At 41.5% G+C, this 129,969-nt stretch overlaps 4 protein-coding genes across 11 annotated transcripts in view; 2 read left to right on the top strand and 2 right to left on the bottom strand.

Moving 5' to 3' along the window:
- Positions 1 to 9,259: 9,259 nt before the first annotated feature.
- Positions 9,260 to 13,882, top strand: reep5 (receptor accessory protein 5). Of its 2 annotated transcripts, XM_023796421.2 has the most exons (5): positions 9,260 to 9,500; positions 9,881 to 9,974; positions 11,990 to 12,128; positions 12,854 to 13,022; positions 13,549 to 13,882. In XM_023796421.2, the coding sequence occupies exons 1-5, from the start codon at positions 9,383 to 9,385 to the stop codon at positions 13,596 to 13,598; spliced, it is 570 nt and encodes a 189-aa protein (XP_023652189.1). In that variant the 5' UTR covers positions 9,260 to 9,382; the 3' UTR covers positions 13,599 to 13,882. The 2 variants fall into 2 exon arrangements, with proteins under 2 accessions (XP_023652189.1, XP_023652191.1); XM_023796423.2 differs by lacking the exons at positions 9,260 to 9,500; positions 9,881 to 9,974 and adding an exon at positions 10,243 to 10,413.
- A 753-nt stretch (positions 13,883 to 14,635) lies between these two features.
- Positions 14,636 to 42,486, bottom strand: chd1 (chromodomain helicase DNA binding protein 1). Of its 2 annotated transcripts, none has more exons than XM_072714805.1 (37): positions 42,113 to 42,486; positions 34,428 to 34,576; positions 32,435 to 32,639; positions 32,051 to 32,164; positions 31,612 to 31,676; positions 31,275 to 31,421; positions 30,510 to 30,772; positions 29,667 to 29,892; positions 28,479 to 28,579; positions 28,157 to 28,335; positions 27,756 to 27,880; positions 27,415 to 27,631; positions 27,034 to 27,123; positions 24,384 to 24,574; positions 23,959 to 24,147; positions 23,627 to 23,789; positions 23,229 to 23,381; positions 23,074 to 23,145; positions 22,770 to 22,919; positions 22,503 to 22,651; positions 22,283 to 22,379; positions 22,081 to 22,176; positions 21,783 to 21,959; positions 21,474 to 21,634; positions 21,298 to 21,339; positions 20,929 to 21,062; positions 20,674 to 20,812; positions 20,341 to 20,491; positions 20,138 to 20,260; positions 19,646 to 19,786; positions 19,248 to 19,511; positions 18,982 to 19,116; positions 18,080 to 18,258; positions 17,853 to 17,952; positions 17,662 to 17,713; positions 17,342 to 17,567; positions 14,636 to 17,126 (listed from the first exon to the last, which is right to left on the bottom strand). In XM_072714805.1, exons 2-37 carry the CDS (start codon positions 34,478 to 34,480, stop codon positions 16,787 to 16,789), a joined length of 5,409 nt encoding a protein of 1,802 aa, XP_072570906.1. In that variant the 5' UTR covers positions 34,481 to 34,576; positions 42,113 to 42,486; the 3' UTR covers positions 14,636 to 16,786. The 2 variants fall into 2 exon arrangements, with proteins under 2 accessions (XP_072570906.1, XP_072570907.1); XM_072714806.1 differs by lacking the exon at positions 42,113 to 42,486 and adding an exon at positions 35,940 to 38,510.
- An 11,070-nt stretch (positions 42,487 to 53,556) lies between these two features.
- st8sia4 (ST8 alpha-N-acetyl-neuraminide alpha-2,8-sialyltransferase 4) lies at positions 53,557 to 71,329 on the bottom strand. The gene is made up of 5 exons (XM_023796402.2): positions 71,094 to 71,329; positions 62,023 to 62,148; positions 60,637 to 60,894; positions 60,029 to 60,322; positions 53,557 to 55,446 (listed from the first exon to the last, which is right to left on the bottom strand). The coding sequence occupies exons 1-5, from the start codon at positions 71,204 to 71,206 to the stop codon at positions 55,164 to 55,166; spliced, it is 1,074 nt and encodes a 357-aa protein (XP_023652170.1). The 5' UTR covers positions 71,207 to 71,329; the 3' UTR covers positions 53,557 to 55,163.
- Positions 71,330 to 90,438: 19,109 nt separating this feature from the next.
- The window catches only part of pam (peptidylglycine alpha-amidating monooxygenase), a 53,259-nt gene continuing 13,728 nt past the window's right edge, over positions 90,439 to 129,969 (top strand). The window contains exons 1-15 of one of the 6 annotated variants that reach the window (XM_023796396.2): positions 90,439 to 90,702; positions 102,848 to 103,431; positions 104,074 to 104,194; positions 106,457 to 106,514; positions 109,593 to 109,680; positions 111,341 to 111,432; positions 111,589 to 111,672; positions 113,282 to 113,330; positions 116,019 to 116,086; positions 116,907 to 116,987; positions 117,104 to 117,180; positions 119,796 to 119,899; positions 120,886 to 121,079; positions 121,304 to 121,360; positions 128,710 to 128,985. In XM_023796396.2, coding sequence (XP_023652164.2) covers positions 103,340 to 103,431; positions 104,074 to 104,194; positions 106,457 to 106,514; positions 109,593 to 109,680; positions 111,341 to 111,432; positions 111,589 to 111,672; positions 113,282 to 113,330; positions 116,019 to 116,086; positions 116,907 to 116,987; positions 117,104 to 117,180; positions 119,796 to 119,899; positions 120,886 to 121,079; positions 121,304 to 121,360; positions 128,710 to 128,985 — 1,441 coding nt within the window. In that variant the 5' untranslated portion in view covers positions 90,439 to 90,702; positions 102,848 to 103,339. Of the gene's footprint in view, positions 90,703 to 90,780; positions 91,172 to 92,641; positions 92,760 to 102,847; positions 103,432 to 104,073; positions 104,195 to 106,456; positions 106,515 to 109,592; positions 109,681 to 111,340; positions 111,433 to 111,588; positions 111,673 to 113,281; positions 113,331 to 116,018; positions 116,087 to 116,906; positions 116,988 to 117,103; positions 117,181 to 119,795; positions 119,900 to 120,885; positions 121,080 to 121,303; positions 121,361 to 128,676; positions 128,986 to 129,969 lie in introns of those variants that run through there. The other 5 variants (XM_023796393.2, XM_023796395.2, XM_023796394.2 and 2 more) reach the window with 5 other exon arrangements.

Raw genomic sequence — 129,969 nt, 5'->3', positions numbered from 1 at the left:
TGGTGCTAACCACCCTCTGCCAATCAGCAGCTGGTGTCAGCTCGGCCCCTCCCCAGAACCCTCAATGTCTATGTGCAACTTAAAATTGAGAAGTGGGCACTGGCACCAGAGGTAAGGCTGAATGAACAGACCGCCCTCTGGACGCCATTCCTTGTGCCCACCCCCAAGGCCCTAAATGTATGTGTCATGAGAGAGTAAGTAATGAGAGTGTCTAAGTTGTGATGTGTGATTGAGACACAGGTGGTCACGGGGGGACAGAGGAGGAATACCTCCCCTGCATCCCAGTGACGCACCTGCACCTCAAAGCCCTATATGTGTGTTGGGGTGACGGAGCGGGAGGAGGGAAGCATTTAGGGATGGGGAGGAAAGGATCGGGGGGGGCAAAGTACCCCCCCTCTGGAGCCAGCCCCCCCGCTGACCCCCATAAGCACCCCCGTTCCCCGAAATCCACCCAGGGCGGGAGAGCCGAGGCCCATCCAGTCCGGGGGCCCAGAGCAGCGGCACCACCGGGCACCACAGAGCCCGGGGCAGCCAACCAGACCCCACCACAGAGGGAAAAACTACACCCACCCCACCATTCAGTCAACTCCCAGACTACATAAGACAACAGACACCCAGGTTGGGTCCATTCTCCTACTCTATTGGATTCCCCCCCACCCCCGCAGAGTGGATACCCCTAAGGCAGGGACCACCTGCGGGCAGATGGTAACAACCTCCCCGCCAGCTAAAGAGGCCCCCAGCCCCTCCAATGCGCCGAAGGTCCCCACGCCGGGGCCGGGCCCCAGTGCACACGCCAGCCCACACCCCGGCGACCCACCCACCAGGACCCAAGCCCCCCCAGCCCAGCCGGAACCCCAGCCCGGAGGTAGAGCGCCCCCAGAACCCCAAGCCCGCCCCGGACCCACCCAGGAGCAGCACGGCTGGCAGGCTGGTACCCTACGTCCGCCGGCACAGGCTACCCCAGCAGCGCTGCATGCAGCCACCAGAAAGACGCCACCAAAGAGCCACCAAAGCCCCATCCAGGCCAGGACCGCAGTCCCAGCGCCGAACCCCCCCAGAAACCCCCCCCCCCCCCCAGGGAACCCCCAGACACCCCAAGCCCATAGGCCCCCCCCACACCAACAACAAAGACCGAAGCGGGACAAACCTGCGACCCCCCACCGCCACTAGGTGATGGAGCTGATCAAAGGAGCCCAGAGAGATTGGTCTAATGTGGCGGCAGAAGCTGTATCAAGACTAATATGGTCCAGCAAACTCTCTCTATATTGGTTGATATTAAGGTTATTTTTATTTTTCCAGTTCATGAGGACAGTCTTCTTAGCAATGCATAAAGCGGTGAAAGCCATGTGGGTTGTGTTAATCTCGGTAGTGACACCATCTAAGTCACCCAACAAGCAGACTGAAGGAGAGGCTGGAATGGTACATTTCAGACACTTTGATAAGTCCTCACAAATCCTGCGCCAAAACATCTGAACAGGTGGACAGAACCAAAGAGCATGGATGTAATTGTCAGGTGTATCCCCTTGACAGTGTGAGCAGTTGTTAGAAGATGTAAAACCCATCCTGAACATCCGATGCCCTGTATAGTGCACTCTATGCAGGATTTTGTATTGTATTAATTGTAAATTGGGACTTCTAATCAGTTCAAAGGTTTTTAAGCATGTCTTAGACCAGAAATTGTGGTTCCAGCTGATTGATAAATCTGCCTCCCATTTTGCAATAGGAAGGGATATTGAATCATCCATTTTGGAAAGTGTCCTGTATATTTTAGACAGTAATTTGGGATTAAGGAATTCTGCCACCCTTGGTGGTATTTGTAATTTGATTTGATTAGACTTGAATTTCCTTTTCACTATAGATTTAACTTGTTGATATTCTAAAAATCTATTCTTGTTAATCCCATGTCTTTTAACTAATAAGTCAAAGGGGATAAAGTCTATTTCTTCGAATATATGTTCCAAGTATTTAATACCTTTACAACTCCAATCCGGGAAATTTATCATATTATTGTTTAGTAGTATGTCAGGGTTGTTCCAGATGGGAGTACGTTTGCATGGGATTAATGAAGACTCAGTCATTTTAAGAAACTCCCACCATGCTGTCAGAGAAGAGCTGATACATAAGAACATAAGAACATAAGAAATATACAAACGAGAGGAGGCCGTTCGGCCCATCGAGCTCGCTTGGGGAGAACTTAACTAATAGCTCAGAGTTGTTAAAATCTTATCTACTGTAGCTCTGATTTAAAGGAACCCAAGGATTCAGCTTGCACTACGTTATCAGGAAGACTATTCCATACTCTGACTACACGCTGTGTAAAGAAGTGCTTCCTTAAATCCAGTTTGAAATGTTCTCCCGCTAATTTCCACCTATGGCCACGAGTTCTTGTATTTGAACTAATGCTGAAGTAACTATTCGGTTGAACAGCATCCAAACCTGTTAGAATCTTATAGACCTGGATCATGTCCCCCCTCAGTCTCCTTTGCTTGAGGCTGAACAGATTTAGCTCAAATAACCTTTCCTCGTATGACATTCCTCTAAGACCAGGAATCATTCTTGTGGCCCTACGCTGCACCTTTTCTAAGGCCGCTATGTCCTTTTTAAGATATGGTGACCAAACCTGTACACATTATTCTAGGTGAGGTCTCACCAAGGAATTGTATAATCTTAGCATTACCTCCCTTGACTTAAACTCCACACACCTGGAGATATACCCCAACATCCTGATGCTTTTGAAGCATTCATGTCGTTTAATGTTTGAGCTAATGAATGGTAGATCCGAAATGTCTATGTTATTGCATAGAGCCTGTTCTACGTCTAGCCAAGGTTCATCTAAGAGGGTATGTTTTAGCCATCCTGAGATGTTTTGAAGCCTGTTGGCTAAGAAGTAGTGGTGAAAGTTAGGCAGATCTAGTCCTCCTTTGTCCTTGGTCCTTTGCAGCGTTTTTAAGCTAATACGCGGTGGTTTATCTTTCCAAAGGAATTTAGAGATGGCGGAGTCCAGAGATCTAAACCAGTCAGGTGATGGTTTACTTGGAATCATTGCAAATAAATAATTAATTCTTGGTAACACCATCATTTTTATTGATGCAACCCTTCCCATGAGTGATATGGGCAGGGACTTCCATCTAACCAGCTCATCCTCTACCTTCTTTAAAAGTGGGATGTGGTTTAATTTAGTTAAGTCTGCCAGCCTAGGTGAAACATTAATACCTAAATATTTCATATCCCCAGATTGCAGTGGAGTGGAGGAAGAGTTCTGAAAGGAGCAGTTAATTGGAAGAACTGTAGATTTTAACCAGTTTATTGAATAATCTGAGACTCTTGAGAAAGAGTTTATTAATGTAATTACCTCAGAGAGAGTGGTTTGTGAATGCTGGAGAAAAAGTAACACATCATCCGCATAAAGACTGACCTTATGTTCCACATTCTTGCATTTGATGCCTTTAATCACTATAGCCTGTCTAATTGCTGCTGCTAGTGGTTCAATAAAAATTGCAAACAGTGAGGGGGAGAGAGGGCATCCCTGCCTGGTGCCCCTCTTGAGACAGAAGCTAGAGGATGTTTGGTCATTCGTCCTAACACATGCTGTTGGGGAACTATATAATATTTTTAACCAGTTTATAAAAGAGGTTCCAAAACCAAATTTGTGTAATGTTGCAAATAAAAAACTCCAACTAACTCTATCGAATGCTTTTTCTGCATCTAGAGACAATATTATGATTTTAAGGTTTTTATTGCACAAATAGTCTATCAGATTGAGTAATCTACGTGTGTTTGTTGATGAGTGCCTCCCTTTTATGAAACCAGTTTGGTCAGGATGAATTATGTGAGGGGTTATCTTCTCTATTCTTTTTGAGAGAGCTTTGCAAATTATTTTAAGGTCAACATTAATAAGTGATATTGGACGATAGCTGGTAGGCAATATAGGGTCTTTGCCTGGTTTTAGCAAGAGACTAATGTTGGCAGAATTCATATTTGGTGGTAGTCTACCATTTTCCTTGGTTTCCTGCAACATTCTGTAGAATGTTGGTGACAGAATTGTCCAGAATTCTTTATAGAATTCTACTGGAAATCCATCTGGGCCTGGAGCCTTATTATTGGGCATACTGTTCAAAGCTTCCTGGAGTTCACCTGGTGTCAGCAGAGAATCCAGTGCCATCGTTTGATTATCTGATAATTTCGGAAGGGTTATACTATCAAGAAACTGATCAATTTCGTCTTTAGATGGGTTTATCTGTGGTAAGTATAAAGATTTGTAAAAGTCCCTGAAAGTGTTGTTTATTCTTTCAGGGTCATATACTGTATCCCCAGTTGAGTCTTTAACAGCACATATAGTTGTTTTTTCTTTATTTATTTTTAACTGGTTAGCTAAAAATCTACCTGATTTATTACCATATTCATAATTTTGCCAGCGAAGTCTTTGCGCTAAGAATTGTGTTTTTTTATGAATAATTTCATTTAATTCTAATTTTGCTTTACGTATTTTATTCAGCATTTCCTGTTCCTGGGATGATACATAAGCTTCTTCTAAACGATTATTTAAGGGGCAATACGGTGGTGCAGTAAGTATAGTCAGCACTGTCGCCCCACACCTATAGGACCTGGGTTCAAGTCTCCACTGCAGTTCCATGTGTGTAGAGTTTGCATGTTCTCCTTGTGTCACCGTGGGGTTTCCTCCAGGTATAAGTGACCAGATCGATCTCTCCTAGTCGATTGAACTCTCATTTACAACCACATTGTGTCCATTCCGTCGTGGCACTGTATTACATTCTACCTTCCCCAAAAATTTAAAGATGCTCTCCTTTCTTTAGCATGACAGTTAGGCTGTGCTAACTTTCACTGGCTACAACATAGTGTTAAACATATTTCATCCGTGTAGTTGCTTTTTTAGGAAATGTTTTGAGACATTAGGAGTGGACTTATCATAAGGGTAGGCAGCCGCCTAAAAATTAGGGACCCCATGAAGACATAGTTTCCAGAAGTTACTTTTAAGGATACAACATGATATGGACCATTCCTCCTCTAAGACTACACGCTACCTTCTTTTACTGGAGTCGACTGGTTGTTCATTGCCAAGCTAACCGGCACAAATTTAAGATACAAGACTATCACTACATCTCCTTTGTAAGGGAATTTTAAGAAAAAAAGGAGCACTGAAGTAAAGAAATAAAGAATATTGTGATAATCATGAATATCATTTGATATGTAAAAAAATCATGATAAAATATTTTACTGCATTGCTATTAGGAATCTCTTCCAGGAGTTTTCCATACACCAATCCCATGTAAATGACCAGCCAGAAAATACTTGCATGCATCTAAACTTTTATAAGCTTTAAACTGCTCATGCCTGTACCTAGACTTCGTGTGAACTAGATAGTTGAGGATGATGTCATAATACTTGAGGTCGGGGATATTGCCCACACTGCAGCGCTTCAGAGGTACAAAAACATGACTCAGTAAGGAGAATCAATCCCATATACCAGCCCAGTTGAGTTTCCATTGGCATCTGTTACAGTCAGTCCTGCTACAACGTGACCAATACATTCTTGAAAAAATCTTGCGTTCACTTAAATCGCGTACTAAAATACACATATCAAATGGGGAAAAAAAGGGTTAGGGTAATGCGAATCCAAAACTTAGTAAACAAAATGAATAAAATAATAAAAACAGTGATACCAGTGGCCATATACATTAATAAATTATATCACAGAAATCGCCTGAGTCTAATGAGTCTCAAGGGAATTGCATAGTAATTGCTGCAACTAAAAGTGTGGAACTCACTAACTTGCCAAGAGTCTGGAGTAGTGATGACCAAAATGACACTTCATGAACCATTTGCTTTATTTTCTGACCCCACTAGATGGTGCTCTTGGTTTATGTTAGAGCATAGTGCAAGGGTGGGCAATCTTATCCGGGCCAGTGTGTATGCAGGTTTTTGAGATAATCTTTAGGTCAGCTGTTCAAATACAGGTGTGAGGACTCTTCAGCCAATCAGTCCTCTAATTAATAATCTAATTAATGAGTCGCAGTGAAAATCAGTGCTTGGTGCTTGGACAGCGGCGGTCTCCTCTAGTGTTGGAGCCTGGTCTTTGGTGGACTTCAGGATGGGGCCCCAGGTCTTGTGGAAGGTCTTTGGGGGGCCTCCGGTTCTGGTTGCCGTTGGGGAGGTGGGGAGGCAGCTTTTGCGCAGGGTGTCTGCTTTGAAGTGGATGGAGCAGTTGTTTCTTTGGCGGGCTGTGCTTGACTGCTGGGATTGTGACTATTGCGGGGACCCCATCCTCATATAGACTGTTGGTGGTGTTGGGCCGGTGTTTTCTGGCTGTTTGGGAAGGGCAGCAGAGGTTTTTTGTGCCTTTGGACATTGGCAAGGACCGTTGATGTCTTTTCTTTGGGGTTTTGGAGTCTATTTCTGTTTGGTTTTTCGCGGTGGGTTGCGTGGGCGCCTGGGTTGGTGTGTTTTGGGGGCTTGGGTGCACATCGAGGTCCTGACAGAGGTAGTTGTGTCTGCTTTCACGGCCCTGAAGTTGAACTCTGGGGCCCCTGGCCGCCGGTGCATGTGTGTTTGTGCGCATGATCATGGGCGGGCATTTGCTGAAGGAAGTGTGTTTGTTGAAGTGGCTGGGTCTTTGTTCTGTCGAGGTTTTTTGGAAGGGTGGGGACCAGCAGTTGAATGGGACGCTGTGGTTGCTCTCTAGTCTCGTTGCATAGTAGAAAAGAAAAAAAAAAGAAAAAAAAAAATCAGTATACTCAATGGCCCTTTCTGGATAAGATTGCCCACCCCTGATGTAGTGGGATCAGAAAATGTAACAAAGGATTTATGAAGCATCATTTTGGCCATCATTTGTCGGTTGTAGTGAGTCCCAGCCACCGTGCAACTGGGCACACATACAGCACAAACACAGCGGATTAAGGTATCCGGAGGGGCACCATGCGGCCGGGCATGCACACTGCACAAACACAACAGATTATGGTATGTGGAGAGGCACTGAAGGTAATATATCTACAGTCTACAAAAAAACAAATGTAAGTGAATAAAAAAAAATATTGCTGTGTTTTTATATGATAACTTTGTCAAATATTTTTAGATTTTATGATCTAAGGCTGGCCGGGTTGCTCCAACACAAATTAAATTAATCCTGGTTTAGACTTAATCTAGGTTTAGTGAATCTAGGCTTAAACTGGTTTACAATTACTCAGAGACGCTGCACATCTTATTTTTATCCTTGGATTAGTTAAACCAGTTTAAACAATGATTAGGATTTAAACAATAAATAGGATTTATTTAGGTTGTGTCCACCATGATGGATTTTGACAAAATGTAAACAAATTCACGATGCATCCAAGGCTAAATGAACAATTCCCTAAACAAAGCTAATGCAAATGTCTCATGAACTTTCTAAAATAAAAGTCACTACTTTTACCACACTTTTGCTCTGAGTAATGTTGAGCTATTTTTTACTTTTCACACACAACTTAGACATTAATTGAGCAGTAGTCCTTTCAATTATGAAAACATTTCCCATTCACATCACCTTAGTCATCAAAATGTCAGTGCAGTCAATAGCTCCACCTACTAGGAAAACCTGCTCTCCTGTAAAATCCATCTGGTATCTTCCTCCTTGGTTCAAAATTTATGTACTGATTCTTTAAATGTGCAATTGCCTTTGATACTCTGCTTACAGTTTCACAGACTGTGGACTTGTGAACTCCAAAAAGATCCCCATCAACCATTTGAAAACTCCCTGTAGCATAAAAACAAAAGGCTATTGGGAGTCAGAGAAGTGGAGGTGCACAAGAATTCCTCTTACTTCCATGTTTGATATCTGGTTCACCCTACCCATTGTGGTATATGACAGACTCTTTTGTAAACCTATAGTGCTGGGAAAACTAACTATTGTTATAAAATCCAATTGGGTTTAACCTGTCTTGAATTTTCCTGCAAGAAACTCTTTCCTCTAATCCCATCCAGCGAAGAAATGCAGCCACGTTGTCAATAAAACTGAAACAGACCCTAACATAAACCTCCTCAGGGGGTGGTTTAAATATCACTGCTAATCCAGCTTTATACTAGGTTTAAATTTACGGGTGCAACAGACATGAATTTAATCAAGGTTTACGGGGAAATTAAACTGAGATTAGCAAATGTTTACATTTAACCAGGATTAATTGTAAACTAAATGTAATCTTGATTTAATCCAATTTAAACGTTAAACCATGTTGGTCCTTAATGTCCTTCCAGAAATGTAACAAATAAATGTATAAACCATTTGGCAGAATTTATACCAGATTAATTAAAGTTGATTACCAATTATCATTAAACATGAAGTAAGGAACTAAGATAACATTATACAAAAACAAATGCAGCCGTTGAATTTCATATTTAATAAACACCTCTGAGAAGTCACAGCGGGTCCACTGCTTAATAGGTTAAAAGTGATCTGAATCACACGATGGATTCAGTCTGAATATTCCACGAAGGCTCAGCTGGGAGGAAAATTCAAATAGGCTACTCCATGAACTCCTGGATTTACAATCTTCTACAGCCCATATTTAATATCCATGCATCCATCTTCAGGATCCATTGCTTAAAGTCACATCCGAAGGCTATGCCAGGAGACACTCAAACGAAAAGAAGTCTAGTCTAATGAATTTATAATAAAGTATCTCTGGACTGTTACCTCGAATAACGCTCACGCGAGAACATGCAAACTCCGCACGCAAAGTTTTATACAATGAGTTCAAATACCATTTAGCTAAAAAGTATAACTATTTATTGAGATTCTATTCCTGTAAAAAATTAACAGTTTCAATCGTTATTTGACTGGAGTAGTTCCAACATGATAATATTGTAAAATGCTAATAATGCAAGTTTAAAATTTAAGCAAGGTTCATAGTCGCAAAACCGGTAGACGCACCTTATATCCTCAGGCCTTCGCAACATATTCTAAGTTCTCTTTAAAATGCATTTTACCTTAAAAAAACAGTATATTGTCTAAAAAGCGTGACTATCTGTAACACGTTTAAGATCACAATCAGAAGAAAAAACATTTTTGATATTTAAAATGCTGTCTCGAATGACAAGAGCATCAGGATCAATAACCTTTTCGTGAAAAATGTATTCGTAATACATCGTCAGAAAACGATTGCGGAGAATTGTAGACTAGAAGAAAGTAGCACAGTCATGTAGCCCTTCGAAAAGGGTGTGGCTGCAGACATTTGCAGTGACGTGCTATTAACTGTGTCTCCGGCGATTCGTCCTGTGTGCTTGGAAAAAAAAAGTAGTGGTGGGTAGATGTGCGTTGCAGCAGTCTACGTTAATCGGGTTTCATAATCGAGGAAATACTTCGGTGGGGAAGGAGAAAGGGATCACAGAAATCATGGCACATGCAATGAAAGAACGATTCGATAAGTTCCTCCACGAAAAAAATCTCTTGACGGATGTATTGGTAAAGATCGAGGCGAAGACCGGGGTAAACAGATCATACATAGCCATTGGTAAGTCAACAGCGATAAAAGAAGACTGGCGTGCTCTCGCCAGGAAGCAGATGCCCACATAAAAGCGATCGACTCTTGGTTCCTGTTTCTGAGGCACGAAACAGCATGGATACATATAAAACGCGTGAAATTATCTGATCTTTAGAGTGAACAACCGTGACTATTTACACACCAACTTAAAGGCATTTATCCAAGGAATCTTTTGTGTTTTCATCGATAACATCTAAAAGTGCACGCCACCCCACATTCTTTATCCGATTGCTTAACAAGCCCTTCTGGATTTTCAAATGCGCCGTATTATCAGTCGCGAGGCCAAGTGGCATTTTAATTGGTATACTGTGGTGAAAGATGCTAACTAATGTGCCGTGCTTCTCTTCCAGCTGTCATTGCCTTTGTTGCCATATACCTCGTGATTGGGTATGGAGCCTCCCTGCTGTGCAATCTCATAGGATTCGCCTATCCAGCGTATATTTCGTGAGTTTTCTTTTACATCAAATCCACCTCCAGTTTGTCCCTTTGCGTATAAATTATTTATTACGGCCTAAATAACGACTTATTGCGTCGTTGGAATAACGTGACGGCGAGTCGCTCGCATTTTCCTTTGCAGGCACATATACGTGGCGAAAGCCTATATGCGACTTTTAAGGTCATGATTGATTTCAGGTGTCGCTGGAAACACCCATTTGTACACACTCACACGTACAGGTAATACTTCTGTATGTTTGCGCAGTCGGTAGGGCGCAGTTTGAATTTAGGACGTGTTTATTCTTGAAAAATACACTACACGAAGTCGATTCAAGATGGCATGTGTACATGCCAACCTAATCGGAGCGAAAAAGGCACCGTTTGCACGGGCAGTGAGAGGAGGTGCGCCTGAAGGGAGTGACAGGATTTTAGTTGCGTCGCGAAACAAGTGAGGCTACCGATTGAAAGCGTTTTAGAAAGTATGTCCACTCGACCCGTAACACCATGAAGAATATGCTTACTGCCGTGCGACGTGAAATGGAGATCTGGTCTCATGAGACTGGCTAGCGAAGCTCCCTTGTGCTTAATATAGAAAACTGTCGTGTTGTGCATCAAAATAACCAAACCCGAAGCACGTCTCCCACTAAATCTTTACTGCCTATTGTACAAAATGGGATATAATCTATTTAGGGGGGAGATTGCGTGTGATTTCAAACAAATACCGTTTGTAACATTAGCTTTGTTAAAATGGATCGCCCCAAGTAAACAGTGACTATAGGGTAGGCTTCGTGTTTGGTAAAAATGTGGTGCTTGTTGATCTCAAGAGGTAATGGAGGCAACGTAAGAAACTTAATTGCGGAAGCAGTTTTTTATTTTAAAAAATCGTCGGTCATTTATTTATTTTTAAGAACATATTTTGGATATTAGAAACGCATTGGATTGGCTAAGTTTGAAATAGTGGTTTTGGCAAACGTCGTTTGATCCCATCAGTTAATTCGGTTTTGCCGTTTGGTAGTAAATGAAATTAGGAAATCCATTTTTTTTTTAGTTGCCTTTCTGCTTTGAGGAAATCCTCTAGATTTTAGTGACTCATTTTAATAAACGAGGCTGTTGGTGTTACTAAATCAGTATACCACATAAATGTACGCACAACATTTTAAAGTCTGAGGCGCTACCCGTCGTGCAACCGCTTAAATCGTTATTTTATATAGACGCCCCGTGAATTTGCCAATTCTATAAAAGTGGGGTATACTTCTATAACTGCTTAATATTATCTCGAGCTACCCTCTGTTACTGAGCCTCATCTGTAAAAGGCTGTTATAATTGAAATCTGACGCCAATCTATGCATTTGATCCCTATATAAAAACAAAGAAAACGTAGTTTTTTGCTTTTGTTGCGATCTGCATTGCCCAGCCCAGTGAGGCTGCCTCGTTACTTTCGGTGGTGATCGTAGTACAACGGGGAAAATGCTGTTAATGGTGTTAAGTCTGTAAATGAAGGGGGGAAAAAAAATGAAACTCTCAAATTACACTCTAACGCTTATTTGAAAGGCAAAACAGCACAGGTTACAAATTCAACTGATGCCTTATGAATGTCGTGTCGTACGATGTTAGGGTTGGGAACTGTCGCGTGTATGTGTTAAAATGCGGTCAATACAGTGTTTAATGTATAAGGGTATTGAATGAAGAGAAAATTAACCCTTTTAGTTAAGATTTTGATATGATTGCGTGCCATGATTTGCAAATTGATATCACTTGTTTCCAAGCGACCTGCGTATGATTGTTGTTTAGATGTTTGATGTTAAGTGTGGCTGTTCCGTTTCTGTGTGTATGTGCCACTAGCTTTGTAACCGCAATCGTAACTTTAATAATGCCTGTTTGAGCATAGCAGGGTGGGGATTACCATTGAACAATCAGGTTTGTGTTTATTTTGTTTACTTTAGCAAACGCATGTGTTCTTCTCATACTTTATTTTCCCATGTATGGACAACATTTCTAACAGAAGCCTATAACCTAAATTGCAGGATTAAAGCGATTGAAAGCGCCACCAAAGATGACGACACGAAATGGCTGACCTACTGGGTGGTGTACGGGGTTTTCAGCGTGGCCGAGTTTTTTGCTGACATATTCCTGTCCTGGTTCCCGTTTTACTACATAGGAAAGGTAATTCTGTGGATGTGCACATTGTACCATGGCTTAAGCATTGAAGAACATTGTACTGTGATCAGCTCTAGGTGTTCAATTCGATCATCTTGTCTCAAGAGCGTTTGCTGGATCATATTGGGGATCATATTTCAAGAAGTGAGGTTAATGTCTGTTGGCAGGATGACATCCTTCCTGATTTCATATGTGTTGGTAACACCTATTTGGGAACATAATTAGCTCCTAGCCAGGACATGTTTGGTCCTTTTTGGGTAGCTTATTCAGGTTGTTGTCTGTTGGGATCATGACACGCTTACTGTTTGTTAGGTTCATTTATGTATCACACAATGATTGTTTCACTATAAAAGTCAAACAGCGATACTGATAAATACCAGGCTAACTTTGAGACATGTTATTAAAAACAGAACAACTCGTTATTCCTGTTGGCCCCAACCTTGTCCCAGTTTTGTATTGATGTCCTGGAAATGGCAGGAATAAAAAAAAAAAAAAAAACACCCTAGAGCAGTCCAGTTGAAACCCCCCCCCCCCCCCCAAGTCTAGAAACTTTGATGCATTGATCATGAAAGAAGGCTAATTTCCCGTGTTCTCAGTATCTGTTAGGAGATATGACGCTGTGTAGCTGCAGCTCACCCTTCAGTGTTAAGATAAGTTAACAGGAAGTGCTCCTGCTTTTTTTCTGCCTACGTAAATGATTTTACTTTTTAAAATTCCCTCCCTACTTCTAGTGTGGCTTCCTGGTGTGGTGCATGGCCCCCACCCCTTCGAATGGCTCCGTCTTGATCTACAACCGGATCATTCGCCCTTTCTTCCTGAGGAACGAGAGCAAAATTGACAGCATGGTGAAGAACATCTCAGACAAGGCCTCTGAGGCAGCCGGCAAGGTCAAAGACGAGGGTAAGGCTCCCGACAGGCACTTCTGCTGTCCTTCATATCATTTATACGCCACTTGCTTTTTTTTAAACCTGAAACAAAAGCAACATTTCACATTATAAGTACCAGTTTTGGTGGACCTTGCAAATGCCTTCTGCTGAAAGGCTTTTCTGGGTAACCACAGAAATTTCCCCTAAACTGTATTCTCATTCAAATAACCTAAAAAGCACAGCTATCTCACAAAATGGCAGAAGATGCATAGTTTTTGCATTAGATAAACGTTCCAATGTTTAATGATTATAAGAGAATCAATGGCTCCCCGAGTTTACCCTGAATTGTATTGATTTTTTGAATGCCATTTTGACGCTGAGAACATTTTGACGCTGAGAAAGCTTATGCCAATTGATCATCTAGAAGCAAGTTCCGGTTGACTTGCACGTTGCCAGTTTAGAGTCTTTTACACCAAAATTTTGTAAGGTGTGCTGCAGAGAGACTGGCGGTTGGCAGAACATTTACCACCCCACCCCCCCCCCCCTCCCTTATTTTCTAGCTAAACGAGCAACAGCAAACATCATGTTTGAAGAGAAGAAGAGCTCTTAAAACGGTCCTATTCTACCAGCTTCATCTCTTGAGGGCTATGGTTATGTCTGGATAAATTAATGTTGCCTTGAAGTTTCCTTTTATTATAAAATGAATTGTTTTAGATCGCTGACTGTTTCGTTTGTAAAAGTGGTAATCGGCAGTGTTTTGTGAAGACAGGCTAATGCCTAAAGCTAAGCAGTCCATGGCTTTTACAGCCTTTGTCTTGCACTTACATGTGAAATAGCCTTTAATGTATTGACCCTGCTATGTAAAGACCCTAATAAAGACAAACTGGCCACAAACAGAGTCCTTTCTAAATGTGTGGTAGGCAAGCACAAGAAAAATGATCACCTCATTTACATAAAGATCTGGTTTGTGATTTGGAGCTGAATCATTTTAGTATTTCAAGTAATGACGTACCTCCCCGCTCAGGGGTAATCTGCAGGCCCTTGCATACTCTAACAAGTGTAATCATTGTTCAGAATTTAAATGGATAAAAGTCCGATACAGACCACAAGCAATTGTGGAATTATGAACATATGAATTTGTAAAGTAAATTTTGATAAAATATGTAGATCAAGTATTTGGGCAGGCAGTATTAGATTCTGAAATGTCAGCAGGGCATATTTCTGGGAAGTTGAGATGGATTAGCACACTTACATGTATAGTAAAAACTGTGTATCAAATGTTTATTCACTGATCTATGTTTAAGTGAAAATGCTTCATACACTTTCCATTACATCCCCTTGAAAAGCATTCTGCTCCTTCAGACCAACAGGCCTAATTCACAGTAACTGACAAATTTTTCTTCCTCTTTGAAAGCAACATCCACAATATTCACCTGTGTGACAAAATCCAAGTGCAGATGGCTGTCTCCTTTCTTAAAATGCAGATCATTGAGATTACTTCTGAACTAGATGCACCAACAGCACAATGAAAACTGTTTGAGGCCAATTGATAGAGGGTGCTCTATACACTCTCCAGTCATTTTATCCCCCCCAAGTGTGGAAAAGAAACTATATTATTACATGTTGCGTCATAAAAGACACTAGCAGTACACTGGTGAGTAGGCTGTATTTGCAATTAGTCCACATTACAAGATTGAGATTTTTTTTATCCCAGAGTAAAAAGTACAATTCTCATTCTCTAAGTGTTACTTACATCATCACTCTAAAATATTGGGGTAGTTTAGCAACTACAAGTTAGAAATTGTACAAGGTGCAGGTGGAATTTGAGTAACACTGAATTGACAGTTATAACAGTTCACAAATATGGAACAACAGGTGCCACAAACATACCAAACGTAGTGGTGATACAATATATTATGAGCAATACAACAGCAGGAGGCTTGATTTACCAACTACCGTACGGTGCTGAATGTTAAGTGCTGTAGAACACTATTCAATATATTAGGTATTCATAAAACTCATTTGGCCAGGGATTTTTTTTTTCCTAAACTCCATCATGAATTACTCGGCTGGCCAGAAGCAACGAACCATTCCGCCAAGGCTGCTGCAGTGTCAAATCACATCCATGGCGAAAGCAAGAGATGTCTGCACAGATACAAATGTAACATTTTATAGAGTGACTTTAGTGTGGGCTGCCATAGTGACAAAAAAAAACACACACACAACTGGCCTTGTGGGTCTGTGACTGGCCTTGCCTATAATGGCTGGTCTTGGCTGCAAAAGGAGTGCATGATGGGTATGCACCATTGTCCTCAGAAACCCAACAAACAGCCTCACTGCACACTTGTTCCCTGAGATTTATTACAGTGGTTTAGATCTGGGAGCCATTTGAGGAAGCAGGGTGGGAAGAGTTAGTCTTAAAAACCTGTCTCCATCAGATTTTTCCACACCCTAACAGTTGCGAAAAAGAAAAAAAAAAAAACTGTGACTTACACAAAACAAGATTACGTATACAACTCAAGATTAAACGTGAGTACAGTGATTGAGTTTAATGACTTTATAAACAACTATATAAAACAATTCTTAGAAAAATCCATGCATTTTCGGTGTAAATTTGATTTGAAATATAGAGGAAATCTATATACAAGTGTGCACTATAACAGTATCTTGATTTGCCTAGAATTTTCCACCAGAAATACATTTGGCTGCATAGAACATTTGATATTATTGCCTACATTTGAAAGAAAAAAAATGGAATAAGAAAAGGACTTTCCTTAAGAAAAGTTCTAGTTTATTTCAGGTCTAATAGGATCCTCTCTCTCTAAAAGACCCTCCTATTTTTACATGACATGATGTAATTAAAGGGTTTCAAACTCACCTTTTGAAAACATTCACAACTGATAAGGTAAATAAAATAAACAGGGTAGCTTAAAAAATAGCTACAGAGAATAAGGATGGAATAGGTTTCCCCTCCCCGAGTGTTACATTCTGAAGAGCAATTTTATTAGCGGTTAAGAAAAAGTGATACATTTATACAACTGACAAAAAAAGCCTGAGTTGATGGGGAAAGGTAGAGTCCAAAAAAAAAACAAAGCCTGAGGAAAAAGCCCATTCAAATTTACTATTTTACAATAATTTACAGTAGTACATTTTGTGAAAAAGGGACATTTTTTAAAATTGATCACAAAATCCAGGTTATTTTACAGCTGAAACAAATTAAATAGTTCAAGCATGATGCACAAAAAAATATATATATGCAGGTGGTCACAATACACACTGTAAACGAGGTACTTTGGAAGGTGAGCCGACGTCCTTCGGGTGGCTTCTGGAAACCCCTTAAAACTCCATGCGACTGAGCACGATTACTGGTGAGCTTACGCGTCTATTATACTCTCATTAAACCTCTTAAATAGATTCAACAGCCACTTTCCGTGAGAAATAAAAACCGATACCACGATCCAGTGTTGTGGGTGGTGGGACACAGGCAGCACGCCGGTTGTGTCCATGTAAAAAAAGACGTCCGTTTTATAAAAATAAAAAATGCCTAAATGCCACGACACATTTGACGTAGCATTACTCTTAAGTATAAAAATATGTCCCCCCCCCCGGACCCGACCCGACACCAACCCCCCGGCCAACATTAGTGGGATATTACGTCTTGCAATCTTGAGAGGCCAGACAGATGGCGCCCCCTAGAGTTACACAGTGCGCTGCACAGCTTTCACTAGTTCCATAAGGCATTTACTGTGTTCTTTTGTGTCTATGGCTAACGAGTTTGCCGGCATATGTTAGCCGCTGTTATGTCTTGCGGCTGCACCAGGTCTGCTCCGGGGTGCTCTTGTGATCCGACGAGTACTCAAAAGGCGACCGGGGGTCGTACGGCGAACGTTGGTCCCGGGGAGACCGGGGCCCACTGCCGGATGCCCTGTGGTCCACCTGCCAGTCCGAGTGGTACCGGTAGTCACGGGAAGATTTGTGGTGGCCATACTCGGAGCCCGAGCGGTGGTCTGAGTGCGATCGGTGGTCAGAGCTGGAGCGGTGATCTGAATGGGACCGGTCCTTCATGCTGCTGTCTATTCTGTGGTCTCGACTGGACCGGTGATCATCCATTTTCCTGTGTTTACTGTCACTGTAGTATCTGAGGGGCACAAAACAAAGCGTTTTGTGACAACCATGTGATGTATTCTATCGGATTTTACATGACGTATTGTATTTTAGTTAATATTCAATTTTTAAATTGTTGAAATCTGCCAGTTTAAGCTACTCCATTGTCCAGTATGGATGGCACTCGTACTTAAAATGAGACATTTGTTGCTATGGCAAAACAGCCATGTTGCCATGGAAGCTGCCTACCTGCTGTCTTGCCTGTCTGATCTGTAGTGATCCCTGTCCCGGTGTTCTTTGCCATTACTGAAGGATGAGTAGGGCCTCTTCCTGGAATCAGCATTTTTCCTGTAGGCGTCCACCGCGAGCCTGTCTTTGCCATGTTCAGGGTAACGTGACGAGTGGTGCCTATCGGAGCTGTAGCTATCCCTGCTGCTGTCATCTTGTTGCGAGCTGTCCTTCAGTCTCTCGATGTCTGTTGCCATGGAAATAGTTATTTAGACCACACACACACACACACACACACAACTATGATGGCAGTATTGTCACATGCACACCAAAGGACTTACCTGCGTTTTTAAAGCTTTGAGTATTTACAGTACTAGTGTTCTGATCCGCTGCCTGGGGAAACAGCCATATCTTGGTTAAAAAGTGGCCATCGACAATTTGCATTCATCATTTGCAGGTCAATGTATCCATTTAAACAGATTTTCATGCCTAAAACTGCCAAATTAAATGAGGGGAATTGCGTCTCACATACCTGCGCGTTCTCTTGCCGTTTCTTAATTGCATGTTTATACAGCTTATGAAGTTTCCTTGCGTCAAACTCTGTGAACTTTGAAACGAAGATCCACAGATTTCTGGAAGAAAATCAAAGCGACCAACAGTGAAAGTCTGTGTTGGCTTTCAAAATTATATACTGGCATGGGTTTATGTAAAGGCGCGGAGTGTCACTTGTGGCTGAGGGCCCTGGGTGTGGCTGCTCACTTTCTCCACTGCTTGATGTGCTCAGGGTTGGAGTACTCCTTGAGACACTCAGTGATGTGGTCACCGATCTTGATCAGGCACTGGCGCGTGTGCTCCAGTTGTTCCCGCTCCGACAGGCCCTTCTCTGGCCGGTCTAGCTGCTTGAGGGCTGCCTTCACTGGCCGCATGCGTTCCTTACACTGGGAGGCGGCATGCAGAACAGGGGGGTATGCTCGTTAGACTGAACAGCCACAGAACTTTTATTTTGAAACATTTAACTTTGGGGAAGTCAAACCAATAGCCCAAACTCTGATTAACCATATGAACCCCCCTGCTCCCCGGTTGTGTCTCAAATTTTATGATTTGGACAGTATGACTCAGCACTTAGCCAGCTCTCTGATTTGACTCTCCCTGCCGGCCCCTGGAGGATGGGCTCCCTCTTTGACTCTGGTCCCTCCCAAGACTTCTTCCTTCTTGGGAGTTTTTCCTTGCCACTGTCGCCTATGGCTTACTCACTGGGGGCGTTGGGTGGGGATGCTGTAAAGCGCTTTGAGACGATGTAATGTTGTGATAATGCGCTATATAAAAATAAATTTGTTTGTTATTTGGAAAGATTTGGGGAGGGGGAGCCAAGTAGGGATGCTGTAGGATTGCCCAACTTTGACACTGTAGGGCAGTGCTGCACGTCTGCCTTCAACTGCAGCTTAGTGTAGGACACTGGATTATGCAATTCCGCATGATTAATAGTATTTTACACAACACCTTCAGGACGGACATACACTCCTTAAAAAAATATCACGGCAGATGATAATGCACTGATGCATGATCAAATCTCCAAGGCTGAATACCTCCCAGCCCATCATCGTCACTCTTACAGCTTGGTGTGTCTGGGTTCACAAACTGACATGAAAACAGTGACTCACCACACTGAAGGTCTTCTGGTCAAGCTCCTCGGATTCCTCGGAGATGGGTACATTCTCCCCGCCCGCTGTGATGTGGACCGGAGTGTCGGCTGGCTTCTTCAGCTTCTCCCGGGTATCGCCTTTCGCCTCGTTAACCTGAGGTGATCCATTAACATGAATACCGTTTATACAGACATACACAATAATCTTGGATGGTCAGATGGAAGGTTTTGATGTTGAATTCCACCATCACTCTCGAGGTCTCGGCCCGTCAAGAAGCCACTCACCTTTTCCTCTTTGACCTCTTCCTTTTTATGAGTCGGTTCAACCGGTTTAGTTTCTTTCTTATCCTTTGGTTCCTTCTTGTCTTTCAAATCACGGGCATCCTCTTTCTTATCCTTCTTGCATTCTTTCTTAATTTCCTTCTCTTTGACTTCCTTCTTCTCCTCGGGCTCCTTCTTCATGGGCACTTCCTCCTCTGGCTCTTCCGGCTCCTTGGCCGGCCTTTCAACCTTGGCTCTTCGGCTGGAGGTCTTAACCGGGATGATCTCCTGCAAGCAAACATGCATGGTTACGACAAGCTCTCCCAGACATGGCCTCAAAACCATCATGGGAAGTATCTACACCACACACAACCCAAAGCTCCAAATGAGCCATATCGTGCCGACGTCCTGCCCACAAGTACCTTCTCCTCATCCTTGTCATCCTCCTCCTCTGAGCTGTTTTCTGAGGGCGGCGGCGAGGAATCGCTCTTGACCACCTCCTCCACCTTCGCTGGCTTTGCTTTGTTCTTCTTATTATTAGGCTTCCTCTTACGGGAACTGGCCTGCAGGAAAAAGCGGGTACTTGTTGCAACTAGCAGCATGCAATACTTTTGTAATCTCCACCCCAGCATTGGTCCCAGTCCTTCACTTTCCTCGTTGTGAGTGTTAGTCAGACAGCATCGTTAAAGTAGTTCCATTTCCCACAGCAGACAGGCAGAAGACCCCATCTACCTTGTGATGTGTTAAGCTGCTTTGGTTCATAGTCAGGAAGAACCCAAAACGCACAGCTGTCCCTGAGCATAAGTTTCAGGCTGTGAATAATGGTGAGGTTTTGTAACTAGGACTCAAAGGCTGGCATATAGAGCCACAGTCGCTTGGTGAGCTGCATCTGTGCGACGGGGGCGGGGTCCTACCGCGCCTGTTTGCCGCTGGGCCTCCTTCTTGGCTAGATCTTTGCTCAGCAGCTTGATGAGGTAGTCGGCTCGTGTCTGCAGCTGCTTCGCCTGCGGCTTCTTATCTGGGTCATCTGGGAGCAGCTGAATGGGGAACAGAGAGAGAGAAATGAGCGACGGGCCCAGGGTGCCGCCGGGGGAAGTGGGCGCGGGGCGGCTCTCACCTTGTGGGTGAGGTTGAGGTCCGGGTCCATCTTGATCATCTCCCAGCTGCCGTAACCGTACTCATAGATGCCAATGAGCAAGTTGGAGTCGTCTTCCTTCCCCCATTCGATGTCAAAGTGAGCTGCCTTCGAATGGCACGGAATGGTGTACCTGGGCAGAACGCAGCAGGTGCATTTAAAGGAACAGGCTCCATAATGCTTTGATCACTTGTAATAAAATGGGCACTGGATGAAGTCCCAGTCACTACACCCTTAAATGTACTAAGCATTTAAGCTAACTTGAAGGTGAATAGCAGCCATTATGGGATTTTAAGCAGGGCGGGGGGGCCACACCTCTTCCTCTCCTCAGGGTCAGCAGGAATGGACTTGTGAAGCGGCGCCAGCTCCTCTTCGTGTGAGATGACCAGCTTGGCGTTCACCTGGACACCCGAGATCCGAAATGTCGGCCCTTTCACTTTTCCTCGTCTGCCCCCTAGTGGCCAAATTGGGAAGGGAATGGGGGATCATGCCATCCTTAGTGTCATGCTCATAAGCTCAGATGATGTAAGATGGCATAGAAATATGCAGTTTCGTCTTGCAGTAGATTACCTGAGTTCCTCTCTGGACCAGAGGGGTTCTCCCTCAAGGTCTTTATACATCCATTGTGTACAGTTTCCGCTAACCTCTTCAGGTCGTGTTCAGACTTGTCCACTAGCTCTGCATCGCGAGCAATTGCATCAAGCCTTACAGAAAATAAAGGGAGTAGGTAGTCCAAGATTAAAAATAGGCAGAGAAATAGTGAAGTATGAACACAAGGGTGATGATTTTTGTATGGACGATAAGAAAAATGTCTATCAATATTGTAGGAGTACTGTGTGTGTTTAGGGGGCAGCGGGATTCGGGGGTGACTTGGGCCCTAGCAATGCTGAAACTAAACCTACAGCCTTGTATGATCCTCAATCCATATGTGGTAATTACCGTTCAAGTGGTCCACCAAACTTTTTGTAGCTCTTGATAAATCTGCCCAAAAAAAAACATTAAATTAAAAACAGAAAAATGCAGCGACTGAAGGAAAACAATTTAAAGATAGAAACGTGTCACACTGAGATATAAACATATTGCACAGTTGTCCAGCTCCCCAGTGAATTACTTACCTCCGTATTTCAGCATCACTGAACCCTTTTATGTTTTCCCGCGGGATGGTTCGAGGTCTCCCTCGTTTCTTGGGTCGTTTTCGGTCCGTTCCAGAGTCGCTGTCTGACCCAGAATACCTTCGGTTACGGCTGCGCCTGCCTTCGTTCCCATTAAAGCTTATCTGAGAAAACAGGAGCAGTAACACTCATCTTTACACAACAATGAACGATGGACATGTACAAAACCCAACGAAACATGCCTAACTGCTACAGACGAAGATGGAAGGCTGGTGAACAGGGTTGCAGATCTGCACTGTGGTTAAAGCTAACCTGTTTGGCACAATTCCTCATCCGAGGCAGGAGGTAAATCTCCTCCAGCTCCTTCTGCCTCTCCTCCTCCTCGAGTCGTCTCCTCTGATCCTCTGGGATGATATCGTCCCAGTCCTTGGAATTGCCATCGCCCTCCATGTCTATCTGCTCATCTTCCATTGTGGAGAAGTTTGCAACCTAGAATACAAGCAAACAGAAGATCAGTACCTTTATCAGTACTCAGCTGACTAAGTAAATTAACTTTTTTTGAATTTAAGTAAATTCCTTGCACTTAATAAAGAACCTCGCGGTAATTGACCTTGAACTGTGAAAGCAGTTCCTCCCCCACGGTCGAAGGGCCTGGATCGTTCTCCCTCGTCTCAGCCCTCTTGAGGATCTCATCAATGTCCATCTCCTAAAAGGGCAAATCAGACATTTTAAACACACCGGCTTAGCAAACCAAAAACCACTAAGACTGATTTTTGGAAAATACATCAGCAGCATCAACAGTTTCCCCTGACCTGAGGCTCCTGCTCTTCTCCTTCTTGCTCTTTGAAAAGCTCCTCAGCACCAAACTTTAGAATGGCAGACAGCTCCTCCTTGTTGAATGGAGTGGAGCTGCAGGCACAATCAAACATGAAAACATTCACTATATCAGTCATTGCGGGAGTGCATTGTGAATCTTCCCAACCTGAAAGTTTCACTAAAATACAACCAGAGTGTGACTAAGCGAGTATTCACCTAGAGGGAGCAGAGCCGGTGTGGAGAACAGTCTTTCCTGTAGTGTCCATTCTTTGGATCACTAAGTGATCAAGCACCATCTTCTTCTTGGCCCTCTCAATAATCTCCTCCTCAACAGACCCCTTTGTCACCAACCGGTAGATATTCACCTTCACAAGAACAGAAGTGGTATCTTAGGAGGCAGATTGCACTGGTCCCTCATCACCCAAAGAAAAACAAAAAAAAACTAACATACAGGTTTCAGAAGGACCAACCACTGAAGGGTACCTGTTTCTTCTGTCCAATCCGATGAGCTCTGGCTTGAGCCTGCAGGTCATTCTGAGGATTCCAGTCCGAATCAAAGATGACCACGGTGTCAGCTGATGCCAAATTGATACCAAGGCCTCCAGCTCTCGTTGACAGCAAGAAGCAGAAATCCTAAATTTGAGACAGAACAGCGATCAAAAGTGGAAACAAACGTGGCACATTAAACCCCAATCACATCAAATACAGCTGGGCAGCTCAAGCAGAGGAAGGATCAATTTATGACAAAGAGACAATGCAATTGCAGGACATGGCCTAACAGACTTACTTCAGAGTTCTCAGCATTGAAGTGGTCCAAAGCTTGCTTTCTCATCTCTCCTTTAATAGAGCCATCTAACCTCTGAAAAGGAGGGAACATCATTAAATAAAAAAATGGAAGTGCAACAACAGAGGATACAAAAAAAATATACAGCACAGCTATACCTGAAAGAGGAACTGTCGGCACTTCAAGTACTCAGCTAGGATGTCCAGCATCCGGACCATTTGGGAGAAGATGAGCACGCGATGACCTCGCTCCTTCAGACGAACCAGCAGCTTGTCCAGCAGGATCAGCTTCCCACTGCTACGAATCAAATGCTGATGGGAGACATGAGGAGGATTCACATCAATGTTCACTCAACTGCATTTCACTGTCCATCTTAAAAACTTATTTGCTTGCAAGAATTCTATGCTTCATACTGAACCCAGGAAATACTTCTGAACGACGTGTACCCTAGCAGGCATTTTGGACTCAATCTTCAAAGTGTTATGCCACAGGTTTATGTAAGTAAAACATCGACTTAAATCGGGCAATGAAAAGTGCATCTTGTTCGCTTCCACACCTGCAAGGCCTCTTGTTTGTTATAAAACTCGTTGTCCTCTGGGGGTTTGATGAGGTAGCAGTGGTTACAGCATTTCTTCAGCTCCATCATGATGTTCAGGAAACCAGAGGTGCTCCCTTTTATACCCTTACTGAGGGCCTTGTAATTCCGGGTTAATATCCACCTGTTCCAAGCACATGATGGGCCATGTAAATAAAATACATAATCCTCCACCATATTAACCATTCTTGCCTCTGTGCTGGGTTTCCTCAGAGGCACATATGTGGTTTATGACAGAACCACACCGCACAGTATAGGCGAGGCACCCAAAACAAACATGGGATGGTACTTACTTGTAGTACTGCTTTTGGATGGCACTCATCTCCACTCTCAGGATTTGTTCTACTTTCGCTGGGAGGGACTTTTCCACATCCTTTTTGACCCTGCGCAGCAGGAAGGGCTCCAGCTCCTTGTGGAGACTGGTGTAGCCAGAGTCTCTGCCTTTCCCGTGCTCTTCTTCAAACAGCTCCCAAGAATGGAACCTAAGGAATGACATGAACCAAGAATCACCAAGCAGTTCCAGGTCGTTTTTTTGGTGGATTATTATATTATTGCCAACAAAAAATTCTGGACGTTATGGAAGAAAGGCCCTGTTCACTTGAAACTGGCATGCACTGATTGGTGTGGCATTCAAGCTTCTTTCAAAAGAAAACCACAGAATACCCACGATGGCGTGACAATAAGCCGGCAGACGGACACGTGGGGAGGTGTGACCTACTTTTCCGGCATGATGAAGTGAAGCAGCGACCAGAGCTCTTTGAGCGAGTTTTGCAGTGGGGTCCCAGTGATCAGAAGCCTGTGGTTGGACTTGAATTCTATCATGGTCTTGTACAACAGCGAGTCGTCGTTCTTCAGCCGGTGAGCTTCATCCACCCCGATGAAAGCCCAGCTCACGTTACCCAGAAACGACTGCGAGAATTGGGACACCCCATCAGCCAAACAGTAACAATCACGCTCCTTGCAGCCATCCAATTTCAATAAGCATCAATATACCTACAGCCAGCATGTTAGAAGGGTGATTATTACTAAACTGGCATGGGTGGCAACAGTAGCAGCAGCATGGCTTAAGTCTCAGTGCAAACACGAATCACGTGCCCATAAGTAGGAGATGTGCTCCAGGGCCCAGAGGGCGTGCTGCTCCTCACAAAACTGCTTTAATGGCCCATCTGAATAGTGCGAACACGACACCTGGTTTTTCGGGTTAGTCGTGTGCTAATTTTAATTCATCCAGCAAAACACAATGTGCTCTTTTTATGTACCTGCTAATGATGGTGATACTTTACATACTATCTGTGTATGAATAGAAATTCTTAAGTTTCCCATGTGTCACCTTACCCTTCTATGTGACCCGCGTGTGTGTGTGTGTGTGTGTGTGTGTGTGCACCTAAGAGTGGAGCCTGAAGTCAGAGGGCACGGTCAGCCACAGGATATGAACTGACAACCACTTGGACCCAGACTAAAGGCCGGGACATACTTCTCTGCATGCAGACTGTGCGTCTGTGCATCCACACGCATAACTGACATGGAACTGCTGTGGTCAAGCCCCCACAATGTGCACGTTTTAATCAGTAGCGGGAAAAAGTACCCAACTTTCACACTGAAGTAAAAGTTCAGGCCCCATCATCCAGTAAAACACTAAAGTAAAAAATACTTGGTTCCTAAGCACTTACGCTAAAAAAGTACTATACATATCTTACAAAAAGCAACCTGTCCTTTTAAAGGTTTGAATTTGGCACTTACAGTGTAGCACAATAAGGAAAACAGTCACATATTTTCTGCTTATTCAGAAAAAAGTGGTGAAACTTGCTGAGCATGCTGGTGCAGATTAGCAGAATGATGTTCTAATTCTGCGGAAAACGAAAGCTCCATCTATGGGTCAGATTTAATAATAAATTATAAACATCACAGACTGGTACCTTTGGACTTTTTTAAGTGGTGCCCTAAGGGCAATTTTCCAATGCACCAGGTACAACTGGCATGGGTGCTGAATGACGACACGAGGCGGGGCATTTTGTACTGAATTCGAAAAATGGCTGTAGTATATTGTAGGGTTGGACGATGTGCAATTATTAATACCAACATCACACGTTACGCACATGCAGTTCTCATATCACTTGTGAACTAGATTAAGACCAGGCTTTTTCTTACCTCCAATTCTGTACAGACATAGTGCAAGGAGGTTTAAGTTTCGCTAAAATGTTCTTACTGTCATAGGGAACAAACACCTGGCAAACTGCGCAATTTTAATGATTATTTCTTTTCAAGATTATGCAGTGTGTGTTTAAAAATAAGTTCAAAGTTCACTTCCACTGCTTTTGCACGAGCACTGCATGCATTCTCTGAGACAATCATTTTAATTCGTGTCGTTTAACTCACTCCTAAACGGGTGTGTGAGAAATCATATTGCGATATTTGGAAATTTTCCAATACAAGTGCGGCCCTAATACATTCAGATCTTGTATCTATTCTTCTGACCAGATCGCAATTAAAGCCTTGGTCTCTTCATTTGTCCATGCATCCATTTTTTTAAATCATTAATCGTTTACTGAGTTTGTAACTTCCCCCCCCCAAGACTTCGATTGTATTGTGCTTAGAGGCTATTTGCATAACCAATCGACAAGGAAAGTGTCACCAAGTCCCACCCAAAAGTACCCCAGTTGGTTTCGTACTTTAGTTACTGGAACTCGATCGGAAGTCAGAGGAAAAGGGAAAGTACTGAAAGTACTGCACGCAAAGTACGGTACCTGGGGTGGTGGAAAAGCCCTATAACCCTGGTCTGGCACTATGGAAAATAGCCGATCACTCAATGCAATCATCAGCATTATTTCAGTAGTAGCTTTAGAGCTGCTTATTTTGAATATTGTTAAAGTTTAAATATCGGGGGGCAATATTAGCATATTTACCAATATATCATGCATCTCTACATATAGTTTGTTCCAATATGTAATGCAAAATAAAGAAAGAAATATATTGCTGAAGAATCATGACCGCACATTTACACGCAGGAAACCTTGGCACTTGTAAGCGTTCGACCACAGATGAAGTACATCTACAGGCCCATGCAAAGTATGAACCGGCCTTAACTCCAGCACTAGCACCATTACGATTTGTCTGAACCTTTAATTTTGTGCAGAACTGAAAATTTTACTTTTCATATCTCACACACACACACACACACACACACACACACACACACACACAAACTCTCATGTTTTAACATTCATAGACAAAGCACAGAAACGAACTTTATATGTTCATAAGCATATCTCTTCTGGAAGAATCAGTAAATAAAATGGACAGCACATCCTCCTATTAATCCAGTATGGGGAGACACTGCATAACAATCAAAAGCTGCATACCACTCGTACCTTATCTTTGAGCAAAATCTCATACGTTGTCAACAAGATGTTGAGTTTCAGCCGCTTGCTCTGTGGGTGCATCCACTCGTGTGTCCGGATCTGTGGACGATCCAGTTGGACTCGGTTTAAAACCAGAAACGCACACACTGGGATAAGAGCTGACTCTGCATGAGACTGGTGCGAAGAGAGCACTGCAGTACGTGTTACAGCAAACATCACGTCACTGCTTAAGAATAAGGCCTCTTGACGTCTGATATAAGCAGCATTCCAAGAACAGGAAGGGCACAATTTCAACTGTAAGCAGATCCATTGCCTAAATAGCCTGTCAGATGTGTTAGCAACACACATGGAAGACAAGAAAGTTCCAAAACAGTCTCAGGAGATACATACCATGCTCCTGCTGCTAATATCGCCCAGATAGACCACCACGTTCATCTGGGGGGCCCACAACTGGATCTCCCGCTGCCAGGAGGTGAGAGTGGAGAGAGGCACCACCAGCAGGAATGGCCCGTAAAGTTGGTGGTCATTGAACATGTAGTTCAGGAAGCAGATGGTCTGGATGGTTTTTCCAAGGCCCATCTCATCTGCAAGGATGCAGCTGTTTCCCCTGATTTAAAGGGAAGCACAGAACAGAGTGAGTGAGTGCCGGTGTGGGAGATGCAAGATCGATTTAATGATTGACAAAGCGTGAGAAGTTCTAATCCAGGTCATGTTAAAACCAGAATACATACTTGCACCAAGAGTGAGCCATCCAATTCAAGCTGTCCAGCTGGTAGTCCCGAAGTTCCAGTCCATCCCCACCAATATAAGCTGGTTGCTTCTTCATGGGCTGAAACCTGGGTCTCACCTTTAAAACCTACAGGGAAAAAGTGAGGCTATGAGCAAACTGAATGGCACGATACAAGAATATCATCTGCCAGCCTACATGTGAAGAAGTTACTTCTGACACTGACTTCCAACTTGGAGTCAGACATGGCATTAAGGGCTCAGGTGTTACACCAGCAAAGTGCTTAAACAATTGTTCTAGTAAGACTTACATAGTTTCATGAATGGATAACAAAATTTGCTTTGGATACTAAAGCCACAAAAGACGACAAATAAAAGCAGAATTCTTGTAAGTACAGCCAGCTACCTTGCAGTCCTTGAACGGAATAGTCTTGGACTGGTTCCGGCTCATGTAGTCGTCAATGCACTTCTGGAACTTTCTGGATATGAGTGCCCCATCTTCCCAGCTGCACTCGGAATAGGAGAGACCCTGCCACTTGCACAGGTAGTCGGGATACCCCGCTGCAGACTTCTGATTTGAGTGAGCTGGCCAACCAAGACGTAAACACACATCAAACAAGACGGACAATTTGATAACTAAATAAAAAAATTATATATATATATATATATATATAATATATATATAGCTTTTATAAAAAAAACCACTATCACCAAGTTAAAATACAAACCTATTATCCTTTCCACAATTTGATACTGAGAGTGTAGATCGTCCATTAGTTCCTTTTGGCAGTTGTAGTACTCAACATCTTCAGGCGATGAAGTTTTTAACCTGAAAAATAAGCAGGTCAGATATGACTCAAACTGACCTGTAAGACAGGGACATGCAGATGAAATGCATGAAATTTGACGATTTAACAACTGAGAAAGCACTGAGCTACCTGTAAACTTCAACCATCAGATATCTGCACTTCATCTAATCAGAAGTCCATGGTAGACATAATTCACACAATTTCTGTCTTAAGCTGTGGATGTCACTCTGTCTCCCTGTCACATGCACTGTACCTCATGAATACAACTCATACGCCCTGTGGACCTGCACTGTATCAAACTGCAAATATCACTTGGCTACATGGGTCGTCATTGTGTGTGTATACAGGCTGATTTACAAAAACAATGAATGGCCGTATCAAAACCTTCTAGAAGTGTGGCAGCTCATTAACCACATGCAGTAATAAAAGTTCTACCTAGAGCCCATTACATACAATACCCCCTAAAGCATACTTAGTGTATTACACAAAATACCGAAAAGGGAGTCAACTGTACACAACAGTCAAGGCAATCAACAACCATCAAGAAATTTGCAGTTCAATGATGAGTGTTAAATCGAAATGCTTTAACTTCAGAGCAAACTGGCCAGATACTTTGCCATTTACCAAACCGACAAGATGCCAGACCAGCTTAGTTCACAGATGCTCCCTGTCTCACATACACAGACACAACTAAGAAACTGATTCACCTAAACCAAACGTTTTCGCACTGTGAGAAAAGACCACAGTACCTGATAAAAACCCACCAGAACACAAGGTGCACATGTTAAGTGAAAACAAACAGTCAGGGCAGAAACTGAACAGACTTGTTCACCCCTGGAAATATGAAGCCACAGTGTAACCAAAGCATAATGCATATCTGTCAGCGTACTGATGAATTCAACATTTTGATACACCGAATGTAGAATGATAATCCAATTATGACAAACATGAAGGTTACCATGGCCTGTATTATTTTCACACCAACATAGCACCTGTGCATTAAAGCCTACATCAATGCAGCAGGTTGGTACACAGGGGTACATATGCTGGCCTTCACATTCATACAATATGAATCAGATAAACCCCAGAAGGAGAAGCTACACTCACCATTTCTTCCTCTCCTGCTCCTTCTTTTTAAAGTTGTCCAGCTTCTTCATTCCCCTGACGTTCTGCTGCTTGAGGGTCTCCTCTGTTTCCCAGGTATTGTGTATGTGAGACCACCCTTTCCACTTGATCAGGTACTGCTGGTCGCCCGCTTCTTTGTTGGGCATGAAGTTGGCATTGGGATCCCCATCCATCTCCACAGCATACACTGTCGTGGTGCCCCCAGTTGCTTTTGAAGACATACCAGTGTTATGGGCAAGTCTACCCACAAAGGCTCTAACACGCCGTTCTAATGTTCCATTGTGTAATAAAGTATAAAAGACATCAAACGATTTGGTAGCGGTGACAAAGCAAACAGATATTGTTGCTATCCAATGAAAACTACGTGTCCACTTTCTAACGATCGTAACTTTTTACTATACATGGAATACACCCAGTATCCTGTCTACTGACAGTGTCACACATCGAACTGGCCAATGAAAAGATGTTTTATGAAGTAATTTAACCAAGATTTACATTTGTACTAATAATAGTCATTTGTATAGAATATTTAGCTAATTATAAAAACTAGCAAAATAACACCATTAATGGAGAATAAAATGCAAGCTTAGTTTGTATCTTGTTCACACTGACATTTGCCTTGCTGACAACAATCCACGCAAGTCCATTTTAAGCATTAAACAGTTCCCTGACAGCCGTACAAAAACAGGTTTCCATTTGTGGTGCTAAGGGTGTTCCAGAATGTTTTACATTTATTTTGTGAAGTGGTTTCTGAGAAAAACCTTTTGTCATGCTCCTGAAAAAATGGAATTCTTTTAGATATGCGGATTCCACCCAAAGTCCTACCTCCTTTCCTGCCTATTCTCATGTCCATCACTTTCTCTAGAGTTTCAAACTCATCTTCTTCAGGCTGTGGAACATCTTCCCCATAGACCTCCACCAGGTCATCAGAGTCAGTCTTCATTTCCTCGTCCTCCTTGTAACTCACGTTAACCGTTGCCTGACGACGGGGTCCTGATGACTTTTTGTCATACTCATCCTCGTCTGAAGACGAATCCGACTGCTTTTTCCTCTGTACTTTACCTTTTTTGCCATTTCTGGCATTAGCCCTGAAGGAGAAGGCACACACAACACGGTAGCTGAGTGGTTTGAAAGCGCCTGAGACACCCAGCCACTGGCAGACTCTTTAAAATTCCAGGAATAAAAGGTTAATTGTTCGACTGTCCGTATTGTTCTGCTACTGGCTTATTCTGTCTCCATCTTGTCAGGCAACAGAATGGTCCTTGTTTAATCCATACAGAAATGAACACTCAAAACAGTGATAATTGCTTATTTCTCTGAACACAACTAGAGAAGTGTAACCACAGAAACACTGCTGATCTTATAATTACACAAGTTTGTCCAAAGCCCACAACTACACATTAGAATTCCATATGGTGAAAAAGAAACATTGCAGATGTTAGTCTTCCCACAAGTGAGTATTTTTAGAGTGCCAAATTGCATTTGATTTTTCATAACATAGTTTGGCTACTTCTCCAAAGAACTTCTACTCAGCAAATTTACGATTGACTTTATGTAGATTCAATATCTAAATGCTAATGAGAAATGTACCGGTTAGGAGGCTTCCTGCTTTTGACTTTGTGACTTGGCTCATAGTCTGAAACCGTCTCGTCTGTGTTCTCCGCATCCTCTGAAGAGTCAGAGTCAGAATCACTTCCAGAATCCGACCCAGATCCAGAATCAGATCCAGACCCCGATCTGAAAAGAGAAAACAGAGAAGCTTTCAACACTGATGACAAGTGTTAGAAGTAATAGCTCACAAAGGGCTACAGAATGCTTTTAGGATAAAGTGCTGTGACCGTAAAATACACCAGGGCAACCCACAGCACTGAAGATGATGTAAAACTGGTGTCGTCTTACGCACTACTAGTTCACAGAATAAACTCACTCTTTATGCTTTCGTTTCCTTTTAGTCTGACTTGATGAGTCAGAGTCATCGCTGCTAGATGAATCCTTGAAGCATAAGAATAAAAAAAAATGTAACCAGACAGGAAATTGACAGTTTCAATTTTCTAGATTAAAATCCATTTGAAAAACCTAGCCATTGTAACACCTATTATCATGTGTTGTACAGAAATATTCAATAAGTCACAAACACCACTCCAAAAGAAATTAACAGGCTCATGTTATTGCTGATGTAATAATTCAGCCCTGAGTAATTATGGTACTTAGAAGCTATTAAGCATTTGTTAATACCAGAATCACATCCAGGTGTATCAGCAACATATGACATCTTTGAATAATAGTTTTGCTGGTGTAAACCACTTCGTAAATAGCTACAAGGATAATAATTGTTAAATGTTTGGCATAGGCTGGTCCCCCAGTACCTCATCAGAGTCACTGTTCGATGAGCTTTGCTGCTGTGCTTGCTGTTGCTGGAGCTGTTTCCTGAGCATGGCTGATTGCTGCACAGCCAAAATACTTGGGTTTGACTTCCAGAACTACAGCAGGGTGGAGGAAAGGACAACGACCCAAACATGGGTGATTTGTGATTATGGTTGGATTTGCAAACAAGTTAATCCTAACAGCACACTTAAGAATTAATTCACCATCTTTCTGGAAACAAAAAACATGAAATTGAACATTGTTATGACTTTGAGATGAGTTAGCTCAATATGGTATTGGTTAAGATTTAATTGCATAGAGATTGAACTGCTTTTAAAAATACTTCTTACTTAAGTTAGTTAAGGTGGCATTGTATCATTCCTCACCTCTGCCCCATCGATCTTGACAGATTTGTTTTCCTGCTGGTTCTTCTCTTTCGACTTCTCAGAGTCTGAATCTGATTGGCTGCCAGAGTCAGAACCACTTCCTGAGTCGCTGCTCCCTGATTGGCTGCTGCTGTTGCTGCTGCTGCTACTGGAGCTTGAGTCTGACCCAGACCCCGATCCAGATCCAGACTCATCATCAGAATTACTGTGGGCATAAATCCCCCATAAATGTTTCAGTCAATCTGTTTTCCCCAAGAATACGCATTTCATGCAAAAAAAAAAAACACCACATCACATATACCAATTTAAATACTTCGTTTTATGAAGCAGCAAACCCATTTTTAATAAAATATTTTCCTCTGAAGGGAAATCTTCAATAACTCTTTGGCTTAAGATGACACATTAGCAGACATAGCACCGTGTTTGGCTCATATCTGCTACTGTCGAAGCTGAACAAATATTTTGTAACTGAATACTACCAGAGACATCATAGATGCATTATTACTTAATTATAACTCTTCATGCTACACATTTTAGGAAATTGTCCCCCACTGTCAACCTCATGTGCCCCCCAGGTTATGCCAGCTTCCTCCAACAGTAGGCAGACATGCGGGGAGGCTAGACGGTGTTATTAAATTGCCTACAGTGTGTGTGCTGTCCTGTAAAGAACTGGCATCCCATCTAAGATATCCCCTGCCTTAAGCTCTATGCTGCCTGAGACAAGCTGCAGGGCAGTCCGTCACCCTGTCCAGGATAAGCAACTGGAAGACACTACGTTTAAAACTTGATGGCCATTCACAATGTGTCAGACACTGCTTGTGCAGTAGTATTGTTTTGTCAGATGCAGCAGTAACCAGTCAGGTTTGTTTAAAGGACAGTATTGAGCGTACCAGTGTTTGTCTCTGTTAGGTGCTGTACCGTTAACAGCAATGGCACTGAGCTAACATGACCTACTGCTTTAATTAATGAGGCTCAACTAGTACACACTTCCTGTCTTATAGTGCCTATCAGAGCATATTCTACTTGAAAATACATTTTATAATATCAACACACAAAAACTACTGCTCACAAGCTTTTGTATGATTTAATTACAATCAAAAATGTAAACAAAGGTAATATTTTAATTGCCATATTTGGCGGGCTATCAGATGAAAAATTATTACAAAACATCCTGGCCATACAAAAAAGCTCAATATAGGGGATTAGCATCTAAAAACTTGCCATTGTTTAAATACAACCAACAAGTCTAATCACAACTGGCAAATTTAAGATTAAGAATTATATCCTTTAATCGCTTTGATAGAAGACTTATCTAAAAGCTACCATAGGCTCTTCAGGACAGCTTTCATGTCCAGCTCTCCAAGGCACTGGGAACAGTGCTATGCGGTCAGCGAGCTCTCCAGAGACCCAGGGCTTATAGTTATCTGAAGTCAGTGGTGCTAACTATCAGCTACACCGCTGTAGACATTCTTGCTTCTCTTACCATTGCTAGAAACAGTTACCATGTTTTACAATATTAGCTGTGACAGAACTTATGTATGAATATAGTGCTTGCAAGGGTGAAAAACAAGACTTCTGTAATTCAGTCTTCACCTTGTAGTAACATGTATATATTCTCAAACCAAAGAACTGAAAAATGTGTCTCACATGCAAAAGAATAATATCCACGCAAAACAATAAAACCACACAATAGATTTTGAACAGTCACTTTGTAAAGACAATGCAGTAAAAGAGCACAATTTAACCAAATCTGTTCATATAAAGCGGTATAAGGAACAACCTCAATTGCTTTTGACAGTGGAATGGTTTCAATTAGATTCAACTATTCAAAATCAAAGACTGACATTGATGTTAGACGTTCTTTGTTCAGAAAACCATCAAATTAAACTAAACCATACCAGCACTAATAACTAACATTTCTACCACAGATTAAATTTAGAAACGTTTAACTCCCCAAGCATGGTCAACAGTTCAAAGGTATTTTTAAAATTACCTTGATTGTGCACTGCTGTTGCTCACACTTTCGTCTTCACTGTGTCCATCCATCTCAGTCTTTGAAACTAGGTCTCAGTATGATTGATCCAGTCAGGTTACGTGCTCGTGATGCTGTGCACAAATGCCCTTTTATTCAGTGTAGTTCACCTGCAAAACACAAACCATCTTGCTGAATTCAACACATTCGGACAACTGCATCTTAAGACTGAGAAGACTGACATTTTTAAACTAAACTGGAAAAAAGATTCAGACGTATTGTTTTGTAAACACATTTTCAGTGAAATGTCATAACCGACAACAGATGCTTAAAAATGAACTCCGGTCAGTAATTAAGGATTGCACATCACCAAACTGTTGATTAATCTTGTCAACCAGCAGAGAAATCAAAATCAACAACAGTTGAGATTCAGAGAAAAGACATTTATGCCAATTAAACACTACAGAGCGCTTATGTTTGCACATCCGAGTCTGCAATCGACCAAAAGGAAGTATGTTGACTCATTTTATTTCAATTTGCTTAATTTCTCTGCTGTATCTGTCACTGCAACCAGCAACAGTATAAATTACACCATTGAGAGTAGGGGCCCTACAGGAAAACAAAGTGTCAAACAAGTCAATCAAAATGTCTATCCAAGCTATTTAACTATTCATTCTATTATGGAGCACCAAACATCAATATATGGCTAAAGTACAATATCCTCCTGAGACCCCACCCATTCATTTATATCCATTGTAGTCCATTTTGTAGTCCATTTTGTTTTTGCATCTCTCTTTTCACTGATGTAAGGAAACGTATTTATTCCTGTTGTACACTAAAGAGGACATGCTGTGAAATTAAAAATAAAAATTAATTTGAAAAAATCTAAACTGTAAGATGTCTTATTTCCTCCAAAGACAAATAATCTACAATTGAAGGACACTTTTCTCCTTGGGTCTCAGGAGGATATATTTAATAAATATTTTCTGCATGGATGCTAACAGTATTTTTTTTGAGAGGCATCCTTTGTCACCACTGTCTTAAAAAATGGAGGCATATAGGACATTTTGGGGGCACTTTTTAAAAATAGTAATTAATGCATAACGTTTGTTTTTAAATGTGAAATGAGGCCAGATTAAAATGCATACAATTACCACCTTATGCCAACATGAGTAAATAAAAAGCAAACTATTGCTGTTCCAAAGAGAGGTGTGCAGTCATCTGCATGTGTGTAGAATACCATCTGTATGTGAGAGAAAGCAGCAGACAGTTCTATTTGGGCCTTATGTAGCTTAGTAGCCTTTATGTATAAACTAATGCATTGTACAAAGTAAAAACTTCATCGCAATCTTTCAAATGAACTAGTTTATGGTCGTTGAAGGTCTATTCAAAATATTTGGGAAAATGAAAGGCAGTGTTTCACAACTGTAAATGCAAACTGGTGCGTTTAACAAAATAAAACAAATACTGCAAATTACAAGATTTAACCTGTGAGCCATTTGACAATGTTTTAAAACTAAATGAAACAAGTACCGTTTATTCTTCGCCTTCATGAAATATATCCGGTTTGATTTTGGCTGTGAATTCTGGGAATCTGTGCAATGTCACGACCGAAGCTCTCATGTTGTTTACAACCCAGGAAGGAATATTATTGGTTTTAACGGACAATAAAAGGCATATCAATATAAAAGGCATTGTCATCCTGAATCTCATTTTGAAAATATATCGAAATAACGTCAACATTCGACATTCGAGTCGAGGTGACTGGAAAAGTTGACGACAGGTAGCTGTCAAATCCATGGATAAGCAAACTATCCAAAGTCACACCCCCCAGCAGAGATCGACTGCAATTAGATAAACATCTTTCTTAAGAAATGAAATTGGCTTCTGCCAGATACTGTAACAGCATTATATAGTAATATGTGATTAGTTACAAAAAGTTATGCATAATACGTAATGTGAACAACAGCACTGATTGGATGAGCGTGTTACAGATGGAAATGAAATAAAAATACAATGATGGCTCAATGTAGGATTAAGGGGTAAACTGGTAAAAATAATTTTTCTTTTTCCGAAATCATGGAGGCAATTTTAGCTCCTCAATCACAGTTTTTAGGGGTATTCTGAGATTAACGGAGGCAAAAATGCCAAGAAATTTCGGATGCTGGATGCTAAGTGCTAAACCAAACTACAAGGTTCCTTAACCTTTAGCAGGCAGGTCAAAATGCTAAAATATGAGCATCCCTGCGTGTCATTACATTTAGTGAAGTGTCTCCCTTTATTGATGTTTTTAGCCTCTACTGGACTACCAACACACCTGCAACGATCAGCCACACCTGATATAACCATTTAAAAAAACAGTCATGGCTCAATCCAGTCTACAGCTGTTACGAGAGTGTTGCAAAAACAGCAGGATGTGTCTCATAGGCGTGTCAGTTCTCTTTCAGGATTTCTCAGATACTCCGACCAAACTTGAAATGTCCAACTAACTAGTAATTCACTGGGAGTGAAGTTTAGAAAGCTATAATATGAGGAAAATAAATCCCGGTTACTATGCCTAGGGCAGCACCAAATAAACCTTTGGAGTTTGTGGTTCAACAGGCACATTAGCTTCACATTCTGCATGTTCAGCATAGTAACTGAGAAATGCTTTGTGTTGTAATTCAGAGCAGGTGGGACCCCTGCAACCCCTAGCATATTAACACGTTTTCATTAAAGAATCGTGCAACAAGATTTGATTTCATTGATGCACATTTCTAGCTTCCTTCTAAAACTTGGGTGTAAAGATGTAAACCAGTGCAAACATTGGGAAATATTCTGTTCTTCCAGCAACAAAATGATAGCCCAAAAATGTAGAAGGTTTAGCTGGCTTTTGTTTTAACCAAAAGCTTTTTTAAAAAAATGCAACTTCCTTTATCATAACACATGAAACCTGGATCTTTAAAAATGAGTTTATACACTGCATCTGCAGATATTGCCTCGTTTGCTAATCAAATGAACATTACTGTGTCATGTTTCTGGAATTAGGCACTACAACCACCTGGCAGTGCCTGCACACAAAAACATTAAAGTTGTAACATGAGATCAGAGAACGCATTAAACACATATTAAAGGCAAACATGTACTTCGAATCGTTTGTCGTGAGAAACAAGAAAAGTTCAGGCAAAGAGGCTCTCCCAGTTCTGCCTGTAACCATGCTACTCAAGAATGGCAACTCAGTACATAAAAGCATGACTTAAAGTAGGGGTTACCATCCTTATGATGTCCATGGCCCACCAAGCAGGGGGGTGGGGTTGCACAGTAGAATAGATTTTTGAGTTAATTTTTATTCTGATATTTTAGAACTTTGTCAGTCATTTGAATAAATCTTTTACTGTAGAGGGGGCAGGTGGCAACTCAAACCCCAGTGTTCCACAGCCTGGTGGAATACTGGCCAAAGAGGGGGGGTTGACAACTCCCAACTTAAAGAACTAGTTCCAGCATCAAGTGGAAAGTGTTAACAGAGGTTAACTTAGAAAGTAATCTCTTTCAGAGTGGATATATAGCAAAGTCAAACCTATCTGTTGCAACGGAGGGTCTGGAAAATGTCTTGAGAAAAGTAACAAACATATAACTAAAGTAATATAGGACTCTAACGGCCACTAGTTAACCACCTACTGTGAATGCCTGTAGGTCAGCAAATTTCAAACAGGAAACACACCAACACTTTATGCCATTCCTATTATTAAGATAGGAAGTAAATTTCAAGCAAGACAGGTTTTGTTCTCTATTGACTAAATGTTATGTGGACTACAGCCAGTAGCCAGCAGTTTTATGCAATTCTCAATGTGTATTTCCTCATTATCTACATTATTTATTAGCTTTACATAGCATAACAGACAGAACATTAAAATCCAAAAAAGCTACTGAGACACTTGGATATTAGGTATGAGAAAACTGATTTAACAAGTGGCACACAGATTGGCAGGAGATACCCAGGGATGTGTCAGTTAATGGTACTAAATTATATCACAAACTCTTCAGACCTCTAACAAATGGATTAAAACAAATTCCTCACTGGAATTCCACAGTAAAAACTCATGCACTCTCATCAGAGAACATAATAGAAAGTTCTTTTGGATCCAAAGAAAATTATCAGAGGAGCTTAATATGATATTTGGATTTTCTTATTTTATTTTTTTTTTAAATAAATAAAAAGTGTACATGCATAAGGCATGGCATAATGCTACATAATTTTAAGCTTAATGTCCTATTTAAAATTCTCATCTGAGCTGGACTATCTTCATATGCCCTATCAAACGTCATGCATTCAAATCTATGTGTCACATCTTTCAGCAAAAACAAATGAACTGGCAATGCCTAATTCACGTAGGTTGTGACTGCACAATAGCAACTGATTTAGCATTTAATGCAATGACAATATCCTGTTTTACGTGAAACAGTTCATTGAAAGATTTTTTGAAAATTCAGTCAAATCACCCTGGTGACTCCAACAAAAATGTCCTTAAAATAGGGGTGTTGACTCAAAGTTACCCAAAATTTACTGTCCTACAGTTGTCAAAGTATATCTGTTCAATTCCAGAGCACTGACAGAAGCAGTTAATTACAAAAGTGGCTATTCAAAAGAAGGGAAGAAATTTGAACCAATCCATTCACTGACAGCTCAGCACCCTGTGCCAACCATGAATGCATAATACCCACTACACAACAAAACAGTTAACCAGATTCTCAAGGACCAGTCAGATAAGCAAGCATTGACAATGGTAAAATAAATATAAATTGCTAAATGTAATTTATCTGAACAGAAAAGAGTTAAAGTTTACAACTTCATGAGATTACATTAAAATATTTTCCAGGATGGAAGCGTTTTGGTCCCTTCCAATAAAAAAATGGTACTGCTACATATATACCATGCAAAGAAACTAACATTCCCCAAAAGACTAATGTCCAGGGCAAAACTGCTCAAATATCAAAACCAGGGCATTTTAACGTGTGGTACCAAAGAGTGACTCCAAGCATATCTTTAATGCAGAGCAGTGCTAGAAACAATTTAACATGGGGTTTATTGTCCGAGACAGGAAAATAAGCAGCGAAATATAATACTAATCTCACAAACTGTCAAATAAAAAGGGGCTGAAATAATATCTTTATGGTGTAGTGCAAAAAACCTATACAACCTATACGGGGGGTGTGACATCCATCTATGCTAACAACGACAGGGTCACAGGGGTGCATGACGCCCCCCAGGTGAACAGGGCACAAGGCTGGGGTACATTTTGGATGGAATGGCAGACCTTCGCAGGATGCACACACAGTAGCAGGGCAGGCACTTATGCATGCATGCATGCACGCACATACACACACACACAACAGACTACAGTTCCCCAATTCCAGTCCTGGAGGCTCAGTATGTAAGACACCTTGCAGATTTCCCTACCCAGACATACCTGCCAAACCTGCCAATTCATTAATCGGTAACTGATTAAGGTGCATTTGAGCAGGCAAATCTGCTAACGTGTTGGATTCTGGCCCTCCAGGACCAGAATTGGAGAACCCAGCAATAGACAGCTGAGACATACCAGTTTACCCAACTGTAGCATTTAAGGTATTATTTGTACATTGCATAATATTAAAACATGTAATATATGTGTGCTTGAAGAATTTTTTGCACAATTTGGAAGGACCAGCTCAATTTTCAGTCACTAAGTTAGAGGATGTTTTGGAAATGGCAGGAGAGCAATAAAACGAACAAAACGGGTTAACATTTTCATTGCATCAACCAGATTCCTGGAGTGCAATATTGATGAACAACGAGCTCTAAGCAGATGTTTTAAGATCATGTGGAAGAAATGGCAGTGGGACCTGGACCCAGCTTTTAACCCCACACACATACACACTTAAGTTTAACAAATTAAAATTATTCAGCTTCTTTTCTACCTAAATCATGTTCTATATATTGACAAAATCTACACTTCTGCCAAATCACATCACCCCTTTTCTACTTTCCCCGAAGAATCACCATTTCTACATCCCTTTCTGACACTATTATAATAATTAATAAACCCTAAGTGGTGGAATGCAATTACAAGCAACTAGAAAGGCGTTTCATGTGGATGAATAACACTTCCTTTTTCATTAAAACAATGACATGCACATAATTGTGAAAACCGTCTTGTCAGAGCTGTGCTGTCTTCATTTGAAGAAATCTGCCTCATCCAGGTAATACTGAGGATAAAACAGCAAATCGCATGTAAGACGGCAGATAATCTTGTAGGATTCTTGTGTATATACATACACATACACAGAGAAAAGAATCTCAACCACAAAAAAAAAAATAAAAAATTGACTTTGCCGGCCTAAGATACACTTATAGACGACTATCGTGATTATGTCTCCGTTGTTAGATTGCTGTAAATTTATAGCACATGTTGAATTATTCATTTTCCCCAAAGGCACCAATCCGTCATTGCCCAAACGAAGTGTGCAGTTAGATAATTTAATTAGCGTTAACTCTCTCGATCCTTAAAAAAATGTGCGTGTCATTAAAGGAATGTTTAAAACCCGTAGTAGATTAATAGCATTTCCCCTTGAATGTTCCCATCCACGGTGGCAGTGGGAGCTCGCCTTCAGTCCTGTGCGCCGGGCTGACAGATGCGTACTGAATTTACACTTCTCCGCATATTTGTTTTCCGGATGAGATTCCCGGGAACTTTCAGTTCGGCGAGGTGTTTTGTCAACAAGGCCAAATATCTTACACATACTCGGATATCGCCAACGCTTTGAGCCAAAACTCCATTTTGCGTGGATGGTTTTCGGAATTAATTTCATACAAACTCAATCTAACTCACATCCTGAAATACGTGCCAGTTACCGTCGCTACCTGGAGCGCCGCGACCCATTATGGACCGCAAAGGCCCGGTGCAGGGCCTGCGCGTCGTGCACGAGTTCCGGCCGAGCTTTCCTGGACAGCTATACCCAGCGGGAGCGCCTCCGCGGGGCACTCGGGCAACCCGCTCCATCCTTTTCATCCGAGCTGCGCAGCGAGCAGGGCGCACGACCGCGGGGCTACAGCAAGTCTTTCCCAAATCACCACCGATTAACATAACAAAAGGTTCATTTTTCACTGCGTACATTTAGTGTAGTGCCCGCAGCCGTACGAGTAGAGAGATGAGATATAACTCACTTTAATCTGGTTAACAATTTTGATTTAGCCGGCCACACTGTCCCATTAGCTCCCAACACGGAATACGCTAGCTAGCTAGCTAGCTAGCTACAACACAGCGAGCCCAACGTTCCCAATCTCTCTCGGTTTCCCGTCTGGAAACGTGCGGTTAGATGACCCAGTCGGATAGTTAGCTCGCCGGCTACACCAACACCATCAAACCGGCCGGCGATCTATTTTTAACGCGAAAGTGGCGACTACGAATAATGGTCTCGCCAGCCTCTTAGGACCTTATTCTTCCCGTGACCTCAGACACATCCACGCGCACCTCAGTTCCCGCACTCTCCGTGAGCGGCAGGCTAGCTTAGCTTAGCGCGGGATCAAAACAGGCGGCGGGCTAGCAGCCACAGCGTACGGCGGCGACCGCCCGCTTCTAAAATCCAAAAATCACCGAGGACGCACCTGATCCGTTAAACCCGACCCCAATGACTGGACTTTGGAAAATAAAACAAACTAATCGGCAGCGTCCTTCTTTTACTGATACCTGGCTCAAGTGAGGTTCCAGTCTGGCTCCCGTCTCCGTCTGACTTCTGAGGTCCTTTTTTGTAGCTAGCTAGCTTGCTAACAATTTTTTCTTTGCTAGCAGCTAGCTAGCTAGCTAGCTAGCTCCCGTGCTGAGCTGCGCCAAACAATCCGACTTGGCTGCTGGGAAGGCTTCCTTGGGTTCTCCTTTCAAATTAATAAAATTATCTTGACTTTTCGTTTCGCCTTCTGTTTTTTTCTGGGGACACAGTGCTCGTTTTATTAAAAGAATGCCGACTGTAGACAGTTCAACTGCGAGTCCTGTTACTGCCGGCCTCCGCCATGACGCCGTCGAGCTCTCACACTCCAGCGGTCTCGCGTGTGGAAACCCCGGGCAGTGACGTCACCGGGACGAGCGCTTTCTCACTCGAAATTACACAAACAGACTAGTAAGCGGAGAGGCGGGGGACATAGGGGTGCTGGGGGCGTTTGGGAACGCGAAATGTCATTGCCTCATAACTACTACCTCAGTAGTTACACTGACAAATGATGTTTGTAGAATGGAACTATATATATATATATATTTCTTTTTTTTTCCCACATAGAGATTTAAACCTGATGTATAGATAGTCATCACGTCCTATCATGAATATATATAAAATCACTATCAGTACAGAATGATCAAATCAAAGAAAAAAATCATAAAGTGAAGCCAACTGATTAAATATGCGTAAATGTATAAAACATTTAACATGAGGGTTTCAGGGCTTCCTTCACACAAAAGGAAATTACTAATTTTGTACAATTAGAAAGAGCAAAACCACAAATAAATGTAAACACGGAATGATGTTATTTGCTCATCTGAGTAGTTAATCTACCGCCCATATTTCCTATTCTTTTCTCTTGGTGTTTTTTGTGGTTTCTGGTGTTCCTAGAGAAGAATTGTCATACACATAATCAAACATGTTAACAAGCACTTGCTTATTAGGTGGTTTTTGATTAATTTTGACCCTATATTCATTTGAATAGTGTCATCCATCCATCCATCCATCCATCCATCCATTTATGTATCCATTTTCTGTAACCACTTGTCCTGTTCTGAGTCGAGGGGGTCCTGAGCCAATCCCAGAGGCTACAGGCACCATGTACTGTTGTTCTACCAAAAACATATTTAGAAGGGGCCTCAAAGTGTCCATGTTATTATGTCATCAGACTGCAGAATTATTTTGGTTGGATACAAATGTGACATTCACTCACTAGGCTTTCTCATCACCAATTTTTTCTTTGTTATTTCCATTTTTAAAACTAACCCAACATCACTGGCTTTTGTTTTCAGGTGGGAAGATCCTGTTCACATCCTTCACTTCCTCAGATAACTCATCTTCATCATTATTATTTACTTCCTGTCACGTCCATTATAATGTTCATCCCATTAATTTTTTTCCACACGTCTAATCTGTTTTCTGACATTTTACAATAATAAACCTACATGCCGATATTGAAAAGCTATAAATTAGATGCATAATTAGAATCTGTGCCATCCACTAAATATTCATTTAACATCTATTTATATTTAAACAAAGATTACAAGAACAACAAAACATACTCTCTTGGGGCCTCACACCTTCATTGTTATTCATATAACAGGTCACATGATATGACCTAGATTTCCTAGGACCCAAAGCCCCTGCAATTAGATCCCCTTTAATTATGTCTGAAACTACTTTTGTGTTTTGTTGTCTTAGGAGAATGTTAAGAAAATAAAAAGGTGAATAGGTACATGTTACTAATGTGTGTATAATTAGATCATTTTAGGCACCATATATGTGTGTAAAATTTTATACACATACACCACAGATAAATATAATGAATATATATATTGTGTCATTGCAATTATATTTGTGAATTATATTTGTTGATCTGATCTGATGGTGGGCAAGCAACATATTGGAATATGCTATGAAATTTGTAGCATTGTGCATATACAGTTGTGGCCAAAAGTTTTGAGAACACACGTACTGGTTTCCCCAAAGTTTGCTGCTTCAGTGTTAGTAGATCTTTTTCAAGATGTTTCTATGGTGTACTGAAGTATAATTTAATGCATTTCATAAGTGTCAAAGACTTTTATTGACAATTACATTAAGTTTATGCAGAGAGTCAATATTAGCAATGTTGGCCCTTCTTTTTCAAAACCTCTGCAATTCGCCCTGGCATGCTGTCAATCAACTTCTGGGCCAAATCCTGACTAATAGCAGCACATTCTTGCATAATCAATGCTTGGAGTTTGTCAGAATTTGTGGGTTTTTGTTTGTCCACCCGCCTCTTGAGGATTGACCACAAGTTCTCAATGGGATTAAGATCAGGGGAGTTTCCTGGCCATGGACCCAAAATGTCGATGTTTTGTTCCCCGGGCCACTTAGTTATCACTTTGCCCTATGGCATGATGCCCCATCATACTGGAAAAGGCATTGTTCATCACCAAACTGTTCTTGGATGGTTCAGATAAGTTGGTCTTGGTGGATGTTTTGGTAACATTCTTTATTCATAGCTGTGTTCTTAGGTAAAATTGTGAGTGAGCCCACTCCCTTGGCTGAGAAGCAACCCCATGCATGAATGGTCTCAGGATGCTTTACTGTTGGCATGACACAGGACTGATGGTAGCGCTCACCTTTTCCTCCCTGGACAATCTTTTTTTCTGGATGCCCCAAACAACCAGAAAGGGGATTCATCAAAGAAAATGACTTTACCCCAGTCTTCAGCAGTCCAATCTCTGTATCTTTTGCAGAATATCAGTCTGTCCTTGATGTTTTTCTTGAAGAGAAGTGGCTTCTTTGTTGCCTTTCTTGACACCAGGCCATCCTCCAAAAGCCATCACCTCACTATGCGTGTAGATGCACTCACACAAACATGCTTGCTGCCGTTCCTGAGGAATCTCTGCACTGGTGGTGCCCACACCTCAATCAACTTTAGGAGACGGTCCTGGCGCTTGCTGGATTTTCTTGGGTGTGATGAAGCCTTCTTCACCTCTCTTCTTGAAGTTCTTGATGATCCGATAAATGGTTGATTTAGATGCAATCTTACTAGCAGCAATATCCTTCCCTGTGAAGCAATAATGACTGCACGTGTTTCCTTGCAGGTAACCATGGTTAACAGAGGAAGAACAACGATTTCAAGCACCACCCTCCTTTTAAAGCATCCAGTCTGCTATTCTAACTCAATCAGCATGACAGTGTGATCTCCAGCCTTGTCCTCATCAATGCTCTCACCTGTGTTTGAATTGTGCCCCCGCTTTGTGTATCTCATGCCATTTCCATGGCGCGTGGATTTCCTCCACAGTAGAAAAATATCCGGACTTCACTGTAGTGGATAAACAGTTAGAAGACGGCTTGATGGGAATACAACTAGTATATATATTTTCGTCACTAACTTTATTGCCCTCTGGTGGCCATTTACCAAAAATGTTTTTCCACACTTACAAAATACCGTAGATGAAAACACAAGGTCATATATTAGAATTTACTTTAATTTGTTGATTGTTAATGAAAAATCTCTATATTACTTTTTAACATTTTATCCATATTATTCAGCAAATGTATCTCACATGTAAATAATTCCATGGTTTGCATAAGCAGTACCTGTGCCTTATTTGGCTTCATATCAACATGCAACCTAGATTTACGGTAATTATACAGGTAAAGTATAACGGTAAACTATATTCATAGTATCAAAATGTACTCAGTGTTGTCTCATCACATTAGACATATCACATATAAATGCGTAAACAGCTACAGTGCAAATCAGATAAAAACGTACGTTAGTGTCAGGCAATGTGATTGGGAAGGAAGAGGATATTTAATTTGTTAGTTTTTTTTTCTTTGATTGGTTTGTGTTTTATTTATATTTTTTATTGTGCTGTGTTTTGGGTTATTTTGTGTCATTTTTGAAATTGGTGATTAATTACACATGTGATTAATTAATTGATGTATTGGTTAAAGTATATTGGGAGGCGTGTGAGATACGACAAGAGAGACGTATACAGAGTGATCGAGATCCAGGGGCCGGTTTCACAAAGCAAGATTTCTTGCTTAGCTGGATAACTTGTTGGATTTAAGGTAGTCTGAGCTAGATGCACTTTCTCTTTGTACAGTTACATTTAGCCCTGACTACTTTAAATCCAACAAGTTTCCCGACTAAGCAAGAAACCCTACTTTGTGAAACAGGCCCCAGGAAAGATGATTGGTAGTGGGACCCGATGTGGTTTAATTGCACGGTGACGCTTTGCTTTAAAGGAATGTTTATATTCTCTGTTGTGTGTTGTTGGGTATAAGTGACGACCGGTCTGGCTATTTATTTCCTTGTTCTATTCTCCTCAATGGTTTTTATTTTTTATTCAAGTGCCTGACGAGCGGCCCCCGTCCGATTCTTCCGCCTTGAAGAAGATCGGAGGCATCGAAGTGGCAATCGGCAAACTGTGGACTTGTACCCCAAGGTTTAATTGGTACAACTTTTGTTTTTATCATGGGGCCGATGTAATGTTTTCCTTTCTTTTTATTTGGTGTGTGTGTAAATTTTGTGTGTTTACAGGCAGCAGTGTGGTTGGATTGGATTAATTTGCCTGCTCGTTCGGTTGCTGTGGGTTTGCGAGATTTCGAATATATCTCCTAGTTTTTAATTCCTTTTGGATTCAATAAATTTAGTTGCAATTTAATGTTCTCTGGTTTGGGATCTTCGTACCTGCCTATAGTAAGGGATATTTAGCTAGTCTCCTGACATTAGCATTAAGGAAAATGTTATTCAAACCCCTGCTGTCAGGCCTCGAATTTCAGCTTAATTGTACCTTGTCACATTCTCGGATCATCACCTCGCCCAGTCTGGGATTTGCTCCTGTGCTGTATCTGCAGTCCGTGGGTGATCACTTAAGCCGTCCAAAAGGGGTCTCCCTAGAGCCGCATTCAATTCCAGCCAAAACGTGCCGCATTTCCACTTGCAGCAAGACAGTGACCACAGCCAGTAGTGTGACATACAGCGTGACCCAAAGGGCTAATCCCAGGATCGCTACGGGCCGCTCTGCCCACAGAGCTCCCAGCAGGTACCTAGGTATGAGTACAGTAACATCTGCCATTGACAAAGGAGAGTAATGGTAGTGATAGAAATATTAGCAAATTTTGGACGGGAGTCCATCTGGCATTTGACTGGGCTGCTGCTGTTTGCAAATAGCCTGCCTCAAAAACCATCTGTATTGTCCCTGCAGTTATGTAGTAAAGCCCCCCCAACCATGGAACCTTGCTGATGGGTCATTCCACAGAAGTTTGATAGAGATTTGAGAACAGCATTATCTCGTATGGAAGAGAATTTGCTCATAAAGCACCACAGTTATGGAATAAACTTCCTATTGGTGTTCGGAGCTCAGAAATAATCTCTGCTTTTAAGTCAAGGCCTTAAGACTTGCCTCTTTAGTCAGCCTTTTGGATATTAAAATCCCTTTTTCTTAAGGTAAATGTGAGATCTGGGGGTTCATGGTCACTTGAATATAAGAAATTTACAAACGAGACGGGGCCATTCGGCCCATCAAGCTTGTTTGGGGAGAACTTAACTAATAGCTCAGAGTTGTTAAAATCTTATCTAGCTCTGATTTAAGGGAACCCAGGGTTTTAGCTTCTGCTACACTAGCAGGAAGACTATTCCATACTCTAACTACACACTGTGTAAAGAAGTGCTTCCTCAATTGTTTAATATGTTGGGAGAACATTTTAAAAGTTAAAGTTATGCTGTTGTCCTGCCACTCTCACTGATCACTTAAGTCTGATGGTGGTTTGGCTTGACGCCGAGACCCCTGAAAACCCTCATGTCTGCGCTTCCATCCAGGTCTCTTTTAGCCAGGCTGCCATAGTTACTTTAGTCCTGCCGGAGGTTAGGTGTAGGGCACTAACTCCCTCCTTTCTCCTCTTTTTTTTCTGATCTGATCCCGAGCCGACGCTTTACTGCTCAAACTCTCACCTGGACTCCATGGAGACTAGCTGGGACTTATTCAGACTATATGGATTTGAACTGAATTCCAATTTAATACTGAACTAACTTTAGCTAAATGTTGCTGAGTGGATCTTAGCGTGCGGCCCCAGCAAAGACTCCTTCGGAATATTATCTTCACTTCTTTAAAATCATAAATTAATGATTAATCTTGAACTAATGTCAATGTGTGTACGTTTTTGTGCACCTCTGTCGTCCAGAGGAGGATGGGGTCCCCTGCTGAGTCTTGGTTCCTCTCAAGGTTTTTTCCTGCTAGAGGGAGTTTTTCCTTGCCACTGTCACCTCAGGCTTGCTTGTCGGGGATTTGGGCCAGTTATATGTAAAGTGCTTTGTGACAATGACTGCTGTTAAAAGTGCTATATAAATAATTGAACTGATATGCAAGAAGTTAAACAAAAAAAAAAGTTATTTAGGTCTTGATAAACGTGATGGATGTTACATGATGCATTAAAATGTGATTAAAATGTCAGTTGAAAACCCAAAAAGTAAAATCAGCACAGGGTACATTGTGGTTGCTCTAAGAATTCAACTTAAGGCTGCTTATACATTATGTTGTAAGAAAAGGTTTTTGAAAACATTTGAAAGATGAGTCTCATTTTTTAAAAAAAACATACTTTTTAAACTGACAAAAAGTTCTCTGGGAAAAAAAATATGTGTAGGTGAACACTTATATTCAGTAACTGCATTGTCAGGAACAGTTTTGTTCCCCAAGGTACAAACAACATTAATGTACCCCCAATGGTACAAAAATGTTCCTCAGACTCAATTTCTGTACCTTATATTAGAGTAAAAGGCACATTTACTTACAGTTAGGGTATGACTGGCAGACCTCTGAGAGAACATCCAGTGACAAGTAATTATACCCTCAAAGGTTCAAATCGGTATGTTTTTTACAGCGGTGAAATGAAGTCACTCATCCTGAAATCCAAAGTTCTCTTATTATCCACAATTGTATCTCCAATACTATAATTACAGAGCTCCAGGTCTTGGTAATTAAGTATATGTTTTTTTTAATATATATATAAACACTGTGACTCCGGACCACATGGCTATTGCTTTTTCTTTTTATTAAATCAGCTAAGGATTCATTATTCTTTTTCATCGGCTTGTTCTACCTAGAAACCTTGCATTCTGATTTATGCATTTATTTATAATGCAAGTGGAAATATAACCTTGCATTCTGATTATTTATATAGCTGACACTTTTATCCAAAGCAATGTTTTTTTTTGTTTTTTGAGGAAGTGGGGTTCAGTCCATGGAGCACTGGGGACTGTGGACAATGAAGTCACTCTACCGATCTTGAGATTTGAACTGGGGACCTTCCAGTGACAGAGCCACACAGTTAAAATCATATATTATATTCTCTATACTAATACGTGTACTGGTACAGTAATGCTGTGATTCCCATCCACAGTGTACCATGTTCCTGGTCCTTGGCTTCCTAGCATTGGCTCACATCACCCTGTATCATTAAAGCTGTAATTGAAGATGACTGGGTGAATATTATATATGCCACGAGATCACAAGCTTAACACGACCGTCCCCTTGACCACTTAACCGTTAATGTTATATTGGCTCTAACCCCCCCCCCCCTCCCCCCAGTGATGCATTCATTGGCTGACCATGCCTATATGGTTCATGCTTCGCTTTAAAGTTAACGGACATCAACATCAATGGTGCGGGTCGAATAGCTAAGTTTGTGCTCGGACGTCTACATTTTCTTCCCCCCCCCCCTCCCACATTGCCTGTGTCAGCCCTCATTTCAGCCCAATTGCTCAGCAGCACAGGGTGTTCTGTTATTCAGCTGGCTAGCCAAACCAGTCAGTAAGCAATTTCTGAAAGTGTAACAGAATGTGTCTTTTCCCGGCGTACCTTTTGCACTCAGTCACAAAAGAGCTGATATATTCATACAATTATGTTTGGGAACATTTTAAAGCAGTTTATCTTGGTACATGGTTTCTACTCATTAATGACTGTAAATATTAAGGGGCGTATGTTTTATCTCAACATGGACAAAAATAATTTGCCAGAAAGATAATTGTGTTTTTTTCCCCCTGACCATTGTGTTTCTAAACTAAGCAGTCAGTGCAATCGGAATGAAGGGCCATGTACAGTATTATAATAAGCTTATATGGCATATAGTTAATATTTGCTATACCTTAACATTGTAAAATTAGAGGAATTGCTACGTGGCATTTGCATGCAGCAGAGCATAATGAGAAACAGTTACGAGGAAACCCGTTTACATTGCAAGTCGCATGGAAGTCTAAGCAGCGAGTCGATGTATGTAAACACTTTGCGCTTGAGCCGCCATATGAAATGGGACCCTTTGGGTTATTGGTGTGTATGCCTGACCACTAGGTTCTTGTCAAGCTCCAATGAACTATGCAGTGGGTAAAATACAGAAGTAGCAGAAATAATTTATATACATAAAAAACGGGACAACTGGCTGCAATTAGACTTGTTACCCGTGTAAGATTGGTTCTTTTTAAGTGAATGAAATAGGATCGGTCTCCGCACTGACTTGTTCAGTTGGTTGACGAGAGAACTAGGCTGCGTGTCCTCTGCCCTACGTGTCCTCTGCTCTACACTCTCTACACCCATCACTGCGTGTCCTCGGCTCTATGCTCTCTATGACTGCGTGTCCTCTGCTCTACGCTCTCTATGACTGCGTGTCCTCTGCCCTACACTCTCTACACCCATCACTGCGTGTCCTCGGCTCTACGCTCTCTATGACTGCGTGTCCTCTGCCCTACACTCTCTACACCCATTACTGCGTGTCCTCAGCTCTACGGTCTCTATGACTGCGTGTCCTCTGCCCTACACTGTCTACACCCATGACTGCGTGTCCTCTGCTCTACACTCTCTACACCCATTACTGCGTGTCCTCAGCTCTACGGTCTCTATGACTGCGTGTCCTCTGCCCTACACTGTCTACACCCATGACTGCGTGTCCTCTGCTCTACGCTCTCTATGACTGCGTGTCCTCTGCTCTACACTCTCTACACCCATGACTGCGTGTCCTCTGCTCTACGCTCTCTATGACTGCGTGTCCTCTGCCCTACGCTCTCAACACCCATGACTGCGTGTCCTCTGTGCTACGCTCTCTATGACTGCGTGTCCTCTGATCTACGCTCTCTACACCCATGACTGCGTGTCCTCTGCCCTACACTCTCTACACCCATGACTGCGTATCCTCTGCTCTACGCTCTCTATGACTGCGTGTCCTCTGCCCTACGCTCTCTACACCCATGACTGCGTGTCCTCTGCCCTACACTCTCTACACCCATGACTGCGTGTCCTCTGCTCTACGCTCTCTATGACTGCGTGTCCTCTGCTCTACGCTCTCTACACCCATGACTGCGTGGCCACACAGCCCCGAGTCCATCGTCAAATTTGCTGATGACACGGTGGTGCTGGGCCTCATCTCCTACAACGATGAGACGGCTTGCATGGAGGAGGTAGAGAACCTGCCTCTCAGGGAACTGATCTTCAGTGTCACTCACTGCTGTTATGACATTTATGTCTCAGGCCTATTTACCTCAACAACAAACCAACACACTGCACTTTACAATACAAATACATATGTATCCATATTGTATTATATTGCAAACTTCAGATACTGTCTGTTATAGTAATGTTTATTTGGATATCATTATTTCTGTATATTTTCACTGCTTTAGTTTTAACACTTTCATATTTATCTTTAACTGAGCTTGTTAAACTTTATTGCAAAGTTTCAGGACTGAATCAAGGAACATTTTACTACACGTTATACTTGTATAACTGTGTATGTGACAAAGAATCTTGAACCTTGAATCTAGATCATGCAGTTCTACACACTGTCCTTTTCGCCACCTAGTGGTTCAACGATGTATATACATCTGATAAAGTCAGTATGGCAAATATAATTTAACATTAAGTATAAAATGTTGCCTATAAAATCAGATTGATAAATGAAAATATTCTATTTAACATATAATTCTACATAAGCTACACAAATTAATAATAAATATTTAAATGTACATTGGAAGCGAATAAATCTATAGATAATGCAGAACTAATCTTAGTTGAATGAACTCTAAAGAATCAATTAACTTTAGCAGCTAGAAGTGTTGGGCATTTCAGGTCCAAAAACTACAAATCCTGACCAAGATTTTGGTTTGAATTAGTTGAGCATAAAGAGTTACAGTCACAGAGTACTCAGCTGGTTGGTAGAAACAAAATTTTGGTCTGGATTTGTAGCTTCCGGACCGGAAATGCCCAACACTGGTAACTACATACCAGAACCCCTTCCACAGAACATATTACTCCAGTCTGACAGCGACTTCGTTGGCTACCTGTAGATACCATATTGACTTCAAAATTCAAGACATAACACATAATCTTGCACCTCCACATCTCACTGATCTCCTTCACATCTGCACACTTTCCCACACCCACAGGTCTTCTTCCTCCATAAATTTCTCTATACCAGTGTTTCCCAACCCAGTCCTCGGGGAACCCTGGACAGTCCACGTTTTTGCTCCCTCCCAGCCAATCAGGAACACTGAATACCTGGTGCAGGTGCACTGGGAGCTGAGAGGAAGCAAAAATGTGGACTGTCTGGGATTCCCTTGAGAACTGGGTTGGGAAACACTTCTCTATACCTTCTGCCCATCTGACTACTGTGGGGTTCAGAGTATTCAGCTGTGCTGCTCCTCACTTCCGGAACTCTCTCCCTCAACATATCTGTCCCATTCTGTCTGATCCTGCCATTCCACTTGTCTACACTCCACCTGTCGGACATTTTGTAACTTTTTTGTTTTTTAAGTTTATTGTTTCACATTTTTTCTTTGATTGATTTAATAATTGATTACTACTATGTGTTTTATGTGTCTTGATATATTGCTGATTGTTTGCTATTGTGTGTTGTTTGATTTCACTCTCTTTGTAAGGCGTCCTTAAGTACCTTGAAAGGCACCTACAAATAAGATGCATTATTATATTGATAATATTAATTATTATATTGATAATAATAATAAAATAACAATAATAATAATAAAAATAATGTATAGTTATGATGTCGGTCTCAGAGATGACCTATCTAGAACATTGACCAACTATCTTATTTAGAAAGTTAACCTGGACATTACCTATAATAAATCACAATTTAACTATGGGGATGGCAAGGAAAATATGACACGAATGACATTACATTGTTGAAAATTTTGCATAGGCAGAGGATACTTGTGTGTGGCTCTGTGGGTTAGGACTGTGCTTGTGATTAGAAATCTCACAGACCACTGGGGTTTGAAAAAGGCCCTTAACCCCAGCTGATCCTCACGTGTAAGTCACTTTGGATAAAAGTGTCTATTACATAGGCAAATGTTGAACTTTAGTAGCCAATTAACAAGTGATGCCAGTTAATCACATAATCAAACCCCAAAAAATTGCAATGTTGTAAACGACACCGTTTAATTTAGATGCTAAAATGCATTTCACATACATAGGAAAGACATTTTACAAAAATGTGAAACCAAATTTAAAGCTGTAAATATTGCAAAACAACTGGTATCAAAATTTTCAAAAAGGATTCAAAATCTACCACATTCAGCACCTTAGTTTGTATCCAAATACAAGTATTATTTACAGAACATCAAAACTATCTTCCAAATTACAGATGGATGAATACAAAAGGGAAAAACACACAAACTCCTAGAGTTATAGCAATGTTAAAACAGCTATATACATTTTTTCATTCATAACGTCTGAATGGGTATAAAAAAATCTACAGCAGTACTTTGTAGAAGTTTCTTTTTTTAACACAAGTAATTTAAACTGAATAAAACAGTTTAAGCCATGGTCTCAAGAATATTTGTTCTATTTCATTCCTGGATTTTTTTAGTGTAAGCATTTTTTTTTACTCCTTTTAGATGGAGATTTTTTTTTTTTTTTTTTTACTGTTAACCATATAAATAACAGACTGCCCTCCTGAATCTCTTGAAACTGAATCATGTATTACAATAGGTAACTGTTCTTATTTGACAATTATATTATCCATATATAATGCACATATGTATATCTACACACAAAGCCATGTGTAAAATAATTGTCTTAATTATTAACTATAGTTTTATCCATTGTATTCTTTTTAATTTTAAAGTTACGCCGAGCCTGAATGATTATTTTTTTTAATCAGCCTGAGAGAGTTTGGAAAGGTCAGTTAACCAGTTATGCATTCAGAGCAAGATAAGAAGAATATCTGAAATTCGACTAAATCATCATGTCTTCTGTTTTTTATGTTGCTTCACAAGGTTGTTTAGTTCAGCAGTCGTAGATGCATTACATTCTGCAAGCTTTTACATCCAGGATAAAAAAAAAATTAAAAAAAACACCAACTAAAAATGTCTAATGAAATTCAAGAAATACAATAAATTACAGCTGCAAACTGCACAATTGGTACTCACCAGTTACCTCCCATTTAGACATACAAAAATAAATTTGCCCTGAGGCCTCTAATTACCAAAAGAATACAGCCTGAAAATTCACACATTACAAATTCTAGTGAAATTAAAGGTAGTATCTTTGGACTCAATATTTAGGACAGTAACTCCTCAATTACATAAATCTAATACTTTTCCAAAAATGTATTAACAACTGATCATATCTTAAGTGCCTTCATTCTTTTAACATCTCTCACAAAGCCCTGGGTCGAGTTCCTTCTTACTGTAGGCAATGTGAAATTTTGTAACTATCCCTAAACAATGAACAGATATATTTATTTACAACTCCCTAAAAAGAAACATTTGAAAGATTTTCCACAATTTTGTTTCTTAAAATACCACATTCTTTGCGTTGTGCCTGTTAAACATCAAGTTCAAACAAGGCACACTCAAAAAAGAAAGCTACATTTGTAAATACAGTAATCGAGTTTACGAACTATGCTGTAAACGCAAGCTCCTTTTTGTTTATGCTCCATCTTTGCAGACTGAACAACACTGAGCAGAAGTCATCAAGTTCCCTTAAGTGTCTGATGGCATCACTACCCAGAGCAGTTCAGAGTTCAAGGCCGTGTGCATTTTGAAGTTGTCAGTTTCAGGGCACCTCTTTCATGCAAAAATTTCAATGTCTTAAACTCCAGTGGCATCCGGTGTGGGCCTGCATTGGAGAAGTATCGATACTTTAGCTTGTCGTAGTAATGGTACTTCACTGGATTTCCACTGGAGTCTTTAGGAAAAGGCCAGAATCCATAAAGGTGAATTTCATTGCAGAACCGCGTTGCCAAGGTGTACATCAACAATCCAGTGCTGGGACGTTTGATATTCACTTTGTTTGTCAGCCAGTAGCTGGAAAACATAAGAGGTGAGATTTAGTTACAGTTTTCAATAAATGAAATGATACAGATACATAAGAATTCTTTAGTTCTCATATATCCCATCATGCTCTCCTTTGAGACAATTATGTGAGAAAGAGGTTTAGGGTCAGAGCGCAGGGTCAGCCATTTATCTGGCACCCCTGGAGCGTTTGTTGGGGTTAAGGGCCTTGTTCAAAGGCCTAGTGGAGATGTAACCATTCTGCTGACCATGGGATTTGAACTGGTGACCTTCCTATCACAGGTTCAGTGACTCTATACAGCCCATGATGAATACAAAAAAAAAAAAAATCAATGTTATATTAAATAAACAAACAAACAAACAAACACTCTCCATCCATCCATCCATCCATTTTTTAGCAAGTACATGCAGGGCTAGGCTGGCTGTGCGGCATACTGGGCATTTTCCTGGTGGGCCAATGTAGGGGATATGTGGGGGACCCCAAACAATGTAGCAACCCCCCACCCCCCCTTGCTTGAGGTTTAGATTAAAGCAATTCATCATATCTGCACATTAGAGCTAAATGCTATGTCACAGTCTCGGGTTCTTACTTTTAAAGCTGAAAGCTGAAACACATGCACATTTGATAAAAAAAAAATTGAATGGCTGGCTGCTATGGCAACGCATGAAAACATCAGAAAATAAGTCATCTGAGGGGTAAAAATAAACCCACTAATAATCTAGAGTATAGACATTTTTTACTTGGACTATTTTTAGAGGTAGAGTCTGTTTTTGTAATTAATTTTCGGAAAAGCAGGGAAGTGATAAAATCCTTGCAGGAAGAAGTCAGAGACTGTACCTTGCACAAGAAGCATTTTACTAATTATCAGTACAGACAGTGGATATTTAAAAAATACGTTTGAGCCTGAAAAAGGGCACAGATGCTTTAATGACAAACCTTCTGTTCAGCAGAAGTCCAAAGAACAGCTTACTGTCCTCTAGAGGGCAGAAATGAGACAATGGCACATCACTATCCATTGGTAGCCAAAGTAATGGGCAACGGACCACATGTAATAAAATCGCTCCACACGTTTTCCCTCAGTACAAATGGTCTGAAATTGTATTTTTGTTCCTGCTTTCTATCCCATAACAGATGACCTACAATTAGTCAGTAGTCTAACGCTTCCCTTTAAAGTGTATTTATATTACGCTTAATTGGTAGATGCTTTTATCCAAAGTAATGCGCAGTTGAGCAAACAGACAATCCCTGGAGCAACTGGGGTTAAGGACCTTGCTCAGGGGCCTGACAGTGACATCACTCTGAAAGGTGACATCAATCTGCCGACCACAGGATTTGAACTGACCAATGACTCTCCAATCTTGGGTACAGTATCCTAACACACTAAGACACACAACACTCACATATTTCATACAAAACTGTGGTTTTAAGGTTTTTTTTTTTTTGAATGACAATACAAAACACTTTTGTTCGGAGATGCATCTACTAAGTTGAATACTATTACAGAAAATAATTACTGTTACATTAAGCAGTAACAACTGCTTATGTGCAGTGTCTGTCTGCAGTCAGCTGAGAGCTTACTGCAGGAAGCACAGTGCACTGGGTAGGTCACCCACTGCACGGGATGCCAACCTACAGATTTACACTGCGGGCAATATGCTAAGGGTAATTTTAGAAACACCAATTCACCACTGTGCCGGCTTAAATATAGAGACTATATAAATAATTTAAGAAAACAAACACAGCTTCTATCATAAATTTGCAACAAATGCATCATAAATAAAAGCCATCTATATAAAAAAAATTATACCTTCTAAAGCCATTTAGCCATAAATCATAGCAATGTCACACTGCTAACCCTGAGTCTGCAGCAGTGTAGAGACCCACGTTAGACAGAAGCCGGGAAAAGCGCCCTTTTGGGGTATTATTTCCTGGGATAGATAAAGTAAGATTTTTTTAAGGGCATGGAGGCCATTTATTGAGCATTAAGATAATTAAGATGAATATTTAATAACACAATTTCCCCTCCATATTCACAATTTCAGTTATTCATCAGTTGGCCGTGAACAATAAGGATATTTTTGGATGATGCGCAAGACAAAAATATGTAAACAACTGACCCACTGAAAATGATCTGGATCACATATAATCACATACCATATAGATATCAGTGTTATTCAATATTTGTTACTGTAGGCCTAAGTGCAGACTATATCTTCATAATCAAGTTATTTTTGGTATTAAAAGAAAAAAATAATGGGACCTACGCATCTTGGCTTAGGACCATCTTCAGCTCCCAGCCACACTAACGTGTTAGCTGTCTATGCGACCGTGGAATCTCGCATTTCTCGCATTAACTTTTCAACTTTTCAGTTGGCGTTAAATATTAATTTTTAATAATGGACCCAAGTATTATTTGCAAATTTTCACATTTGCAGGGATATTCTGCCCCTAACCCTCTCGATTGTGAAGGGATGGCCATTATATCATGTGCACATCTACAGTGTTCGTGTATTTCATCAGAAATAGAGAGCAATGTTTCAGAATCTTTATTACGCTCCTATAGGTTGCAGAAAGTTTTCAGCCACATATATACATTGTTTCTTGTTCAGAGTATGTGAAGCCTCATAGTCTGTAAGCAGCTGAATCCCCTTCAGAATACTTCAGTGACTGATTGGACCGATTGATCCTGATGCCGCTGCACCTCCTATGAGCCTGAAATGGGCCAATCCTGACTGCAATGTGTCCCTAATTATTATTTCCTTACAGACATGTTTATGTGAAAAGAAAAGGAACTTAAACCAGACCAGGTGTAGCTACTTCCCAAATGTGGCCGATATCATCGCCTTAGACAGGTGCATCTTGGGAGTCAACAGAAAAAAAAAAACGCGATTAATACTGACCAACCAAAATAAACTCATAGCCCCTGACTGTCAGACCTGAATTATTTTATTACCATTGATAAAGCAGATCTGTACAATACACCCTGGCTAACTTTCAGTTTCACTTTGACCTGGACAGCTTCCTCAAACCCATGCTGCTGCAGGTGCTGGGTGATGCACTGAGCATCAAGGCAGACACCCTGCCAAGCTAAAAATATGCATTTTTGCTACAGAAGAGGCTCATCTATAGCTCGTCTGTTGTTTGCCTTGATGTGGCTAGATGTTTACACCTGCCTCGGCAGGATAACACACCACATTGCTAAATCTGAAGCACAGCCGGAAGAAGCCCACATAAAGAGATTTGCCGTTAGCATTCAACCTACACATGGATCGCAAACAAAGAGCAAAGAGGCCCTCTGAGCACCATCCATTAAGTTTTGTACGTTTATGTCCTCGGTTTCTCTACTGTAGTGTACTTCTGATTGTTACTCAAAACCTGTACACTGCACAGGTGAATAAATGCAAAGCATTATTATGAAGTATTAAATGCATTATTTTTCTTTTTACTGCCTGATACAAAATGCACTTTCTAAATAAAGAATAAAGCATGAATAAAGAAAATGGACAGTATTAGGTAACACTGTAGCATGCTAGGCTAACAATAAATATATGTTCTTTTGTTTGGCATCACGGCAAACCCTCATTAACAGCTACAGCCAAGCAGAGAGTGACCTTGAAATGAACGGCGATGCCAAGCTGGGCTGCAGAACGTTTTTTGAATTCATGCAGCTGTCTAGCTGCTCCTCTTCCTTTGGCGCGACGGCCGTCTGGCCGCCATACGCCGCGTCGTGGTTCGTGCACAGTTTTCAGGTCCTGTGCAGTTAAGGGACGACCCCGTCACAAAGAAGCACAGCATGAGGTCTCCAAAAAAAAAACAATCACAAGGGCCCCCATCCCTTGTGACCTCAGCTGCTCATCTCTAGGAAAGACAAAATCCGCCTTTTGGAGTATTTATCAAAAGAGTCACGGAGATCACAGACATCCTCAGGGTATTATCTGCGCCCCTGGACCCTGAGAATGGACAGCACGCCTCCACTTGGCATTTCATGCATTTTTATAACTTTCCCCGGCCTTTATAAAGAACAGACGTTTACCAAATTATCTCGCCCTCTAAGCACACAAGGCCGGCTAAGTATGTGATATTTGGTTCAACTTAATGTTGTCTCTGGCTAAATCTAAGACTAGATGGCAGAGCGTGTAGTAATGCCAGTGTAATTATCCTGAAGTATGGTGCAAATGTAAACGTGGCATTCACTTTTCACAAAGCTACTTACAAGCACTGCTTTTCATTGATCAGTATCCATGTTTAGATTGTTTATAGTTGATTTCTTTCTCTCTTTTGGTGCCCAAAAGCTACTCCTAAGCATTTATTTGCACCAGTGTCTTCGGAGTTTCCTTATACCTTTAGTTGACTGCCAATGAGCATTTTTTAAGGCATTCAAATTTAATTAATAGCCAGCATCAACGTGCTCTTCCAGTAAATACGTTCTCTTCACACATGCTTTCAGAGGCAAGTTTTAATAATACTTCAGAGCCCTCAAATCAAGGTACCACGCATCATATCGTGCCAGTTATTACCAAAACTGAGAGGGCACTTACTAATCTCTGTCGAGTCACACATAAATGCATATGACTCTGTCATGCAAATACTGACCCTCTCACGGCATGGATGAGTCTCAGCGATGGATAGGCCGTCCTCAGCAGAAGTTTCCGATTCAAGATGAGCTCATTGACACCCTCGACGTGCTTTTCGCCCCCCTTCACCATGAAAGCCGGAATCCAGAGAATGCTATCGTTGAGCATGATCAGCCGCTGCACAAACCTCTCCCGGTCGCTCTCATTGCGGAGGCCGCCAAACGCCCTCTGGATGACTGAGGGGTTCATGGTGGTGAAGTCGGATCTCAGCCCCACGTCTTCTGAGAAGTTTGCCAGTGGAGCCAAGTTGCACCTGAGGGAACGTGTACAACGATGGAGATGAGTTAGATCGTACCTCGGCGACGGCTCTTCTCCCTATCACTCATAACAATGATACTCATTAAAAAGCATAGAGGGTTACAGTCTCGTAATTAAATGTCACCATGGCAACGCCACAGTAATTAGGACATCAGAATTGGCCGCTTTTATGTATTTCTTTGCAGAAAAAAAAAAAAACATTTATGGGCAGTGAAGATCTAAACTAGCATGATAAAGTCAAGAGCTAAAAGAGAAGTGGTCAATTGCTCTCTTTTCATGTTCAAAAGCTGCGCCAGCTGAATATATCACCTTATAACAAAATCATTGCTGTCGATTTCCTTTCCGCATCCACTGTTGAGCAAAACACCCGAGTTTCCAACCACAGCACATGTATTGAAGCGCCTGTTCTTCATCGGCGATGCATCAGGGAGTAAGCTGTGCAGCGTGTGAGAGATGTTGAGGGTCCTGCGTCGGTCCAGCACGTAGTGGATAATGTCGCCGGGCTTGAAATTGCTCTTCACCACGGAAACGTCTCGCTCGGCATCCAGAAAGTGAAGTATCTCTTTCCTTATGGAAAGAAATTTGATTAGCAGCTCACTGGAATGACTCACATTCATGACTTTTTAAAGCATTTGGGGAAAAAGGTTGAAATTCAGTAAATCCAAAAAGAACAGCACCAATAAAACTCAAATGCTAAATACTGACGGCGGAATATTAATTAAAATACACGTAAAGTACCACCTGGAAATTTTTTTTAAGACATTATTCATCTGTACAAAAAACAACAGTTTCATTTTTTCCACAGAGACAAAGAAATCATATATCCTGTGCGGTTAAGAAATGTTTGTGGTTTTTCAGTGAAACCCCGGAAAAAAGTCCAGGTTGTCTACCATGTTAATTATACAACAGGTTGCAAAAGATTCTTCCAAGAATGAGAATTTGGCACTTTGACTGTCTCCTGACCCTATTCTCACCATTAATTCATTTTTCATGATATCTTTTTTTACTGACACAATAATTTTTCTACAGTTCATTCCTTCTTGGTTATGACTAAACCAAGTGAGGCATTTTATATATACATACATAAATCCTCACACATATGCACCTGATATGCACAGGGTGCTTTGAACCTAAGGTAGTAAGTTTTAGTCATGTTAACCAAAATGACGAGACACATTGTAGATTGTAGGGCCACATGGTGCATGGAAATTTGCATGGTTAACATGCTGCTGGATTACACTATTGTGATTCAGAATCCATTAATTCAAAAGCAGTCAGGATTCACTATGGCATCCAGCAAAACCTCAACGTTCCCCCCCCGCCCCCATTTAATTGTGACAGGCTAAGCCTCACCTACTTCGAAAGATGGATCGAGGCAGTGTTCCACCCACACGTTTTCAGTTCTGAGCAGTTTTCATGCACCATGAGCTCCTCAGTTAATAACACAACGTGTTGGCATTTTTAAAAAAATCAGTTATATAAGAGCATCGATAACATCAGAACACGGTGTCGTTTTACTTTTCTGCTTAAAAGTGATTCAGGTACTTATCAGAAAGTCTCACACTTAAACCTGCTCACTGAAAACGTGGCGATGCTGAAATCATTAACACTTAATTATATATCACTCAATTGACTCATAGCTAATTAGGTATTTTTCCGTCAACAAAACGGAACAAAGACGCACTGTCTGCTTACCTAATTATCATCACCAGCGAGGAATTCAGCCTCCACCCAGATACTGAATGCTGAAAATATGGGGCCTTACCGAACGTCCCCTCGGAAGCGTTGCGCATCAGTCTTGAAGTGCTTAAAAAAATCTCTCTGAGGAGGCAAAAAGACACAAATATACACTCAAAAAAATGAAGCACTGGATATATAGACATGATTCTTTTGCCATTTGAAATTGCTTGCAGCCATATGGATATAGAACACAAAAAAAAATCATTCAATCATTCACCTCTTTAATAGTTAGAGCCTTTACTGACATCTAGTCAGGTTTCCAAAAGTAGTCAGCGATATTCTCAACAGAGGCGTACCAATCCGATATTCGGATTGTTATCGCCGCCGATGCAGACGTATTTAACGGATCAGGTATCGACCATATGCTACCGATCCACGTCCGATACTTACTTTAGTTTTGGCAGTCTCTAAAAAGATTGCTCTTATTTCGTTTGATTTGCAGAATCAATTGCACAGCAGCTCTTAGCCATTTTAGATATGTCCCCGTCATGCAGTAAGTGGAATGGTAACAGATGTTGCCCACAACTGAAGGAACAAACAGGTACAGCTGCAAATATCTGCACTGTGAGAAAAACAGAACTTGTTCCTGCTTGCGAAACACAAATGCATCCCGCAGTATAAAGTACCCACAGGGAGTCATGAAAATGCAACTTGGGTTCCCCACCAGGACCGGTTATGGTCTGCGGTTCCTCATCTACAGATTGACACTCCACAGGGTTACAGAAGTAGAGCACAGACACATATTTTGTGTCACTAAAGTGATCATGCACAGAGCGCATGGGTGGAAGTAGGCTGACAAAATGGTCAGCGTACGATTCTCAGGTTAATCCGCAACATCACTACCCAAATTACTCATCTATCGATATCAATATTAATATCAGGTAGCACCCTCAGTACAACAGCTCATCTATTTATGCTACTTCATGTCCATACAGGGTTTCTGGTGTTTTGTTATGTCCTGTGTTGTGTTTTATGTCCAAAATTTTTCATATGCCAATTTTTCTTCTGTCTACACTCTAGTTATACCTCAGTTTATATTTTTAATTACTTGTTATGCATGAATACACTGTTGGGACTGCTGCAAAAATTTCCCCTGTACTCTGTACAATGGCAATAAAGGAATCTAATCAGATCCACATTCCCTCCCATTAAACGAATGGCCACGGGTTCATTCTCGGCTTCTCATAGAGCATTGTGACATATTCGGAAATCACTGCGAAGTTTTATTATGAAAACTTCCGAGCCGCACAGCCAAGGCAGCTGTCAGCCCAATGCACAGGATTGCAGTAAAAAGAAATGTAATTTACCACAGAATGATACACAACCCTCCCAAGAGAAAGAAACAACATACGCACAAAGCACAAAGCATATACGCTGCAAGACAGGGCTCTGCTGTCCTAAAACAGCAATGCAACAAAAAATTTATCATCAACACAGTACGAGAATCCAAGGAAACAAGTTAATTGTATAGTTCTGAAGCACCTAAATGCTCTGCTTGTTAACACAATACCCTCGGAATGGATTCTTAAGGTCCCGCGACCCTGTCCAGGATAAGTGGCTAGAAGATGGATGGATGGCTTCTTAAAGCTGACAAAAGGTGAACTTCATTTATAGTGTAGAGATTAGGTAGAAAATGCAGCCAGGAGAGCCACTCTAGATAACAGACGAAGATGGGGTAGAATCTTAAATAGGCCTTCTTAGCATTAGCGTTCTTGGATATAGAGATTATTACCACAACACGACAATACAAACATACTCACTGTAACAAATGCAACTACAGTATCCCTTTACTTCTCATCATTTCAGTATCGACACAAGAGCTTCCTTATATTCTTGCGGATTCTGCTTTAATTTCAAATTTTTCCAGCTTTAATTCTTAATTTCTTATTTTTCATGCCATTTCTTTACATGCCATATTTTCTCTTTCGAGCACGCCTCACCAAGATGGCGGAAAAGACATTACAGAACACGTGTACAGTGTGTGTTTGTGCGACAAATAAAACCTGAAACTTATCTGTATATGTACCATCCTCGTAAGAGTATTACAGTGGAGTACTGACCTTTTTTCGAGGACCCTGCAGTGAAATCTTTTTCAATCAATCAGTCTTGATTTTCCTTCAGAGAGGGTAGGGTCATTCCTTTATATTCCTTTTCAGGACACTCATATACTATTCACTTTTTGAACTTGCTTGTGCTGTGTTTACTCGTCTGCACTATGTGTACTGTCTTTGCACTATATGGTGGTTTGTGCACAATTTTTATACCTCGCTGAATTTTTATACACACACACACACACACACATTTTTATATATATAAAATACCATTCCACACAGGTGACCTGCAAGAGGGAGCCGACACACCATTAGGACACAGGCTGACTGCAGCTTGTGCTCGTTAGAGCTGCCCTGGACCACCAAGTGTCGTTATCTACAGATGGATCTCTCTTACTCTCCCAGAAGTACCCACTGGCCACTTGCCGACAACTGACACCTAAAGAGACATTATACCCAAGGGCATCAAGAGTCCAGAATAGACGACAGATGCTTGGCCTTCCAGAAAGACCTACGAAACCAGCATCTTTAGTAGGGAAAAGCCCTCCCTTGGTGTAAATATCCTGTGTGTACATGAGGCTTCACATGACATTTTACTACACGTCTATGAGGAATCGACAAACAAAGTTGCAATCCCCGTCTGAGAATCAGTACAGATATTAAATTTTCAGATCCCTCCAGCAGTCCAAAGACATGCAGTTAGGTAAACTGTCGTCACTAAAGCAGTGTTTCTCCACCCGGTCTGCAGAGACCCCCAGACAGTCCATGTTTTTGCTCCCCCCAGCTCCCTGCCAGACAGTCCTTATTTTTGCTACCGGGAGCTGGGAGGGAACAAAAGCACGGATGGTGTGGGATGCAAAACATCGCCAAGTCAGACACACTGGAGTGTCTTGTACCCCTTGCTGCCTGAGGTAGGCTGCAGCCCAGCACATGGTATAAGCATTTGGAAGATGGATATAAGATGTGATAAACGTGTAAACATACATCACACAGTTGACCCTTTTACACTGCAGGGGTTAGGAGCTCAGGCTCCCTGTGATCTGGAAAAACCGTGTAAAATGTTTGCTTTGCTCGCAAAGGAAACCAAAAGTGAAGCGAAAAGATGAGAAACGTGAGACACAAAGATAACTGTGGGATACAGAGATCACTACGATATCATGTTGAGAGGCTGCAGTAAACACGCTTAGCATCCTCCAAACCAGCACTGTACATATATTTCATTCAATTATGAGTTACCAAATATTTAGATGCCGCGTTCCATTTGACCGCGGAACTCGGATTCCGAGTTGGATTCCAAGTTTTCAAGCCGGAAGTTTTGACATGTGCGCTCCCATTTCTCGGAGATCCGATCTCGGACAGCACAGAGGATCCCACAGAGAATTGCTACCTTGCATGCATCTTGTACAATGTAAGACATTGTAAAACATTGCACCTAGTGCTCAGTATTATTTGGAAAACATGATAAGTCATTTTATTAAATGCAGTTTGGTTTCCTGAACCTATTTTCGATTAAAAAGTAATACAACTTGACAATATTGTCCTAATTAGGATGCTTGGTTTGGAGAAGCATTACGTAAACCATCAGTTTAGAGAATATTCAAATGAAAGTAAAGCTCAAAACAACGATAAAATATGAAAAGATGGGCAGCTTTAAGGCCTCACCTTTGGGAGCTTCATACACATACAGCAATACAGCACAAAACAATGACATTTTTGACATGAGCTTGCATGCAAATCGAATAGATCCTCCTCACAATCAACGTTTCGATCTGAAGGTCGCAGAACGGCCTAGCCCCTCAATCAACTTTGAAGTAGATCTTGGTGTAGCAATTGCTATCTTGCTGTTAGCACTTATAATACGTCGCTCCATGGCTAAGTGTCTCTTCACTCTAGCCGTTTTGTTTTATGGTAAATGGTTCCCTACTTTTTGTACATTTTTATTAGCTAAAATCACAGCCTTTTTCAGTGTCAACCTTTACTTCATCCATCAGATACATATGGTGACATTTCTATCCTTACTGTTTCAGGGTCTGCTTGATGTGCATTCATTATAGACTTTCTCCTACTGCAATTAAAAGATCGAGGTGACATTTGAGATACATTTGGCATGTAATATCACACATTAATGACTGCAAGATGTTAAATGGATTCCCAATACCAACTATCAAAAAAGAAAGCAATTACAGAATATTTTATTTATCATTCAGTCTTAATACTTTAAAGGCATTCAGTTTACATTTGATATAGAAAGCAAACTTTGGAAAGGGTTTGTGCTATTAAAGGCAACTGCCGTAAATGAAGCTTAAATGTATCCATTTTGCGTCAAACGGCTCGACGGTTAGACTAATCTGTCTTTATAAGTTGAGGACTATCATTAACTGTCAATTTGGTATCACTCATCTGCTCTACATCCTGGAACAAAACAGTCATCAGGGAAAAACACTGAATTTTTGTTGCAGCAAATTAATGGCTTTAATCATACTAAAACTGGTACATTAATCAGCTACAGTAAGTAGGTGTGACCAGCCCGATTTGGCAACAGTAGAATGGCATATTTTGAAAAACATGTGATTGTTCTTCAATTGATGATAATTTATAATAACTACTGGAAGTCTTACATTTTTCATCGAAAAAATGTGTTCATAAAACAGATATTCACAGCCAAGCTAGGCAGGGAACAACCCAGGACAACCCATTGCAGTGTTTGGTAGAGATTAACTTACTTCATTCAAGTTTTGTTTTATCTCTGGGTCATAGACATGTGATTACAAAAAGCAGGCCTTTTAGATGGACAGAGCCATTGATGTTATTGATGAAAAAACAGAACCAGGCACCAAGTGACTGATGGAACTAAATTCAGGCAAAATTTTTAAATCTTCTTGGTGGAACAATGAACGACACAAAATGACCCCTCCGACCCAACGTGAACTTATGATGAAAGTAGAATCAGATCCAGCATCAAATCAGTAATTTCTGGCTAGATGCTGTTTCTACTCACCTACCAATCTTCTGCACCATTTTTACTCATGTAGCCTTGGCGCTAACGGTTCATTTGAAGTTTTCACCCCTTCTCAAGGTCAAAATTTATTTGTGGAAACAAGCAGTTTTTTTGCCATGTCGGAGAGTGCTTGCTGATAAGTGTCGACTTTCAAGCACTTACCATAAACAGCACCTTGCACAGAATTAAGAGAAAAACATTAGCAACTGATGATTGCTGCACAAGCCTAAAATCATTAGGCTTTGTGTTACTGAGCGGTGTGCACCTCTAGTTTAAGAATCTGTGTGTGTGTGTGTGTGTGTGTGTGTGTGTGTGTGTGTGTGTCCAGAAGGTTGCTGGTTTGAATTTGAACAAATTTGTGCATGAAGTATCATTAAAGAAAAAGCCTGTAAATCAGTAGAAACCTCATACCCCCATGGACTAGCCCTGCTGGTAACACAAATATGCTGCAACATTACAGCCTATTGATAGTAAAAGCCAATAAAACTACACCCAGTATATAGCCTCCCATCCATCTTCCAGCTACTTATTCGGTACAGGTTTGTGGGGGGGGGGGTGGCAGCAAAAGGCCCAGGGCTAAGCTCACCAATGATGGGATGTTCACCTTCACAGCCCAGTCAGACGAAGAAGGAGCTCACTGCATAGTTACATCATAATATTTATTAAAGATTTCCTCCAAGAGATTTTAGTCAGCTAACACAATTACCCTAAACTGTGAAAGAATACGAACAATGAGTGTCAGTCTCCGTCATTGGTGTGGAAAAACCTGACAAACATCCCAGGCTTTAGCCAAATTACAAGATGTCCGTCCGTCGGTGTTATTAGTCAATTAATATATGACAAAACGACCAATAACGATTGAGATTTCTCTGTCAAGGCTCATAAAAAATCATTCAATGACAGTAATAGACCATAACCTGAATCCCACCCATAATTTCAGAAACATTCTTTACATACAATTACAATTGTGAGCATAAGGAAGACAAATATAATTACAAATTTCCAGACATACTTCCAGTCAGACTGGCACATTCTCACTTTGGTTCAGTTAAATATGGAGTTCTGTAATTATGTCAAATCTGCTGCCTGTTGCCTTATTTTCCCAATGCTAATTCTGCTCTGTTCAAATAGGTCAAGTCCATTTATGCAAATTTCACCAAGGGGTCTGCTGTGTTCAGCCATCACCATCAGGTGAAAAAACCTCAAAAAATTCCATGGTCACTTAGCATTACTGGCCTGGTTTCCCCGACTTACGTTGTGAGAAAAAATAAATGCTGTAATAGCCTTTCACTTCTCCATGAACCAAGTAGGAAATGTTACATTCTGGATAAAAGACAGAACTGCTTATGCTGACCTTACAGCCGGAAAGGTCATTGGTCGAAACCTTGGAGGAAGGACGGAACGAGAAACGTGGTTCAGCCCGTGGTTCCTGGCATTTAATGATTACGGCTCTGCTCACTGGGACCCCAGTTGTTACGTGACCCAGTTACACATAGTGGTGAGCCTGGTGTTCCAGCGGCACTGGCGTGTTGATGGTAGGTGGGAGGGGGCTGTTCTCCTCGATACGAGAAGTGTCACGACTCATAGCGATTGTGGCGTGCAGAGAAGCAGCAGCAACAAGAAACTTACATCCACCGGAGGGGGAAAAAACATGCAAGAATAAGAAAAAAAATTCTCAAGACAGATTCATTATGAAACCATGTAAACTGCTCTCAATTTGTACTTTGAACAGTTTGTACTGCACAATAACAGGGCAACAAAATGTATTAACTAATTAACATTTACTTACATTCAAAATTTAACACAGCAGAAGTAAACAAAAAATAAAATAAATAAACTAGTTAATCTCTAAGCAAATGCCATATTGCCATAACTTGTCCCTAGATCCTGCCTCGGCAGCCTGGTTATGGTGAACATACAGTACTGTATGTGACCCAGCTGTGATCTTGCATCAGACTGGACGCAGTTGTCAGTTCAAAGGGAAGACCACAGTAAGGACCCATGGGCTTTGGCACAAAGAAAGTTATGGTTCCTCATTCGGCACACCACAAGAAATTCAGAACACTGGGCGGATGTAAGCCGGTAGAGACAATTCACCACGTACACCAAGGTTTAGCGAATAAATTATGACATGCACCAAACCAATTCATTCCTGCTTTAATGCTCATCATAAGACACACAAAACCTAAACTTACAAGGAAACTATGGAACAAGGAAATGTCATATGATTCTTTGCATAGAAAAGCCAGAGCAAAATGGACACAGGCACCTATAACATGACAAAAGAGAACTGATGCATCAACAAACTATGTTTCCTGCAAGTCTTGGTGTAGAGTATAAATGACAACACAGCAAGCAAAACATACACCAGACTTCATTACCATTATGTTTTAAAAGGCCAGTCAACACTAATGTAAGGGACAAGCAAAATCCTGCTTTACTCCCCCAGCCTGACAACAAATTTTCCTGAAGACACATTGCATTTGAAAACCCAGTGCGTGAGAACACTGTGACTTAAATGGTCTGTATCAATGAGTAACATATTACAAGTAATCTCTGAAAAGCCCGAAAACGTCACAGCGCAGGGCAATGTTAATCCTTTATTGTAGGTATATACATAACAGGCTTTTTAATCTAAGTATTCTAACCACAGATGCAGTTTCATTCTTAAATGTATCAAGATTAAAAATGACATGGTAAACAGAAATGGGGACTGGCACCAAAACAATCTTGTCAGTTAACTTGTCGGGCAGGACATGGTTTCCTGTTTAACATGTGCTTAGAGTCTGAAGCGACGGAGAGAGAAAAAGCACAAAACCACAGGTCTATAGTGAAATCTTTCTGGTGCGTTGGGTCTGTCTCCCTCCAGACACTGCTATGCTGATAAAGCTTGACATATTCTCCTTTCAGTCCTTACAAAGTGAATATAATTCTATGGTGTCACAACAGAGACCAAGAAAACTTTATTGGAACTGCTGTGTGTAGGGTGGGGTGGGGGGGTGAACATACAGATATATGATTTAAGTAGACGAGTAGCACAAGTGAAAATTAACACAAACTTCCGATATACTTGACACTTCCGGTGCAAACTAAAAAAAATTCAGATGGGTAAATCCAAACTAGACATGTTCACACAGGACACAAATTACATTCCTTCCTTGAAAAAACATCCCATGAGCTTGCAGTGCACACCCACAAATCCTTATCTTCCTCAATATAGTGAATAATGACAAATATCTGAAGCACACCTACATTGACTGCATTTGTCTGTCAACAGCCCTCTGGTTGGTTAAAAGCACTTAAGGATACCGTATCTGTCGCAAAACTTTGAGATTTCTAAAAAAACCCTTATAGGGAAGCTGCAAAAAAAAAAACATTCAGCTCCATGAGCAATAGTTAAAAAAACACACACTGAAAAGCTTACATCATTCTTACACCAAACATTTTAAATGCAATTTCAAGGGTGGAAAGAAATATGACTTGTTTAATAAAATAATGGTTAAATTGTGATTACGGCACTGGCGATTCACCTTGCAGCTACCTAAAAACCTGTCTGCTTCATTTGAACTGCATCCTTTTACTAAAAACATGATCACAAACCGTCAATAAATTATTTATGAGCGACAGAAAACTGGGATATGGCATTAAAATTGCTTTCCCTCGGGTGATTCGGAAGGGCCAATTGTCGGTGTGATAACTGATTTTAAATTCAGGGCAAACAAAGGAAAATAAGCATCCATCCCAATACAATTGCCATGGGCTGGACCACTTGCAGGGTCCAATTGCAAGACTCTACACTGAAATAGGCTACACCTATCTATATAACTTCAGTTTTCACAAAGAAAACGTAGGTTGGAGAAGAAGCACCGGTCACAAATAAAATTACAGGCGGCAACAGTGATGTTGTACATGCATATCAATAGTGTCGGCATCATCTTGCTCTCTGTATTACCAGAAGCTAAAGAAGGTAACGTTACCCTGCGAGTTGGGTTTCCTGATGTTCCTCACTTCTTGTTATCTCTTTTGTCTTATAGAAAATCAAGAGAATACTTATAGTGCAAATAGTCCACCGTTTCCGTGAAAGGCGCATGTCTCGGGCGGCGTTTAATGAGATCCTTTGGGTGAGATTAGTCAATTTTGAGCCTTTTATTAGCCAGATTTCTCCCTCCGCTGTGGCACGCTCCTTTCTGTTGCTCGCATTACCATGACTTACTCAGCAGCTGCACGAGAAGCCCAGCCTGACATCCCGCTCCTGATTGACGTGTCATCTGTCCAATCACGTCCGTTAGCAGCACGCATGCAAATTAGGACGATATCTTGGCCAATGACACTAAGCGACAGTCCGCACTTTGTGTTTGAAGTTATGTTAGCGATAGTTGCATCGGTGGCACATTAAGCGTGTCTAGACTGAAAATGAAATTGGAATTAGGATATGCGCAGACAATTCCTTAAGCCAGTTTCGTTCGGTGTATGCATTGCGCTGAAGTTAACTAACTAGTGATTTACCGGGTGAATGCATGAGTTAAACTACATCAATAGATTACATACGATAGATATTGGCAAAATCGCAAGGAGGCGTTCCTTTGTTTTGGATTGCATATCTGACGAATTAAATTTTTTTTTGGTTAAAAACTTGTGTAACAATGGTTAAAAACATGGCAACTGCAATGTTATAATGTAAATATTAATCGAATTTTAAAATGCGTTGTTGTAACAGCAGATAGCATGCATTTAAAAACGCAATCTGAGAGCAATAATTTAATATGTATGATCCTAACAGACAATGGAAAGCCTTAAACTAAAGATTATGACCGGGGTGCAATGCAGTCTTTCATGGCAGACAGAGCAGCCAGGCCCACCGCACATATATACCTACGATTTCACCCAGTGAGGGGATCTCTATGATACATCTTGCGGGCGGGAGTTCCCTATTATTTCTGCCGCTCCGCACCCCCTCCCCTCCCCCCCACCTCCCCACCCCCCGCGACCCCGAACAGGATAAGCGGTTACAGAAAATGAATGGAAGGTTCCTTATTATAAATTTTGTCTGTCCACGAACCCATCAGCTGACTGGGAAAATGCCGGGTATGCCAGATAGCCAGTACAGGCTTCATGGCAGGTATAGACAGACAGACAGACAGACAGATGAATTAAGATAAAGCTGTATACGAATTTGCCGTAGAGAAGTCTACTAATTTCGTTGAGCATCTTTAGATTATTATTTTTAGAGGGCCATTATTGTTCTGTTTGTGCAGCCTCTTCAGCTGTTCCGTGCCATTGGCTGTCCATAATTTTTTTTAAGTATCCAATCTGCATCTCTGTCTGATTTTCTGTGAAAGAAGGTGTTTCTATAGAAATGATGGCTGTTTTTTTTTTTTAATTTACTTGAAAACACAAACTATCAACATCAGACTGGTACCTCTGCTTTTGAGTTCATTATGTCTATATGGATGGGAAGATTTTTAAGTCTATGGACGTGCAGAGGGGGATGAGTCGTGCATGTCTCTGGTGGACACTATACTTCTGCCTTTCATTTGGCAGGACTGGCCTCACCGTTGCCATTCCCCATGTTTACACCAAGGTTGGTCAATTAAAAACTACCACCAAAGCTTGCCTCAAACAACAATCACTGAAATTTATAATTATAATAAACAGAAAATGCAGTTTCAGATCTTGTTTGCAATTTAAATCAAATTTTAAATGATAATATTGAATCTATGGAAATGTTTTTTAAGGGCTATCCCTTTAAGCCAAGATAATTGAAAAGGCCAGTTCAGTTTTAACTGGTTATTCCATATCAGGATAATATATAACAAAGACGGGCTCATGCAGAGAAAAAAGAGAGGATTAGCCTTCTAGTACATGCTGATCATGGTGTTGGATGAAATGACAGGTGGAACAAATAGAGGAGAAACACGGCTTAACTCAGTGGTAAGCCGTAACAAGGCCTGGTGAAAAAAATAGGAAGACAACTGGAATCTGGCAAGGTGAACTGTGCAGCAGACAAGCTTAAGAGAATGAAGTATGAAAAAAAGAGACGCATCATCGTTATCATATGTTTGGATCAGGTGAACAAAAATACTTTATGATTATTAACCAGGAAACCATGGGACACAGAAAAACAAAAAGAATGTGTATGCTGAAGGGCTGGGAAGATTGTCGATTAGAACTCTCATTTAGTCAGGAAATAGTAATAATATACATGGACCGTTTTTGAGGTCAGGTCAAGTGGTTCAGTGCTAGCCATGAAACTAAAAGATGTTCTGTGAACAAAACATGCAAGAACAAAACACCAAGAGACTTAGAAACCACAGAAAACACCCTAAATGCCATGGCAACTATCCCCCTTCCCCTATGTGTTCAACCAACTGACTTTCTAATCTCTGTCAGAGTCCTCTCACTGCAACTCAAGCCAACTGGTACACTCTGTTTACAGTGCTGGACAAGCTAGTTTTTAATTTTCCTGTGCAATGATACTTCATTCTCTTAGCTTGTAATATTCTACAAGCACTGAAAGGCAGACGTTTGTACAGTAGCTAGTGATGGACATTGATTATATGTTTGGTGTACAGCTTTGGTTTCTAAAGATTTTTGAGTTTCTTTTACAATTTGTTACTATTAGAAATGATGGATCCATTTTTGGTTTGACTTTTTAAATAAAGTAATGTGTTGCTTTACTGTCCCAAACATCTTATCTGTTCTTATGACAGTCTTCCATCCCTTTGTGCAATTACAGCACCACACAATAGCACATCTATGATACTGCATCTATAGAGGGAAGTGTAATTTGATTTATGAATACATGTGATACACAGCTAACTGTGTGTTTTCAGGAAATTTCCATGTTCTCTATTCTACCATCAAACATCCAGTCACTGGGGGGGAAAAAATCTAAAATGCCACAAGAGTGAGTCATAAAATCAATTAACCTGTAAATTTAAGGATGTCCGACAAACACAATGAAGGATTAATGGAGAGGCAGATGGACTTGAGCAGAATTGTCCTTTTCTGATGCTTCACAGCCAAGACTGACAAGAGAAAAACCCAAGGGGGTGCCATAAATAGAGCAGGAAGACCTGCAGGCGGGAAGGAGATTGCAGATAGCCACTCGGCCCTCACCGCCATGGATTGCCACTGATTGGCTCTGCTAGTCTCTTACTGTGAACATTCAGTAATTTACACCACGGCTTAAATTTATCTCACACATGCTATGATGAGCACACCTGAGGGACATTAGATTAATTACAGAAACATAAACAGTTTGTTCTAAGAAAGCTAATGATAGCACCTCTCTACAGAAGAATCATTTGGTTATTATATTCTCTTCCTGTACTAAAATAGTAACAGGCATTAGTCTGTTTGCTTAATTAAAGGTCTAGTGATGTGTATAACCTTAACAAACATTAAATTATATGCCAGTAACTGGTCTGACTGCTTAATCCTCCTTGATAAAAGGTATCGCTCATGAACCATAACATTGTACTTCACTGCAGGAGGTAAAGCATCGCTTATAATTACACTTGGTTTAGAATTTACTGTCTTGCACATCCATCTGTCTGTATTTCACAGCCACTTATCCAGCATAGCGCCATTGTTCACCTAGAGCTGATCCTGGGGTTTGAGCCTTCTGATCATAGCTGCAGCACACTACCCACCCCCCCCCCCCACCCCCCGCCCCAAAACATACTGAAGAATAATGACATCAACATCAGAAACCATAACAGCTATATAGCCGGGTAACGATACTAGTCATTAAAGCTCCTCATTTTGCACCAGTTTTCCTCCACATCTCCAGTAATTGCAGACGTTTCTGATGCATCTTTCCTTAGAAATACTTAACATCCTTCCTCCTGCTTTCCACCACCGATAGTTGAATAGTTAGAATATAAAATGCTTTATTGTAATTCATGGTACACATCCTCTGGATAGCCTTTGCCCCCCGTTCTGAACTTTACAAATGCTCCCAGCTCTGCCATGCCATGTTCAGTTTAAATGTCCCGACTATTTAAGTGCTGTTTAAATTTCACTGAGCGACTATGTCCCTCTGGGTTACCCAGAGTCTGTCGCGCTTGAGGAGACGTCACCTCTTCCCCAAGGACTCCCAGTATTGTACAGTTTGATACTTGCTACATTTAGTCTTAGCTTGTGGTTCTGATAAAAAGCGGCGTACAGCGCTGTGCTGGGGATCGTCCGGGTCAAGCATTTTGTCTGAGAGGTTCTCAAACGACTGGTGACAATAAACGATGGTAGCCGGTCTCCAGGAAAGCAATTATCTTGCAACCCACAGTTTTCTGTGCTGACATTTGTACCTGTTTAAATCTGAACCTGGTAACCCAGCATGACTCCAAAATTGATGCTACACCAAGAGAGATAATTACTCTTCTTAGTTAGCAAATAAAGTACTGTTATTTTCAACACTTGCTCTTTAAACACTGGTGCCTAAAAGACACTGTGTAATAGTACAAAGCACACTGACTTTTTACTGAGTCACTATTCGGAGGCTTGCAATCAATTTGAGCTGAAGAAACTGAAACACGATCTGGTTGGATGTCGCTTTTTTGGTTGCAGATGAAGAAAAATCCCTCTGTGACTGTACTTGTTCCCTGTAAGCTTAGAATGCTAAGAGAGCTTAATAAATAGCCATCATTTTGCGGTAACTTTTATCCTAAGCAAGGTAGAATCAAGAAAGCAAGGTCAACCAATTCCTGGAGTAACTTGGCATAAAGGCCATGCTAAAGCCCCCACCCCCAGTGAATTCACGCTACCAGCCATGAGATTTGAACTGGTGACTTTCCAATCACAACTGTATCTTCCAGGATAGGCTCCAGACCCCCACGACCCTGCATAGAATAAGCAGGTATAGAAAATGGATGGAAAGACGGACTTTCCAACCAATGAGCCACATACCAGCATAGCATGTCCATGGCCAGGAATGAATTTCGGGGGGGGGGGGAGTGCGACAGATTTTGAGGGGAGTTCCAACTCATTATTTTACTACAAAAAACAAAAAAGTTTTGGTTTTTTTTTTGGGGGGGGGGGGATTCAGATCCGTACTTTTACTATTTGCCCACAGGTGTAACTTGAGGAGCATCCATTTGGCCTCTTTAATTTCACTCATCCGGCTGTACAGATACACTCATGTGCATCCAACCATTGCATTCTGTTAGCACAATAGATTACAGGTCATTGCTCCCATAAAAGCAGATAGTTTCGCAATGAATGTGTCTTATCTAATATCTTATCAATGCAACTAATCCTGCTTTTCTTATAATGCTATATTAATAAAAGATGGTCCTTTATTTAGATGTTCCAGTTCATTTAGATATTTGGGCTAGACAAAAAGGGTGGCTCAGTGTGCAGTAGCTTAATGTTCAGGGTTGGTGGTTCAAATCCCACCTCTGTTCTGTGGGTGCGGTGAGTGCATGTTCTCCCCGGGTTCTCTGGTTTTCCTGGTACTATCCGAAGTCACACAAAGTGATATTTCTAAATTGTGAATGTTCGTGCGCCCTGTGATGGACTGTCATTCTATCTGGGAGCTCCCCCTGCCCTACGCGCTTTGCTCCAAGTAACTGGATGAGCATTTGGAAGATAGATGGAGTATGAAAAAAAACACTATAGCAGTACTAATTTTGTCAGTTTTGATTATTTTATTAAAAATTTAATTGGATAATCAAAGCAATCCTGTTGTTATAGGAAATATGTTTTTTTTTTTTACTTTAGTGAAAGAGAGCATTGAATAAACAGTGAACAGCTTGGCCAGGCGTAACCATGACAATGTGGTGAAATATTGAAATAAAATACTCAAGTATGTGGGTCCTCGAATGCTTTGATTTCCAGTGTTTAAGTAGCTTCTTATCAATTCTGGTCTGCAGTACATTTGTACACTTGGACATTTGCCTTAATAAATAATACTCTTAAAAGTCAGCAAACTTGCAAAACCCTTAGTAATTAAAGCTGCCGAGGTGAATGTCTGGTAATTGACTTCTCAATAGTCTGCTGGGAAGTACGATAATTTATGCGTGTTGAATACGGGGAAGTTCGCCAGTTGACTCTTCCAAATTTACAAGGAACATCATTCCTTTTTGACTCATTTGGGAAACCAATGGAGGGAAATCACAGTGAAAACCATCAGCATCAAAAATGCCCAGAAATGAAACAAAGGCAATGGTGTAAATGAATGAAATGGAAGAAAATGACAATAGCCCAGTTGTATCCACACAAAACAAGAGGATTTTTCAAAGCATGTGTAACCTTTGAATAAAGGTCTTCCTGAATCTTCACAAAGACCAATTAAAGGCTGCTGATTCAACTGCGTCGGTGCTATCCTTTGTAAAAAGCACCTTAGCACTGAGAGGAGAATTAAAAAAAGAAATATAAGGCCAATTATAAAAAGACTTAACAAGGTCAGACCAAATCAATGTGTTTTGCAGCGAAGGTCTTCTTTAATATCATATTTCAGTGGAATACAGGGAAATCAATGAATTGGGTCTAATATTTACACAACACATTCTATAGAAAATGATACCTCTCACTAGGGTGGATAGATTGAAAAAAAGAAAAAAAAAAACACCAAATGCCTCTCACTGAAAAGTGAGCTTGACAAATGTGGTATGATATGCTAGAAAAATAATTCTCTTATGTAAGACTGTTTCTGTATCACAGATGGCAGGGACATTTAAACAATATATAGTTTTAAAAATGAAAGGATGCCGAAAAGAATGAGCTTTTTATTCTCTTGAAACAGAAGCATTTGCATTACATTGCATTAATTGGAAACACAGAAGCAATTATTTATAATAACACTGATGCATGCCCACCCAGTTGAAAAGGCCTAACATTTTCAACGCATCACACACAGTAACAAAATATAGGGACAATGTCAACATATTCCTGCGAAGGAATGTGTGAGGCTCTCCCCAGACAGGAGGATGAACAGAATCTTGCGGTTTAGGGACCCAAGCGAGGACCTGAGACTTTATTTGGGGATGTGAGTGGTGGTGGAAACGAAAACAATGAGGAGGAACCAAAACAAAGGATGGTTGATTTGGCATCAAAACAAAATGGGTGTGAGCTTGCATGTGGGACAGCGATGGGGTGCAGCCGCAGGCATCAGGGTCTGGGGGAAGCAAATGGTTTGGCCCCACTCTTGGATATCCACCCGCCCCCAAAACATGATTTTTTTTTAAACAAACTAGTTAATCCCTGGTGTCACTAGTGTTTGTTATTTCAGTTCCCAGTTTAAATTAGAGTTTCACTTGATTACATGTTTACACCTTATTTATTTAACAGATGCGTTTATCCAAAGCAAGGTGCAACTGAGAAAACAGGGTGAGAGTCTGTGAAGCAGATGGAGGTTAAGGGCCTCGCTCAAGGGTCCAGTGGTGAAATTCACTCCGCTGACCCTGTGATTTGGGTCGGCAACTTTCCAGTCCAAGGCACAACATTCTAACTTGCTGAGCCACACATCACCCCCACAAAATAATTCTGTCACATTCTGCAAGCCATATGTGATAACTATTTGCATTTTTTTTGAAGACTCTTTTTATGTAAAGCAGCATCATTTGGCAGAACTGGGGACCTTCTGATCACAGACACAGCATCCTAACTGCCACGCAACACGCTCCCCCAAATGTCAATCCTTCATTTAGATGGTCTGTATGCACTCCATGTGAAATTACATACCAAAACCACTGTACGTAACACTTGATCTTTCAAAACTACAAAAAAGTAAAAGTAGCATTTCAATAACAAATATTATCAGCATTACTAGAAGACAAAAACAATGTTTAGGTTTGCACAGGAAACTGGTGTTTTGGACTGTAACATTTTCTATAGTCAAAAGGTAGAATCAATGATTAATCAAAAAAACTTGAGGAAGCACTTCTTTACACAGCGTGTAGTTAGAGTATGGAATAGTCTTCCTGCTAGTGTAGCGGAAGCTAAAACCCTGGGTTCCTTTAAATCAGAGCTAGATAAGATTTTAACAGCTCTGAGCTATTAGTTAAGTTCTCCCCAAATGAGTTTGATGGGCCGAATGGCCTCCTCTCGTTTGCAAATTTCTTATGTTCTTCGTAACATGAGTTGTTGTTCACAAGAGTTTGTTAAGGTTTCTCACCAAGTTCATCATACAGTAACATCAAATAGCATCATATAATGCAGTTTCTGTGGATTGGTGACGTTAATCTAATAACTTTCAAAAACTTCCAGCTCTGTTAGCTGGATGACGCTCTTTCTGAGGTCGTATATGCTTCTGTTCCTCTTCTGACTTCCCCAAGGAGCCATGAACACAATCAACACTTTTGACTTTATCTACATTTTTTCCATCAGCAGTTTCTGGTTATGTAAGTATTTCTGGATGGATGTTATAGTTTGGCTTTGACTACATCAATTGCTAGAACATGTACAAATGTGAGCCTTTCCACATCCCAGTTTGATGCTAGTCAAAAGCTTTGTCCAGCACTATGGTAAGGAAGGACTGAATTATGGGTAAATGAAAAAGTTCTATTAGTAGATTTTGATGTTAATAAGTGAATTCCAGGTTTTGATGGAGTTTCCCCCGTTTTTGCTTTGTCATTGGATAGATTACCTTAGAAATTCCTGTTTTCATACTTTTTTATAGGGTGGTTCAGTGGGTTTGCACTGTCACCTCATACCTGCAGGGTTTGGGGTTTGAATGTGTCTGCGTGGGGTTTGCCTAAGGTGCTTCCCCCCAGTGTTCGGGAAGCTGGTTCTCAGTTCCTGGGTGACCTTGACTGGTCACTTTTGTAGCACCTGGCCACTTTCATGTGTTGCTTTCACACCACACAACCGGAACTGTAACCTTTATGCAAAATAAGCATGGCAGACAGAAAAAACTTCATAAGAAACTACACCAAAACCCCAAAACAATGAAGGATGAACAAGTTGTTTTGTTAGTTATTGGGGTGATCGATCACACGATCTGAAAATATGGGACAAATCACATCCCGTTTTGAGTCAAAACAGCACACACCATTTTATTTATATTTTATTTATACAGCCTGCAACATGTTTATAACTCATTATTAAATCTGGCCAGCAGATTGAGCTTTCGTTTTCCACAGAATAGAAAATGATGTAATGTTATTCCGCTAATAAGCTCAATTTTCTAATACAGAAATATGGAGATGCCAGGAAAAAAAGGTATTCATTAATGTATTTAATGCAATTTAGATGCAAAAACAATTCCATCTTCTCAATTTTTTTTCTCCACTACTAAAATCTCTTTTCTCTGCACTCCTGTATCAGTTCCAAGTTTGCGCCAATGGTTAGGGTCAACCAATCAGCAAAGTTTATTGCTATAAGCCCCACCTAGTTTTTCTTGGTTGAGCAAGAAGGATCTGCTCTGGAGTATGGACAAAAAAAAAGGTTCGGGAACTACTTCGGAGGAACTACAATGAGGTGGGAATTCCTGGTTCCTGAAAAAGGTTCTTGCAGTGATAAAGCACCTATATTTTTCCTGTGTCGTATGGGATTCCTCCTGCAGTATCTGCCAGTAGAGTGTTTGTGCCCGACATTTGACTGGTATACCCCAGCTATGCTGCCTGAGATGGGTTCCGCTGTGATACTGTGATAAATGGTTTAAAGATGGATGAATTCTTCACCTATAACCCTTTGCGATCCAGAAGAGAAATGTTTATTGACTTGAAGATCTTCCTCAATAGGATGTAAATATTTACACCCAGAATTGCTTTGGTGAAAGTTATTGCGATTAATTCTAGTAAAACCCTAGTGAACCACAGTGTCCCAAGCAGTGTTGGCATGTGGTCTACTTTAACTGGACAAGGGATAAGACAGTGAGGGGCAGTTGGCATCACTTTCCTATAATCCACAATGTTTTGAGGTGGTAACTAATTAACACAGTTCCTGTTCAATGTCACGCTCCGCTCCGTCCGATCCTAATGTGTGCCACGCCCACCTCGTTACCTCCTGTTTCTGCCTGATTGTTCCCACCTGTTGCTCGTTACCCTTAGCTTGTCTTGTGCATTTAGTCCGTGTCTCAGTTAGTTTCCCCAGATCCGTCATTGTAGTGTCATGTATTGTGGTAATGTTTGGTGTTTTGTTGCCAGTCCGACCATTAAAACCCCTGATCACCCGTAAGTTCGGCTTACTATCCTGCTCCCCTGCTCGCCTTCCTGCCGAATCGTGACAGGCAACACAGAGACACTTCATGCACAAACAATGAAGAGTGACTAAATGCTTTGTTTTATTTCCTTCTTTTACTTCTAGCTCTGTTATTCATGGGTAAATCTTGTAGTCTTCAAACTTCCTTCTTCCACTTTTCTCTTTGTTGTTGTTCCTTGTTTTTTTCACTGACCATGCCAACAACCAGCAAAACTATCAGGAAGAACTTTCCCTTAAATCCTACTTGATGAATAAACTGTAACCATACCTTAATCATGCTTTTAGATTCAGAAACCTTTGGCAATAGATTATTATCAAAAACAGACTATTAGAAAACAAGCTGCAGATCACAAATCACCAAAACTAGAAACATGGCAATACATTTGAACTAGGTTTTAATATAAGGAAATAAATCTGAATATCAGTAGTACTGCTTATTATAATGTCTTATGTCAATGTACAATGGTTTTGTTTTTTCCCCAGACCTAGCAGTAAACTAAGCTGTGCCAGAAAGGTGACTCAGTAAGAGTGCTGGATCAAAGATCCAATATTATAGCGGTAGTATATGTAAGTGGAAAGCTACCTCAGGATAAGTTCTGGATCACTGCAAGTTTGGCTGAACATTTTACATTAAGTAAACATTACTTTGCAAAATATATTTTTGGATTTAGGCTCACATGGGTTGATGTGTCACCCAAACGTTTATTGTCTGGAAGGTCATGGATTCAAGTCCCATGGCAGGCAAACATCTACACTGCATGGAGTCTCTTTTCCCTTGTCTCCAGTGAGTTGTAGTAAGTTAGCGGAAGAATTCAAAAATCCCATAACAACTGCAAATTATTGACCAGTCTGTCCCCTAATCATTCGTCTCAAAATGTCCTGAACATGCTATCCTCAGTCAAACTTCTGACTTGTTCATGCAGAGCAATCTCCTGGACCTGGCTTCAGAGCTGGACACTCATCTGAGATTTTCCCTCATGGCTGTTGTAGGTGCCCTGAGATCTGACAGAGCTGCATTGGGTGCTTCTTTCATTATCCTACTGGACTTCTCTGTAGTTGTCAACACAATAAAGCATCAAATCGTTCTGGCTGCCCTCCATAAACTTGGCATCACAAGGACTGTTCTGAGTTGGTTTTACTTGGACAAATCAGGCAGATCATTACAACGCTCCTGAGGTGCAGAGGTAACATCACGTAACAACTGGTGTACCCCAAGGCTATGGTCTTGGTCCCCTTCTTCTTTTTCTTTACATTCCTTCTCTAGGGCTGTAGCTTCTCGTACCACACCAATGACATCCAACTGTACCTGACCTTCCCTCCTGGTGACATCCCAGCCTGGACGAGGGATCGTCACCTCCAGCTGAAGCTCTACAAGACCAAGCTTCTTGTCTTTCCTTCCAGTGCTACCATCCACCATGACATTGCTGTCACGATGTTGTCTCCATCAAGGTCTGCTAGAAATCTAGGAGTAATAACAGATAACTAGCTATACTTTGTTGAGCACAATGATCAGATGCACCCTGCATAATATCAGAATGATAAGGCAGTTCAGCTTCCAGTTCAGGTACTTATCTCATGACTAGACTGTTGTAGCTCTCTGCTGTATGGTTAACAAACTTGTGGTGTCAAATCATTGCAAATGATTTGCAATCTGGAAGCACGTCTGGTATTCAATCAGCCTAAATGCTCTCATATTACACACTGCCTTGTCTCTCTTCATTTGCTCTCTATAGGTACTCACACCAAGTTCTAGTCCTTAGTCCTGGCTTTGCGAGTCATTAATGGACAGGCACCCATCTCCATCAAGGGGTTCCTTAAGACCTACACTACCAAACAAAGGTTTTTGCACACACTGAGATTTTCTACATTTGTATGTCACTCCCTTAACATTTACTAAAATTACACTCAATATTCTTTGCTAATAAATCAATTTGCAGCATGTTCACAGTTTGAGTACCTTTATTAGCAAGAAAATGTCATATCTTTGATTCATCAAAGTAACTTCCTCAAAGAACATTTAAGGCATTCTTTTTACCAGGGATATTAAATACTGTTCTGTTTCATGGGATGAAACAGTTAATTAGTGCATTTAAAGTTAAAGGACAGCCTAGAATATGATTATGCCATCACCACACAACCAGTTAATAGGATGTCAGACATGCACTGTCACATATTTTTTCCATGTTATAAAGGAACCTTGTTTTATTTGACTTATATTTTCATTTATAACTGTTAACCCAACTTCCTAATGCCTAACAATAACAAAAATCTGCAGTTTATGAAATAAATGGAAAAGTAGTAAAAACCTTTGACTGGTTGTGTACGTCCAATCTAGTCCTCCCAAGTCAGAAAACTAGCGTCGGTTGGAGATCCTTCCACCACACGAGATTCCTCACTTCAAAAATTTCACACAAGTGGTCCCTCTGTGCTGAAATGAACTGCTGAACCACATCCGGTCAGCAGAGTCCCTCTCTACCTACAAGAAATGCCTCAATAGTCATCTTTTACTGGAACACCTCTACTAACCTGATACCACTTCATGTTCCATAAAAGCTCTTAATGTTGCAATTTCTGCTGATTTGCATAGTAGTCTTTTTTCTTAGTTTGGAAGATTGCCAGGGTCAGCACCTGTCCAACTCTACCATTCATGTCTCTAACCTGCTTGTGCAGCAGCTGTTCCTGGCCATTCCGGCTTTTCACTCCCTGTCTCACCCTTATGTGTTCCCCTGTTTCTTGGATTGCTGTATGGCTCAGGGGGTTGAATGTGTGCTACATAGCCTGTAATTCTACAGGCATGGGTTCAAAACCAGCTTTGTTTAATTGTTGATTTTTGTTGTTCCTAGTGTTTGTAGTTATTTTGCTTCTATGTTTGGTTTTCCCAGTTTGTATCCTGTGTGATTTGAATCTTTGTCAAGTGTATTCAGCCCTCTGTGTTATGCCTCCTAGTTTCTAGTTTTGGTTTGTTGAAGTTCTTTAGTTTCATGCTTGTTTAATTGTAATCTACCTGTTCTTTGTTGTCCTGAGATCTTTTTGATTTGTTAATCTGATTATGCTTTGTGCCTGTTTCTTGTTTGCCCTGGTGTTCCTCTGTATTTAATTGCCTGCTTGTGTTCAGTTCCTTCAGTCTTCAGTTGGTCCCTTGCCTGGTCCCTTGCCGCCTTTTTCTCTGAATTTATTTTCTTTTGGTATCTTGTAGTATAGTCCTGGTTTGGTCTGTTTCCCTGATCGTGTTATTTTAGTCTCAGTCTTAGTTAGTTGTCCCTGTTTGCTTTGACCCCTCGTAGTCCTGTTGTTTTGTCTTGAAGACACCAGTAGATCATCACCCTCATGTCTGCACCATGCCCCGAGTCCATGACAAAAGATGTTGTGTAACTCTTTCTCCTGTCAGTCTAACTGCACTTATGCCAAGTGTTCTGTTAAATAAAATAAACATAAAAGTACAGTAATAACATTTTTATTGAGCTCTTGAACAAGGCCATTTATGGCAACTGCATTTAATGACTCTATGGCTGACCCTATGCTTTGATCAAAAAAAGTTGTTCTCACCTGTATATATGTGTGTGTCTCTCATAAAGATCAAGATTAAAAAAGGATATTTGACATACAAAAAAAATTATTCAGATTGAGAATATCACTTGACCCTGATTATGCATCCCACCTTGTAAGTATATAAACTATCTCAGTGGTTTTATGGATGTCTGTAGCATTATGGATGTGCATCTTCAGTGCACTGGGACACAAACATGGGGGCCTTTGAGATTTAAGGGAGAGTTTTAAGACTATTATAGACTATTATAGCCTTTTCACTGTGTTATGTTCACTTTCCTAAAGAGATCCCTTATTTTGTCTTAATGAAATTATTGCCTTTGAACACTACTGTCCTCTTAAATGTAAGTCCCTTAACACCAACTTGCAATTCTATTTTTCCTTCTACTTTTGACCTCAATTTACTGGTTGTTGAAAATTGAATCCTATTCACTGCTGGAATGAAGGTTCCAAATACCTTTCCATTTCAATAATTTTATGATTTTTTAAAGACTCTGACCCTCACTCCACAAATGCCCCAGATTGAGTGTAGAATGCTCTGCTTTGTAAGGCTAAATAAGCTAAGTGGTTCTACAGATGTGCCAGGAAATTGCCTTGGTGTGTTCCTATAAATGACTTTATTGGTTGCTATGGATCCTGCCCTGGTGGTGTTATCATTGTAACAATATTTTGTTACATTGCCATAATCCAGATTATTTAGTTAATCTGTTAATAGTCTTTTAAAATTCATTAACTCCCCCTATACAGGTAAAATGCATTTTCCACTACAGATTGCGTATAGGTTTTGCTTCTTGGGATAAATCATGCATTTTGTTACCCGACAAATATTTGGCCGGTTGTTATTACAAATAAATACATTTGGGCTTGGTGGGATTCTAGTGTGCTGTCAATCGCAGTCTGCTTTAAACCGCGCATTCTGGGATTAAACGAAATCGTAATGAAACACCAATCATACCTTTTTTGTTTTTTGAAGCATTAGTTGTATCCCTAGTTCTAAGGAGAGATGGAACAATATTTAATCATTCACAAGATGGCGCCATTGTAGCTTTCCAAACTACGTGGGTAGCGTTGTTTTACTTTTATATGAACAGCGGTAGTGCGGATTTGAAATGTTACCTAGTAGTATAGTGGCATAGCATTAGATTTCTTGAACAGAAAAATTCGGCCATCTACGCTCTAAAATTTAATATTCAAATGAAAAAAAAAAAATCTCTCAGACTTCGTTCTGCTGCGATTGTACTACACTCTATCCAGTTTTGTAACTACCACTTTTAAACCCTGCAAGACTGTAGAAAGGAAGTGTAGCTAATTTTCAGAAAGCACCAAAGTCTTTAGAGAAAAAGCTTGTCCAGTACAGGCAATAATTGTTAGCATGAAAAAATAAGAAAATTACTTTCATCAGGTCAGAGAAGTCCTGTAGAAAATGCAAATTCTCCTCAACTCCAGACAAAGTACTGAATTAATGAGGGGCCTTTTCACTAACATGACTGTCACGTGACTTTCCGACTTTAATGGCAATATAGCTGGCCATGTACTGTTTGTGTTGTCTGTGTCAGCAGATTCTCTTTCATAGCACTGCTTTGAGGCATGAAGCCAATGAATCATACTGACTGATCCACAATTCAAAAAGGATCTCTCAAAAGAAATCACACCCATGGATTCCCCATTTATTATGTCTTAGTTCTGAGGATGAGACTAGTCACAAAATATAAAATGCACTACTCATAGCAGTAATGTGTGTAAATGAATCCCAAACTAAACCTTTGTATTGTATTCTATTTACAAAGAAAGCGTTAAGCTATAGGCTTATAGCACCCATCCGTCTGGTAAAACGCAACCACTGAAGCAGCACTCATTGCATGCTGAGAACAGAGATTGCGTCCTGCATCCTGTTGCTTTCCTGGGTGCATGCCATCTACTAAACCAGGCAAAAAAATACTCTGCGCCCATTCAAAAACTCTGACCTATGGAATCCCGCAGGAAATCCTCTTAATGAATAACACCAGGGGAAACTTAACAAGAACCTACTTCAGTTATTTTCAGATCATTGAAGAAATTTCATTAAAACACTGCTCTCCATTAATTACTGACTAATGTGGTGTTTTGGGAGTACAGATAAGAGTGCTCATATTATTTTGTTTATATTTACATGCCCACATCTACCAGTAATACAAAACATGCACAAACGGATTATCGGCACTTTAGCTTAGTTACATATTGTGCCATTTCGTTATTTCTGAGAGTACTAAACTAGAAATGTAATGCCCAATGCGATCTACCTGCGGATTTTAAGATTAAGATAAGATTAAGATTAACATTATTAATCCCAGGGGGAAATTCTGGTGCATACAGCACAGACGAACATCCAATTATTATATGATTATAATGCTTCTTATTCAAGATTCAGTTGTTTAATGTCGTTTTACGCAACAACACAACAAGATTGGGATAGCAACTCAGCAAATGGCAGAAACAGGTCAATATATAAGACAAGACAGGTAATATATAAAAAAATGTACAAAATATTCAACAAATATATGCAAAGTATAAATGGGTAAAATGTATATCCTGGTGCAGTGCGTGGGGGTTATGCGCTAGGCGCAGTGTTTCCCACAGTCGGTTCGTGTTTCTGCTCCGTGCCTCGGGGGCTAGGAGGGAGCAAAAATGTGGACTGTCTATGGGTCTCAGAGGACTGGTTTAGGAAACACTGTGTTAAAGTCCTTCAGCTCCCAGTTCAGCCTTATTATCACACTGGGGTAAAAACTGTCCTTAATTCTGTATGTGGTCTTTGACTGCCTTGTACCGTCTGCCTGCGAAATGACAACAGTTCAAACAAATGGTGTCCAGGGTGCAATGCGTCACCTAGGATGTTCATGTCCCTGTGAAGACAATGAGAATTATAGATGTCCTGCAGGGAAGCCAGAAGAGTGCCAGCAATCTTCTCTGCATTCGTAATGATTGGCTGCAAAGCAGTTTTGTTTGGCGCAGAAACCCTTAACCCCAACTACTCCACTTTCTGGCTGGTCCTGCTTTCTCAATTGTGTATCTCTTCAGATGAAAGAAGCAGCTAAGTAAATAGATGCAACATTTTGTCTGCAATCGAACGAATCGGCAAAGCCAATGAGTCGGCGCATGTCGACTGGTCATATGGTATGTTGTCAAGAAGTTTAACACACAGAAAACTGTGGAAATTATCATTGACTTCTGGAAAATGTCCCCACCTCCTCCTCTGGTCATACAGGACACTATAGTCAGCAGAGCCAAGACCTTCATGTTTCACTATCCAACAAGACCTCAAACGGGACACTAACATCACCTGCATACTGTAAATAAGAGGTTCCAATGGCACCTGTACATCTTGCATCAGCTGAGGAAATTTAAGCTGTTATATAAGTGGCAGGGGTAGCCTAATGCTTAGTGAGGTGTACTTGTGATTAGAACAGGGGTGGGCAATCTTATCCACAAAGGGCAGGTTTTTGGGATAACCTGTAGGTCAGCTGTTCAAACCCAGGTGTGAGGACTCTTCAGCCAATCAGTCATCTAATTAGTAATCTAATTAGGGAGTTGCAGCGAAAACCCGCATACACACCGGCCCTTTGCGGATAAGATTGGCCACCCCTGGATTAGAAGGTTGCTGGTTTGAATCCCTGACCTGCCAGGTACTAGTCCCATGCACTGTTCTGCAGGTACTAAATAATGGCTGCCCACTACTAGGTTACATAGAAGACATATTTTGCTGTTGTGGTGTATCAACAATTAATCACTTTCATTTCAAGTTGATGGCTAAGTTGTACTCGGCCATAATGGAATCAGTTATTACATCCTCCATCTCTGTCTAGTTTGGATGTGCAACATCGCACTCTAAGAGGAGACTACAGAGAATTGCACGGCGTGAGGAAAAGATCATTGGCTGTCAGCTTCCCCTGCGTGAAGACCTGTTCTCATCAAAGATGAGAAGCAGAGTATGGAAAACAAACTCTGACGTCTTACACTCTGGTCACTTCCTCTTTCAACATCTCCTTTCTGGGCAAAAGCAGAGAGTAGGGGCTAAGGCACAAGGACTAAGCACAACCTGAAAAGTGTCTTTCCTCAGGCTATTGTCCTCCTAAATAAAGACCCATGAGAAATGCACCGCTTCTTATCCAGTCACTCCCCTCTATGAGTTTTTCACTCTTATTGTCTTCATAAGGTCATTGGCACAAGCCATTTGCTCCATACGTTTGGTTGTCTTGCACATCTTATTTCTATTTCACTACCTCTGTTTTACCTTTATTCCATTTATTTTTTATTTTTTTCTCGATTATATGTTTAAATTGTATGTTAATTGGCACATCATGCCACAGTCTGCACCCAAAGAAATTCCTTGTACTTTTTGTACTTGGCGAATAGAGATTCTAATAACCCAATATTTCTGTGACTACTTACTGGCTGAAATGTTCAGCTTCTTTAATTGTCGGCTTTGCTGTGCAGAGATATGTGACTCAGTGTGGAAAAAAAGATAAAATATCAGGGATGTGACTCAGAAACATGAATCAACTGCCAATTGCCCAGGGGGTCAGTCTGCTACAGGAATAGATGCCCCATTCTGACGTGGATAAAGTATGCTAAATTAAAACATACAACATATCAAAATACATTAATGTAAATGGATTAATTATATCCCCTTACACAAAAAGAGGCTTTCTCTGTCATCATGATACAAAAATTCAATAATGATCATTGATTGTTTCTGACCATTCTGCTTTAATGTGTGAAAGTTAACTCTTTTTCCAAGATGTTTCATCAGAAATGTCACAAAAAGATAAGGATTTGCCTTCAAGTTACAGAAAATGTAATATGTGCATTTCTGTTTAGCAAAAACGGCACTGCAATGGGAATATGAACGGGACACTTTCTGCACTGAAGCGGATCCTAAATGCCAGAACTAGAAAAGATGATCGTATTACATCTCCTACACTCCTACATTCTCGAATCTCTTCATGACTTCTTGTTCAGCTCGAGACAGACTGCTAAATCATTTGCCTCAAATGTAAAGCATTTCAAAGTCTGGTTCCTGATTTTGTAACTAAGCCTGTACATCTTGCAAAACAACAATATGCTTTAAGATGCAGATCTCCTTCTACTCCCAAGAATGATTAAAAGTAGAATTAATAATAAAAACTGTTGGCAGTAAAACCTTCATCTATAGGGTCTATGGAACCATCTGCTAGCTAATGTAATGAATTCTGCAATCATTTTTTTGTATTTAAATCTAGGCTGAAGACCAGCTGTTACACTCCATTTTAGCTTAGCCTATTTCTAGCGTGTCCTGATTAATTCTGCTAATGGTTTTGTAAAACTGCCATATATGTGTTTTTATGAAATGCCTTGTATATCTCAATATCAGCAGTGACTATCTGTATGTGTTTATCCTCTGCCACATATCTGCCCCCCTCTGTGCTGAGTATCATCTGGGCCTGAGGTGCAAATGCCTGGAAACTTGACCCACACTGTAACTGCAGCTCTGCCACAGGCTGACCTGCTGGGCATCACCGGTGGCCCTAACTGAGCCCAAGCCGACCACGCCGCGCCCCTTTTCATGAAGACCGCCCCCGAAGCATTTTCCTTTACTCTTTCAGAGATGATTTGGGTACCTTTCGCGCAGTCGCCCCCTAGCGGACGGTAGCTAAACGCAAGGAGCGAGGAGCGTCTAGGGCACGAATCTTATCAGTCGCTTCCCTGGAAAAACTCCGCAGGACGAACGAAGCTTGAAAAAGGGGAGGGGGTGTCTTTCAACAGCCGACTTTTACTTGGTTTTCCTCAAAATCTGCTCCATGTGGTATTGCCGTTCGGAGGAACCTAGGGTTACTTCAGGTCGAGTTATCGTGCCAAGAAGAAGAGTCGAAGCAAAAAGTAAAAGTAAGTCGCTGTCTGGGCTCGTTTTTACCGGGCTTGTTGCGAAACGGGACAGAAACGGATGTGCTCGTAGAACTGCCTGCTGGGGTTTTTTAAGTATAAGGCTTAAGAACTTAACTACTTATTGGGAATGGCACCCCTTAGGAATTACAGCGTTAGCTAGTTAGCTAGCAGCCGGGTTTAAAGGACTGGGGGTTTGGGGAGCGCACAACCCCGCTATGAAGCTAGGCTAATCCGCCTGCTTGCTAGCTAGCTATCCGACGGTCTCCGCGCTGGGTTACGGTCATTTGCGGACCGACGTGTACCGCAATCCTGGTACCGAAGGGCGGGCTCCGCGGGTGTGTGTGGGGGGGTACTGTCCGCGGCGGATTTGCCAAGTTGTTGCGCTGTTTATGCAGCCTGAAAGTGAAACTGCTGTATTGCTTATTGTAGGTCGACACACCTTGTCTGGGAGCTGTGATAATCCTTAGAGGTAAAATAACTATTCGCTTAATTAAAAATGTGATTTTAAGTGACACATTTCAGCTAGACTACGCAAGTTAGTTACTCAACCGTCTTTTGCTTTTGTCCTGCTGACATTTTCTTACTGAAGGTCTGTTGTTGAAAATTTCGCAGATTTCTAACGATTTTGTAGAACTAGAAGTGTTTTTGCTAATTTTATTTAATTATTTCGTAAAAGTGTAACCAGGTGCCTTCGTCGCTGTTATGTTGATTTTGACCTGTCGACGCTGGTAACGTGTCAGTGTGTGTATCTAATAAAAGAGACGTTTCGCAATATTCCAACTGTCTGGGGACCTTGTAGTGATTATGAAGGAATATAGTGGCTATTGTCCCCTGAAGAACATCTGGAGGTGTTAAAATAGAAGCGTAGTAACTGCGGAGAAGCGCAGTGTAACTCGGGCTACGTTCACTCTCTCACGTAGGTAAGGCGCGTTGCTCCCTTAGTCATCAGCCGACGCCTTTAGGGATATCTAACAAAATCCATAATAATAATACAAAATAACACGCCGATAAAGGTTTTAAGCAATGCATAATACCTTAGAGTTTGATAGATTTTTATTTAAATATTAGTGTTACCTACCAATTAAGTTGCCATTCGTGATTACAGTTAAATTATTACAGTATATCTTTGTTGTATTATTGAAGTTTTTCTTTTTCATTTAGAATGATTATTATTGGAACTAGAAGTAATAGTAATGCTTCCAATAATAATTATTCTCCATTCTTCCAGGAAGATCCCATCACCTACTTTTCTGCCATCACATCCATTACACCGGATGATGAAGGTCTTGGCTGTTGGGCTGGGGTTGAGTGCTTTTATTGGCATTGACACTGCAGATCCTCCAAATTTAATTACTGAGAGCTGATGCAGTCACATCTGCAGGATCGGTTGGTGGGATCCAGAAATAGGTAATTTATCATGACTGGCTGCGAGGAGTATTTATTTCTATTAAAAAGAAGCTCAATCGATGTGGGTACAGAAACCGAACAGCTTAGTTATGTGCGTGCTCATGTGGTGTAAGTCTAGTGAAATTGAAATGTTCCTTTTATTCAGAGGTTTTTTCTTCCGTATGGCATGGATCTTGCCTCTGTTTTTCACTAAGTGCCATTAGATTTAGTGACAAAACAATAATAGATTAGGCCTAATTTTCTCCAGACAGGATGGTGAAGTTATTTCTGGTTCCTCCTTCCCCTGCTACCTGGTGATAATAAGATCTAGCAGATATCTTCTTTGCTGCCTGTCAGATCTCTGGCCCTTGTGGAAACTCTCATTTTCTGCATTGATTGTCAGCCTAAATAGCCCAAGCCCCATAGCAGTCCAGACAATTAAGGTCTTTTGACTGTGAGTGCAAAGAACGGTTACCATAGTTTCCTCTGCATCCAGTCTTAGGCGATGATGTCAGTGAGCATGCTGTGCTTATTCTCAGCATCTCTGTCACCTCCAATGTCTCCCTCTCCTCCCCTCTCCATGTATTGAGTCACTCATGGCACAATATCATTCCTGCTGTTTCTTTCCAGTCCATCATTTGCTTCAGTTCAGACCTGAGTGTGACAGCAAGGTAAGGAGCTTATGAAAGAGCTACATTTCGGTGGGTTAGCCTAAATGCCGAATGGGTCTTTTATATGAATAGATAATCTTTTGACATTCTGGGCCTCGAGTAATTTTTTTATGGTTATTTCATAGTGTCAGAAGCTCTCTATTAATGGGTAGTGAGGTTGTACTAAACAAGTCTCTTTAACCTCACGCTATGGGAAAAATGTCAGGCCTCTTGGGAGGAGAACAGTAGCGGTTCAAGATACTCGGAGTTTGCTGTGGAAGCTCTTGGGTTGCCATGGTCTATTTTTGCTTGTAGCACATCAGAAGCAGTAGGGGGTGATCATGTGATGGGTGGTTTTTAGTGTTCTTTGAAAAGACAGTGGTGCATTAAATGTATAGGGCTCTATGTTGAGGCTGTGGTATTTTGTCACCTTTCTCCCAAAGAGTAGGAACCATGGGAAATTTCTGTTTTTTTTTTTTTTTTTTTTTTTTTTTGCAGAGGAGAGATGCGTATCTGAAAATACGTAAAAGCGACTCATTTAACAACAATTTTTAACTTTGAAAACCAGTTAGCCTTATTAACATTGAATCACAGAGTATCAGTTTTCAACTTCAACGGGATTATTGTATTTTATAGTTGGCTAATTACAGGCTTTATAACTAATGGGATCTTACTGCAACATTTGATCTGGTTTCAAACGTTGCTGCACTGCTGAGCACCTGTTTAGTGAGTCTATAAGCCTTATGAGACTAAATTGCATTTAAATTCAGCAGTAATTGGAAGGACTGCATCTCTGAATGTCATTACACATTTTCTGTTGCAAAATTTTTCACATTAAAATGTGTTTCGTTTAAAGTTTATGCTTTGTTGTCCTTTTAGGTACTTTATATATATTATGGCTTGTGCTTTAATCAACATTTTTTCAAACATTTGGTTTGTCATTGTGTTACTTTATCATTCCAAGGTTTCTTACTGTTGTAAATTAGAAATGATGCAAAAATATTACTGCCAGATAATCCATAATCATTTAGTTTTGATGTTCTATATAGCTTTATGGACTTCAAAGCAAGTGGCTCAAATTCTTATTTCTGTTTGAATATTTATTGTGAGCTCTTCCATTATATTGTAGCCATCCACAATACAAAATTTGTTTAATAATTTTTCAACTATGCACATGGCGGTACTTGGCATGTATAAATGGCAAAAGAGAGCGATGGTTCTATTTCCATATATATTATATTTTTATAGATACAATAACCTATTCAAAGTGGAATTAAACAGTTTCTGGCTTGAACCTTCATGCTAATGACGTATTAAAATCAGCAGTTCAGGGAGTGAAGGAAAAATGACTAATGTTTGAATGAGAGAGAAGCCCTTCTAATACGAATTCATTTTGATAGGGAAAAATAAATCTAATTAAAAATTTATTTTTGCATAGCAGATGTGTGGCTCTATTTGGCTTTTTGGAAATTGAATGTGTATTTGCGTCTGCCTTTTCCCACCTATTTGGTCTTACAAGACAACAAATGAGAGAAACAATTAAACATTTATATGGCTGGCCCCTGTTGGGGACAAAGAATGCAGTTGTTTCCTGGCAGGGTAGTACCATAGTGCTTAGAGATATGGCTACATGAACAGCATAAAAGGTATATGTTGAACTAGTTAATATGATCTGATATTAAATGTGGGCAAAATAAAACCAGAAGACAATGTAACAGAAGAAACAAAAATGAACGATCATGATAGTTATAGAAAATGGCCACCCGTTCCTCTTTGGGCGTGCTTCTGCCATAATGTCTTGTGTGAACTAAAATTAGGTGTAGAAACATGGACTTATCTGGTTGATCAGGTGAGGATGTCTGTCCAAAAGAGAATTTCTCAGACTCGCCCTTTAATTTAGTAATTCAGTGTCTTAACTGCAACTGTTTGCATTGTGGGAGGAATCCCACACAGACATAAGAATACATAAACCCCAGACATGCGGAGGTGGCCACACTGCCCTCTGAAGACGCGTCATGGGTGTCTCTGTCTTACCTCACTGCTTGGTTACTGGCTATTATTCTGCCCTGTGTAGAAAAATACATACCTGTCATGCTTTATTTATACTGTTTACAATCACATTATAAAGCTACTCAGTTATTTGTTTTTTAAAGGTAGCTGCTCTCGTAATAAATACGGTATACTCTGTGAATGGTCATTAAGGGTCTCATTAAGGTTTCCTTGGATTGTGTAGTTTTTATTTTATCACATTTTCATCTTCATTTTGTATTATTAAGATCAAGATTTTTACTTTTGCCTTTAGTTTCTCGCAGAGGTAATAAGCACGTAAAAATGTATACATTTTTTGTAAATTACATTTCTATTTCATTTATGCTATTTTAAGCACTGTAAACTATTATCTTGGTGGCTGACCGGAATAAACATTGCTCAAATTTTGCAATTTCAATAATACTGCTGCATAGATTGACGTTTCCATAGTAACACTTTAATTTGCGTTCTACGTTGTGCACTGTTTGACTAGTTTGAATTATGGGAGTCAGCAGGAAGCGCCATAAGCCCTGCCGGTTTTAGGATAGTCTGGTACCTATGTGTAGCTGATAAACTCTGGAAATGTGCCATTGCAGCCAGGCTTGGTGTTGCCTGATAGAAACTGCCCTCAAGGTCGGTCACTTTCATTTCTAGTGGAGTTGAGGTGGGGGGGGGGGGCTTCACACAATGATTATGCACAGCTTGACATTCAGTGTCTCGGGTTACTCAGTGGCTTGAGAGAAGAACGGCTGCGGGCGGGGGTGGACAGTCTGATGAAGGGGCTAGGTGTACATGAGCTGGCATGGGTGACATCACATGTATCAATCAACAGAAAAGGGTTCTTAAAGTCTCTTAAATGCCCACATGGTAACTGTGTCAGTTAACAACAGTAACTCACCCACCCAACCGTTGTTCATTGGGTAAAAGATCAGCATGTCCTTGCAGTCCTGTCCCCCCTCGTCCTCGGCCTTTACTGCGCACCCATGTGCCCCTCAAGCGATGCATCGCATACACAATTGTATCTTTGGATGCAGCGAACGTTGTTGCGGTGCCTTGTAGCTTTTTGTAGGTTGCTGCTCTTCAGTGTAGGGATGACAGATGAGGGAGCGACACACTCCGGATTAACGGGCTTTCCTGGGTCTCATTGTATTTGTCGCCGAGTAAAATAATTTAGGAGCAGTTAGTCAGAAAGTAAAGCAGAAACATTGATGAAAATGGAAGGCTTAGCACAGGCTGAGTCTTTGGGCTTCACGCCTTAGCAGGAGAAGGATGTAGCAGTTAGCACAGTGATTCAGAAGCCGAGTGGCTGCATTGGTACTGTCTGTTCACACAATAAACTCTGCCCAGTGAGCAAAGTCTAATCCCATCCATTGCCCAATGTAAAACTCGCCTACAAAGGAGAAATGTCTTGTGTAATTGCGAAGTCGTTGCCATGTTTCTCTGGCTCTGCCTGCTTTTCTGGGGGTGTATGCCCGGAAGGCACCCTGGTTCTGCCCGTGTAAATACGGGAACCATCTGCTTGTAGATCTCAGAAAATGGCTGCCATTCCTCATCCTTTCATTAAAGTAAGTCGTCTTGGGCTCACGGATGTGTTTGCAGGCATGTGCCCTCTGCTGCCCCCTCCATATCACTGGTAGTACATCATCAGAATGGGAGGCAGGGTAGGTTTTTTGTTTTGTTTGTCTTGCATTGCTTTGAATGTGTGGAAGTGTGTATATAATCAGAATTACCTGTGAGTTTTACAAATTTCAAAGTGTAGGTTTTATAGTACTCGAAGGAAAAGTCTAAAAAAGTAAAATATTAATATACTTGATAATAGTTCTTGCCGATTTTAATTTCAAATGAATAGTACTGCTAAAAATAGCCATTATAGAAGTTGTCATTAAACATATAAATTTAGTACTTGAACTGTTGTGCTAAATAAATTTCGTCAAAGACATTACCATATGATTTTTTTTTTTATTTTGGTTTGAACACATGGAGTGGAAAGTGCTTTGGAGTAAATGTACCCTGTTGTGGGCCTGTGAGTGAGGGTACCGCAGTGAGCTGGAGGGAAAGCAAACGCAATCAGAGGAGGTAGTGACGCGACGCCGCCTCGGAGGGGGTGGCTGCCCCCCCGCCCCACTGGCGGGTGCTGTGGACAAAGGGAGTGTGGACCTGGCTGGGCAGATGGCTCACGGGCTGCTCCAGCTGGGTACACTAGCTGCCTCTCTGGACGAACTACCCAGCCAGCCCTCTTCTCTCTGGCCACGAATTGAAATTTCCATTACCGTAACAGGCAGTTTTGTCTAACCTACTGTGTAATACGTGCACAATGTAACATCGGTACTGCATCCAAGGTGAATTTTATAGTGCACCATTTTTTGTCCTTTAACCCTTTCTAAGGTTAGATGTTTTTGCAGAAGTAAAAGGTTTACTTCTCAGGTTTAAAATTTTTTTTTTTTCCTTCTCCAAGGGTACAATAGCAAACCGTCTTCTGAAATTTGAGCTGCCAGGCTTTTTGTCATGTTTTAGTCTTACTAACTAAAATAGCTTAATAGCTTAAAAGGGGAAAAACTGCTTTTTTTTTTTTTAAAAAAGCTTTTTGAAATTAAGGTTTAGGTTTTTTCTGCTATGTACTGTAGCTGAATATTGAGCAATGACACAACTAACAGCAGTTTCCATGATTAATATACATTTTTCAGAAACATTGGAAATGTACCTTAATAAAGAAATGAAAAGTAAACTACTAAACAGAAATTCGAATTAAATTTTATTGGTACTAAAATACGCTTACCTGTTTCATTTAATTGGAGGCAATATATTACCAGAATAAATAAATACATTCTTTAGATCCTGTATAACCTATTGTACAGATAATAAAATTGTGAATTTTCCGTAAAATTAATTATTAAAGCTACCCATATAACGATTCATTGGCACTTATGGCTTTCGGTGGTCTTGGGGCTTCAGATCGTAGAATCAGTTTGACCTACAAATTATATATTCATAGCAAGTCTACCGCAAACTGTGCAAGTTCAGCTTTTCTAATTTTAATATATATGTAGTCACAAATTTTGTATCATTCAGATCTTTGGCTTTAATGTCCATTTCGTTTTACATTGCTCCTTAATATTCCTTAATGTTACCTCTCTGACATATACAGAGTTGTTTATTTATCATTATAACTGCAAATTCCTTAAAGGTCCATAAGCCGTTTCATGTGGCTTAAAAGCAGTGTGAGCAAATAAAGGCAGATCACCGTGTTTTGTTCCCTTCAAAGCGTTTAAAAGCAGGGCAGTTCTCCCCGGGCAGCCCTTTGTGCTGGGTGACAGATTGGTCTTACTTTGTGTGGCCCCAGTTCTGCCTTTTCTCTAATTGTCATTTGGACGTGTCCTCTATTCCATAAGGTCATTTTGCTGTCAGATGATTCTTCCTGTTGTGCCAGTTTTGGCTAAGAAGTTTAATGAAGCCTGTAGATAGCTAGATGTCGTTTTGTTAATCTTACTTACCTTGCTTGAGGGTTTTTATACACACACACACACACACACACACACACACAAAAATATATATATATATATGCGCACAATGACATATTTAATGTTATGTTATGTTCCTATATATCCGTCCCCCCCAATCTGGGTCGAAATAAGGTTTTATTTACTAGTAATTTCCATCGTGTGTGTGTGTGTGAAAATGCTTTCTGTACACTTTGGTAAATTTCCTCCCCTTTGTTGTGGTTGGTTTATGGGTGTAATTTTATTTGTAATAACTTACTGTTCAGGTCATGGTTAGAGCATGAATACATCCCCAAAAAATGTTGTTACACTCATGGATATCCTCTGTGTCCTGTTTTCACCCACAATCCTCAACTTTGGGATTTTGATATCTTTTCTAATCTGTTGTGATGATCCAAGTTCACAGCTGTAACTGGGTTGTATGGTGCTTCTGTTTTACTGAACTTTTTGGTATAATTCCGACCAGGAACCCTTCAGCAGCAAACAAAAGCATTTCAATGCTACACTTTTGGAATAAATGATTCTATGCATTACATATGTGGATATACAGATATGCAAATAGCTGTAGCATTTTGATTATTGACCCCCCAATTCCATCAAAATCTATAATAAAAATTTGAGGGCCTTACCTACCTCTATCCTTGGTGTTATTTTCCCACTCATAAATATTTTGCTTATATCTTGTGATTGACAGGTCATGGTATGCACTAAACTGTCACCTCGTAGACTGTTTTTTTTTTTGTCTGTAATTTGTTTCTAGCATTATTATATGTTTTGCAGTTAACTATGCCTGGACTGCCTGGCCGGCTTGCTGTTTTAGCTTACCCTTCTTCTATCTCTGTGATGCAGCAAAATACGCCGTGAGGTTTAGCAGTGCAGCCATCCCGGAGACAAACATCACAGACACTTTCTAATGGCACTAATGGAAGCTCGTTTTGTCTTCCTCCCAAACTTTTGGGGTCATTTAAAATAGTGCTTCCCCATTGTGTCTATATTTGGCATGGGAGTGAAAGAAAATCAGACCGCATAGCAGGTAGGGTGCAGTTTATATGCAGCTGCAGAACTGTGGGACGGCCGGGGGCTTCAGAGGCTGGCTAGAGTTTTGGCATTAAGACCTGCAGAAATCCATAGTTTTAATGCTGGTGTTTTAGTTGGGCCTCGGTGCAGTGTGGTGCTCTGGCTTTTCATGCTTGAGCTCTCCTTATACCATGTAATGCATGTAGCATTGCATTTCCAATTAAATTCCCACCAAAATGTATTTTACTTGGGTGCAGCTGAATGGTTTGGGGGATTTTTCAAATTAAAATATTGTAAGATTGTTACAGGGAATTCTGGATTAAATCACATTAAAAACCCAAACATAGCTATACAAAATGGCATGTTATAAACTGGACAGTGAATATTAGTATTAAGAGGCTTAATTTTTTAAATCTGTTTTGCCCTAAGAAGGGTTTAGTCCATTTATTAGGTCTGACATGACTGTCAAAGAGGTTATTTTTGTTACTGTTTGCTGGTATAGAATTAGCATTTACATTTGAAAGTAAAGTGCATACATTTTAAGAAGAAACATATTATGTAATATTATGTTTGTGTTCTTTTATAATTTTGTCTACGTTTCAAAATTAAAAGTAGTTCTCTTTGTTAATTAATGTGGTGAACTATGTTGAAGGATTGAACCTGTCTGGAGCTGGTTCTTTGCATCTGAAGCTGAATATGGTCCAGTTGCACCGTTTCTCCTGAAGCTGGTTCCTTAGTGTAGCACTCTGGGGCCTGTAGTATGTTAAGAGACATTTACTTGGCAAGGAGTGTATCCAGCCTCTGTGGTAAGGGGGAATGACGTTGGAGCTGGGCACTGTCATCTGATACACTATTGGAATCTACTGAAAGGTAAAATAGAGGATTCGGAAATAAATATTCAAAATAATCTGCTGAGCTTTTCAGCTTGGGTCAATATTTTTTATTTATTTTTTCCTATTATGAACCTCCGTGCGGGTATATTTTGAAATGTTGTCTAGAGCAACAAAAAGCTAAAATTATTGATTAACATTGCAGCTACAACAAAGATTATTTCCTCCATATTGCAGCTTGTTTGTTGGGGTGGGGGGGGGGGGGCTTGAAAAAAGGAGCTGTCGTACGCCAGCTTTCGGACTCTGACGCCCGTTTTGCTTCTTGCAAGTTCCCCTGGAAAATGTCAACAAACGCACCATCTTGTAATTACTGCCGCCATTGGCTTTCACTTGGATTGCTAAAAAAAATAAAAGACTATATATTTAGGCACTGAGGCCGCTGCAGTTCTGAGCGTGAGTCATCTGCGTGCGACCCCCCCTGGGGCCTCTGCTGTGACGCTGCCAGTGCCTGGTTGTCAAGAGGATGTCTTTGAGGACACGTCATTGGGAACAGGAAGGGGTGCGTGTGTGTGTGCGTGTGTGTGTGTGTGTGTGTGTGTGTGTGTGTGTGTGTGTGTGCGTGTGTGTGCGTGTGTGCGTGTGCGTGTGCGTGTGTGTGTGGGCAGGTGGGAGGGTCAAGCCTGAATTCCTGTCACATTTCTTGCTTGTGTGTGTGTGTCTATATATATATATATATTTCCCTGTTGCATCGCAGTTACATGACAAGCTGCTGGTGCTCGATGCTTTGACCAGTCAAGCCTCTCCACTCGGTGCAGAGTTTTGTTTTAGTGGTTATGCTGCCCCCATGTCTTGCTTGCTTCCCGGCTCGCAGCGTCACCACCTCTGATACTCTGATATGCTTCCTGCAAATTCAATTTTTTTTTGCTTGCACCCCTAGTGACACACACAATGTGCTGAATGCCTGTCAAAACTTTCCCAAGCATCTATACCTGCAGTTTTTTTTTTTCTTGAGGTCCTGAGTTGAAAAGTGATTCATCAGGGTTCTGTATATATTCTTTTTAAGAATATATTTAAAAATTTAAATTTAAAAACTGCTATTTTTTTAATTATTGGCGTAAACTGTCTATTTTAATTTGCCATGTTTTCCATCAATAGTTTGTTTTTTATATAGAAGAAATTTATCTGAAGACTATATCTACTATTACTATTCAATCTGCTAGTAGTACATTTGTATATTAGTAGTGCATTTTATTTACATGAAGTTGTTTGTCCATATGTGTGTCTGCACAAATATTTTGGCTGTACAGTCTTTTAAATGGCCTTTACTCAAAATTCCTGTTATAGCTGTGAGTGCTGAAGGGAAATATCTGAGGTAAAATTTCAAGTACATTAAACAGCACCATTTTCATGCTCGTTCAGCACTATGGTTGTGATTCTCCTTGGCCTGAAACAGGGATGCAGAGGCTGTGAACTTTCTGATGCAGAGAGCGTGACGGGTAAAGGATCAAATCCATGTTGAATTTATATGGAAGATGCTGAGTGTTTCCAAACGTACAGATTATGTTATAGTTTTGTTTTTTCTTAATTGTTTTGTGCATTGTCTTGCAAGAAGAATATTATGCTGAGGTATCTCCTGGTTACAGATGACCAGGTGTTACAGTTAGAGACCTTACACCATAATGTGTCGATGTTTACAGATGTGGGATGCAGTTGGTGAGCGAAAAAAGCTGCAGGTGATTTACAGGGATTCGGTGCCTCTCTATTGATCAGTATGTTATATTGATGCCCTTGTGAGGAAGCAGAGTAACTTCTAACAGAAATAGACCTGGTGTAACTCAAAAGATGAATGACCTAGAAGATCCAGGTGAAGAAGTTTGACAGATGTGAAAAATATATTTAACTGTGGCCCTCGTTTCTATTTTACAAGTCGTTTCTGCCATTGAATTTATTCCTGTAATGAAATATTGCATTTCTATTTCCAACTTTATTATCTTTCAACGGTAATGATGTAACATCATAGTCATATATCAAAAAAAAAAAAAATGTTTTTGAGGGAATGCCTTTAGGCTATTTGGTAAGCAGCCGGTACGCTGTGTTGGTTGTATTTCGTACGAACACAACACGAGGGTATAGCTTCTCTGTAAGTGTGACATTTTCGCAGTATTAATTTGTTTAGGATATAATGTTGTTATTGCGCCTGGTGGTTTTGAGCACGTAGGCGGCGATGTCTTCGCTGGCTTTTAACTTAAACAAGCTAAGATCGTTGCAGCAGAATGAGTATTTGTATTATTGCTTTTACTATTAATATTATTATTATTTTCCCCATTCGGTCATGTTTCCTGGACGCGTGCGGGGAATCCTCTTTACTGTGAAAGGCTCTTATTGGATTACTGCTATCATCTGAGGCCCTATTTTATTTATTTTTTTAACACCCCCCCCCCCTCCCCATTCCTTTCATGTGTCACCAACAAGCTTCTCATTTCAATATTATGGCTGCCATGTGTTTTGCTGCACTGCAGACTGTATTTATACATTTTTAATGAAAGAACCAGGAATGGTGGGGGGGTGAAATCATTGGACGTTTATTGCACGGATGGGACTGGCGTTCAGTTGTGGGATGGCTTGTCAACTGTTATAACAGGAATGTAATAAAACCTCAGTTTGCATTTGCTGAGGGGTAACTGACGCCGGAGCTCTGATCTTAGGATGTCCGCTTCTTTCTGTTTTTTTTTCCCAGGTTCTGGATGAAGAGCGGTGATGTGAATGCGATACGCCGAGGGAGCGATAATCCACAGATTTCTGCTTATTTATTTATTTCCAAGATCCGCCGCCTCCTCGCGCGCCCTACGATGGCAGTAGTCCTGGGCAGCGTCTAGCGGTCGGACTGTCACGCGGCATCTCCACAGCTGCCGCCGGACGTCTGCGAGCGGGCAGAAGTCGGCGCGTGCGGGCACTTGTGACGGGAGTGGAGGGGGTGGGAGGAAAGAAGAAGAGGGGGAGTTTATTTTTTTCCTTCCTTTCCCTCGGACCGAACGAGCAAACAAGCACTCGGCAGCCCCGCGCTCGCCGTGGATGGACTGGAGGCGGGCTGAGAACGCAGAGCGGATCGGCAGCCTTTGAAGGCGCAGCGCTGTATTAATGCCGCTTTCCGCTGCCCGGATCGTCTCATCTTCAGGTGCACAGCGGCCCCTTCTTCCTCACTAATTCGGCGAGCGGCAGCACAGGCGGTATGGGAGTCCTAATTTGCTACGCGGTTATTCTCGCTCTCGTCTGTCAGAGCCGCAGCCTGGCTGTCAGAAATCCACTTTACCGGATTAAAAGGTAGGACGCCACACGTCGTTTTTAAATGCTAATGAAGTGCCTCGCAGATGGAAGGTTTTGTTTGTCTGAAATGCATACAGGAGCTTTTGAAGGTTTTTGCCCTTTTGGATCCGCTCCTGTTTTGTCAGGATTTGGTTCAAGAGCTACTTTTTGAATAAAGTTTCTATCAGGTTAAAACTAATGGATATAATTGAACGACAGCTGCAATTTATGTTGAACTATTCAATATTGTTTGTAAATACATGTAATAATTAAAGTGCCTTGTTTTTTTAACCTTTGTTTTTACCTTATTGAAAGATGTAGAAACAGTTCAGGCTATCTCTTGAAAAAAATTTCATTTCCTACATTCCTACATATTCCATATTTTTTTGTTATATAAATATGAAAAATTCTTGATGTTGAAATTAGATATGTAATTCTTAGAGCTGAGACTTTTATCCATTCAGATTTTTTGGCCGTTTAAAATAAATGTTGTGTTTGTTTTAATGATAATGGCTAAACATTATTTTGTAATGTTTAAAAAAAATTTTGTCAGTTGATTTTACATATTTAACTAAAGCAATCGAGATGCACTGTAAGCTTGGGGTCGGGCAATGGCTGACATTTTCAGCTTCTCATCTTGCTTCTCCGTACGTCGTGCAGGTATCAGGAAAATGAGAGGGCTGGTGTTAATGACTGCCCCAGGACCTGGCAACCCGTCACACAGCCCAATGCCTACAATTACTCAATGGATATCCGCATGCCCGGTGTCATTCCAGCTGTGGTGAGTCCCTCCGAAACCCATCCAGCAGCGGAGGGTGGGCAGGTGGGCGGGCGGATGTGTAACACGCACATTTAACCTTTATTTAAATACTCTGCCTTAATTAATGCCGGATACAGAAACGTGGGAAATGACTTAGGAAAACATGCAACGTAAATGCGTGCAGGATTAGGTAGCTAATTAATTCAGTGCTCATTTTAAACATTCCTGTTGCATATATTAAACTTCCCAGAACATGCATATGTCATTTTATTCACAAGGAGGCATTTACTGTTTAAGCACTCACTGTAGTTTCTGAAATCATGTCGGGCGGTATAAGGAGAGTCTTACAGGAATCATCATGTCGTTGAGCGTTGCATTGTTTCCTGGCAGCATTTGTTAGGGCGAGGATGTCTATGTCCATCTCGCTGTGTCAGTACAGATTGATTGTTTTATAATTTGATCATTAGGAAGGGCATGACTCATTGTTACCGATAGATCTAATTGTTTCTATGGCTCAGCAAGCATAGATCTCCAAAGAGGATTTTCTGCTGCCAGAGAAAACAGTAGCTGGCCACCCTGAAAGGAGTAGAGAGAGATAAGAGGGCCTGGACATGTTACATAAATTAAGATCCAGCCTGTGAATCTGTGATGGTCACGGTTTATGAAAGTTGTTAGGAGCAGTTCAAGAAGGGCGAGTTGTTGTTATTCTCCATGCAGGTCTATGAGTCATCTGCCAGTGATTCATCGCAGTCCTTCACTGATAACTTTGCTAAATGGATTACACAGTCATAACATCACCAAAATACAAGATTTGAGCTTTACCGACCAGCTTAAGTAATACTGTGTTGTTGCACCCTAGGAAAATACCCTTCACCTCAGCCCTACAGTATGTCGTAATTTCTTCTCACCGATCTGTTGACTCATTTGGATGTGGTGTAATTTTTAAGCTTTTGATATACCCAAGAAGAATGGACTATTTGTCAATGATTTGTGTAATTTTTCTCAAATCTCTAATAGGATTGTTTTTATTAATTTACCTGCATGTGAAAGATTAGGTATAGGACTGTATGTTGAAGAAATGTTGCATGAGGATTGGAGTTTGATTGTGTGGTGTTGGTAGTCTGGTCACTGCAAGACCCCTGAGTAATGGGCACAAAATGGTAGCCAATCTGAATCTTCAGCACTCATCCTAGACACTATAATGGACGATGGACGAAAATAATATTAAAATTTGGTATTTAAAATTCAGATCATCTTGGCAATGTTCAGTTTGTACATGTTACATTATGCAGTTCTGGTATTTTAAGAACTTGGTGATGGTTTGATAAATTTGATACAATTTCATTAAATTTAAGGATTGCAAGTAAATCCTCTAAAATATTTTACGACATAGTTGATGTACTAGTAATAATGATGATATTACATACTTCATATTAACTTTAAGATGTCTGTCTACATTGCATTTCATTTGCAAGCCCTTGCCAGTTCATTGTTAACAACCTAATGCCGCTGTTACTTAATAGATATCTAACTATAGTTCCCCAGTTGGATGCCATGATTGTAATGGAAAATTTAGACCAGTCAGATTGATCATGTTCATAACCACTACATGGCAACTGAAAGCCCTCAGCCATTGCTAAATGATTTCTTGTCATGTTTCTTAGAAGTGTACTCCGTTATGGCTGCCAAAATAGGAGTTGACTCCTTGTTTTGAAGACGGATCCAGACACATTGCAGTGAATGTCAAATCTGTGAATTTACTCACCAGACCTACATTGTGTGTTTCTTCAGAGTTTGTCAAACAACGTCATTGTAAGAAGGCGATCCCTGACCAGACAAAGCTTACAGTGAATCCTTCATGACATTAATGTGGTCACATTTGTCAGTGTTTCCCACAAAAAAAACACCTTCATTATCGTGCAATTTTGCCTTATGACTTGTCCCTCTGGGTTTTGTAATGACAAGAGCGGTTGAGAAGCCGTGCCTCCAGACGTCACATCTGCTGAACGTGCAGACAAGCTCGTTAAGGAGCCTTTGTGTTGTCCTTACGGAAGCAGTATATACTTTGACTTGTGACAGCCCATAGGTAGCTACAAATGTGGAACAAACACGGCAGTAAAAGAAAAGAAAGTAAATGTAACACTCCAGGTCAGTGGCCTCCTGCAGTGCCTCGCCTATGCTCAGTGGAGAGGTTGAAAAGATAAACTCACATGCCCACTTACTGCTAACTGTCCCTGTGAAATATGAGCACGAGAGTTTAATGGTGCGTTTGTGTTTTCACAGTCCGAGGCCTACTTGTGCGTGGCCGTTCAGGTGCCCAGAGAGAGGGAGTCCTACATAGGTGAGTAGCCGTGATAACCATAATGTTTGTTTGTCAATGTGGGGATGAGTGTGTGAGCTGCTCAGCAGGGTAGCTTGAGGCCTGTCGATGTCTGCAAGCCTCAGCATAAGGCTCGATAGAGCCTATCAGCAATTATAATTCCTAGCATACGGCTTCAGTGAGCCTGCCAGTATCTATACACTTTGGAGTTGAAATGATGGCCATTAATAAAGCGTTCCAAGAATGCGTTGCGATTCTGAAATGCCAAACTATTTCTTGGTGTCAGTGTCCATTTGGATTTGGATTTGCATCATCCGAAGACTACAACTGTAGGCATCAACTATCATACAATGATTCTGGCCAAGTTCTCCATTTTGTTTTAGAGATTTTTGTAGCTGTGGATGGAAGGACTTTAGCTAATGGGGGGAAAAAAAATAAGCCAGCGATCTTTAGTTCAACATGGGTGCAAAAATTGGTCCATCTCCCTTTTCTGAAACTTTGTCCAAGCCACCACCCATCACTGGTCGCGTGAAGGAGACAATTGTCAGATGTCATTTCAGGTTGTGAGATGAGGCGAGATTCTCCCATTCACTTCCCTGTAAGCTTCTACTAAAACAGCACCTGAAACTACTTCCTTCAATGAGTTGTATGAAAATAAATTCCTCAGAGGTGTTTATTTGCAAATGTTTAAAGAGGAGACGGTGCTGCTCCTCTATCAAAGCATTTGCGACTCGGCGGCGTGGAATAGCTAATAAAAATATGCGAATCCCCAAAGATAAGAGGAATATTTCTGTTGCCTTCTCTGCTTGTCATCATTTGGATTAGAAAACATAGTGCAGCACATAGCCTTGTAATCCACCCAGCAAACACAGCCAACATGGTTAAACAGCACCGGTGTATTAGTTAGCAATCGGCACAAATACACATATGGCACTTTGTACAGAGATTCCCCCAATCTTGTTAGCCTACTGAAATAGCTAAATAGAAAAGCAAACAATCCTCTTTGGCCCACAGCAAAAGGCAATTTGTTTCAGAGAAAATTAGTACTTTTTTTAAAAGAGTTTTTAAACATGTATATTTTCATTTAACTGTACTGTTACTGCTCTGACTCTGAAAGTGGTAGGAAAATGGATGACTGCTCATATGGATGGATGGATGAATGTCCTGTTGCCATTTCTTGCTCGCATGATGTAGTCGATGTGGAATTCTTTATTTGTTTTTTATTACTGTTTATTCATATCCGTGCTCAGCGTTCCACTAGCATGCCTGTGCGGAAGTGTGCACCGGGGAGCCTCTGCGTGTTCCCCGCATTTGTTCGTCAGAGTGGGCGCCATCTGTCACGCCCGGCTCCCTGACATCCGCTGCGGGGATGCCATCCAGCACCGGCAGCCGCCGCAGCCGTCTGCCTGTCTTCTGCCCGCTGGCGTCACGGCCGGCAGGGCTGCACCTGCTCTGCCAGAGTTGCCCCCTGGCCTCGGCGATTTTGAGCAGAGATGGATGATATTTATCGCTCAGAGTTTTATTAACGAGGTGTATCATTAACCTTATCAGTGTTATCATTAGTATCAGTGATAACAACGATATATTCAGGATAATTTTAGCAGTCTAAGTAGGTCTTAAAAAAAAATGAAATCCAGGAATGTTTTACATGTCCAAGGTAATTATTTTGTGAGCGCATTGGGGATATGGCAAATAGCACATTGAAAGGTACTGTTATTCCTGGGCTAAAGGCACATTTTGATCAGTTCTGTAAATTACTTACTCTGGGGATGATTTCGGTTAAGCCGACGTAGGTGTTTGATTTGTTTTCAGCTTTAATTAATTATTCAAAGTCCCCTCGCAGCCTATACATAACGAGGCGAAGCGTGTACATACAAGCACGTATTGTTTATGCACCTTTAGCTGAATAAACACTACCTGTGTTTCATCTCTGTGGCACGGAAAGGCTTTTCTCATGGGCGGGTCGTCGGCTTTGAGCAAGTAACTTTTTGCTTGTCACCTGCAATGGGGGCCCCTAATTTGCCGCTGCTCAGAAATACTCGACGGTAGCTAGCGATGGGCTAAATCGCTCTGTAATTGAGCTGCGAAGGTCTTTTGATCACGCCGCAGGATTATAGATGTTACTGCACTGACTCATTCGGTTAAAGGAGAGTCGCATCCACTGTGGGGATGAAACGAGTTATTGATGTTGCCTGAAGGACGGAACTGAGCTGCCTCAGGACCACGGGGTCCTCTCACTGGAGTGTCTCATGCCCTAACGACTCTTGTGTTCGACTCTGATACGCAAGCTCTGCCTTGCTATAATTAATGCCCTGTTATGTGTTGTAGCGCAGGAGGATCTCTGGTGAGTTCGCTTTTCTTGAGCAAAACGTTTTCCAGGCCTGGCCCAGTATGGATGAGCTGCATTCGCAAGGGCACCTGGGAGCGGAAGTGGTGCAGGCCTCCCCCCGTGTACACATCTTACTCAGTCTGGTGATGCATATGGAGCCGCCCCCCCCCCCCCACCACCGCTGTCCCTGCCAGACTCAGGAAGCCACCTGCATTATTCATTTTTCCCATTAGATATTCTGGGAACGAGCACACGGCCCTGTAGGTGCCGATCACTTTGATATGGAAATGCCATCGACTGTCGACGGCACCCCTTGCCGGATTCAGAGATGCGCTGAAAACCCGCGGTGCCCATTTTCCTGGTCAGACAAATCTGTGCGCTTTGGCTTGTGTGCGAGCCCAGCTCCTTTGCTGTTGTGGGTCGTGGGGGATTCCAGTGTGGCTGACCTGGCTCCTTGCTTACTATGGGCTGTGCGCGCTGTCACTCTGGCTTAGCTGCTAATTGCTTCATTGAAGTCATCATTTGGATAGTGAATTAGGTTTTAATTAAAATGTATTCTCTGAAACTTGCATCACTGCAGCTCTGGGGGACCTGTGTTGCACCCTCATGGAAAATATGTTGAATGCGTGCGTGTGTTCTTTGTGAGGTGATGTCAAATATTTATCTGGCTTCCTGCACGTTATCTTCATGTATCAGTGAGCAGAGTTGGTTTGAATAAGATTTCTGTACACCCCCCCCCCCCCCCCCCCCCCCACCCCCGATCTCCCTAGTGGACTTTGTGCCACACGCCAGCATGGACACCACACACCACATGCTCCTGTACGGCTGCAGCGCCCCCTCATCCACCGACTCGTACTGGTAGGTCAACAAGTGGAGCACCGATCTGCCATCCTGCGATGTATCGTCGTTCTGTGAATGTATGCTAATCTACGTGTACGCATCAACTCAATTCCATTCTATATGTTTTGACCCGCTTACTATCTTCAAACACCTTTCTCTAAATTATCAATCTTTTTTTGTCTAAACTTCTTTTCCTCGAGTTTTTTTTTTTTTAACCAAACATACTGCATTATTTCTGAATTGCATTCTACCAAGACATAGGATTTCAGACTTCTGTTTTAAGCATATTCTGAAACATATTCAAATAATTAATCAAATGAAAATTCAATTTCAGTCGAGCAGTGTTTCTTTTGAAGTCAGATTTAGCAATTTAATTGGTGTGTTTTTTGCGCTGAGGAGTACTGTGGCCGTCATTTGTGTTATTAAGCTGGCTAATTCACTGGATGACTGTTTTCTGTCAAGCCCAGAAAGAGCTTCCATCATACGTTCAGTAATAAACTTGCCTGTTACTATAGCAACTGCTGCCACCTAGACAACGGGGATTCACAAAGCTGACCCCTGGGATCTTTTTTTTTCCCTCCACATTCTTCTCCTCGGGCTTTGTGATGAAGTAGACAAAGACGGTTTGACTAGTCACATTGTTTGAGCCCTGGGTGTGCTTCATTCTTTAAGGGCCTGTTACCACTTCAGTCCTGCTCCATTTTAGTGTGAAGATCAGGTATCACAGAGGCATTTCATATTTATAAAATAGTTCTAGTGTTAGCACTTTAGCTAATTGTACTCCACAAAAGAAATGCACACACTGCACTCATGCACATACACATAATGATATGAAGTCTTATTTGTAATCTGGGAAATCCTTAGGATTCCATACCATTTAAACACAGCTGCTGACTGGCACATCTGTTATTAAAACAGTTTGCTGTTTGGTTTCTGTCCCATAGATTTTTAAGGACACTAGCCATTCAGCACGCTGTCATGTTAACTGTGCCAGGCCAAATTCTCTGTGTATCTGACCCAACAAAAAAATGTTTGAATGCTGCTCAGAATTTTTAAAATTTCAATTATTTTTAAGTCTAAAAACGTTGAAAATATAGAAGCTCTTGAGGTTTAATTGAAAGGAGGTGTGAAAGTAGGCCAGGTCGTGTATCTACCATTCAGGAGGGTCCTGAAAATAACAAGAATGGATATCAAAAAGAACACCAGAATTTTGTGTTGCAGTTTCTGTGTGTTGTTTACTTGGGCTCGCGGTTTATTGTGCTTTAATTTATTCTCAAGTGCCGAGTGTTACTGGATACATGGGGTACAAATTGAAAGCACTGATTATTAATCCTCGACGCAGAGGTGTCAGGAAGCCCCTGTTCAGTTTGGCGAGGCTGCATGTTGTGCTGAGGAATGAGTCCCTGCATGGAGGATGAATGGTGTTAGAATCAGCCAAGAGCCGTGGAAGATGGTAAATCGTTTTTGGGGGCCGCGCCGCTTTTTGGCCGCCCTGAATGATTTAGATCTGCGGGAAGGAGCTTTCTGCTGACCGCGCTGTTTATTATAATGCATCAGTTATTGTTACCAGGCCTAGCACACTTTATTATCTTGATGTGATTGTTAGTGTCTCTCTTGTATGGAAATGAGTGCGAACAGCTCAGTATCCCATGCTTCCTCTTTTTCTCTGCCCTATCAGGGACTGTGGGACAGAGCAGGGGCCTTGTGTTCACGACCCCAAGATCATCTACGCCTGGGCACGGAATGCCCCGCCCACCAGGTTGCCCAAAGGTAGCTTCTCCTTCAGGGTGGGGCCTTTGGAGAATTGCAGGGAGGGGGGTGTCGTTCATGTTTCGGTGCTTATGAATTGTGCTGCTGTGTCCTGCTGCTAGTGGAGGGACCCCCTTTGGCGTTTTAATGAAGTCCTCCCCAATCTCATTTCCGTAGACGTCGGCTTTAAAGTCGGAGGAGACACGACAATTACTCACTTCGTGCTGCAGATGCACTATGGGGATGTCAGTGCTTTCAGAGGTGAGCTTTTAACATAAGAAAAACCATTCATGAGTTTGAAATTGCTGCCAGTGTCCGGCTGTAATGATTTGTATAGAATGTACGTTGCAGAGAAATAAAAGGCACGGGTCGTTATTTCTGAAACTTTGCAGGTTTGTGACCTTTGGAGCCCCTTTTGTTGGTAATTAAGGAGCTTGTATGATTCATTAGGATTTATTTGAGTAATTACTAGTGTATGCAGGCAGGGTCTCGCCTCGTCCAGTAGTGGGCGCTCTGAGCCCACCTAGCTCAGGCGTCGATGGGCCATACGTGGGAACAGAAATGCGCAGGAGCAGGTGCCCAACTCCCCAGCTGAAATCCCTCAGCCACCGTTCCATTTCAGCGACTGACTTAAGGAGCGGCCCAGCCAGTGTTATTCGCGGCACGTGCGGAGGGCGCCCCCATGGGGCCGCTGAGCGTGCCATCGGCGGGGCAGCTGAACTGTGGCCCCGAGAAGAGGCGGTGGGGTGTTAGCCCATGTTTTGGGAGAAAGTGAAGAGGAATGCAGGTGGGGCCGGTCGACCCCTTTGGATGACACAGGCCGCTGCCTAGGATGCCATCTTTTGAGGGGGTGTCGACTCCTTTCGATACCAGCTGCCCCCTTTGGCGTTAATTCAAGAACCCTAAAATATACCAGGTCTGCCTGGTGCTCAGCTCCTGCTAATTAAGCGGAATCAGACTGATTTATGGGACGGCCTGAGTGCTGGTGTGGGATCCTTTATGACCAGGTAACCGCGTGAGAAATGTGATATATGATGGGAATAATGAACGTTTGGGGTGGCAAGGCGGCTCAATGGGTATCACTGCTGCCCCATGCCTCCAGCGTTGGCGTTTTGAGTTCCGCCATCGCTCTGCTCTGTGCGTGTGGAGTTTGCATGTTCTTCACATGTTGGCCGGGTTTCCTCACGCAGTCCAAAGACTGCAGTTGGCTAATTGGTGTCATACGTGATTGAATGTATGTGCCCTGCGATGGACTGACATGCCAGCCTTGTGCCTTATGTTGCCTGGGATAAGCACCAAGCCCCTCGTGACCTTTGCCAGGACGTATGTAAAAGATTTATGCATATCAAGTTTATTATAGTATGTCTAAAATAATAACAGCACTAAGCTGTAATGAGCCAAACGTGTTGAAGGGCGCCGCAGTAAAAAATTAATGAAAAAACCTGCTTTATTTAAATTCTTAAATCATACTTGATACCGTGTACAGCACTGCACTCGATTAACTGGGCAATCTTTGGTGTCGCGTTTATAAATTATGGGTAATAGCCCTTCCAGTAAATGCACTTACTGTCGGGAAGACCGGGGCGGGGGGGATATTTTTTCGCCTCCCTGTGCAAGCTTGGTTATTTCAAAGAATTTTTATATCTGCAAGATTTAGATCTGTACATCTGGGTTATCACACCTACCCAAATTCACTCTGAAGGGTACGTGGTACTGTCACTGGCAGTCTAAATAACGAACTTGATTTTCATTGATTTTCTTTGCCCATGTGAATATCTTTGACATCTTAAGTCTTTTGCAAAGGTTAGCTCATTGTACATAAATGAAAACCATCATCTAATTTTGTGCAACTCTGCAACAATCCTTTCAGACGGCCATAGAGACTGCTCGGGTGTGACCTTGAAAATGACTTCCAAACCGTAAGTATCTGGCAAATGTTCGCTTCCTTTCATGTTTGTCTTAGGAAATGTAAAATATTCAAAGGAAATGTTGCCCATGTGCTTCTAAAGGTTCTGGAACATTATATGTTTTGTATTAATGGTTAAATGGGTTAAGCAAACACAATTCCCATGTGGCCTTGAATGATATTAAGACCTTTATGCCCAGTAGCAACATTTGTTTTACCTTCAGAGAGGAACCTGTGACTTCCTGTTCCGAAGTAACAGTTATGATGTAATTTTGAATTTGCAGTCAATACTCGGCAGCGTTTCGGTGTGCTGGTTGGCCTTCTGACCAGAACACTGGAGATTCAAATGCACGGATACTCTGACTTGTTACAACACAGTGGAGTGCAGGCTGTCGGTTAAAACGAATAGAAAATAGAATTGATTATCTACACATGACAGCCTAGCAATCAGGTAGAAACTTTGCAGCCCACTACTTGCGTTATTTAATAGGACATTTCTGGAAAAGACCCAGTGTATTCTGGACAGTGTTAGGCGTAATCCTGCCCAAACATGAAGGTAGATTTTGTCATCTTTTTTAATGTGTATAAGTATAGATCATGAACATGATTAATCCAAGATGCCCTACATCTTTTCCTCGACAACACATCAAGTATAGAGTGATTTCCTGAGGTACAGTATGTAATGATGCCATCTTTAATGCCTTATTGTGACAGCAATCGCAACATCAAAATCGCCGACATAGGATAGGATCTGCTTCAGAATGATAAGACGGGTATGGCTGCAACACCTCGATATACTAATGTCTGTCATTTTAGACATGTTGAGAAGTGGATATGTTGAAAGCTATACTCCCAAGCTGAAATTTTGATCAGCACTGCTTAAAGCATTATGACCCGTTTCCTCTTAGTATTGTTTGCAAAGATATAGCTGCTCAGTGAAAATAAATGGCTATTAAATATTGGGAAGGAGAGTGAGTGCAGTTTGATGCAATAAACATCTAGCTATGTGCACCTAAACCTTTAGCATCCCTGTTGGGAGTAGCTGGGAATAGCTAAGGAAAAAACATCATAAAAAAAGCATCAGTCACTGTTTTGTTTGTCTTTAAACAGATGATTTTATATTATTTGCCTCTTGCTTCATTCTGACTTTCCAGCATCGCAGGTTAACGACAGATTACTCTGTTTTTGTAATGGATGACCAGAGTCTTTTGCGTTTCACAGTCTCTTTGTATATCATGAGTGATTGCCTCTGTATTGCTTATCTCACTCTTGTATTTAATTGGGTTTTAAATTCTGACTAGCAGTGGTATTCTCAGTGAGGCTTTAATCAAGTCCCACCTACAACAGTAGACCAGCAAAAAATGCACAAACGATTTTGATGCATATTTCGTCCCATTTCAGTGTTTAAACAAAGGTGTGGTATCTATGCATGAAATGGAGTGGTGATTCATTGACATTTAATGTTTCAGATTTAAACATTAAGCAGATGTGGGCCCACAGGAAATAACTCATTTCCAACCCATTTTTAACTTCTAGGAAGTTTTATCGCTGTTTGATTAACTTGTCTGTGGGTGGAATCTCTTTAGTTTTTGTGAGTAATGCAGCTGCTAAATAGCAGTATGCTATGCTTAGTTGGTGGGTGGAGAAGTCATCCTAGTTTTAATGGTGATAAAACAAGACAAAACTGGAAATTCTATGGAGCTGACCTTCTTACATTTTTTTTTTTTTTTTTTTTTTAGCAGATGCTTTTCTCTAAAGTGACATATGAGAATAATAAGCATCTCAAGAGCCAACTACCCATAATGCAGCTCTGTTGAACTTCTAATGAGTGACCAAGTGCAGTTTAGCATTGGGTCAATTATAGTACTCTAAACATTACAAGAACCGAACAGGAAAAATGTTCAAATCAAAATGCCAGGAGACTAGGTTCCAACTAGAGAAATAAAATATACCGAGAGTCACAAACACTTGTTGCAGAATGCTCACATTCGGTTGATTCTCTGTATCTTTAAATTGGGTACAAATGCATTTTTCAGGAAAAGGTAGTCATCTTGAAGGTCAGTGTGATGAGAGATCAGCAGTGTGAAAAGGAACCAGAAAGGCATTCATCACCTGAATGGGGGGGGGGGGTGCCACCTTATATTTGATCTCAGGGTCAATATGCAATAATGGCTTCAAGGATTTCTTTTTTTTGCCGGTTTGTACAACTTTTGTATGGAAAGCTATGTGATGTGAAAGTTTTATATGGGAAAAAAAAAACATCCTTGGGCAAGAGGCAGACGTTTCCTTTCACTAATGACTCATCAGCATGATCACTAAAACGCACAGCTTCCACTAAGTAGTCGGGATGGAGATTAATCCATCCGCCATGTCGCTATCGATGGGCCTGCAGTTATTGACGTGCATTTTTCCCTAATGACATAGCCGATTCAGCAGTCCAGTAGCTCACTGGTGCACAGCACAGGACAGCACATAAATAAATAAACGGCAGATTAAATCCCTCTTTGCTTTTGGAGAATGGACCCACCCTGGGGCAAGCTGGCCTTTGTTGCCGTCGTCGTTAGGGATGTTACCACTCGTGTCGGCGTCCTTGTTTGTTCCACTGAATCGAACAAGCTGTCAGGCCTTGGAGCTGCCATCGTGCCCATGTGACTTTTCTGTCACGCGCTCACAGACGACTGCCTGTCCTCTTCATCCGCAGGCAGCCCTTCATTGCTGGCATATACCTCATGATGTCTATGAACACAAAGATCCCACCAGGGAAAAAAGGTGAGCGGCCAGACCTCACTTCAGGCCCCGGGGGACACAAGGGAGAATGGAAAGTGCCGGAAGTGAAGATGATGCAGATGGGTCCGGTCTGGATTTGGAGTTCAGGCTCGAGGGCTGAATTTCATTACACCTTCATTTGTGTCTTTGGAATGGCCGTGACGTCAATGCCAGTGACGAGCCTATTTCACCACTGTTTTGTTTTCACTTGTATTAATGTGTTTAGTGCATTCTACTAATCCACACATATTCCATGGTGACACTACCTTTGTTTTACTGTATAACAGGCATATCAGTTCAGCCTGTTTGGCATTAAGTGGGTAATTACACACAAGCAGACATTTCTGCGCAGATAGAAGTAGGGGACAGAAATGAAAATGTCCCAGCAATTACAGTTATTAAATTAAGTTACAGTGAAGTAATATTGCAGGCCCAGTCTCAGGTGTCTGTTTTCCTCAGGGATTTAGCTAAACCCTTTAAATGGTCATAGCTATAATGCAGCAGTGGAATCTATTTTCTCATTTAGGCGTTATCACAATAAGAGGATGAAAAGGTTTTTGTTTGGTCTCGACTTCGTGGGGTGAGCTTCGATGGCCCTCGCCTTTTCGTTTTGGAGCTTAACCAGACAGCTTACTTACTACTCCTCTGACTGACTCCATGTTGAGATTTATCGTTTTCCTGCATTTGCCTGAGAAATGGCTTCTTTCGATGATCCATTGCGTGCAAAAGTTGATCAAACTATTGATTTGAGAACTTTGAGCGCTGCTCCCCCCCCCCCCCCCCCCCCCCCAGGCAACGTTCAGTCCCTTTTCTTTGTTTGCAGTGACGAATGCTGACATCGCCTGCCCCTACAGATCATATCCCATGTACCCGTTTGCCTTCAGGACACATACGCATCGATTAGGTGAGAGTGGCCGAGTTATTCCCTCCTTGGTGGGTGTTGTCTTTCCGATCAAAGGCAACGATATCCTGAGCATGACAGCCCAGTCTCACAAGCTGCCGTCTGATCGTTTGTCACAGGGAAAGTCGTCAGTGGCTACCGAGTTCGCGATGGAAAGTGGACTCTGATTGGCCGACAGTCTCCGCAGCTGCCACAGGTAATAAGCTACTTTCTGAGAAATGCTTCTTTTGTACAAATTCTGCTGAAAATTAAAACGTGCAATCCTGTTGACTTTTGGCAAACTTTGAGTTAACTTTCTGGCAGAGTTGATACAAGTTCTGGTGGAGATCCAAGAGGCCTGAGAATCTCAGTGTTTTATTTAAAAGAAAAAAAGCTTTTTCTAGTCCTGTTTCAGACAAGTGAGCAGCAGACAGGCCATGTGAGCGACATCTGTGGAGTCGGATCACTTACACTGCTCACTGCAACTGTGTTAAAAAAAAAAAAAACAAAGCTACATGCTGCAGTGAGGCTTTATTATTTGTATTTTTTATTTAAAAAAAAAAAAAAAAAAAACCTACACACAGAGTTCAGAGTAAAGCTTGGAGTCCTACGCAGGGTTAGTTGTCCATCCAGTGCCCCGGGAGCATTTTTTGGGGGGGGGGTTAGGGTCTTGCTCAAGCGTCCATGGAGCAGTGGCTACTCAGCTGCGCATGGGTCTTGAACCGGCGACCTTCGAATCACAGGCACAGAGGCCTATCCTGATGAGCCCCACAGCGCCCCCTGTAGTATAAGAAGAAAACGGGGTCTGTCCAGTCCAAATTAGAAAAGCGTGATAAGATGGGTGTCAGGGGACAGGAAAGGGATTTTTGCTAAACTGAAACCTGTGAGACTGTCAGGTGTGGTGCCATCAAAGGGCAAGGGGTGAAATTAACAGGGGATGCGGGGGGGCTGCAATCTCTGCGTGATGCAGAGCCCGGTGACTCTAGGAGGGAGGAGACCAGAGCTTTTGCCCCGCTTCGTCCCACACATAAGGCCATTGGACAGATCATCAACACGAACGGGCCCTTTTTCCCTGTTAGTCCCTGACTCACGCTGTCAGTCGAGCAGGGGCTTAATGATTCTGGGGTCATGTGACGTAGGAGCGTGCCAGGGAATTCGGCGGCTCAGGGTGGTTTAGCGGTTATCACTGTGTTCACTGTCATCTTCACCTGTTCACCTCTTCGACACAGTCGTGTCGAGAGCTATTTTGGGATCCCTTACTAAATTTGTCTCTCTCTCACACACACACACACACACAGAGGCATGCACACCACACACTTGCGGTCGTCACTGTTTAACTGTCAGACAAGACAGAAAACGGCTGGTTTGAAGAAATCAGACTAACCAAATTTGATTATCTGAAGATGGATGGATGTTTAATTGTTGAGTTCTTTAATTAAATCTTTCATTGCTCATGTATAATAGAGCAGGACCTTCAGCATAGCTTCTCACACATTGTGGAAAGGCCATTACCCCCTTGTTTAAATGGTGGTCACATCACTCGCATCTTTGGGGTCCATTCTGCAGGTTTTAATGATTCGCCCCTTTTTCTTTCATTCCGCATGAAAAAGTCACTGGTTCTGGTGCTATTTTATGCTAACCTCTGAATAAATGTATGCTTCTCCTGCTTTTAAATTTTCTGAAGCATGCCAGTTGTGTTCATTTGTGTTCAGAAGTGTTGAATGTTTTTTAAACTGGCTGGCAAGCAATTAGATGACTGTGTGAGAGATACGTACTGTGTAGCCATGTATGGTAGAGTTCTACCCACGTTAACTCAACATCGGCTTTGTCATCGGGGACTGAAGTTCATTACCGCAAAGTTGCCTGTTATTAGGATTCCTCATGCTTTTGAAGTATGCTGTAGTACATCGTTCACTGAATAGCGCTTTGTGTTTTTTTTTTTTTTTTTTTTAATCCACTGGTGATCATTAAATGCATACTGATGCTCCATCCATCTTCCAACTGTTAATCCTGATCTCCCGGGGAGCTGGAGTGCATCCCAGACAGTGCAGGGCAGGGGGACACCCGGGATGCCAGTCCATTGTAGGGCTTATGCACAGTTATATACTATTGGCCGATTAGAGAAGCTAATTAGCCTGACAGTATGTCTATTGGAGGAATCCCCCATGACATGTGGAGAGCATGCACTCAACACATGCAGAGCAGGGGATGTGATTCTCCTGTGGCTCAGCAGGTTGGGCCTCTGTGACTGTGATTGGAAGTTTGCAAACTCCAATCCCATGCTCGGTAGAATAGTCACATCACCCTTGGGCCACTGAGCAAGGCCCTTAACCTTTTGAAAAATGCAGCAGGGGTGCCGGATAAATGGCTGACCCTGCGCTAAGACCCCAAGCTTCACTCTCACATGTAAATGTCTTGGGGAGTGAGATGGCAAGCATTCCAATGTTCCTGTGTGGCCCATGTAATAATGCTCATCCTGACTTAGACCTAAAGGGTCACCAGTATTTCCCAATCCTGTCCTTGGGCACAGTCCACATTTTTGCTCCCTCCCAGCTCCTAGCCAATTAGGAACACAGAGTACCTGGTACCAGTGTGAGCTGGGAGGGAGCAAATATGTGGACACTCTGGGGGTCCCTGAGGACTGGTTTGGGAAACACTTTTCTAGATAAAGACCTGGATGAACTGTTCTGCATGGAGCTTTGATAGAGCTTGATGGAGCTTGTTTTCTTTTGTCCTTCGCCTAAAATAGTTTGCAGCGTGTGTGTGTGTGTGTGTGTGTGTGCACTTCTGAGTGTCTGGCTCGTCTCCGAGTGATGCTCTCCCCCCATTCAGGCTTTCTACCCGGCGGCCAATGCTGTGGAGGTCCTGTATGGAGACACGCTGGCAGCCAGATGCGTGTTTACGGGGGAGGGGAAGACCTCTGTCACCACCATTGGGTGAGTTCCCTGTTCTTCTGATTATCTGTCATTGTGAAAGGAAACAGTCGATGTAAAAACCTGTCCTGTATTTTCCAGCTCTTTAGGGAGGAAGGTAAAGGCGTGGCCACCCCTCTTTAATCCTGCAAATTAGACTTGCAAAGGGGTAAAACCCTTGGTGCCATTTTATTACTGGCCATCCTGTCACAGAATGAAATGGCCGAGTTAATGTATGTAAAACAGGAAGCACATATTCTGGACACGCAGCGGTTCTGTGGTGAACGCATGGATTCATCACGGACAACGAGGTTTGTGTGCTGTCTGTGACGTGTGGGGGATTCAACTGCGATGTTCTCGAAGAAGCGTGGATGACATTCTAGCGGGAATCGAGGCATGACTGATGGCCTGTCTGCGAATCGTCTGGTTATTCCACCTGCACGGTGTCAGATTTGAAGGAGCGTGCCATCGTGGTGCGTGACTGTTAGGTGAGGGTGCCCGTGTCTCTAAAACACCCCCACCCCGCTCCCTCGCTTGTCTCACGCACCGCGTGAGCCTCCTGCACAGGAAAGGAGAAGTGCCATTGAGCGCGGAGTCTAGTTCCAGGAGGTCTCTAGGGGAATCTTTGTGTCATTCTGAGCTGGCCGCCCACCCACATGTATGTATGTGTGCGTGTGCGTGTGCATGCGTACCGTGCTATCCTGGTTACCATGGGGAGTGACTGCTGTGTGACACTACAGCCTCAGGCCGGGCTGACGCATCTCTGTCCCTGCCCCACACACACACACACACACTCCCAACCCCGATCTGCACCGAAACACTGATAACTGAAAGACACCTTTTGCTGCAACCCTTCTGCACCACACAATGAGGCTCGGAGCCTTAAAGGATGAATGCTTCCCTCTTCCCATTCTGTTCAAGCTTTCCAGGGACACCTGTCTGCCTTGCCTTTGCGTCCTTAATTACCGTGCTCACCACTCGTTCATATGGTATGATCTGTGTGTCTGCAGGGGCACCTCAGAGGACGAGATGTGTAACTTTTACATCATGTACTACATGGACAGCAAGCACGCCGTCCCCTACATGAACTGCATAGATGATGAGGAAAATGACCTGTTCAGAAATATCCCCAAAGAGGCCAATATCCCCATCCCTGTGAGTCCTGAGATGATGATGGTGATGCAGGCCCATGGACACCATACAGGTAGAACGTAAACCTCTGGCCTCCTGTCTCGTTTTCTTCACACGTGAGATCCGGCTCAGGTTTACATTCTTTCAAGACTTGCTGGTAGCTACTTTGAAATATCACAGGTTTTGTTTACACCCTGCCCTGTATGATTCAGGACTTTAGATTATAAGGTTTTGCCTGTTATATAATCGAGACTGTAGTGTTTTTTTTTTTTTTTTTTTTTTTGTCGCGTTTCAAAGATTTTCACGATGGCGCCAATCTACAGCAGAGGGAAGAGGAAGCCGGTTTGGACCAGGGTGAGTTGTCCTTGAAAGCTGCAGAGCGTAATAACAGAGTGTGACGGAGGCGGTTTCATCTTGGCATTTCTGTGCTCCCCTTCGGAGAACGTGTAAGTGTCGAAGTCCGCTCGGTGCTGTGGCCTTCACCGCGGGATGCCACCGGGAGCGTGGGACGGAGCACCAGCGCCAGATAGGCACCACGGGAACTTAAAACGGAAGGAGGGATGAAGGGAGATTAAAGTCAAGGGAGGGGTGGAACGCGGTGGAATGCGGGGGCTGTTTAAAGAAGCAGACATGGGGGAAGATGTTGATTGAAAGTGACATTGAGCAGTGCTGATGTGTAGTGTAAAAAAAACTGTTCTGTGGCACCCGGGAGATAGACCGTTATCGTTAATATTCTTCGGTAATTTTTAGTTTTTAGTTAATCGTTATGGTTTTTGTTCATTGAAGGAAGCTATCTCCGAACTATAGGCAATGGTGTTTATGAATAATAATCAAAAAAATCTAAAGAAAATATGTTTGATTTCAATTTGAAAATTCCATTATTGTAGCTAAATGATTAGTGGCTTCAGATTGCCTAATTAATTATTCCAATTACATTTGGTGTGGGCAATGCTGATTGGTTTTGCTTCCAAGAAAAATATCCGATGGCTTTTGGGAGACCTGGCTTTTATTACCGGTAATGGAGGTGGGGAGATACAGCAGAGGATGGAGGAGATATCAGCTTTGAGGTTGGTGCTCGCAGGCAAGACGATGTTACCATGGATACACATCCCTCCTAATGTTGCATCACGTTCAAGGATTTCAGAATCTCAGCATAAAGTATCCATGTGATATTTATTGTGGAAACACTCTGGTTCTATTCGCTGTCCAGTAACTGAGTCAGCAGAGAATAATTCCATAAATAAAATATAACATACAGCTGTCTTAAAGCAATTAGGGACTGTTCCCTATTGATTCAAGCTGCGGTACTAAAGGTAATGCTCTTGTTTGCTATTGTTTGAGGGTACAGCCCTGTAAATGAAATGGCACCTGCTGTGAAAAGCATTAAACTAAAGAGAATGGACTTTTTTGTATTTGCTCTTCTCATACTGACCTTTGATTTGATGCCTTTAGTGGAAATTATTGATAGTCGACATTTAGTGTATCAAATATATCCTTATGGTGAATTTCTTTAGACTTAAATAGGTCTAACTGAGCTTTGTCTCCCGAACTGTATTTATTCCTTCAGAACAAATAAATAATTAATGAAGTCTTTGTTACAGGTATAACTTCATTATTCCATAACCTAAAGTGTGCACATAGTCAGTTCTGAATAGTCAGTATTTTTATTTTATTTTTTTTAATTATGTTTGTGTGAAATCGACTGCAAATTGGCAACGGGTGGCGTGCAAATGGCAGTGATATCATTAAAGGATCATGTATCGGATTTGCCGCTTCTTTGGAGGATGGAGGACCAGTTGGCAGATGCGGCCGTCAAATGAGTTGTGACTGAGTGGGTGGAGCCGTGCCAGAGGGCCGGGTATTTAAGCGAGCAGATTGCCCCGGCGGTCCTCAGAGAGACCGCATCCATTAGCATGCCTCATTCTTTCCACCGCAATGCTCCATTTCCCGCCACGAGCCTAATCTCTGTTAGAGCCACTCGCTGTACACAAGTAAACAAGGTTGTATCCACTGATTTGCTTTGGGGAATCTCAGTGCTTCACAGAAAAATGAATAACTTCCCTGCATATTGGAACAGCCGTAATGGAAGATTATTCTGCACACCGGATGGCTCGGTATATTTCGGCAACGTTAGATCCAGTTTGCACCTGAGATGTTAATCTGATGATGACACACTTACCCTGTAGTTAGCATTTTTAAACAGACCGTTATTCATTTGGCGCTTTTCCACTGGCCTACAGGAACCAGGCCGTACCTGACCTGTACCTCCAAGAGACACTAGTTGCAAAGCGGTTCCAGCTCACTTCGAGTTTCCACTGCAGAAAGGTTGGCTCGGTAAAAGTTGCCGGGTTAGGAGAGACAGTGGCATAAAACCTAAGAGACACTTGTTTACTGCCCACACATGTGTTATGTTAGCATCAGATGCTAGCGGAATTAGCATTAACTTGCAAATTTTAAATTTTCAAATTCAGAGTTATTGGGAAAGCATCAATACATTATAACGTGCAATTCTACTAATAATGAGCAATATATAAAATATGCCCTTTTTTCCTTCAGATGATCCATGTACATCAACACAGATCACGGTTATTTCTTGTCTTTGTGTTATTCGACCAATTGGTGGTGATGCAGCCAGCTCAGTTTATTCACGCTTTCACTTCCACGCTAGTTAGCTGGGCCATGTCAACACGGGTACAGGTCAGGTACGGCTCGCACAATTTACGATGGAAAAGTGGCTCGGGTACAGCTCGGTTCTTGGAGGCAGTGAAAAAGCACCAATAGATACCCATCCATCTGTTCATCTACCAATTGCCGATACAGCGCTGGAGCTGAAACCCATTGCAAGTAGCAAGGGTACACCCTGGAGAGGATAAAGGCTATTCTATTACCACAATGATTATTATGAATGCGATTTTTCTAACTGGCAACAAATAATGCTGCATTGGTTCACTGAGATGTATCTGTGTTTTTGGCCGTTTTCCATTGAATATAAATGAACTGAGGAAATTTTAAGTAAAGTCTGATCGAAGAAGGAAAGCACTTAGGTGCTTTACTCAAGGGTACAACAGCAATTCCCGACTCCCTGCTTGACACCTAACTTTGATTGTGTAAGCAGGTAGTAGTCTGGACAGAAGCATCAAACAAGCAAACAAAAAAACACTTGTCTTTTTTTCTCAGGCTCAGAATTAGATTCTGTAAATTTTCTGTTTTTTTTTTTTTTTTTTTTTTTTTTTACGTTATCTTCTGCATGTTTAAACACATCAGTGCTTCCCCAGTCTCACCATTCATCCTGCTGATCAAACGAATAGAGAATTCTGTCCTAGAGCAATCAGACTGGACGTGAAGGCCCCTCACTCATCAGCGTTAGGAAGGCGTTTGTACTGTCACGCTTTAAACCCAGTGTGAAATGGCTGGAGAGCCTGCGCCCTGCCAATAGCTGAGCCGCTTTGCCTTGCTGAAGAGTGCTCTTTGCTGCAGGGCAGGGAGAGCGTGGGGATTGTCAGCACCTCTCGCAAAACCGCACCACATGTTTATCTTAAAATGCATCTCTTTGCCGCCCCTTAGCAAACTCCCAGCGGGGAGGTTTGCACAGACCTGTAAAAATAAGCAGCCCAAGTCCAGTTTTATTCCAAAGTGCCATTCCTGTATTACAAAGTCCCAATCCTTCATTGGCGTATCCAAAAAGCCATGGTAAGCTTCCCTCATGTGAAGAGGGAATGATAGCAGAGGTTCTGCCGCGTGTGATTTTTTCTGAGTCCGTTTTCGCCGTTGCTCACCGTTCAGCTCTGGCTCTGTTCGTCTTCAGACTGCATTTCACAGCGTATGTAAATACAGCTCGGGGTTACTGGAACGTGAATGGCGCTTGTAAACCTTTGGGAGATGCTTACAGGTGCCTTTCTGACATCGGTTTGGAGATGGGAGGAGCGAGAGCACGACAGCATGCATGTGCCAGCTAGGCGGGTAGGATCAAATCTAAGAAATGCAAGTAAAAGCCATATGTGTTCATAACACAAGAAGACTGATGAACTACATCAGTGTTTTGGAACCCAGTCCTCGGGGCTCCCAAACACTCCACATGTTTGCTCCCTCCCACCACACCTGCACCTGGTATTCGCTGTTCTTGATTGTTTGGTTCAGGTCTGCTGGGAGCTGGGAGGGAGCAAACATGTGGATTGATTGTGGATTCATGAGGACTGGTTTGAGAAGCATTGAGCTGTGGAACCGCCCAGAATCATCCTCATTGACTAGACCCTTGGGGTTAAAGCAGATATGACAAACAAAAAAATATGCATTGGGTGGAGGGGGGGGATTTACAGGATTTTAATAACATGATAGCACAAATCTTTTTGCATAGAACAACAAAGCAGAGTTTCATTTTTTTAAGGTCAATTTATTTTTATATAGCTTCTTTTAGTGCTTGGTGGCAATATTGGCAAAAAACTCACACTGGTCGATTCGCACTAATGTGGTGCTGAGGTATCGCCTGCTGCACGGCTGCACTCAGGTTCTCATCCCTGAGGTGGTTTGTTGTGGGGTGGGTGTGGCATCGCACTGTAATCAGTGCATGCTCCTTACCTAGTGCCTTTTTTAATAAAGTGGCCCCAAGGCACTTGACAAGAGTGTGTGTCATTTATATAAAATGGTGCATGAAACAGGAAAAAATAAAGGAAGAAAGAATGCCAGTAGACAACGGTGGAGAGTAATCGGTTGGTGGTACTTTCAGACCACAGTAAAACACTCAGACCCAAATAACGAACTCGGAGAAACATAATGACCTTATGAAGGTTTCTTCGGTGCTGGGTGAAACCCTCAGTGTCATTACACACATCACTAAGCACTCGACTGTGGTCCACTCCCCGTGGGGAGGGGGGCGTGTCTGCTGTGCTAGCACACTGTTGGATCTGGTGCTCTGCAAATAGTGAAAGCTATTGAGCTCTGGAAAATCCATTAGTCAATCTACAGCTTAATCTACTTGTTGAAGGAAAAGGCAATAGTGGATTTGCATCCCTCCATTATGTCTGGTGACCGTAGGGTGAGTTTAGGTGAGAGATACATGAATTACTCTCCACTATAAGACGACTCTGTTGAATTCTCAAATCCGATTGGACCACACAGTGCCAGCCAGGCGAATCACAGTAGTAAAGCAGTGTGCTATTATAATCTTAAATTCTAACTAATGTTACTTAAAATTCCTGAAGTAGAATACATAATTAATACACAATTAACAGAAACTATAAAAATGTTTGATCATTGGCAGAATAAAGTAGTTCTACTAATAAATGCGTTTTCGGCTCATAAATATGAAAATAATGTGTTTTGGTACAAACGTGCAAACCAAATGTATAGTAACGTCATATAAGCAGGTCGCTGCACTCCAAGCTGTGCATTAACCCTTACTTAACATATTGTGGTGATCTCATTCTTATACTGGTTATTTTTTCTTGTTGAGTGCTTAAGACTAGGGGCAGGGACAGATTTTACTAAACAGACCTTTTTCTGCTTATGGAACTACTTTCCATCGCAGTTGTTTTTTCCCCCACCATTTACAGATAAGTAAATGAAGTTGCCTTGGTTTCCTGAGCAGGTGCAGTCGTGCACTCACCCTCGTGTCGTGGACGCCATCATACCATTCGTTCCCACAGAGTGACTATTCAGACCGCCTCCTGTCGTCATAAATAATTGCGATCTGCATTTTCCCTCCATGGTCACCACTTTCACTGAAGTACGACTTGCAGACGGGAGCTGAGGACTCCTTTTTCAAGTTTTCACAGTTTGACGTTTTTCTGCCCATGATATGGTACAGCATCGTAATGACATACAAGTGGGGAAAAAAAAGTCATCTGAATATCAAAGTGAGGTATGAAGTCTGACCCTTGGCACTGTTTTTTGAAATAATACCAGAATTACTATTGTGTATCTGCGATTCTGAATATCTTTCCATGAGGACCATGAACCTAAGACTCTCATTATGTCTTGCTCTCCAGCCTAGATCATGACAGCTTGATAAATCACTTGCTATATTTGCCTTCTCCTTTATTAGGACACAAATTCTGTGGCTGTCATTCAAGGCCCTTTTGTTGTCTCTCTCTGTTTGCTGGGCTGGTACTGATGGATGAGCTCAATAAATAAGGACCGGATACAGCTCATCTATCATTGTAGGTGGAGCTCAGCTCCTGATATGAACAGAGATGCTGGATGAGGTACTCCAACCAATATTGGCGGAAGATATTTTGTGAGAAACCAGTTCTTTAAGTGACTGTTCTTCAGGAGTAAGCTTTTCCTTTAACATACGTTGCTTGTGGAATGTGAGACGTTCGTGTCTTCCTACTAGTCTTAATTTTCTCAGTCTCTGTCTCGATATTCTTGAGTGTGGAACATTTTGTTATATGGACGGAAAGAATTTCAGTTGATTTCTAACTGCTTACGCCTATGAATCCAAGTTTTTAAAAAACCATTTGTTACCTTTTCCATGTTATGGGCTTCAATAGCTCTTCTTCTGAGGTCATCTGAAATCTCTTTTGATCAGACCATATTGAATTTGAGCAGAATTCTGTTGTGAAGCGCATAAAAGCAAAAATTGTCTGGGTTTATTTTTTTGTATGGCAGGGCTGGTCAAATCGGTACCCATATTGATTGGAACACCTGACTCCAATTACCCTCTTTTCAAATGCTCTTTATGCTCAAGTTACTTATATTTTTTCATCAATGACCTTGATTGTTTAAACCAGTGCTTCTCACACCCCCAGGGACCCCCAGACGGTCCACGTTTTTGTCGTCTCCCAGTTCCTTGGGAGCTGCTCAATAAAGACTGGACAGCATAAACATGTTGTGTGTTTGATAGATAAGGGAGGAATCCAGATGATTCCAAACAGTTTATAAACATCTTCTCACAATATGCTAATTCGGAGCAGCATGTCCGCATCTGACCTTTGGTTGTGGGAGATTGATCATGACCAGAGAGCAGAATAAGTGGTTATTAGTGCATCGAGCATGACGCAGTGCGGGTCCCCTTCTCCGTGTGGAGTGCCACAGAACGCCCTGGCCCCACGCTGCGGCCGCAGATTGAGTAATTTCACAGCCTCGTCAGCAGGAGCAGTCCAAAAGACAATTTTATGGTTGGGCAGCTATCCGTGTAAGTATGAAGCAGCGGCGGAGATGGGCCGCCCCCAGCTCAGTGATCGCCATCGCATAAGTGAAATGAGTTTAGGTGAAAGTGAATGCAGAGATCAGCATGTTCCCGGTGGCATCTGGAAGACCAGCTTTAGGGAACGTGACGTGATGAGATGTGGAGCCTGCCAAACCTGGGTGGTCACATGACATGATGGGGAATAGACCAAACCAGGGTGGTTGCAAGATACAATGAGGACCAATCCAAAACATGGTGGTCACATGACATGGCATGGGCTAAGCCAAAACATGGTGGTCACATGACATGGCATGGGCTAAGCCAAAAGATGGTGGTCACATGACATGGTGTAGACTATGTCAAGCCAGGCTTTCCCCCAATGCTCTGTCCTTATTCGGCATTTTCTCTCTCTCCCTTGTATTTCATATCTAAGGTTCTCCTCTGCAGCTGCGTCCTCTCCTGGATCTACTGTTCTACTTGTTCCCTCCCTAAAAGTTCTCCCTTCATAGCCTACTCTTCCCTCTCTTCCTTGTTTTCTGTGCAGGTGACTTCTATTCCCTTCTTTCCAAACTCCTAGGGGAGCGGGAGGACGTTGTCCACGTGCATAAGTATTACCCCCCAGAGGCAGAAAGAGCCCAGGCGGATCTGGTGGCAGAAATCGATAGCATAATCCAAAAGAAGGACCTGCTTGGGCCCAACCCAAGGGTAGACCCCAATGAGAGGGGGAGCACTATTCTCGTGAGGGACAGAATTCACAAATTTCACCAGTTAGAATCCACTCTTAAACCCCCTGGGAGGAAGATAATGCCGGCTAAGACACCAGGTAGCACCGGGGAGAGAACTCGGAAACAAGGTGGGTCTGAGCCTTGTTTCAAATTGGTTAAAGGAAAGAACAATCATTAAAATAGTTTTTTTTATTATTATTATTTATTTTGAAAGTATTTTTTCCCCATCTCATTGTACTGGAAAGCTGTAGCCTTTGCAGATATTGGTGTTTTCTGCACAGTACAAATACAAATTCATTTCAGTGGATTTAGGTCAGATTATAGAGATAATTGAGATTTTTTGCATTCCCTCTCCTTGGAATCAGGATGGATTTTAATATGAATTCTGTGGCCTGGCATTAGCCTAAGCTGTCGCCAGCGTGTTCAGCATGCGGACACGCTGGAGGTTCTTCATGCATGTCACCTTGGTTTCGGTGGAGGGAGGTGCAGGGGTGCGAGTGACTCAGCCCACTGAGATCTTTCGCATGCGGCTGGAGTCCTTTCCTATACGATTGCGGTCCACACTGATCGCGCTCTGAAGTGTCATAAGTATAAATGAATTTGTGCCCGGCAGCCTCCTCTCTTAAGACATGAAAGGCAGGTGTATGCTTGTTGGCCTTGTGTTCTTAATTGCTATTCCTCCTGGTGTATAGCTTCTGAACATTTAATTAAAAAGCTTTCAGTATTGTTTGTCTTAGAGTGCTATAGTCGTGCCCTTGAAAAAAAATGCACAGAGGAACTAGCTAGTGTGCATGGAAGACAATATGATTCCCACTGAGTCGCCTCTGTGTTTGTTCAGTGATACTGTGTGTGGGTTCCTGCTTTATAATGATTGATTATAACCTGTCCTCAGGGCCTGTGACATGCGTATTCTGATGATCAGTATTTGCAGTTTCTATGGTGATGTGTAAATGTTTGATTTATGAATGTGTAGTCAGTGTTGTTAGTGATTCGACTTGGTCTCCAGTAGAAGCAGTCTTTGGTTTGCTTGGTTTGGAAGTACCCTGATTATTCTGGGTGGTTGTCTGTAAATGTGGTGTTATGTTGTCGTTTTAGCCTAAAGCAGGAATTTT

This window comes from Paramormyrops kingsleyae, chromosome 7, assembly GCF_048594095.1.
Source record: "Paramormyrops kingsleyae isolate MSU_618 chromosome 7, PKINGS_0.4, whole genome shotgun sequence".
NCBI classification, from domain to species: domain Eukaryota; kingdom Metazoa; phylum Chordata; class Actinopteri; order Osteoglossiformes; family Mormyridae; genus Paramormyrops; species Paramormyrops kingsleyae.
The sequence above is the reverse complement of the archived record's forward strand: the minus strand, read 5'-3'. Positions and strand labels throughout refer to the sequence as shown.

Excerpts from the sequence above, each read along its gene's own strand:
- reep5 (XM_023796421.2), top strand. The coding sequence starts at position 9,383 with ATGGCACATGCAATGAAAGAACGATTCGATAAGTTCCTCCACGAAAAA. Across the intron at positions 9,975-11,989 it reads GCCTATCCAGCGTATATTTC|GATTAAAGCGATTGAAAGCG; the intron begins GTGAGTTTTCTT and ends CCTAAATTGCAG. Across the intron at positions 13,023-13,548 it reads CGGCAAGGTCAAAGACGAGG|CTAAACGAGCAACAGCAAAC; the intron begins GTAAGGCTCCCG and ends CTTATTTTCTAG.
- chd1 (XM_072714805.1), bottom strand. The coding sequence starts at position 34,480 with ATGGATGGACACAGTGAAGACGAAAGTGTGAGCAACAGCAGTGCACAA. Across the intron at positions 32,640-34,427 it reads AACAGCAGTGCACAATCAAG|TAATTCTGATGATGAGTCTG; the intron begins GTAATTTTAAAA and ends TTATGCCCACAG. Across the intron at positions 21,960-22,080 it reads AACTGCTTTCACAGTTCAAG|GTTGCAAACTTCTCCACAAT; the intron begins GTCAATTACCGC and ends CTTGTATTCTAG.
- st8sia4 (XM_023796402.2), bottom strand. The coding sequence starts at position 71,206 with ATGCGCCTTTCACGGAAACGGTGGACTATTTGCACTATAAGTATTCTC. Across the intron at positions 62,149-71,093 it reads CAGGAAACCCAACTCGCAGG|AGAGATTTTTTTAAGCACTT; the intron begins GTAACGTTACCT and ends TTGCCTCCTCAG. Across the intron at positions 55,447-60,028 it reads CTCATCCATGCCGTGAGAGG|CTACTGGCTGACAAACAAAG; the intron begins GTCAGTATTTGC and ends TATGTTTTCCAG.